This window comes from Hyperolius riggenbachi, chromosome 7, assembly GCF_040937935.1.
Source record: "Hyperolius riggenbachi isolate aHypRig1 chromosome 7, aHypRig1.pri, whole genome shotgun sequence".
In the NCBI taxonomy this organism is placed as follows: Eukaryota; Metazoa; Chordata; class Amphibia; order Anura; family Hyperoliidae; genus Hyperolius; species Hyperolius riggenbachi.
The window spans coordinates 4333857-4453856 of NC_090652.1; the positions used below are offsets into that span (position 1 = coordinate 4333857).

General features: G+C 46.5%; 2 protein-coding genes across 8 annotated transcripts in view; one reads left to right on the forward strand and one right to left on the reverse strand.

Moving 5' to 3' along the window:
- Positions 1 to 27035: 27035 nt before the first annotated feature.
- MSS51 (MSS51 mitochondrial translational activator) lies at positions 27036 to 92482 on the reverse strand. Of its 3 annotated transcripts, none has more exons than XM_068243499.1 (7): positions 92360 to 92482; positions 67133 to 67327; positions 57066 to 57221; positions 54961 to 55061; positions 51421 to 51984; positions 29638 to 29731; positions 27036 to 29336 (listed from the first exon to the last, which is right to left on the reverse strand). In XM_068243499.1, the coding sequence occupies exons 1-7, from the start codon at positions 92365 to 92367 to the stop codon at positions 29114 to 29116; spliced, it is 1341 nt and encodes a 446-aa protein (XP_068099600.1). In that variant the 5' UTR covers positions 92368 to 92482; the 3' UTR covers positions 27036 to 29113. The 3 variants fall into 3 exon arrangements, with proteins under 3 accessions (XP_068099600.1, XP_068099599.1, XP_068099601.1); XM_068243498.1 differs by having other exon boundaries at positions 54961 to 55085; XM_068243500.1 differs by lacking the exons at positions 67133 to 67327; positions 92360 to 92482 and adding an exon at positions 65944 to 66011 and having other exon boundaries at positions 54961 to 55085.
- Positions 92483 to 119306: 26824 nt separating this feature from the next.
- Positions 119307 to 120000, forward strand: part of CFAP70 (cilia and flagella associated protein 70) — a 78063-nt gene continuing 77369 nt past the window's right edge. The window contains exon 1 of one of the 5 annotated variants that reach the window (XM_068243503.1): positions 119307 to 119395. Coding sequence is in view for 2 of the 5 variants with exons in the window: in XM_068243502.1 (XP_068099603.1) it covers positions 119854 to 119921 (68 nt within the window). In the remaining 3 variants the exon portion in view is untranslated. Of the gene's footprint in view, positions 119396 to 119421; positions 119483 to 119520; positions 119544 to 119788; positions 119922 to 120000 lie in introns of those variants that run through there. The other 4 variants (XM_068243505.1, XM_068243506.1, XM_068243502.1 and 1 more) reach the window with 4 other exon arrangements.

A 120000-nucleotide genomic window follows, 5' to 3' on the forward strand; every position in this document is an offset into this window, starting at 1 on the left:
CCGCATGACTGAATGGCTGCTGCTGGGAGGTCTCCTTCGGGCATGATTGGGGGAAATCAATACCTAGATTCAATGTCATGTTTTTCAGCATCATGTTATGTATGTTCCGTCCCCCAGCAGTCTGAAGTATGTTGACCTGGCCCTTGACCGAAAAAGTTTGGGGACCCCTGCACTAGAGCGATTGAGATCAGGGCTAATAGCAGTCGCAGGCCATGCAGCATTTGGGAGCAATTGCACTCCAATGTAAAGGATTATGAGCGCTGCAAAATTGCCTTTCCAAAGTGATTTTGCAGCAATTTGGGGGTCCGATTTAAAAAAAAAAAAATAAAGTTTAAAGGGAACCAGAGATGAAGCACCCTCATGTGTTTTACCATAGAAATCAGTAAGAACATTAGAGAAAACATTTATCCTGCTCTCTGTTTCATCCTCACTGCTAAAAGTGTCTGTTATCTAGCTGAGATAAGAATCCCGGACTGAGCATTGAGTCTGGCTTTGCTATAATGACTCAGCTATAATGATTCCTGAGCAGAGCCAGCAGGGGGCAGGCTTGGGCTTGAAAAGACACAAAAGAACACAGTCTCAGCTATAATTATTCTGTAGCAAAGCCAGACCGACTGCTCAGTCGGGATTCTTATCAGAGGTGATAACAGGCAAATTAAACAGAGAACAATGAAACAAAGAGCAGATTAGGTGTTTACTGTCATGTTCCCACTGATTTATAAGGTAACATACATGAGGGTGCTTCATCTCTGGTTCTCTTTAAGGGCTCATTTCCACTAGTGCAGCATGCGTCTCGCTGACGCACGCTGGCACTGAGCGGGTTGGCGGGATCGCAGGCAAATCCCATGAGCCATGCCATGCACGGCTATGGGATTCGCAGCCTCCGCCACGAATTCTGCTGGGGGGGGGGTTCCGGACGAATCGCTCCCGCAAGCAATTCGGCCGCGGCGCTGTTATCCCCTATGGCAGAGTTTCCCCGTGCGATTCATGTTCGGGAAACTCTGCGGAATCGCGGGGGAAACCGCGATAGTGGAAACGGGCCATAATAGAAACATATGGTGTCGCGATGTAGATTATCTGCAGAGGCGATGGTCATCGGCCACATCAGCCGTCTTTCATCTTTAGGTCTAAAGGTGGCCACACACCATACAAATGATCACATTTTACACCAATTTGATAAATACAATCAGTTGTCCCGAAAAATTTTATTCGTTTTCAATCTAGAAATTCAGTAAAATTAACAAAAAAAATTTTTTTTTATCAATAATTGTATGGTGTGTGATCACAAACTTTGGGGTCGATTCACAAAAGGGTTCTAACTCAATTAGCATGCCCAAAGCTTTTATTAATTGCGCACAAAGGTTAGCGCTGCATAATGAGCGCAAAACGGCGTACCGGGTGCGCTCAAAACGTCGCACGGTGCAACATTCCGGGCGCACCTGGTGCAACATTTTAGGCGCACCTGGTGCGACATTTCGCACGCACCGCGCAGCGCTAAACTTTACACACGAAACTGCGTGTCCTACAGGGCTTTAGCCGTGCTAAGGGGCTTTTAGGCGTGCTAACTAAGTTAAAGTGTATTCAACCAAAAAAAAAAAAATGTATGTAACTATTCAGTACATACCAAACTTTATTTATTCACTTTTTTCTCTTGATTTTTCTAACCAACCAATTTTTTGGGAATTTACGATCTCTTATCCCGAAATTGCGGCAATCTCAAAAATACAAGTGTGGTACCTCGAAGATTCTGATTGAGACTTGAAATCAGCCGGAAAATTAGATCAGAATGCTTGAATAAAATAAAAAAAATTTGTATGGTGTGTGGCCACCTCAAGGCCGCATACACACTACCCTACTGGTGTCGCCCGTTAGGGATTAGGGCCTGATCCCCTTGGGCGACATTGCTGGGCCGGGCTGCACACATGCGTGTCAGCTGTGTAGCTGATGACGCGCTGTGTTGCTAATGCTATGCAGGGGAGGGGGGGCTGAGGGCCGTCGAGCAGCACATGTGTGATGTCATGCGGCGGGCGGGGAGCAGTGCAAACTCAAATGGGATTGGAGGGGGATCGGTGTTGGTGGGGTTGAGTAGATCTGCCCGGCAGATCACTAATGGGTTGGGGCCGCCAGCTGCTGTACACATGCCTCTCTGTGGGCTGAGGCGGTCATTACCGGCTGCCTTCACTGACTTAAAGAGGAACTCCAGTGAAAATAATGTAATAAAAAAGTGCTTCATTTTTACAATAATTATGTATAAATAATTTAGTCAGTGTTTGCCCATTGTAAAATCTTTCCTCTCCTCGATTTACATTCTGACATTTATCACATGGTGACATTTTTACTGCTGGCAGGTGATGTCACTGGAAGGAGATGCTGCTTGCTTTTTTGGCAGTTGGAAACAGCTGTAAACAGCTATTTCCCACAATGCAACGAGGTTCACAGACAGGAACTGCCAGGACCCTAGTCCTCACAGGTTCCCTGTGGGAGGGGTTTCACCACAATATCAGCCATACAGCTCCCCCTGATGGTCTGTTTGTGAAAAGTAATAGATTTCTCATGGGAAAGGGGGTATCAGCTACTGATTGGGATGAAGTTAAATTCTTGGTCGGAGTTTCTCTTTAAGTCCGGTGGGTGTACGAGGTTTAAGGAGTCAAAAAAAAGACGCACTCTTGGAATATTTTTTTTTTTATTAAGATCGTAATGACTCTGCAAAAGACAAACAAACTCAAACAAACTGAAGGTGTCATAGTGATTTGAAAAGAAAAATACCTAATGACACCTACTTAGCAAACCGTAAAAAATAGTTACATTTTGCTTCAGACAAGGCTTCAGCAGCTAAAAAATCCTGTTTTTGAATTATCTGGTTAGGTGACCTGGTACAGCCCAGCTGAAGGCACAAACAGCAGGCTCTGTGGGCGCGAGGGCTGATGCTGTTACTGTTCAGTCTGCAGGAGATTGGGGGAGGGGTTACAGACAGAGAGCTCTGATAATATTGCTGCCTACAGCCCTGATTAGAAGCTCCTGCTCCTCTGTACTCCCTGCCCCTCCTGGTGCCCCGCCTACAATGTGGCCACTCCTCCTGAGCTTTACCTTATACTCTGTTCCCCACCATTAATGGTAGTCCTTGTTGGGGGTAGGCAAGGAATTGGAACTGGATTATAGTAGATCAAACTCAAATACAAAGTGAGCCGCAATTGAACAGTGGTACCTAATCGCGGGCCAACCTCAATGTCTAGTGGTCCTCCTCCCTTCCTTATAAAGTTCCCTGATGTCTAATGGCCCCACTTCAACCCTTATACAGTTCGCTGGTGTCTAGTGGTCCTCCTCCCTCCCCTATACAGTTCCCTGGTGTCTAATGGCCAACCCTCCCCTATACAGTTCCCTGGTGTCTAGTGGTCCTCCTCCCTCCCCTCTACAGTTGCCTGGTGTCTAGTGGTCCTCCTCCCTCCCCTATACAGTTCCCTGGTGTCTAGTGGTCCTCCTCCCCTATACAGTTCCCTGATGTCTAATGGCCAACCCTCCCCTATACAGGTCCCTGGTGTTTAGTGCTTTCCCCCTAGTGTGCTTGCTGCACACTATTTTGGCAGTTGGACAGAGCAACTACCATTCACTAAGTGCTTTTAAAAATAAAGAAAATCCTGAGAACCCCCTATGAGAAGATGGACTAGTTAAAAATCTGTCAGATTTCTTCTACTTACTGTAAGTGACAGCAACATAGGAGAAAAGTCATGTATGGCTCATTTTATTCAGGAATAAATGTACTTCTAATGTGTAGGTGTTTTAAATTTTAAGATGTTTGCGACAGTTCCTCTTTAAGGTTCGGTTTGTCACATTTAGAATTGTTGTGAGAAGGTTGTAGTGATCAGGGTGGGAATTTAGTTACTGTTATCCACAGGAATCGGGGACCAGCATTATCTGCTTATTAACTGTCATAAGAGGCAGGAGAAGAGAGGAGAAGAAGGAGAAGATAGGAGAGGCAAAAGACAGAGGAGGCAGGAGACAGGAGAGACAGGAGCAGACATGAGAACCAAGAGAACACATGAGAACCAGGGGAAGACAGGAGAGGCTGGGAATGGAAATAGAGATGGCCCGAATGGTTCGCCGGCGAACGGTTCCAGGCAAACTTTGGGTGGTTCGCCTTCGCTGGCGAACTTTCCCGGAAGTTCGGTTCGCCCCCATAGTGCACCATTAGGGTCAACTTTGACCTTCTACATCACAGTCAGCAGGCCCATTGTAGCCAATCAGGCCACACTCCCTCCTGGAGCCACCTCACCCCTTATATAAGGCAGGCAGCGCCGGCCATTATAGTCGTTCATGTCCCTGTAGTAATTAGTGAAGGGAAAGCTGCTGGCAAACTCTCATAGGGAAAGATTAGTTAGGCTCTTGTAAGCTTGTTAGCTTGCTCCTGGCTGATTGTTATTCCTAAAATAGCACCCCACAACAGCTCTTTTCAGAGCTAATCTTGTTCTTGTGCTTTTTATTTTTACCTTCCACCTTCCTCCTCCTCTTTTGTCTTGCCTTCCAGGGATTTGTAGGATGTCAAAAGCCAGCTTACATACATTGGCCAGGAATCAAAGCCAGGTCAACTGCTTTGAAGGCAGCTATGCCTACCACTATACCACCAACACGACATGCTGAAGCCTGCCTGGGTTCGATTCCTGGCCAATGTATGTGAGCTGGCTTTTGACATCCTACAAACCCCTAAGCAAGCTCAAGCTCATTTTTCTCTTGGGTATATCGCAATGGTACATGCTAGGCTGGCTTCAGCATGTAGTGTTGGTGGTATAGTGGTAGGCATAGCTGCCTTCAAAGCCGTTGACCTGGGTTCGATTCCTGGCCAATGTATGTGAGGTTGCTTTTGACATCCTACAAATCCCTAAGCAAGCTAATTTTTCTCTTGGGTATATCACAATGGTACATGCTAGGCTGGCTTCAGCATGTAGTGTTGGTGGTATAGTGGTGATGAGCATAGCTGCCTTCAAAGCAGTTGACCTGGGTTCGATTCCCAGCCAATGTATGTAAGCTGGCTTTTGACATCCTACAAATCCCTGGAAGACAAGACAAAAGAGGAGGAGGAAGGTGGAAGTTTAGGCCTGCAATTCAGCATTGAATGTGATTTTTGCCCTTAAAACACTGCTTTGCGTCAAAACCAAATTTATTTCCGGGACTTTTGACGTCTATCCCACTTAACCATGTCTCCCTCCAGGTGTTAGACCACTTGAAACATCTTTTCCATCACTTTTCTGGCCATCATATTTTTTTCAAATTTTCCAAGTTCGCCTCCCCATTGAAGTCTATTGCGGTTCGCGAAAGTTTGTGCGAACCGAACTTTTGGGAAGTTCGCAAACCCAGTTCGCGAACCGAAAATCGGAGGTTTGGGCCATCTCTACTGGGAAAACAGGAGAGGCAGTAGAAGACAGGAGAAGTAGGGGAAGACATGAGAGGCAGTAGAAAACAGGAGAGGCTGGGAAGACAGGAGAGGAAGAAGATAGGAGAGGAGGCAAGAGAAGACAGGAGTGGTCACATAGTGGGCAGGGCAGTGGAAATGTGAACATCAGAACTGCGCTATAAGCCCCTGTTCCTTGTGCCCAGTTATTTGGCACCATAACACCACAAACACCAACATACTATAAAATTCTTCCTAAAAAGAACATTGACAGAAAAACAAAAGACAAAAGTGGAGTGGTAACCCTTCTCTAAACAAAACCCATGATTTAGGAGGAGGCAGGGCAGGTTACCGGCTGGGGTGAAGTGGCAGAGGTGGGAGAAACTGGCTGGTCCATAAAGAGTGCGCAGGTGAGGGGTGATGAAGTAACTCACCTCTCGGGGATCCACATGCAGCTCATCCTCTTCCTTCTAACCATTTCTTCTCTTTAGTTCTAGTTCTGTCCATGGTCACATGATCAACGATGGCACTGACACCATAGAGAAGGAACGCCTAGGAGGAACAAGGGCCGTGTGTGGATCCTTGAGAGGTGAGTTACTTCACCCATTTGCTGTGCACTCTTCATGGGGGAGTGCTGCCCTCTTTGTCAACCTAATATTGGGTAGGGGCGCCCTCTGTTGCTACCCATGCTGGAGGGCCCTCTCTGACCACCTATAATGGGTGGAGGGGACTCCTCTTCCTACCATCTACTGGGGGCACTGTCTCTGCCTACATAATACTAGAGGGGCCCTCTCTGACCACCTATAATGGGTGGAGGGGGCTTCTCTGCCTACCATCTACTGGGGGCACTGTCTCTGCCTACATAATACTAGAGGGGCCCTCTCTGACCACCTATAATGGGTGGAGGGGACTCCTCTGCCTACCATCTACTGGGGGCACTGTCTCTGCCTACATAATACTAGAGGGGCCCTCTCTGACCACCTATAATGGGTGGAGGGGGCTTCTCTGCCTGCCATCTACTGGGGGCACTGTCTCTGCCTACATAATACTAGAGGGGCCCTCTCTGACCACCTAAAACTAGGAAAACAGATACCTGTACTGTGGGCTTCCTCTCTCCTTTCTTTTCTCACGGCATGTATTTAGCAAGGGAGCTGACTGCAGTGCTCGATACAAAGAATGCCACCAGGCACACTCTCTACCAAATGCAGGATGGCAGCTTGTATAACATGAAAAATTATTTTTGGGTAAAGTTTGTGTGTGAACATGTCTCCACTTCAAGTTCCTCTTGAAATCGTATTGGATGATATGAGAGAGTCCAGAAGTAGCTGATCTTTTCTACATTCCAGTGTCAGGTGACCAGGCGGATAAGTTCTGGGAGGGCCGTGGAAGGCTTGGGTACATGTCAGTGTCAGGTGACAAGGTGGACCAGTTCTGGGAGGGCTGTAGAAGGCTTGGGTACATGTCAGTGTCAGGTGACCAGGTGGACCAGTTGTGGGAGGGCTGTAGAAGGCTTGGGTACATGTCAGTGTCAGGTGAACAGGTGGACCAGTTCTGGGAGGGCCGTAGAAGGCTTGGGTACATGTCAGTGTCAGGTGACCAGGTGGACCAGTTGTGGGAGGGCTGTAGAAGGCTTGGGTACATGTCATTGTCAGGTGACCAGGTGGACCAGTTGTGGGAGGGCCGTAGAAGACTTGGGTACATGTCAGTGTCAGGTGACCAGGCCGGCCAGTTCTGGGAGGGCCGTAGAAGACTTGAGTACCTGTCAGTGTCAGGTGACCAGGTGGACCAGTTCTGGGAGGGCCGTAGAAGGCTTGGGTACATGTCAGTGTCAGGTGACCAGGTGGACCAGTTGTGGGAGGGCTATAGAAGGCTTGGGTACATGTCAGTGTCAGGTGACCAGGTGGGACCGGTTCTGGGAGGGCTGTAGAAGGCTTGGGTACATGTCAGAGTCAGGTGACCAGGTGGACCAGTTGTGGGAGGGCCGTAGAAGTCTTGGGTACATGTCAGTGTCAGGTGACCAGGTGGGACCGGTTCTGGGAGGGCTGTAGAAGGCTTGGGTACATGTCAGAGTCAGGAGACCAGCTGGACCGGTTCCGGGAGGGCTGTAGAAGGCTTGGGTACATGTCAGTGTCAGGTGACCAGGTGGACGAGTTGTGGGAGGGCTGTAGAAGGCTTGGGTACATGTCAGTGTCAGGTGACCAGGTGGACGAGTTGTGGGAGGGCTGTAGAAGGCTTGGGTACATGTCAGTGTCAGGTGACCAGGCCGACCAGTTCCGGGAGGGCTGTAGAAGGCTTGGGTACATGTCAGTGTCAGGTGACCAGGTGGACCAGTTGTGGGAGGGCCGTAGAAGACTTGGGTACATGTCAGTGTCAGGTGACCAGGCCGACCAGTTCCGGGAGGGCTGTAGAAGGCTTGGGTACATGTCAGTGTCAGGTGACCAGGTGGACCAGTTGTGGAAGGGCTGTAGAAGGCTTCGGTACATGTCAGTGTCAGGTGACCAGATGGGACCAGTTCCGGGAGGGCTGTAGAAGGCTTGGGTACATGTCAGTGTCAGGTGACCAGGTGGACCAGTTGTGGAAGAGCTGTAGAAGGCTTGGGTACATGTCAGTGTCAGGTGACCAGATGGGACCAGTTCTGGGAGGGCTGTAGAAGACTTGGGTACATGTCAGTGTCAGATGACCAGGTGGACCGTTTCTGGGAGGGCTGTAGAAGGCTTGGGTACATGTCAGTGTCAGGTGACCAGGTGGACGAGTTGTGGGAGGGCTGTAGAAGGCTTGGGTACATGTCAGTGTCAGGTGACCAGACGGACCAGTTCTGAGAGGGCTGTAGAAGGCAGGTACATGTCAGTGTCAGATGACCAGGTGGACGAGTTGTGGGAGGGCTGTAGAAGGCTTGGGTACATGTCAGTGTCAGGTGACCAGGTGGACCAGTTGTGGGAGGGCTGTAGAAGGCTTGGGTACATGTCAGTGTCAGGTGACCAGATGGACCAGTTGTGGGAGGGCTGTAGAAGGCTTGGGTACATGCCAGTGTCAGATGACCAGGTGGACCAGTTGTGGGAGGGCTGTAGAAGGCTCAGGGGAGGACTGAGACCTTTTGGCCAGGAGGGAAACCACAAACTCGAGGCCTGTTTTCATGGCAGCTTCAGCCCAAATGGGAGGGCTGTAGAAGGCTTGGGTACATGTCAGTGTCAGGTGACCAGGTGGACCGGTTCTGGGAGGGCTGTAAAAGGCTTGGGTACATGTCAGTGTCAGGTGACCAGGTGGACGAGTTGTGGAAGGGCTGTAGAAGGCTTGGGTACATGTCAGTGTCAGGTGACCAGACGGACCAGTTCTGGGAGGGCTGTAGAAGGCAGGTACATGTCAGTGTCAGATGACCAGGTGGACGAGTTGTGGGAGGGCTGTAGAAGGCTTGGGTACATGTCAGTGTCAGGTGACCAGGTGGACCAGTTGTGGGAGGGCTGTAGAAGGCTTGGGTACATGCCAGTGTCAGATGACCAGGTGGACCAGTTGTGGGAGGGCTGTAGAAGGCAGGGGAGGACTGAGACCTTTTGGCCAGGAGAGAAACCACAAACTCGAGGCCTGTTTTCATGGCAGCTTCAGCCCAAATGATGTCAGACACGCGCCCCATGTGCTATATGCCGATAGTCACGTTGGGTGCCAATGCAGAAATACAGCAAGGACATTTGAGGGACAGCATGACAGGTTGTAGTGCTATAGCATTTATGCGCCATATTGTACTGATGGTGCTGTAGTGAGCCATCTTGAATATGAATCTTTTCATTCAGATCTGTATATTGGTTCATTTGAGTCGGATGGACTTCTTTAATACTTGTTTATCAGGAAACTAACACAGATGGGTCTATGAGTCATATGTTACTTAAAAAGCACCATTATAGGGAGTGCTTGCATATACAGAAAGTACTAATCTGACCCATCATTTAAGACTCTTCATTTATGAACTAATGGCCTCTTAGTGTATGAAGTTAGGGGACATTAGGATATTGTTTAAGCTATATTGCATGACTATGACTCTATTAATGGGTCGTAAATCTAGTACTTGTATTCCAGTGTGAATATCTAATTGTGTAGATGGGCGGATGGACATATGAAAGGGGGCCATAAATCTATCAGAAGTATGCTGACCGAAATATGGCCTAATTGGTGGGATTCCAGCTATTATCACTTGTTCAGAGAGTTGCTGATCGCCAAAAAGGGCTATGGGATGAAGTGCTATAAAACTCAGCTGCTATTTCCAGACCATCAGAATTCTCTCAACTCATAGCTGGGCTGGCCACCTAGTTAAGGGCTGGTTCAGACGGACGCTTGCAGAGCGTTTACAGCCAGCGTTCAGGGCTTGGTGTTAAACGCTCCCATTCAAGTGAATGGGAGCGTTTGTACCAAGCTTTCAAGCGCGTTTACACAAACGCAGCGTTTGGGTCCCGATTTTCCCTGGCGTTCAAGGAGCCCCTGGAAGCTACATGTAGCTTCCAGGGGAGGTTAACCGCGACGGCTAATGTCCCCCTAGGGGAAGAAAAAACGCGACCGCATCCAAACGCACACGAACGCTGCTGAACGCGACGCCAGCAAACGCAACGCCTCCAAACGTCCGTCTGAACCAGCCCTTAGACTGACTGCGCTTCCCGTCTGAGGAACTTCTAAACTATCGTGAGGGAAGAGTTGCTCTCTAGGACAGATAGAAGTTACTGCAACCTTGAGCGGGACACCTAGGAAACACAAGGTGATGTGATGTGTTTATAATCCTGATACTTGTTATGTTATGTTATGTTGTCATTCTCTGTCTTCTTTCCAATAGCTTGGTATTGTATATCATATTCAATAAACTTGTTAACCTTGTTACTTGTCTCTGATTTTGGAGGAATCTGAAAGAACCTGCAAGTGCTACATTTGTAAGTGGTGTCACTTTTTCTGTAGCAATACATTTTGGCGTAGTCTGTGGCAGGATTCCTCATGTAACAGATACAAGTAATAAATACAATGTTTGGTAAGAAGTTAAAGACTGAGAAACCCAATGGGGAGAGCCTTGAGGCTATTATTCCGAGATGGGAGCAGTCGCCATTCCAGGAGATAGCGCAAGAGTGGGCGCTAGGTACAGGGTTGTGTGAATCCTGGACTGAGAAGATGGGCGTAGGGGACCCATATAACCTTTTGCTTTGGTTGCAGAAAGTGAAGGTAGAGGAGGAAAAGTTAATGCCAACCATATGTAGGCGAGGTTGGATAATTTTAACAGCCTGGCGTTTTGTACATCAACAGTTAATTGAAGCCAGGGAAGAGAATAATCAGATTAGGCAGCACCTTGCTAAAATACTAGTGGATAATACAGTGCTGCTAAAAAGTCAGGAGTTAATATCACAAAAGAAGACAGGGAATTCTACAGTTGTCCCTGTCTTGCAAAAAAGGCATAGAAAGAAAAACGCAGTAAGGGCTAGAAAATTGCGCCCAGCGTTGTCCACAATTTTTGAAGAGAAATCATCGATGAGGGGTGGTGAAGTTATTCTCTCAGATGATTTGGAGCTTGGAATAAAACAGAATATAAAGTTTTTGAACAATGAATGGAGTCTTTTTCTAGCATACCGCTCTATTCATGACCAATTTAAAGAGAACCAGAGATGAAGCACCCTCATGTATTTTACCTTATAAATCAGTGGGAACATGACAGTAAACACCTAATCTGCTCTTTGTTACATTGTTCTCTGTTTAATTTGCCTGTTATCACCTCTAAGATAAGAATCCCGACTGAGCAGTCGCTGGCTTTGCTACAGAAAGATTATAGCTGAGACTGTGTTCTTTGCTGTCTTCAAGTCCAAGCCTGCCCCCTGCTGGCTTTGCTCAGGAATCATTATAGCTGAGTCATTATAGCAAAGCCAGACTCAATGCTCAGTCCGGGATTCTTATCTCAGCTAGATAACAGACACTTTTAGCAGTGAGGATGAAACAGAGGGCAGGGTAGGTGTTTTCTCTAATGTTCCCACTGATTTCTATGGTAAAATACATGAGGGTGCTTCGTCTCTGGTTCACTTTAAGAAGGTTTCATCAGAAAAGACCCAGCTACTGGAGCTGATAAGGGAGCTAAATAGCCAACATGAAGAACTACATAGCCAACATGAAGAGCTAGGGCAACAGTACAGAGAATTAATGAAACAACATGCTGCTTTACAGGGTTGGCATAAAGATCCTCGGAACAGATATAGAAAACAATCTGTCCAAATGGTTAAATATACTGTGAAGGACCAGGGTCTAGTATTAAGATATTAATAAACCTGAAGTATAGGACTGAAAATCAATGATGCCAAATATGTACAATATGTATTAAATGTATGTATTTAGAATTGAGATAATCAGCTATTGTATAATTGATAGGTTGCAAGTGGGAATTTAGGGGGGGGAGAAAACAGACTACCTCCATTAATTCTTCTGTCAGAATAGCTGAATATATTGTTAGCCACATCTGAAAGGTACTTTTGAGTATTAATTAATGTTAAGAGTGATGAAAATATTAGTAAATGATACAGGCAGCTATAAACCTTAGATCATAAACAGTAATCTAACGAGGTGTGGGATAGATTATAGTTTCTTTCCCCTACTTAACAGGCTGCAGGCAGCATTAAATGTATGAGTTGTGTAGCTCTCCGGGGTATGGGACTACAGGTCACAGCAACAAATAGGGAGGGGGGAATTTGCTCTCCGCTGTTGAGGATTACATGATGTTTTCACCAGAGCAGAAAACAATGATGCACTGTCAGTTAGAAGCTGTCCAGCAGACAGCGCATAGATATCAGCGTATGGCTGAAAGAGCTGCTGACTTGGCGTCTCAGAAAAATCTTAGAAAGAAAAAGAAAATCAATGTAAATAAAGTACATGCAGCTTTGAGAAGAGTTGGATAGTGAGCCTGAAATTGAGGCTAAGCTTATAGTGAGACGAAAAGGCATACTGCAAGGAACAAATGGTGTTGTAAATTCTCCAGAAGTAACAGTAACAGTGGAGGATTATAGCCAACAGGGAATTTCAGATATTTTAGGAAGATTTAGACAAAAAAGCCCAGCTAGGACCTGCCTGACTGGCTTGCTGCAGGGCACTGGTAGAAGATAATTTATATTTTTTAATGGGCAATAGCTAATTCAGCCAATGAATAGGAAAAATAACTGATGTTTGTTGTGAAACTGATTCATGTGTTCAAACTTGTTTTTTTCTAATGCATATCATTGTTTTTTCCAGAGATCTAAGGGAATGATAAGTTATATTAATAGAAGTTGTTTGGTAATGTATATAAAATGATTGCATTGTTAAACTGCAAATAGTTGTATCATAACACCCTGTGGATATGGGGGTGCACACCCGTATCCACACTTCTGGGGTAATGGAGTGATGTTTTTTGGAATATTTTTGATATATGCCATGGCTGTAAAAATTGACGGTTGCACCTGCGAGTTTCACTTGCTCGTATGTTGATATTAAAATGCTCTTTTGTTGTTTGAGTTTTCAGATGATCTTAAAGTGAGGAACCTTCCTTCTACTGTTAGAGGGAAAGCTTAAAGACACAGATAAATAAAAAGTACAAAGAAACGTTTTTACGTGGGTACTGAACAGCGCTGAAATGGATCCTTTTAAATAGACAGAAGATAAAATCCAGGGTAAAATAAGTAAAAACTAGCAACCAGAGAACTTTTCCTTCAGTTATTTCAAGGAAAAACAGCTGGCTAGAGAACTTCTCTTTCAAATACTTAAAGGGACTCCGAGCAGTGCAGAAACTATGGAAAGATGCATATCATTTTAAAGCTCTCTTTCTCCTCTTTCCAATGATATATAAACCACCACCCTACGTATTTTAGTTTTCGCTATTTTCGCGATTGAAATTGCCGCGGCCGGGATTTCGATTGCGAAAATAGAGAAAACTAAAAGGTGTAGGGCAACGATTTAGGTGTCGTCAGAAAGAGGAGAAAGAGAGCTTTAAAATGATATCCATCAAGCCATAGTTATATTGTATTACACAGGACGACACTTTCCCCAGTGTCAGCAGCTCCATTCTGCTGAATGCAGCTGCTGACTTTGACAAAAAGTCGCCCTGTGTAATGCAATATAACTATGGCTTGATGGATATCATTTTAAATCTCTCTTTCTCCTCTTTCTGACGACACCTAAATCGTTACCCTACGCCTTTTAGTTTTCTCTATATTCGCGATTGAAATCGCGGCCGCGGCAATTTCAATCGCGAAAATAGCGAAAACTAAAAGGCGTAGGGTGGCGGTTTATATATCATTGGAAAGAGGAGAAAGAGAGCTTTAAAATGATATGCATCTTTCCATAGTTTCTGCACTGCTCGGAGTCCCTTTAAAGGGGAAAAGCTCCCAACTGATGTTGCTTCTACAACATGAACTTGAATCCTACTGCAATAATTTTCAGAAGAGGTGTTTTCAGTAATACCGTGATGAAACTGACTTTTTTTTTTTTTTCCCTTTTTAAAAGACACTCGCAGTAAAATATGCAAAGTATAGAGTGTTGATGCAAAAGATAATTGTTTGATATGAAATAATGATTTTTGTAAGATAATTGGGATGTGCTGTGCATTTACCATGCAATAAGAGAGTGATTTGCATTAGTAATTGTAACATATGCCAAATGCTGAAAGGATTAAGGGTGGTTTAAAAATGTTTGCTGAGATTTGCATTAGTAAGTGTAACATATGCGAAATGCTGAAAGGGTTACGTTTGGTTTAATAATAATTGCTGTGATGAATTGAGATGTAGTATAATAAGGTTATACTAAGATATGGTAATTATTTGATGGGTTTGATATGGGATAAGATTTGAGGGTGGTATGGTTTGGGTAATCCACCTCACAGGTTTCGTTTAAAGGTTAAGAATGTTCAATGTTCAAACTATTGTGTTTGGTTATGGGGATCCTTAAAATGGGTATTATGTGTTAAGTTTACTTACGTATAGGTAAATGGGCTGATTATGACATCATTTATAAAGGGGATAAATGAGTGCTTAAATTGATTGTAAACAATTCAATGTTTTACTTAGGCAGATAAAAGGACATTATAAATGGTATCAAAATAATTTGTATGTTGAGGAATTAAGTAAATGAGTAAATTAGCATTGATAATATCAATATGTTTTGCTATAACATAGCAGATGAAAGGAGGAAGGTTTATTAATTGATAAAGGTTTTTAAATTAATTATAAAAAGGCACTTAAACTAGAAGAAGAAAGATGAAGGTCTTTAAAATAGATTAATTGACCACACTTGTCCTAGTGTTGGCTGAATCATAACCACTATGGGTTAAAAGTTTTTTTTTTCCCCTTTCCCTCTTTCCTTATCTGAACGCCAGCAGGTAATGATGATTGCATAATGCAAGGGTGCAAAAGTATCATAGATATGATAAAGTCTAAAGGAAATCAAAGCCCCTGATGTCAATTACTTGTAAATAAATGGATAATGAAAATTTGTTTAAAAAACAAATCCAACACGGACGGTTGGTGAATCTCTTTGGGAAAACGCAATCTGTAATGAGTTGCAAAGTTGCGCTTAAAGTTTGTTTAAAAATCCAACACGGACGGTTGGTGAACCTTTTTGGGAAAACTCAATCTGTAATGAGTGGCAAAGGTGCGCTTAAAGGGAACCAGAGACGAAGCACCCTTGTGCATTTTACCATATATATCAGTAAGAACATTAGAGAAAACACTTACCATGCTTTCTGTTTCATCCTCACTGCTAAAAGTGTCTGTTAGCAGCAGTCACAAGAATCCCAGACTGAGCAATTAAATCTGGCTTTGCTGGGAATGATTATTGCTGAGTCATTATAGCAAAGCCACAAGGGGGCAGGCTTGGGCTTGAAATAACACCACAGAAGACAGACTCAGCTATAATCTTTCTGTAGCAAAGCTAGACGGAGCAGCCTGACTGTTCAGTCGGGGATTCTTATCAGAGGTAATAACAGTCAGATTACACAGAGAACAATGAAACAAAGGGCAGATTAGGTGTTTACTGTCATGTTCCCACTGATTTATAAGGTAAAATACAAGAGGATGCTTCATCTCTGGTTCTCTTTAAAAGAAAGTCCAATGTAGACAGTTGGTGAGCCTTTTTGTGAGCCTTTAACTTGTGTAACCCGGCCTGGTTACCGAAGATCTGCCTGGTTCACAAATAATAACCTACCATCTTAGGAGCCGTTGCTTAGGGGGCGGCATTCAGTTGTTGTCATAAATACGCAGGGAGAAGAGTGGTCATGCATTGCCAGCTGGTTAAAAGGAAAAATAGCAGAGGGATACAGTTGTTTAAAGTCTAGTTTTTGATAAGTGCCTGCTGTGGTTATGTGAAGGTGTTCTGTCAATACAGTACAATATGTGAAACCTAAAATAGTTTAGTAGGTAGGTTTAAAATTAAATGATAAAATAATGGATTGTTAAAAAGGATTTAATTAATGAGAGTTTAGATTGTTCTTGATAATAAGAAATAATTAAATCCAATTAACAAATTAGTGTATATTAGTGGTGCTCAGCAGAGCTCGAATATTCGAGTAGCTCGAATATTCGAGCTCTTTTTCAGCTATTCGAGCTCGGTATTCGAGCTCCGAATAGCTGTAGCTATTCGAATGGGCTATTCGAGAACACTCGAATAGCCCATTCACTATTCGAGCTATTCGAGCAAACCGGCGCTATTCGAGCTCGGTACCGAGCTCGAATAGCGTCATAGCCCAGATTGATGTGCTTAGAGCCAATCAGAGGGCTCCCAGGCCCTCTGACGGCAGCCAATCACAGAGGGGGACCCTGGCCAGCCCCTACCCTATAAATAGCGGCCGCCATGTTCGGGTTTTCCATGCTTGCCTGAGACTTGTACAGAGAGAGATCTGCTCCTTTGTGCTTTGGCTTAGCAAGTGCTCTATTGTGTTCATTTACCTAGCGTTTTTGCTCACCTACACCTGCCATATACACCTGTATTGTTGTTATTTAGATAGACATTGTATTTTAGTTAGTAGCTTGTGTGTTACATTAGAGACAGGCAGCTGCTGCAAGCTTACAGGTTTAGGCCTCAGGGGGGCCTTGCCTCTGTGGGCAGCTGTCCTCTGTTTATTTCTCTCATCATCTATACCAGTATTTCTGCTGTCCTTTACTAATAGTATTGTAGTTATACTGTACTAGGAGTAGGACACTCACTGACTGTCACTGTTTATAGGCTACTAGCTAGCTCCTGCGTGTGTGCACTCACTCACTGTCTGTGTGTACACACACTCTATTTCCTTCTGATTACTGATTGATTATTGTTAGTTGTACTTACTTACTACTTACTCTTACTGTACCCGTAGGGACACTCACTGTCACTGTTCATATAGGCTACTAGCTCCTGCGTGTGCGCACTCACTGTCTGAGTGTACACACACAACACACACTCTATTTCCTTCTGATCGCTGATTGATTATTGTAATTAGTTAGTTCTACTTACTGTTACTACTTACTCTTACTGTACTAGGAGTCTAGGACACTCAGTCACTGTGTTCATAGGCTACTAGCTCCTGCGTGCGTGCACTCACTGTCTGAGTGTACACACACCCACACTCCATTTCCTTCTGATCGCTGATTGATTATTGTTATTAGTTAGTTCTACTTACTGTTACTACTTACTTACTCTTACTGTACTAGGAGTCTAGGACACTCAGTCACTGTGTCCATAGGCTACTAGCTCCTGCGTGCGTGCACTCACTGTCTGAGTGTACACACACCACCCACACTCCATTTCCTTCTGATCGCTGATTGATTATTGTTATTAGTTAGTTCTACTACTTACTGTTACTACTTACTGTACTAGGAGTCTAGGACACTCAGTCACTGTGTCCATAGGCTACTAGCTCCTGCGTGCGTGCACTCACTGTCTGAGTGTACACACACCACCCACACTCCATTTCCTTCTGATCGCTGATTGATTATTGTTATTAGTTAGTTCTACTACTTACTGTTACTACTTACTTACTCTTACTGTACTAGGAGTCTAGGACACCCAGTCACTGTGTCCATAGGCTACTAGCTCCTGCGTGCGTGCACTCACTGTCTGAGTGTACACACACCACCCACACTCCATTTCCTTCTGATCGCTGATTGATTATTGTTATTAGTTAGTTCTACTTACTGTTACTACTTACTTACTCTTACTGTACTAGGAGTCTAGGACACTCAGTCACTGTGTCCATAGGCTACTAGCTCCTGCGTGCGTGCACTCACTGTCTGAGTGTACACACACCACCCACACTCCATTTCCTTCTGATCGCTGATTGATTATTGTTATTAGTTAGTTCTACTACTTACTGTTACTACTTACTGTACTAGGAGTCTAGGACACTCAGTCACTGTGTCCATAGGCTACTAGCTCCTGCGTGCGTGCACTCACTGTCTGAGTGTACACACACCACCCACACTCCATTTCCTTCTGATCGCTGATTGATTATTGTTATTAGTTAGTTCTACTACTTACTGTTACTACTTACTTACTCTTACTGTACTAGGAGTCTAGGACACCCAGTCACTGTGTCCATAGGCTACTAGCTCCTGCGTGCGTGCACTCACTGTCTGAGTGTACACACACCACCCACACTCCATTTCCTTCTGATCGCTGATTGATTATTGTTATTAGTTAGTTCTACTTACTGTTACTACTTACTTACTCTTACTGTACTAGGAGTCTAGGACACTCAGTCACTGTGTCCATAGGCTACTAGCTCCTGCGTGCGTGCACTCACTGTCTGAGTGTACACACACCACCCACACTCCATTTCCTTCTGATCGCTGATTGATTATTGTTATTAGTTAGTTCTACTACTTACTGTTACTACTTACTGTACTAGGAGTCTAGGACACTCAGTCACTGTGTCCATAGGCTACTAGCTCCTGCGTGCGTGCACTCACTGTCTGAGTGTACACACACCACCCACACTCCATTTCCTTCTGATCGCTGATTGATTATTGTTATTAGTTAGTTCTACTACTTACTGTTACTACTTACTTACTCTTACTGTACTAGGAGTCTAGGACACCCAGTCACTGTGTCCATAGGCTACTAGCTCCTGCGTGCGTGCACTCACTGTCTGAGTGTACACACACCACCCACACTCCATTTCCTTCTGATCGCTGATTGATTATTGTTATTAGTTAGTTCTACTTACTGTTACTACTTACTTACTCTTACTGTACTAGGAGTCTAGGACACTCAGTCACTGTGTCCATAGGCTACTAGCTCCTGCGTGCGTGCACTCACTGTCTGAGTGTACACACACACCACCCACACTCCATTTCCTTCTGATCGCTGATTGATTATTGTTATTAGTTAGTTCTACTTACTGTTACTACTTACTTACTCTTACCGTACTAGGAGTCTAGGACACTCAGTCACTGTGTCCATAGGCTACTAGCTCCTGCGTGCGTGCACTCACTGTCTGAGTGTACACACACTAAATTTACTTGTGATTACTACTACTGATTATTGTAACTGCTAGTTGTACTTCCTGACTGTTAATACTTACTTACTGTACTAGGGGACACTCACTCAGTCACCTCACCAACCAACCCACTCCATTAAAGTACCCCACTTTTCACCCGCCCTTTTACAAAACTTTTGTCTATACGCCCAAAACATTGAAGATGTCTGGAAGTGGCAGCCAGCGCGGTTTGGGCAAGGGGAAGGGCAGCAAGGGAATCAGGAAGAGAGGGAGCAGCATTGTGGCAAGCCGCGGCCGCGGGCGCGCCACCATGCACAGTTCCGCAGCAGCAGCAGCAGCGTCAGTGGCTAACATTCCTCCCATAGCCACTGGCCGTGGACGCCTTGGGCGCCGCCCAGGAGGAGCATCTGCAACTCACGCTGCAGAGACACAGCAGCAGCAGCGTGTAGCACCTGCTCCCATTTTCCTCCAGCCGGGTCGGAAACGTCCCATTGAGGAAAAGGATGCAGACACTGTGGTGCAACTCATGACGGAGGATGAGCAGCCCGCCATCAGCTCTGCATCCGAGGCCTCCACCCTCACCACCACCACCACCACCACCCCTGTTCGCAGCAGCCGCCCAGCAGGGTCTGGGGAGGAGGCCAGTTCACCGTCAGTCGCCGACCTCTCATTCAGCACTCTTTTGACCCCAGGCATGATGAGTCAATTGAATGCTGTTGTTGGCGATTTGGAGGAGGAGATGCTGATGGGCACTTTGGGGGAGGAGGGATTGGACAGCAAGACTGTGGCGACAGTCAAGCGTCCCATCCATGCATCAGCAGAGGAGTTTGGGGGGTCATCATCAGAGCAGGACATGTTTCAGGAGGGGCATGATGATGATGACCCGGTGACAGACAGAGACTGGGTGCCAACACATCCAGAGGATGTCGTCCTCAGCAGCTCTGAGGAGGAGGAGGAGGATGCGGTTGTGGGCCTTGCAAGGAGGCGCATCATTGCAAGCATTGGCAGCGTCCCACAGCCTGCTGGTGTCTCAGGCTCAGCAGCAGCAGCAGCAGCATCAGCCAGTACCACCACCAGCCGCACCCAAGACCCCCCCCCCCCCCCCAACCACCACAGGGAAACAGGCAGCAGCGCTTCCATGCCGTAGGGGGATGTTTTTGTCACCAATCTGGCGGTTTTTCACCATGCCCACAGTGTACAGCAAGTACGCCACTTGCAACCACTGTCAGCGGAAGTTGAGCAGAGGTGCAGACCCCTTGAAGTTCAGCACCAGCTCGCTGATCAACCACCTTTCTGCGAAACACTTCCACCAGCATGAGGAGTTCCAGAGGCTGAAGGCATCTGGTGCTGGCAGTGGCACCAATCCCATCACTGCACAGCCTTCAGCAGCAGCAGCAGCAACAGCAGCCACCCGCCCTCCTGCTCCTCCAGCAGCACCAGCAGGAGTGCGGAAACGCCCTGCTCCTCCCCCCTCTGCAACTCCTGCCGCCGACACTGAGGCCTGTTCTGGCAGCCAGTCCTCAGTGGCCTCCTCTGCTCCGTCTGCTGATTCCCGTGCCAGCAAAAAGGCACGCCAGAGCCTTTTGAGCGAGTCCTTCCAGGGGGTGGTTAGGGCTCTGCCTCCCAGCAGCCGTCGCGTGCGGCAGCTGAACGGCTTGCTGGCACGGGCCATGTGCTCCCAACTCCTGCCGTACACGCTCGTGCAGGAGGGGAGCGACATGCGGGCGCTGCTTGCTTGTGCAGCCCCAGACTGGCAGCTCCCCAGCAGACACTTCTTCGCCCGCAAGGCCATTCCTGCACTGCACCGCTTTGTGATGGCCAATGTGGAGCGAGGGCTGGAGCACGCGGTTGGTGAAAGGGTCCACGTCACCATGGACTCCTGGAGCAGCCGCTTCGGGACAGGCCGCTACCTGTCCTTCACTGTCCACTGGGTCAGCTTGGTGGAAGGGGGTGAGGATGGGAGAGCAGCAGCGGGCACAGCAGCAGCAGCAACACAGTGGGTGGTGCCACCCCGCAGGGTCAGGGGAACTGCAGCGGGTTCCTCCGATCCTCTGCCATCCTCCGCCACACCTGGCCAAACCCCCCGCCTCAGCAGCAGTGTGAAGGCCCGCCACTGCCAAGCGCTGCTGCACTTGGTCAGCCTTGGCAAGACCAAGCTGACGGCAGCCCACGTGTTGGCCAAACTCCAGGAGCAGGAGCGGATTTGGCTGACCCCCAGAGGCCTCAGAGTCGGAGAGGTGGTGTCCGACAATGGGGCCAATCTGGTTGCTGCCATAGACAGGGGAAACCTGACCCACATCCCCTGTCTTGCCCACGTGCTGAACCTGGTGGTGCAGAAGTTCCTGCGCACCTACCAGGGGATGGACGAGCTGCTGGAAACGGCAAGGAACGTTGTGCGTCACTTCCGGCGCTCGGCTGCAGCCTGTGCGAGCCTGGAAGACGTGCAAAAGGAGCTGGATCTGCCACGCCATCGGCTGATCATTGACGTTCCGACTCGCTGGAACTCCACCCTGGCGATGTTGGAGCGTCTGGTTGAACAGAAGCACGCTGTCAACCACTACCTTGCCCTGGCCACTGTTTCCGCAGCTCAGAGAAGGGACAAGACCAGCAACATCCCGTCCATCGTCCCCGATGATGACTGGAGGCACATGCAGCAGGTGTGCTTAGTGCTGGCTCCCTTCCTGCAGGCCACAAACATGGTGAGCAGGGACCATGCTATGGTCTGCGAGTGGGTGCCCCTGGTTTCTCTGCTGAACAGGGCACTCGATGCTTTGCTGGCACAGGGAGCGGCAGCCTTGGACCAGCAGGAGCGGCAAGCAGCTGCACAGTCCACCTCTGAGGGGGAGGAGGAGGAGGACTTGGTGGAGGTCCCTGACCTGGCTGCTGATGAGGGGGATCAGCGCAGTGCAGCTGAGTTGGTGCGGGGGTGGAGAGAGGATGAGGCAGCAGAGGAGGAGGATGAGGAGGACAGCACTGACGTCGATGTGCCAGCAGACGTGGCCCGCCTCTTCCCAATGGCAGCGCACATGCTGACGTGCCTGCGCAGGGACCCCAGGGTGATCCAGATGAAGCAGAGGGAGGACATCTGGATCAGCATGATGTTGGACCCACGCCTCAAGGGGAAGTTGAGCCAGTTCCTGCCGCCTGCAGGAGGAGACCCAGCGCAACAAATAAGGAGCTTGCAGCAGGCCCTTGTTGAGCGCTTGGAGGAAGCCTTCCCCCAGCCTTCCACCCCCACTGTCCAGCAGCCAGCACAGAGGCAGCAGCAGGTGCCTGCATCCAGCAGCAGCAAGCGCCCCACAGACCTGCTGTCTCTCAGCCACGAGCTCTACAGGACTGTAGAGGCTCCGGCAGCAGTGACTAGAGAGGAGATGCATGCAGCAGCATCCTCCTCCGGTCACAGCCAGCGCCTGACCCGCATGGTGGCTGACTACATGGGGTCCTACAGCGGGCTTGACAGCGATGCCCCTGTTGATCCCATGGAGTATTGGGTCAAGCGCATGGAGATCTGGAGCGAGCTGGCGCAGTACGCCCTGGAAGTGCTGTCCTGCCCCCCTTCCAGCGTGCTGTCCGAGCGCTGCTTCAGTGCAGCTGGTGGCGTGGTCACCGAGAAACGCTCACGTCTGTCTCACAAGTCTGTGGACAGACTGACGTTTCTCAAGATGAACCAGGCGTGGGTGGAAGGCGAGTTCCTGGCCCCTGTTGTCGGCGAGAGGGGGACATGAACTGGCTGCCGGAACTTAGTACCATCGTTAATGTGCCTTACCACCCTTTACCACCTCCTGGCTCCTGCTCACTAAGCCAGCCTGGTTCACTTTGACTATTACGTCGCCTGCAGCCACACATTTCACACCTACAGTGGGCTGCTGCTGTGTACTGCCCTTCTGCTGTCTGTCTGTGTTTCCCACTGCCAGGGTACACAGAATTACCGTCTGCTGCCACTCTGCCACCAGCTATTACGTCACAACAATAGCTGCTCACACTGCTCCTCCATTCCTCCTGCTGCTGCTGTCTGTCTGTGTTTCCCACTGCCAGGGTACACAGAATTACCTTCTGCTGCCACTCTGCCACCAGCTATTACGTCAAAACAATAGCTATATTGGTTGTAAAACCAAAACCAAAAAAAACCAATAAAAAAAAAAAAAGGTTTAATTTTTCTGAGGTGCCCGGGTTGAAAACTGTGTTGTCCCAGTTGTGTATTGGACACAATGTGGGCTGCACGACCGCTGTCTGGGACCTCCTGTTGTGTTTATTTACAGCCCTGGTATCACCGCTAGGTACCAGGGCTATTATGTCACGCTGCCTACCTGCTGCCACACTCACACTGCTCCTCCATTCCTCCTGCTGCTGCTGTCTGTCTGTGTTTCCCACTGCCAGGGTACACAGAATTACCGTCTGCTGCCACTCTGCCACCAGCTATTACGTCACAACAATAGCTGCTCACACTGCTCCTCCATTCCTCCTGCTGCTGCTGTCTGTCTGTGTTTCCCACTGCCAGGGTACACAGAATTACCTTCTGCTGCCACTCTGCCACCAGCTATTACGTCAAAACAATAGCTATATTGGTTGTAAAACCAAAACCAAAAAAAACCAATAAAAAAAAAAAAAGGTTTAATTTTTCTGAGGTGCCCGGGTTGAAAACTGTGTTGTCCCAGTTGTGTATTGGACACAATGTGGGCTGCACGACCGCTGTCTGGGACCTCCTGTTGTGTTTATTTACAGCCCTGGTATCACCGCTAGGTACCAGGGCTATTATGTCACGGCGAGCTGCCTGCCTCATTGACTGCCTGCTGCCACACACTCATCCTCCTCCTCCTGCTGCTGAATTTACCTCCTGCTGTCTTTGTGTTTCCACTGCCAGGGAGCACATACAATGGCGCTTCCAACATGCGTGCGCCCACCAGCTATTTGTTACGCTCAAAAATAGCTGCATTTCTTTAAAAAAAAATTTGAAAAGAGAAATACGTGAAGAAGAAGAAGAAGACGATATTGAAAAAGAAGGAGAAGGAGAAGATGAAGAAGAAGATGAAGAAGAAGATGAAGAAGAAGAAGATGAAGATGAAGAAGATGAAGATGAAGAAGAAGAAGAAGATGAAGAAGAAGAAGATGAAGAAGAAGATGAAGAAGATGAAGATGAAGAAGAAGAAGAAGATGATGAAGAAGATGAAGAAGAAGAAGAAGAAGATGAAGAAGAAGAAGATGAAGAAGAAGAAGATGAAGAAGAAGATGAAGAAGATGAAGAAGAAGATGAAGAAGATGAAGATGAAGAAGAAGAAGAAGATGATGAAGAAGATGAAGAAGAAGAAGAAGAAGATGAAGAAGATGAAGAAGAAGAAGAAGAAGATGAAGAAGAAGAAGAAGAAGATGAAGAAGATGAAGAAGATGAAGAAGATGAAGAAGAAGATGAAGATGAAGAAGATGAAGATGAAGAAGATGAAGATGAAGAAGATGAAGAAGATGAAGAAGAAGAAGAAGATGAAGAAGAAGAAGAAGAAGATGAAGAAGAAGATGAAGAAGATGAAGATGAAGAAGAAGAAGAAGATGATGAAGAAGAAGAAGAAGAAGAAGAAGAAGATCTAGAAGAAGATTAAGAAAGATAAAGAAGAAGAAGAACAAGTATATACAGTAACACTACACTACTGAACCAAATTAAGGACACAACTTCTCTTTCCACATTTTTTTTAAAGGAACATCCCCACATAATCACTTGCTGTTGTTACTTGGAAAAAAAGATGTTTCTTGCATCATTCACCCTCAAAACAAGTGTTGGAAGCTATTTTGGGCCAATTCGAATAGTCAGCTCGAATAGTGAGCTCGAATACCGACTCGAATAGTGAGCTCGAAGTCCGAGGTCGAATCGAATAGTAAAAAATATTCGACTCGAATATTCGACTGACCTCGAATAATTTACTATTCGAATTCGACCAAATTCGAATTTTTAAAAGGGGTATTTGAGCACCACTGGTGTATATTACAATTAATAGCTATTAGAGCTATTATGTAAAATAGGTAATTGCAAGCATGTGCCCCTACTCATCAGTAGGTGTGTTGAGATTCATGGACCTTGGGGGTCAAGGGATGGAGAATGTTTGGCCACAGCAGTGCCCTCTTGATAATGGTGCCAAGGGTCAAGCTATATCCACCTGTACCCTCAATGTCCAGTAACCGCTGATATATTCATAAATACTGTATGTAACGATAAACTGGTTAACTGAACTAACATTAAGTGTTATTTTAAGATTCATAGGTTCTGTTATGGGAATAACTATAGATTATTTATTCTTGAAACATAATTTGGGATATAAAATTTTTGCAGGGATGTGTTGTTTTAATCTTAATAGTCATTCAAGGGATGTTAACTCACATATTCAAACTCTGCATTACATAGTCACAGATGTTGAACAGGATGTCTACCAAGGGTGGAGGGATTGGTTATTTCTGTGGTTATCTGTGATCTGGGGGTTTTAGAGACAGTTTTTTGGGAATTGCAACAATCATTATATGTTTTGCAATTCAGTGCAGTGATGAGCGAAAATGCAAATATTCTTTTCGCCGAATTTTCGCGAAAATAAGTACTATTTTCGTTTCGAAAGGCGAAAATTCGCCGAATATTTTCGCATTAATTTTCGCCTAAAGTCCGTTTTTTTCGCGTTGAATTTCTAAGCCCCCTTACAAGCTAGAATCACCAAATTTGCAGGGTATATTAAGGAGATATGTGGGTACAAGAGGAAAAAGACATTTTTCAAAAAGACCTTATAGTTTTTGAGAAAATCGACTTTAAAGTGTCAAAGGAAAAAAGTATACATTTAAATGCAGTAAATGACAGTTACTGTAGCAAACCTAGCAGTAGTGTAAATTTACTAATATCAAAAGAAAGGGCCAAGTGTAAGTGCCATGGGCTAAGTGCCAAGTGCAAACTGCCAAGTGCAAAGGGCCGAGTGCCAAGTGCAAAGGGCCAAGTGCCAAGAGCAAGTGCCAAGTGCAAACTGCCAAGTGCAAAGGGCCAAGTGCCAAGAACAAGTGCCAAGTGCAAAGTGCAAATGGCCAAGTGCAAGTGCAAAGGGCCAAGGGTCAAATGAAAAGAGCCAAGTGCAAAGGGCCAAGTGCAAAGAGCCCTTGGCTCTTGGCCTTTGCACTTGGCCCTTTTCATTTGACACTTGGCCCTTTGCACTTGCACTTGGCCCTTTGCACTTGGCCCTTTGCCTTTGCACTTTGCCTTTGCACTTGGCCCTTTGCACTTGCAATTGGCCCTTTTCCTTTGCACTTGGCCCTTTGCACTTGGCCCTTTGCACGTGCAATTGGCCCTTTGCACTTGGGCCTTTGCACTTGGGCCTTTGCCCTTGCACTTGGCCCTTTGCACTTGGCCCTTTGAACTTGACCCTTGGCCCTTTGCACTTGGCCCTTTGCACTTGGCAGTTTGCACTTGGCCCTTTCTTTTGATATTAGTAATTTTACACTACCTCTAGGTTTGCTTAAAGGGATACTGTAGGGGGGGGTCGGGGGAAAATGAGTTGAAGTTACCTGGGGCTTCTAATGGTCCCCCGCAGACATCCTGTGCCCGCGCAGCCACTCACCAATGCTCCGGCCCCGCCTCCAGTTCACTTCTGGAATTTCAGACTTTAAAGCCTGAAAACCACTGCGCCTGCGTTGCCGTGTCCTCGCTTCCCCTGATGTCACCAGGAGCGCATGGCGCAAGCACAGACCATACTGGGTCTGCGCAGTACACTCCTGGTACCATCAGGGGAAGCGAGGACACGGGCGTGCAGGCGCAGTGGTTTTCAGACTTTAAAGTCTGAAATTCCAGAAGTGAACTGGAGGCGGGGCCGGAGCATTGGGGAGTGGCTGCGTGGGCACAGGATGTCTGTGGGGGACCATTAGAACCCCCGGGTAACTTCAACTCATTTTACCCCGACCCCCTCCAACAGTATCCCTTTAAGTAACTGTCATTTACTGCATTTAAATGTATATTTTTTTCCTTTGAAACTTTAAAATCGATTTTCTCAAAAACTATGAGGTATTTTTGAAAAATTTCTTTTTCCTCTTGTACCCACATATCTCTTTAATATACCCTGCAAATTTGGTGATTCTAGCTTTTAAGAAGGCTTAGATATTCAACGCGAAAAAAACGGACTTTAGGCGAAAATTAATGCGAAAATCTTAATGCGAAATTTCGCCTTTTGAAACAAAAAACAGTACTTATTTTCGCGAAAATTCGGCGAAATCGAAAATGGGATTTTCGATGCGAAAATGGCTTTGGCGAAAATTCGCAAGCAACACTAATTCAGTGTATTCCCTCTCTACTGCATATGGTGGTAGAAACCTGTCAATATCTGTGTCGACGCAGGAAACCAACTAGAGAAGTTGAATAGAACTCTCATAGAACTTACAGGCGTTGAATAGAAAAGATTCAAGGGTGGAATGTAGTGCTATAGCATTTATGCGCCATATTGTACTGATGGTGCTGTAGTGAGCCATCTTGAATATGAATCTTTTCATTCAGATCTGTATATTGGTTCATTTGAGTCGGGTGGACTTCTTTAATACTTGTTTATCAGGAAACTAACACAGATGGGTCTATGAGTCATATGTTACTTAAAAAGCACCATTATAGGGAGTGCTTGCATATACAGAAAGTACTAATCTGACCCATCATTTAAGACTCTTCATTTATGAACTAATGGCCTCTTAGTGTATGAAGTTAGGGGACATTAGGATATTGTTTAAGCTATATTGCATGACTATGACTCTATTAATGGGTCGTAAATTTAGTACTTGTATTCCAGTGTGAATATCTAATTGTGTAGATGGGCGGATGGACATATGAAAGGGGGCCATAAATCTATCAGAAGTATGCTGACCGAAATATGGCCTAATTGGTGGGATTCCAGCTATTATCACTTGTTCAGAGAGTTGCTGATCGCCAAAAAGGGGGTTTTTCTATCATACTCCATAGGCTAACATGGAGTTCCATGTTGGTCTATGGGATGAAGTGCTATAAAACTCAGCTGCTATTTCCAGACCATCAGAATTCTCTCAACTCATAGCTGGGCTGGCCACCTAGTTAAGACTGACTGCGCTTCCCGTCTGAGGAACTTCTAAACTATCGTGAGGGAAGAGTTGCTCTCTAGGACAGATAGAAGTTACTGCAACCTTGAGCGGGACACCTAGGAAACACAAGATGATGTGATGTGTTTATAATCCTGATACTTGTTATGTTATGTTATGTTGTCATTCTCTGTCTTCTTTCCAATAGCTTGGTATTGTATATCATATTCAATAAACTTGTTAACCTTGTTACTTGTCTCTGATTTTGGAGGAATCTGAAAGAACCTGCAAGTGCTACATTTGTAAGTGGTGTCACTTTTTCTGTAGCAATACACAGGTAACGTATAATGCACTGGCAACGGGAAGCACATAATACATTTTGAGAGACAACAGCTGGGGTTTCCTTCACGTTCATCATTCGTGATTATTGTACTTGATCACCAACATCAACCTGAGATTTCCCAGCATTTAAGACCAATACATTCAACTAATTTCCACCCAAAATCAGTCAAAACGTTGATTGAGCATGCTTGTGGCGCCACAGATTTTCATCTGATTTGATAACAATTAGCGAAACGGTTGGTAGATCGGCCAGCCCTAAATCATTAAATTAGAGGCAGCCTGGGGGGAAATCTCCCCCCTTCCCCCCTGGCCAGTCCTCCCTTGAGAAGGCTTGGGTACATGTCAGTGTCAGGTGACCAGGTGGGACCAGTTCTGGGAGGGCTGTAGAAGGCTTGGGTACATGTCAGTGTCAGGTGACCAGGCCGACCAATTCTGGGAGGGCCGTGGAAGGCTTGGGTACATGTCAGTGTCAGGTGACCAGGCCGACCAATTCTGGGAGGGCCGTAGAAGGCTTGGGTACATGTCAGTGTCAGGTGAACAGGTGGACCAGTTGTGGGAGGGACGTAGAAGGCTTGGGTACATGTCAGTGTCAGGTGACCAGGTGGACCAGTTGTGGGAGGGCTGTAGAAGGCTTGGGTACATGTCAGTGTCAGGTGACCAGGTGGACCAGTTCTGGGAGGGCTGTAGAAGGCTTGGGTACATGTCAGTGTCAGGTGACCAGGTGGACCAGTTGTGGGAGGGCTGTAGAAGGCTTGGGTACATGTCAGTGTCAGGTGACCAGGTGGGACCGGTTCCGGGAGGGCTGTAGAAGGCTTGGGTACATGTCAATGTCAGGTTACTAAGGTGGACCAGTTCTGGGAGGGCCGTGGAAGGCTTGGGTTGGTGTTGGCCCTTCTATTTCAGGCATGGTCCTCCAGGTCCAGCTCCCCCATATCGGTTTCGGCATCCTGCCATGTGGCTCCCTTGAAGAGCAGGAAATAGGCGTTACTGGACACAGGGGGCTTATTGGGGTCCGACTGCACCTGCTCGGGCTTCTGGGAAGCGAATGGAAATGGACCGGATCCTATGACCTTTGTCTCCAACTCCGCCAAGATCTGCAGCGAATACTTCAGCTCCTGCTCACTGAAAGAAAGAAAATGTGTCAGTTGTTTACATGCCTCATAAAAAGTCATGGTATTTCAAATGGACATTTTCCTTTTGTTTTCTAATAAGCGTTTAATGTAATTGAGAGTAGTGTTGGGTTCTGGCACAGGGCAGCGGATATCATTAGAGTTAGGCAAAAGGCAGGGCAGTGAGAATAGGATTAGGCTCAAGGTAAGGTAGGGGTGGGCATAGGAAAGAGATGAGTCTAGTCTCAGGTAGTGGACAGTGCAGGTGGTGAAGAGGCCCTGTATATAGAGACGCACTGCTATGGAGGACGTACCTATACACGGTGAAGAGACAGGGGATGTCATAATCCCGTAGCAGCAGCAGAGTGGGCAGCCAGCCCTCCGTCAGGCCTTGCGATGCATGAAACCCTGAAAAACACAACAAAGGCCTGGGGATTAGTCCCACATCCCACCCATATCACATCTGCTCACACCTTTCCTGCCTGCCCACGGCAATTTTATAGATACAGTGGAGTCCCAGCTATCCGGAACTCAACTAACCAGCAGTCTCAACCAACCAGCACTAATCACCTGCAGCACTCACAGTGGTGGATACCAACTTCTTTGGCTTTTTTGTGGGCACTTCGGGTTTTTATCCTAACGGACAAGAGCGATTTTCACCTTTCAGTGCTCATCCCTTTCATTTGCCAATAGCTTAAAGAGAACCCGAGGTGGGTTTGAAGAATATTATCTACATACAGAGGCTGGATCTGCCTATACAGCCCAGCCTCTGTTGCTATCCCAACCCCCCCCCTAAGGTCCCCCTGCACTCTGCAATCCCTCATAAATCACAGCCATGCTGCAGAGCTGGCTGTGTTTATCTCTATAGTGTCAGTCTGCTGCTCTCCCCGCCTCCTGCAGAACTCCAGTCCCCGCCTGCATCCCTTCCCTCCCTGCTGATTGGAGGGAAGGGACTGGGGCAGGGACCGGAGCTATGCAGGAGGCGGGGGAGCAGCTGAGACTGACACTACAGATATAAACACAGCCTCACAGCACGGCTGTGATTTATGAGGGATTGCAGAGTGCAGGGGGACCTTAGTGGGGTTTGGGATAGCAACAGAGGCTGGGCTGTATAGGCAGATCCAGCCTCTGTATGCAGATAACATTCTTTAAACACACCTCGGGTTCTCTTTAATCACTACTAATCACAATGAAATGATCTATATCTTGTTTCTTTCACCACCAATTAGGCTTTTTGGGGTTGATATTTGTTTTCAGTCATTACTTTATTTTCTATAAATTTTAAAGGGAAAAGCAAGGAAAAAAATGAAAAAATACACTATTTCTCCAATTGCATCCCCTATCGTTTTAATATAAACACTGCTACTGTGCATAAAACCCACACATGTTATCTACCTATTTGTTCTGGTTATCACAAGATTTTAATTATGTCCCTAGTACAAAGTATGGTGACAATATAGTATTTGGAAATAAAGGTGTATTTTTTATATGTTGTTTTTTTTCCTCACTAATCTCACGTGCACGGGAACGCATGTGCACGCGCGCTGCGGCAGCAGCACTGTCTGACTTATAAAAACGTCCTGGAGCCGTTAAGAGGCTCTAGCAGGACGTTTTTATAAGTCTGCTTGTTATTAAGTGGTTAAAGACTGGGCTCCAAAGTATTGCTGCCAGATAACAAAGACTCTAAGGTAGGTAGGTGGGTAGGTAGGTAGATAGATAGACAGACAAATAGATAGACAGATACATAAATACAAAGATAGATACTTAGTATGTCAACTCCACAGAGTTTCTTGTTTGATTTGTAGCTGATTTGGTCAGTCTGATTGAATCTGCCAGAACACTATAAACAAACATCTCAGACCAAACTTAAACTTGATTGATTTTAACTAAAAGTCAATAGAAACTATTAACCTCCTGGGCGTTACGGACGAGCTCAGCTCGTCCAGTAACGCCGCAGGGCACTGCTCAGGCCCTGGTGGGCCGATTTGCACATATTTTTTCTTTCAAACACGTAGCTAGCACTTTGCTAGCTGCGTGTTTGTTGCGCTCGCCGCCGATCCGCCGCTACTCGCCGAGAAAGAGGGCCCCCCGCAGACCCCTTGCGCAGCCTGGCCAATCACCACCAGGCTGCGCTATGGGGTGGATCGGGACTCCCCCTGACGTGACGTCTATGACGTCATCGCGATCGTCGCCATGGTGACGGGGAAAACCCATACAGGAAATCCCGTTCAGAACGGGATTTCCTGTTGGGAAATTGCGCTAGCGGCGATCGGAAGGTACGGGCGGGGGATCGGTTGAAAAGGGCGCCCGAGCTGCCTGTATGAAAAGGGCTCCGCCATAGACATCAATGTTATTTCTGGAAATATGGGCTACAAGGTGTAGAAAAGGGCGCCCGAGTTTTGATATAGGCTACAAGCGGGCTCCCCTTTGTAGCCCATATTTTTTCGGCTACAAGGCTTTCGGCTACAGTAGGCGCCCCTTTGTAGCCCATATTTTTTTCAGCTACAAGGTTTTCTGCTACAGCAAGGTGCCCCTTTGTAGCCCATATTATTGCCTTTTTTTTTTGTAGCCTATGTTTTTATATGGGCTACAAGTGCTGGAAGCCGAATTATTTCATTCCCCCACTATCCATGGCGCCCTGGAGGGGGAATAGTAGTTTACACATCCCGGAGTTTTTTTGCAGCCGAAGTTTTTATATGGGCTACACCAGGCACCTTTTTTTTATGTAGCCAAAGTTTTTATATGGGCTACACCAGGCGCCTTTTTTTGTAGCCGAAGTTTATATGGGCTACACCAGGCGCCTTTTTTTGTAGCTGAAGTTTATATGGGCTACACCAGGCGCCTTTTTTGTAGCCGAAGTTGCTATATATGGGCTCCACCAGGCGCCCTTTTTTACCGGCGCCCTTTCATGTAGACCCACGGGCGGACGCCGCAGGGAGGGGGGAAGCATGTAGCTAGCGCTAGGCTAGCTACAAGTAAAAAAAATTGCTTAAAAAAACACTCCCGCGGCCAAGCGCCGCTCAAAATCAGAACGCCAGGGAGGTTAATTGGAAAGGACTGGAAAACACAGTTGATCGGAGTCATGGCGGGAGCGTTAGTAGACGTTCCATAGCATTGTGCTGTGAAGTTCTCTCTCTGATCAGATTTCTGTTAGAGAGGGGTGGATTGGCTACCTGGGGTCAGGTGTCAGACTATGGCTAGCTATAGACGGACAGACAAACAGACAGATGGACATTTACAAACAGATGTAGATATAATGTTAGGTGTTCGTACACACATTTATTTTTCCAGTTAGATTCCCTGTGGAATAGAACAGATCTCAGATGAACAGGCAGGCTTTAGGTACTTATTTATTTTATATATTACTAGATAAAAATAAAAGAAAATAGATATATCTGTCTTTCTTTTAAATTAGCATATGACATTGCAGTGCACAAGTCCAGTGGAAATGTAGCCTGTCTGGCAAAAACCACACATTTTACATCATCTGTTTTTTCTTGCATCATAATTTGCAAATACGATACGAAATCGTAATGCAAAAATTTGGGTAATTTATTTTGTAACCGCAATCAGTTACGACTAATTTAGCGTAATTTTGGGCCAACTTTAGTGGTTAATAGCAAAATTGCAACATCATAACTACACATATCTACAAAAGTTGTTTAGGTGATACCTCAGTCTAAAGTGACACTGATGGGAAAAAACCCAAAACTTATGATATAGTGAATTGTATGTGTAGTACGGATAATTAATAGAATATTAGTAGCAAAGAAAATAGTCTCATATTTTGTTATAATGATATGCTATTAACCACTAAAGTTGGCGGCCGTTCGCCTGCCATTTAAAGGTAACCAGAGACGAAGCACCCTTGTGTATTTTACCATATATATCAGTAAGAACATTAGAGAAAACACTTACCATGCTCTCTGTTTCATCCTCACTGCTAAAAGTGTCTGTTATCAGCTGTGATAAGAATCCCGGACTGAGCATTCAGTCTGGCTTTGCAGGGAATAATTATTGCTGAGTCATTATAGCAGAGCCACAAGGGGGCAGGCTTGGGCTTGAAAAGACACCAGAGAAGACAGACTCAGCTATAATCTTTCCGTAGCAAAGCTAGACTGAGTGCTCAGTCGGGGATTCTTATCAGAGGTGATAACAGTCAGATTAAACAGAGAACAATGAAACAAAGAGCAGATTAGGTGTTTACTGTCATGTTCCCACTGATTTATAAGGTAAAATACAAGAGGGTGCTTCATCTCTGGTTCTCTTTAAGTCTATGGAGCATTGATGATCATAATTAGCTAATTACGATTACGTGAAATTTCATGTAAATTTTTGCATTTACGCTTATACGTAATTACGATTTGTAAATTCAATCGATTTCGTATAGTGATTCATAATTTCGCCTAAAATTTTGTGTAATTTAGTGCTGACTTTGGAAGTGATTAGCAAAACCCCCATACAGGGCAGTGACGCCAAAATTGCTACATATGTTAAAGAGAATCTGTATTGTTAAAATCGCTCAAAAGTAAACATACCAGTGCGTTAGGGGACATCTCCTATTACCCTCTGTCACAATTTCGCCGCTCCTCGCCGCATTAAAAGTGGTTAAAAACAGTTTTAAAAAGTTTGTTTGTAAACAAACAAAATGGCCACCAAAACAGGAAGTAGGTTGATGTACAGTATGTCCACACATAGAAAATACATCCATACACAAGCAGGCTGTATACAGCATTCCTTTTGAATCTCAAGAGATCATTTGTGTGTTTCTTTCCCCCATGCACTGAAGTTTCAGGCTGCTCTTTTCTTCCTGCAAACAGCTTTGCCCTTGTTTGTAATTCCTCAGTATGTGAAAGCCCAGCCAGCTCAGAGGACGATTTATCCAGCTGATTAGAGCAGCTTCTCTCTTCTCTCTTATCTAAATAATACACAGGCAGTGTGCATAGAGGGGCCAGGAAGGGTGAGTTCATAGCAGAACCACAACACTGAAGAACTTGGCAGCCTTCCAGACACAGGCCGACAAGTCTGACAGGGGAAAGATACATTGATTTATTACAGAGACTGTCATAGTAGAAAGTGCTGCAGTTAGCCAGAACACATTAGAATAGCTTTTGGAACTTGTAGGATGATAAAAAACAGGATGCAATTTTTGTTACGGAGTCTCTTTAAGGATAGAATAGTGGGTGTAAGTAAAAAAAAAAGAATTTTCCAAAAAGACCTTGAAGTTTTTGAGAAAATTGATTTTAAAAATGCAAAGAAAAAATAGTTTTTAAACTAAAAAAAATGACAGTTTAAAAAACATTTTTCTTTGCATATTTAACATCTATTTTCTCAAAAACTACAATGTCTTTTTGAAAGATTCTTTTCTTTGACTTGTACCCACGATTCTCCTTAACATATGTAGTAATTTTGGTAGCAATAGGATGTTCGGGGGTTTTGCTATTAACTGCTAAAGTCGGCAAAAAATTTGGTGAAATTGAGCAAAAATTACCCGAAAAATTACGCAACATTTTGAAATATTACTATTACATACGAAATTAATTCGGATTTTCCCTGAAATTTGGCATTACAATTACGATGTGTAAATGTGTATTTCAATGCGAAATTTTGCAACATTTCGGCCCACCACTGCTATGGAGCCTGCTGCGAACATTCAGTTGGTGAACATTCCCGGTAAAATCGCGAACCGATGTCTGTTCGCTACATCACTATGACTACACACTGTGGTGGTGGGAGGGGTTTCACCACAATATCAGCCATACAGCGCCCCCTGATGGTCTATCCGAGAAAAAGAATAGATTTCTCATGGGAAAGGGGGTATCAGCTACTGATGATTGGGATGAAGTGCAATTCTGGGTTTCAGTTCCTTTTTAAAGGTGTTACCTAAGTAACTTTCTCCCTGCGTCCTCCAGTCCGGCCCCCCAGAAGTGGAGAGGACACCAATGTTCACCTGTTAGGAAACACATGACATCAATAATTAAACCCTAATGACTCCTCTCCCACCCCCTATAAGTATGTGCCTCCTTCCTTTCTACTTCACTTTCACCGTGTTTCCTGGGGAACACGTAGCATTTTTTCTATCAAGCAGATTAGCCTCAGGATCCTGCGCTAATGGCCAGAGGACTCCTGAGAGCTAGGCTAGACCCCACCTGCAGTGAAGCTAAGAGCGGAGACCTGCCCATGGGCGCGGGGCAGGTAGCGGCAGAAGCTTGGTCGGAGGTACCTGCGTTCTGTGGCTAGGACGATGGCGGCTGGAGCGGTCGCGTCAGTCTCCCCGTTGGCGGCTTCACTTGCGGCGCCGTCATACGCAGCACGCCCGCACACGTGGGGGACGGAGCTGGATTGTGGACTACTCCGGACTTCCGGATAACGTCAGGGCAGGGTGGGGAAAGCTGAGTCTCCGCACATGCGTGCATGAGCACCAAACGAGCGCAGCGCGCCTTCATCCCCGCAGACGGTACTGGAGGACCAGTGGACTCTGGAGGGGAATGTTGCCCTCAAACAACAGGGAGTTTGGGACAACGGAAGGGAGGGGCCAAGCTGCGTTCTGGCTAAAGCCAGCAGATCAGTCGGAGACGGCGTGTGAGGAGGATGGAGTCACAGACAGTACCTCCTGCAGAAGCAGTGAAAAAAGGCACCTCAAGCCAGATCGTTACACAGACGGCCGCCTTACCACCTGCTCAGGTAATAGAAGGCTTATTAAACTTTGTTTTGTATAACAGCATATGGAAAAAGTTATCTGTGGGCTAACTGAGACCTCCTGGAAATGTGTTTTTTTTTTAATTGCAGAGCAAAGCTCCGGAAAAACAGATTTCCCTTAAGCATAAATCCAAATCAAACAGATGTAGTAACTGTAACGGAAAATTACCCAATGACTGGAAAAAGTCTGAATGCAGTAAATGTATAACTGAAGTCGAATCACAGGATTCTGCTAAGGTTATGAAGGAATTTTTAGAATCCTTTCAAAAGGAAATGCAGTCTACCTTCTCGGCCTTAAGGGGAGTAATTGTGGAAAGTCAAAATACTGCCCAACTTACTGGGGACAGCTCCACAACCACCTATTCTGCAGTAAAAAGAAAAAGACCAGAATCGGAAACCATTGAAACCTCCTCTAACACTTCAGGCGAGAGAGAAGACAACTTGTCAGAACAGGATTCTGATAAAGAGGTCCAGGAAAGTAAAGTCGCCAGATACTTGTTTAATCCTGATGAGACTACTGAATTATTAAAGGCCATTTATGATAGTGAGCAGATTGCTGAGACAGTAGAAGAAGTTTCTGTCCAAGATACTATTTATAAAGGCCTACAAGCCCCTACTACCAGAGTATTTCCAGTCCATAAGTCTCTGAGTAGCATAATTGAGGAACAATGGGAATTTCCGGAAAAGAGGCTTAGGGTAACAAAGTCCTTTAAAAGGAAATTTCCATTTAAGGACACGGATATTGAGAGATGGGATAAATGCCCAAAATTAGACGCCGCATTATCCCAATATTCGAAAAATGCAGATCTGTCATTTGAAGACATGGGGGTATTGAAGGACCCTTTAGATAAAAAAATGGAGGTATTAACTAAAAGGGCATGGGAAACATCCTCTTTGGTATTCAGGCCTAACATAGCGGCTATCTGTGTGTCCAGAAACCTCATAGCCTGGATAGATGAAATACAGGATCTGTTAGCGGTTGGTACACCAGCCGAACAGTTGTTAGAATCTTTCCCTATAGTGTCAAGGGCATTAGCCTTTATTTGCGATGCCCTGGTAGAATCGTTCAAGGCTACTGCGAAAGGGGCGGCCTTGGTCAATTCTATTAGACGCTTGGTGTGGCTAAAAACTTGGGAAGGGGACTTTACCTCAAAAAATAGATTGTGCGCTATGAAATTTGAGGGTAACCTACTCTTTGGAAAAGACTTAGACAATATTCTAGCTAGGTCTACAGATAAGAGGAAAAAATTCCCAGACAAGAGGCAGAAATTCATGCCAAAAAGATTTTTTAGAGGTAGGAACTTGGTTCCACAAAAGAATACATTTACGGAACAGTCAAAAAGGTGGACATACGCCCAGGGGAGAGGTAGAGGGGCAGGCCCGTTTAGGAAGCCCCCAGCACCTGGGAATAAAGAATCAAAGTGACTCTCAAATGAGGGTCGGGGGGAGGTTAATACATTTCCTACCGGAATGGAAGGAAATTACGAGACAAAAATTTATTTTAAACCTGATAGAGTCAGGATACAGGCTCGAATTCAGCAGGCTCCCTCCCCCCAATTATTATGTTACACAGGTCCCACGGGATTCAGAAAGGGCACAGGCCCTGAGACAGGCTGTCATTTCTCTCTTGGAGCAAGAGGTAATTTGTCGAGTTCCGACGCAAGAAATAAAAGAAGGTTTTTACTCACACATTTTTGTTGTAAAAAAGCCGTCGGGAAAATTTCGCTTGATTATAAACTTAAGGAATTTAAATCATTATTTGAGAGAGAAAAAATTCAAGATGGAAAATATTTACACAGTAAGAGAATTACTGTGGGAAGAAGCATGGATGGCGACTATAGACTTACAGGACGCCTATCTCCACGTACTGATAAACACTGGGTATCAAAAGTACCTAAGATTTGCACTACGGTTCGGAGACACCCTATGTCATTATCAGTTCAGAGCTCTACCGTTCGGTCTCGCCGCTTCACCTCGTATTTTTTCAAAAGTTGTAGCAGAAATGACAGCCTGCCTCCATCTCCAAAGTATAAAAATAATCCCATACCTGGACGATTTTTAAATTTTTGCCCAATCAAAGCAAGAGCTAGAGAAGGATCTAGCGATATGCTTAAATCTGATGAACAGACTAGGATGGTTAGTCAGTCACGAAAAGTCCAATCTGATACCTTCACAAAAGGCTTTATATTTAGGTTATGTTCTAGACCCAAAAATGAAGAGAATATGGTTGCCACCAGAAAAGATGGAAAAGGTTTTTCAAAAGACCTCTTACTTATTAAGTCAGGAGAGAGTCTCGCTTCGGGAAACAGTTTCCTTGCTGGGGTCCATGACTTCATGCATCCCAGCAGTACAATGGGCCCTATTGCACTCACGACTCCTACAGGAATGGTTCCTGCAGGAAGGGGGGAAAAATTATCGATCTCTAGATCGGAAAAAGGTATTGACTCCAGAAGTAAAGCAGTCCCTTCTATGGTGGCTAGAGGAAAGAAACCTTTCGCAGGGCAGAGAATGGTCACCGACAGACGTAGTCACAGTTACCACAGATGCCAGCTCCTGGGGGTGGGGGGCCCACTGCCAGGACAGACGAGCTCAGGGAGAGTGGAACCAAGAGATGAAAAAGTGTTCCTCAAACTACAGAGAGCTAGCGGCCACAAAAGAAGCATTACTGGCTTTTTCAGACATAGTAGTAAACAGACATGTCAGAATTATGTCCGACAATATAGTCACGGTATCATACCTAACAAAACAGGGGGGTACCAGAATAAAGAGCCTAATGAGATTGTCAATGGAAATACTCCAATGGGGCGAAGAGAATTTGTTATCCCTGTCAGCAGTGCACATAAAGGGGAATTGGAATCAACTAGCAGACAGACTCAGTCGCTCTCCAGTACTGGAAGCAGAATGGGAACTATGTCAGGAAACCTTCCACATGATTACTCAAATGTGGGGGTTACCCAAAATAGATTTATTTGCCACCCCAAAAAACACGAAACTTCGAAGGTTTTATTCAATCCACAGGTCAGAGACCACGCAACCATTAGACGCGTTCTCAGTCCCGTGGGCGGAAGACCTATTGTATGCCTTCCCACCATTCAATCTACTTCCAAGAGTAGTAAAGAAGATAAAGATGGAAGCGGCCACAGTTATATTAATTACGCCCTGGTGGCCGAAAAGGGCCTGGTTCCCGTTAGTGAAAGCCATGGCAGTGCAGGAACCATGGGAGCTACCCCACAGACCAGACTTACTTTCACAGGGAGGGATATGTCATCCTCTTCCTCAGAGGTTACGCTTAACAGCATGGATCCTGAGAGGAAAATACTAATAGAGAAAGGGTTTTCAGAAAGAGTAATCCAGACTCTTCTTAAGAATAGGAAAGAAGTAACCAGAAAAATCTATGGAAAAGTCTGGAAAACATTCAAAAGTTGGAGACAGAAAAAAGGACTACAGGAAAGACAGATTGATCTACCGGTAGTACTAGACTTCTTGCAAGACGGGGTAGACTTAGGTCTGGCAGTCAGTACACTCAGGGTACAGGTGACTGCTCTATCAATCTTCCTAGATAGACCACTAGCGAAGGAACAGTACATAAAAGACTTCCTAAAGTCAGTATCCAAATCTAGACCTATACCAGTTAAACATTTCCCGGTATGGGACCTCCAGTTGGTACTTCAACAGTTACAGAATGCCCCTTTTGAACCATTACAACAAGCAGAGGAAAAATTCCTTACATTAAAAGTAGCTTTTCTAATAGCAATAACCTCCGCAAAAAGGGTAGGGGACTTACAGGCTATGTCAATCAAAGAACCATACATGACCATTATGTCAGACAGAATAATATTTCGACCTGACCCTACGTACATTCCAAAAGTAAATACAAGGTTTCATAGAACCCAGGATATAATCCTTCCGTCCTTCTGTGATAAACCAAAATCAGAAAAAGAAAGATTACTCCATCTCTTGGATGTAAGAAGAGCAATTCTGATATACCGTATATACTCGCAAGCAAGCCGAATTTTTGACCCCCCAAAAGTGGGCCAAAAGTTGGGGGGTCGGCTTGCTTGCGAGTCATGGGTGGGTGGGTGTGTAGGTGCTGTCCCTCCCCGCTCCCCCCGCGGCCACCGCTGCTATTACCTTAGGCGGCGCCGCTTCCACTATCCCCGTCCTCCTCCGGTAACTCATTCACAGCAGCGCGCCCCTCGCTGCTGTAATGACGGAGGAAACCATAGAGAGCGGCCGTTACTATGGGAACCGCTCTCTATGGTTTCCTGCGTCATCACAGCAGCGAGGGGCGCGCTGCTGTGAATTAAATAGTTACCGGAGGAGGACGGGGATAGTGGATGGAAGCGGCGCCGCCTAAGGTAATAGCAGCGGCGGCGGCCGCGGGGGGAGCGGGGAGGGACAGCACCTACCCACCCACCTACCCATACTGGGGCACTATGCTAGCTATACTGGGGCACTATACTAGCTGTACTGGGCACTATACTAGCTATACTGGGGCACTATACTAGCTATACTGGGGGCACTATACTAGCTATACTGGGGGCACTATGCTAGCTATACGGGGCACTATACTAGCTATACTGGGGCACTATACTAGCTATACTGGGGGCACTATACTAGCTATACTGGGGGCACTATGCTAGCTATACGGGGCACTATACTAGCTGTACTGGGCACTATACTAGCTATACTGGGGCACTATACTAGCTATACTGGGGGCACTATACTAGCTATACTGGGGGCACTATGCTAGCTATACGGGGCACTATACTAGCTATACTGGGGCACTATACTAGCTATACTGGGGGCACTATACTAGCTATACTGGGGGCACTATGCTAGCTATACGGGGCACTATACTAGCTATACTGGGGCACTATACTAGCTATACTGGGGGCACTATACTAGCTATACTGGGGGCACTATGCTAGCTATACGGGGCACTATACTAGCTATACTGGGGCACTATACTAGCTATACTGGGGGCACTATACTAGCTATACTGGGGGCACTATACTAGCTATACTGGGGCACTATACTGGCTATACTGGGCACTATACTGGCTATGCTGAGCACTATGCTAGCTATACGGGGCACTATACTAGCTATACTGGGGCACTATACTAGCTATACTGGGGGCACTATACTAGCTATACTGGGGCACTATACAAGCTATACTGGGGCACTATACTAGCTATACTGGGGCACTATACTAGCTATACTGGGGGCACTATACTAGCTATACTGGGGGCACTATACTAGCTGTACTGGGCACTATACTAGCTATACTGGGGCACTATACTAGCTATACTGGGGCACTATACTAGCTATACTGGGGGCACTATACTAGCTATACTGGGGGCACTATGCTAGCTATATGGGGCACTATACTAGCTATACTGGGGCACTATACTAGCTATACTGGGGGCACTATACTAGCTATACTGGGGGCACTATGCTAGCTATATGGGGCACTATACTAGCTATACTGGGGCACTATACTAGCTATACTGGGGCACTATACAAGCTATACTGGGGCACTATACAAGCTATACTGGGGCACTATACTAGCTATACTGGGGCACTATACTAGCTATACTGGGGGCACTATACTAGCTATACTGGGGGCACTATACTAGCTATACTGGGGCACTATACTAGCTATACTGGGGCACTATACAAGCTATACTGGGGCACTATACAAGCTATACTGGGGCACTATACTAGCTATACTGGGGCACTATACTAGCTATACTGGGGCACTATACAAGCTATACTGGGGCACTATACTAGCTATACTGGGGCACTATACTAGCTATAATGGGGCACTATACTAGCTATAATGGGGCACTATACTAGCTATAATGGGGCACTATACTAGCTATACTGAGCACTATACTAGCTATACTGAGCACTATACTGGCTATACTGAGCACTATACTGGCTATACTGAGCACTATACTGGCTATACTGGGCACTATACTGGCTATGCTGAGCACTATACTGGCTATACTGAGCACTATACTGGCTATACTGAGCACTATACTAGCTATACTGAGCACTATACTGGCTATACTGAGCACTATACTAGCTATACTGAGCACTATACTGGCTATACTGAGCACTATACTGGCTATACTGGGCACTATACTGGCTATGCTGAGCACTATACTGGCTATACTGAGCACTATACTGGCTATACTGAGCACTATACTAGCTATACTGAGCACTATACTGGCTATACTGAGCACTATACTAGCTATACTGAGCACTATACTGGCTATACTGAGCACTATACTGGCTATACTGAGCACTATACTAGCGATACTGGGCACTATACTAGCTATACTGAGCACTATACTAGCTATACTGAGCACTATACTAGCTATACTGGCTATACTGAGCACTATACTGGCTATACTGAGCACTATACTGGCTATACTGGGCACTATACTAGCTATACTGAGCACTATACTGGCTATACTGAGCACTATACTGGCTATACTGAGCACTATACTGGCTATACTGAGCACTATACTGGCTATACTGAGCACTATACTGGCTATACTGAGCACTATACTAGCTATACTGAGCACTATACTGGCTATACTGGGCACTATGCTAGCTATACTGAGCACTATACTAGCTATACTGGGGCACTATGCTAGCTATACTGGGGCACTATACTAGCTATAATGGGGCACTATACTAGCTATAATGGGGCACTATACTAGCTATAATGGGGCACTATACTAGCTATATGGGGCACTATACTAGCTATACTGGGGCACTATACTAGCTATACTGGGGCACTATACTAGCTATAATGGGGCACTATACTAGCTATAATGGGGCACTATACTAGCTATAATGGGGCATTATACTAGCTATACTGAGCACTATACTAGCTATACTGAGCACTATACTGGCTATACTGAGCACTATACTGGCTATACTGAGCACTATACTAGCTATACTGAGCACTATACTGGCTATACTGAGCACTATACTGGCTATACTGAGCACTATACTGGCTATACTGAGCACTATACTGGCTATACTGAGCACTATACTGGCTATACTGAGCACTATACTAGCTATACTGAGCACTATACTGGCTATACTGAGCACTATACTGGCTATACTGGGCACTATGCTAGCTATATGGGACACTATACTAGCTATACTGGGGCACTATACTAGCTATACTGGGGCACTATACTAGCTATAATGGGGCACTATACTAGCTATAATGGGGCACTATACTAGCTATAATGGGGCACTATACTAGCTATACTGAGCACTATACTAGCTATACTGAGCACTATACTGGCTATACTGAGCACTATACTGGCTATACTGAGCACTATACTAGCTATACTGAGCACTATACTGGCTATACTGAGCACTATACTGGCTATACTGAGCACTATACTGGCTATACTGAGCACTATACTGGCTATACTGAGCACTATACTGGCTATACTGAGCACTATACTGGCTATACTGAGCACTATACTAGCTATACTGAGCACTATACTGGCTATACTGAGCACTATACTGGCTATACTGGGCACTATGCTAGCTATATGGGACACTATACTAGCTATACTGGGGCACTATACTAGCTATACTGGGGCACTATACTAGCTATAATGGGGCACTATACTAGCTATAATGGGGCACTATACTAGCTATAATGGGGCACTATACTAGCTATACTGAGCACTATACTAGCTATACTGAGCACTATACTGGCTATACTGAGCACTATACTGGCTATACTGAGCACTATACTAGCTATACTGAGCACTATACTGGCTATACTGAGCACTATACTGGCTATACTGAGCACTATACTGGCTATACTGAGCACTATACTGGCTATACTGAGCACTATACTGGCTATACTGAGCACTATACTGGCTATACTGAGCACTATACTAGATATACTGAGCACTATACTGGCTATACTGAGCACTATACTGGCTATACTGGGCACTATGCTAGCTATATGGGACACTATACTAGCTATACTGGGGCACTATACTAGCTATACTGGGGCACTATACTAGCTATAATGGGGCACTATACTAGCTATAATGGGGCACTATACTAGCTATAATGGGGCACTATACTAGCTATACTGAGCACTATACTAGCTATACTGAGCACTATACTGGCTATACTGAGCACTATACTGGCTATACTGAGCACTATACTAGCTATACTGGGGCACTATACTGGCTATACTGAGCACTATACTAGCTGTACTGGGCACTATGCTAGCTATATGGGGCACTATACTAGCTATACTGGGGCACTATACTAGCTATACTGGGGCACTATACAAGCTATACTGGGGCACTATACAAGCTATACTGGGGCACTATACTAGCTGTACTGGGCACTATACTAGCTATACTGGGGCACTATACTAGCTATACTGGGGGCACTATACTAGCTATACTGGGGGCACTATGCTAGCTATATGGGGCACTATACTAGCTATACTGGGGCACTATACTAGCTATACTGGGGCACTATACAAGCTATACTGGGGCACTATACAAGCTATACTGGGGCACTATACTAGCTATACTGGGGCACTATACTAGCTATACTGGGGGCACTATACTAGCTATACTGGGGGCACTATACTAGCTATACTGGGGCACTATACTAGCTATACTGGGGCACTATACAAGCTATACTGGGGCACTATACAAGCTATACTGGGGCACTATACTAGCTATACTGGGGCACTATACTAGCTATACTGGGGCACTATACAAGCTATACTGGGGCACTATACTAGCTATAATGGGGCACTATACTAGCTATAATGGGGCACTATACTAGCTATACTGAGCACTATACTAGCTATACTGAGCACTATACTGGCTATACTGAGCACTATACTAGCTATACTGAGCACTATACTGGCTATACTGGGCACTATACTGGCTATGCTGAGCACTATACTGGCTATACTGAGCACTATACTGGCTATACTGAGCACTATACTAGCGATACTGGGCACTATACTAGCTATACTGAGCACTATACTAGCTATACTGAGCACTATACTGGCTATACTGAGCACTATACTAGCTATACTGAGCACTATACTGGCTATACTGAGCACTATACTGGCTATACTGAGCACTATACTAGCGATACTGGGCACTATACTAGCTATACTGAGCACTATACTAGCTATACTGAGCACTATACTAGCTATACTGGCTATACTGAGCACTATACTGGCTATACTGAGCACTATACTGGCTATACTGGGCACTATACTAGCTATACTGAGCACTATACTGGCTATACTGAGCACTATACTGGCTATACTGAGCACTATACTGGCTATACTGAGCACTATACTGGCTATACTGAGCACTATACTGGCTATACTGAGCACTATACTAGCTATACTGAGCACTATACTGGCTATACTGGGCACTATGCTAGCTATACTGAGCACTATACTAGCTATACTGGGGCACTATGCTAGCTATACTGGGGCACTATACTAGCTATAATGGGGCACTATACTAGCTATAATGGGGCACTATACTAGCTATAATGGGGCACTATACTAGCTATATGGGGCACTATACTAGCTATACTGGGGCACTATACTAGCTATACTGGGGCACTATACTAGCTATAATGGGGCACTATACTAGCTATAATGGGGCACTATACTAGCTATAATGGGGCACTATACTAGCTATACTGAGCACTATACTAGCTATACTGAGCACTATACTGGCTATACTGAGCACTATACTGGCTATACTGAGCACTATACTAGCTATACTGAGCACTATACTGGCTATACTGAGCACTATACTGGCTATACTGAGCACTATACTGGCTATACTGAGCACTATACTGGCTATACTGAGCACTATACTGGCTATACTGAGCACTATACTAGCTATACTGAGCACTATACTGGCTATACTGAGCACTATACTGGCTATACTGGGCACTATGCTAGCTATATGGGACACTATACTAGCTATACTGGGGCACTATACTAGCTATACTGGGGCACTATACTAGCTATAATGGGGCACTATACTAGCTATAATGGGGCACTATACTAGCTATACTGAGCACTATACTAGCTATACTGAGCACTATACTGGCTATACTGAGCACTATACTGGCTATACTGAGCACTATACTAGCTATACTGAGCACTATACTGGCTATACTGAGCACTATACTGGCTATACTGAGCACTATACTGGCTATACTGAGCACTATACTGGCTATACTGAGCACTATACTGGCTATACTGAGCACTATACTGGCTATACTGAGCACTATACTAGCTATACTGAGCACTATACTGGCTATACTGAGCACTATACTGGCTATACTGGGCACTATGCTAGCTATATGGGACACTATACTAGCTATACTGGGGCACTATACTAGCTATACTGGGGCACTATACTAGCTATAATGGGGCACTATACTAGCTATAATGGGGCACTATACTAGCTATAATGGGGCACTATACTAGCTATACTGAGCACTATACTAGCTATACTGAGCACTATACTGGCTATACTGAGCACTATACTGGCTATACTGAGCACCATACTAGCTATACTGAGCACTATACTGGCTATACTGAGCACTATACTGGCTATACTGAGCACTATACTGGCTATACTGAGCACTATACTGGCTATACTGAGCACTATACTGGCTATACTGAGCACTATACTGGCTATACTGAGCACTATACTAGCTATACTGAGCACTATACTGGCTATACTGAGCACTATACTGGCTATACTGGGCACTATGCTAGCTATATGGGACACTATACTAGCTATACTGGGGCACTATACTAGCTATACTGGGGCACTATACTAGCTATAATGGGGCACTATACTAGCTATAATGGGGCACTATACTAGCTATAATGGGGCACTATACTAGCTATACTGAGCACTATACTAGCTATACTGAGCACTATACTGGCTATACTGAGCACTATACTGGCTATACTGAGCACTATACTAGCTATACTGAGCACTATACTGGCTATACTGAGCACTATACTGGCTATACTGAGCACTATACTGGCTATACTGAGCACTATACTGGCTATACTGAGCACTATACTGGCTATACTGAGCACTATACTGGCTATACTACTGAGCACTATACTGGCTATACTGAGCACTATACTAGCTAAACTGGGGCACTTCACTAGCTATACTGAGCACTATACTAGCTATACTGAGCACTATACTGAGCACTATACTAGCTATACTGAGCACTATACTAGCTATACTGGGGCATTTTACTAGCTATACTGAGCACTACCTACCTATATTGGGCACTATACTAGCTATACTGGGCACTATACTAGCTATACTGAGGCACTACCTACCCATACTGGGCACTATACTAGCTATACTGGGACATACTGGGGGGATCACGCGGCCAGCGTTTCCTACCCCCGGCTTATATGAGGGTCAATCATTTTTTCCTGTTTTTTGGGGTAAAAGTGGGGGGGTCGGCTTACATGCGGGTCGGCTTGCTTGCGAGTATATACGGTACTTGAAAAGGACCAGAGATTGGAGAAAGACTAATAGATTACTAGTACTGTTTTCAGGACAAAGAAGGGGCATGCAGGCCACCAAGGCATCAGTGGCAAGATGGTTGAGACAGACAATAGAATTTGCATACAAGACGGCAGGAAGAACTCTCACTTCACTAGTCAAAGCTCATTCAACAAGAGGAATAGCTACATCATGGGCCGAAAAAGCAGGGGCATCATTGGAACAGATTTGCAAAACGGCAACATGGTCAAACCCGTCAACATTCATAAAACATTATAGAATCGATCTACTGTCAAGTCAGGACGTAACCTTTGGGAGAAAGGTCCTGCAGGCAGTCATCCCACCCTGATAGTGAGTAAAGAACAGTTTCTCTGTAGTCTCTCACTTCTGGGGGGCCGGACTGGAGGACGCAGGGAGAAAATACCTGGTAGTATCCGGTAGCGGGTATTTCTGATAGTCCTCCAGGCCGGCCCCCCACTAAAATCCCTAACCCTATCTACGTGTGTGGTTCTACCTCATCACCTTTCCTTCTTTCATGTGCACATGGGGGCTTACTCTGGTAAAAGTGAAGTAGAAAGGAAGGAGGCACATACTTATAGGGGGTGGGAGAGGAGTCATTAGGGTTTAATTATTGATGTCATGTGTTTCCTAACAGGTGAACATTGGTGTCCTCTCCACTTCTGGGGGGCCGGCCTGGAGGACTATCAGAAATACCCGCTACCGGATACTACCAGGTATTTTTGTTGCTATGCTCTCTCGGATTCTCTCACACTAATTGTTTAAGGCTGGAGTCTGTGAAAGGAGTTCACTGCAGGCCCGTTATAATGGGAGCTGTTCCTGCAGAGCCCTGTCTGTGGGTGATCTCAGCAGACATCTGTCTTGTTGGTGCTGTTTAGCCGGCCTGTATATCCAGCTGCTCCTGCCCATCTCTGCAGGACTTATCTGGGCTCCCGGCCGCTGCTCCCGGGTCTCAGGCTACAGGGCCTGGCAGGTGGGGGTCGGATAAACAGTCTTTGCAGGGGATTCGCAGCTAACCCTCTACAAGGGCTGTAAATACGCAGCATTTTCCTGCCTCCGCCTAAACCTATAACTGCGGCGTGAAGGACGTCACCAGCGCTGCGTGTAACCCGGCACCTCTCATCTCGGCTGGTGGGGGGCTATATCAGGGCTTAGCGGGAAACCCAACGCCTCAGCCCTCAACCACTAAAGAGATTTTTTAAAAAGTACATTTTGCAGGATTTTACTAAATGTAACGTAATCATTAAAATTGCTTTTTCATTTAACAATATTCATTTATAAATTATTTACTTTGTAAAATATTTCCTCCCCCCCGATTTACATTCTGAAGTTTATGGCAACATCTTTACTGCTGTCAGGTGCACCACTGCGGAATGTTTATGCTCCGAAGTAATCAATAACAACACCTGGGCTGATATGCAATGAACATTTTCTCTCAAGTTTTCTCCTAATTGATATTTTCAAACTTGTCAATAAAATGCCCTTTAAAGAGACACTGAAGCAAAAAAAAATTATGATATTATGATTTGTATGTGTAGTACAGCTAAGAAATAAAACATTAAGATCAGATACATCAGTCTAATTGTTTCCAGTACAGGAAGAGTTAAGAAACTCCAGTTGTTATCTCTATGCAAACAAGCCATTAAGCTCTCCGACTAACTTAGTCGTGGAGAGGGCTGTTATCTGACTTTTATTATCTCAACTGTAAGTGAACTGTTTACTTTTTCTCTGCTAGAGGAGAGGTCATTACTTCACAGACTGCTCTGAAAGAATCATTTGGAATGCTGAGTGTTGTGTAATCTGCACATATTATAGAATGATGCAATGTTAGAAAAAACACTATATACCTGAAAATAAAAATATGAGAATATTTTCTTTGCTGCTAATCTTCTAGTAATTATTCATAGTACACAACCAATTCATTATATCATATTTTTTTTTTTCGCTTCAGTGTCTCTTTAAACCACCAGCAAAGCGAGAGAATACTCAAGATAGTTTTGATAGTACTTTTCCATCTACTTTTTGGTACTTTTTTAATTGCAAAGTGCTGAAAAGTTATTCTAAACTGAAGATGATACATTAGCTCCGAGGAGAAAACTCAGGAGAGAAAGATCATTGCATATGGGCCCGGGTCTCCTAGAGTGCAGTGGGAGGAGACAACCTTGTGACATCATAGCCTAGGTTATCCATCAGTGGGAGGGTGGAGCTACATACCTGTATGCAACAATATTTTGAAATGGAAAATGGGGTGTTTCTGCTCAGGGGCGTACCTAGAAATCCCCGGGCCCCCTGCAAAAAAAAAATCCGAACTCCCCCCCCCCCTAAAGCCCGCTCAGGGACTTTTGGGGGGCAGGAGGGGTCGCAGCATAAGAGGAGAGTGTGGTAGATCGGGCTCTCCCCTCACCTCGGGCTCTCCTCTCAGCTCTCCTCTCAGCGCTCCCCCTCCTGCAATCATTGGTGGCAGCAGCGGCGGCGGCAGGCTGAAGCTGAACACACTACCTCCTTCTCACTGGAGGTCTTCTGTTCTCTAAGAGCAACTTTCTGTTTACACAGGAAGTTGCATGAAGCTCTTAGAGAACGGAAGACCTCCGGGCGAGAAGGAGGTAATGTTTTCAGCTTCAGCTTCAGCCTGCCGCCACCGCTGCTGCCACCAATGATTGCAGGAGGGGGAGCGCTGAGAGGAGAGTTGAGAGGAGAGCCCGAGGTGAGGGAAGGGGGGGGGGAATGTCCCCCCTCCCCACCGATCTGCCACACTCTCCTCTTATGCTGCGACCCCTCCTGCCCCCCAAAAGTCTTTGAGTGGGCCCCCCCGTGACGGCAGGGGTCGCATCCCCTATTGTTACGCCAGTGTTTCTGTTCCTGACACCCCTCCTTCCCCATCACACCCACAAATGTCCAGCAAAAAACAGTCCTGTCCGATCGGTAATGTTGAAATGAATCAAAGTTACGATTGGGCAGCATGTTTGAGTAGCAATCTTTGGCAGATTCAGTGATCGAATCTGCTGAGGAATGTCTCATAGTGTATGGGCATCTTAAAAGGAACCTAAGGTGAGAAGCATCTCAGGTTTCATACTTACCTGGGGCTTCAATAAGCCCCTTAAGGCTGCTCGTCCATCACTGTGTCCCCTGGTGGCTCTGGTCTCGTGCAATTCAGCCCGAAAAGCCTGGCCGAGTCGCTCTTCTTCGCACATGCACAGCCCGGCCAGGCGCACTCCCCCATTGCGCTCCTGTCCCAGTACTACAGTGCGAGCGCAGAACGCTACAAGCTGTGGTAGCGAGATGGGGGAGCACGCCTGGCCGGGTCACGCATGCACCACGAAGCAAGACTCGGACAGGCTTTTTGGGCTGGGGAGAAAGTGAGGGAAGAGCGGCCTTAAGGGGGCTTGTTGAAGCCCCAGGTAAGTAAAGTTCCCTTTAAACTTTGTAGGAGATGACAGATAAATATACTTTTACACTATGTGACTATATATGCTACTTTGAACATGACACAGAGAGAGACATAGAGTGACAGAGTGATAGTCAGACTACGATCATTGTATTATCTACCTAGCAATGGTTGAATGTGTAACTGTAGAGGCCACAGCACTTGTCAGAAGCCTGAGACTGAGGCCTTCACCTTGTTGTCACTCTGGGGTTCTCTAAATGTTTTATGGGAACAGAAGCTACAGATTACATTTCAGCTGAACTCGGTTCTGAGAAAACCTCATTCCAGTGCTGAGGGATCCCATATCATTCATGCTGCCCAGGTCTACAGTGACAACTCAGCAAGAAGAATACCTGGATGAAAGCCCACCACAAGATCCGGCCTGGCGGCCCGCTGACTCTCCACCAGCGTCTCCCAGAAGATGTGATACAGAGCTTTGTAGCCACTCAGATAAACCTTCCCACGTGGGCCAAAGGCGGTCAACGGAGGTCTCATCACTGGGCCATTCACCACCTCGGGTCCAACCATCACCACCTCCAGACCTTGATTTCCTGGAAACATCTTGGCGAGTTCGTCGTAGTCTGTGGCCCGAATGTTCAAGGTCTCTATGTGAGAGGCGCCAACCACATGTACGGTGATCGGGGCTGAGAAGGGATCAGCGCGGAAAGCGTTAATGGCAAAGCCGATCGTCACCGGCCTGGTGAAGAAGTCGGTAGTCAGACGCTTGATGGACTCCCGAATTTCCGGGTTTTCTGGTTTTGGCTTTCCGCAGTTAGACCACAGGATACCCATGTAGCGGCCGGCCATGATTTGGTCCAGCTTCACCTCCAGGTTCTCCTGCATGGAAAACCAGTCATCCCAGCTCTTTATATTGGAGATGGTCTTAGTCCAAGGAGCAGTGGGGAAAGGAATATCTCCTGCAAGAAAAACATACCGTTGTTTAGTGGTTGGAGATTGACAATAACAGTATTTTCCCATGCATACTTTTATGTTCATATTCATATTAATGTATATATGTATATATTGCAAATATGCCAGCACTGGGGTTTTAAAGAGACTCCGTAACAAAAATTGCATCCTGTTTTTTATCATCCTACAAGTTCCAAAAGCTATTCTAATGTGTTCTGGCTCACTGCAGCACTTTCTACTATAACAGTCTCTGTAATAAATCAATGTATCTTTCCCCTGTCAGACTTGTCAGCCTGTGTCTGGAAGGCTGCCAAGTTCTTCAGTGTTGTGGTTCTGTGATGAATCTCCCCCCTCCAGGCCCCTCTCTGCACACTGCCAGTGTGTGTGTTATTTAGATTATGTCAGATTCTCTCTTCTCTCTTATCTTTTATAAGCTGGATAAATCGTCCTCTGAGCTGGCTGGGCTTTCACATACTGAGGAATTACAGACAAGGGCAAAGCTGTTCGCAAGAAGAAAAGAGCAGCCTGAAACTTCAGTGCATGAGAGCAGAAGGGGGAAAGAAACACACAATGATCTCTTGAGATACAAAAGGAATGCTGTATACAGCCTGCTTGTGTATGGTTGTATTTTCTATGTGTGGACATACTGTACATCAACCTACTTCCTGTTTTTGGTGGCCATTTTGTTTGTTTATAAACAAACTTTTTAAAACTGTTTTTAACCACTTTTAATGCGGTGAGGAGCAGCGAAATTGTGACAGAGGGTAATAGGAGATGTCCCCTAACGCACTGGTATGTTTAATTTTGTGCGATTTTAACAATACAGATTCTCTTTAAAGGACACCTCATTAAAGGATACCCGAAGTGACATGTGACATGATGAGATAGACATGGGTATGTACAGTGCCTAACACACAAATAACTATGCTGTGTTCTTTTTTTCCTTTCTCTGCCTGAAAGAGTTAAACATCAGGTATGTAAGTGGCAGTTCCTGTCCGGGTCGGGACCGGGTCGGACTCTAGCGTAACCCTCACTGATAAGGAATTGCAGCCATAAACACTTTTGTGGCGATAAATGGCTTCTAAGAGCAGGAACGAGATAAAAAAGGTCCGTAGTTCATATATTTTAGCCCTGGTATACTTTAAGTAATGTATCATTGAGAAAAGGCCATGAAACAGTAAAGGCTTAAAAAGTTGATTTAAATATAAAATAAAATTGTGGGATAACTTTAAGTCATTTTTAGAAGGAGGAGGACAGATACAATTGTTTATCTCAGTTTTTTTTTTCCGCCTTGGATGTCCAAGGAAGGACAGACATAGCCACACCTCCTCTGAGGACATCTCAGGGAAGGACAAATCTAGTCATGGCTCCTCCGAGGACGTCTCAAAGAAGGACATACATAGCCATGCCTCGTCTGAGGACAACATCTCAGGGAACGGCAGACATAGCCACCCCTCTTTTGAGGACGTCTCAGGGAAGGACAGGTATAGCCACGCCTCCTCTGAGGACATCTCAGGGAAGGACAGACATAGCCATGCCTCCTCCGAGCACGTCTTAGGGAAGGGCAGACATAGCCACGCCTCCTCCAAGGACATCTCAGGGAAGGACAGACATAGCCACGCCTCCTCCAGGGACGTGTCAGGGAAGGACAGACATAGCCACGCCTCCTCCGAGCATGTCTTAGGGAAGGGCAGACATAGCCACGCCTCCTCCGAGGACATCTCAGGGAAGGACAGACATAGCCATGCCTCCTCCGAGGACGTCTCAGGGAAGGACAGACATAGCCACGCCTCCTCTGAGGACGTCTCAGGGAAGGACAAACCTAGCCACGCCTCCTCTGAGGACAGCTCAGGGAAGGACAGACATAGCCATGCCTCCTCCGAGGATGTCTCAGGGAAGGACACCTCCAGGGGGGTGGTTAGGGTTAGGTACTACCAGGGGGTCTTAGGGTTAGGCACCACCAGGGAGGTCTTAGGGTTAGGCACCACCAGGGGGGTGGTTAGGGTTAGGCACCACCAGGAGGGTGGTTAGGGTTAGGCACCACCAGGGGGGTCTTAGGGTTAAGCACCACCAGGGGGGTCTTAGGGTTAGGCACCACTAGGGGGTAGTTAGGGTTAGGCACCACTGGGGGGGTTAGGGGTTAGGCAACACCAGGGGGTGGTTAGGGTTAGGCACCACAAGGGGGGTGGTTAGAGTTAGGAACCACCAGGGGGAGGTTAGGGGTTAGGAATAGGTACAGAGAGGGTTCTGTGTGTTAAAGAGACTCTGTAACATTAAAAAGATCCCCTGGGGGGTACTCACCTCGGGTGGGGGAAGCCTCCGGATCCTAATGAGGCTTCCCACGCCGTCCTCTGTCCCACGGGGGTCTCGCCGCAGCCCTCCGAACAGCCGGCGACAGAGCCGACTGTCAGTTCAATATTTACCTTTGCTGGCTCCAGCCAGGGCGCTGTGGCTGCTTTCCGTTCCGAACTACACGGAAATACCCGATCTCATTCGGATCCGCTCTACTGCGCAGGCGCAGGAAACTTGCGCCTGCGCAGTAGAGCGGACCCGACGGCGATCGGGTATTTCCGTGTAGTTCGGAGCCGACAGCCGTCAGAGCGCCTGCACAGGAGCCAGGAAGGTAAATATTGACGTCACCGCTGCACGGACTCCACGGAGGGCTGCAGCGAGACTCCTGACGGATGGAGGACGGCGTGGGAAGCCTCATTAGGATCCGGAGGCTTCCCCCACCCGAGGTGAGTACCCCCCAGGGGATCTTTTCATGTTACAGATCCTCTTTAACACTAAATAACGATAAGGCTTTAACGCTAAATAACGATAAGGCTTTAACGTTAAATAGCGATAAGTGACAAAAGGATTAGCGGCAACACCGTGCGCCATTATTCGCAGGCGCCATTTTCAGATGGATCCGTCTCAGGGAAGGACAGACATAGTCACGTTTCCTCCGAGGACGTCTCAGGGAAGGACAAACTCCTACATACCTGTGAAGATCAGCCATTCCACCAGCCTGTCTATGGCGGCCAGCTTGAGTTTCCTGCAGAACTTCTTGTGGATGGGCCAGTTCTCCCGGCTGCACTCGGAGCTGCAGTAATACACATTCTGACACCTGCGGGAGACATTCCTGTTACATCAATTCCATGAGATGTCCTGAGTCTAAAGCCGGCTCATCCCAGCGAAGGTCAGCTATAAGTGTATAAATAAAGATACAGGAAGAATCAACCGTCCTTCACCGGACAGAAGACTGCTGTGAGGAGGACACATTGCTGACTGCAGCGGCTCTGATCACATGATCAGCGGAGCAGCTACTGGGAGCACAGAGGAAAAGGGGGAGGGGTGTCAAGTGTCGCAGGACTTTGGTTTTCATCTAAATCATACAGTGGCTGAATAGAGTACTGGTTAAGGGCTCTGCCTTTGACATAGGAGACCAGGGCTCGAATCCTGGCTAGGTCAAGTACTCAAAATTCAGTAAGGCGTTCAAGGCAAGACTCCCTAACACTGCAGGGTGGCCTCTTGAGCGCGTCCCTGTGGCTGCAGCTCTTGAGCGCTTTGAGTCCGACAGGAGAAAAGCGCTATACAAATGTTTGGATTATTATTATTATTATGTCAAACTCAGGCCCACGGGCCATATCTGGCCCTCAGAGGCATTACATTTGGCCCTCAAGTGGTTTCCCCACTTTGCATTATGTTTGGCCCACTCTAGACCACCAGGGAAGCTGTATTGGAGGTGAAATCATAGGACACCTGGGAAACCATATGGGAGAGGGAGGGGGGAAGAACTAAACACCAGGGAACTGCATAGGGGAGGGAGGAGGGCCACCTGGGAATTTTAGAAGGTAGGAAGGTGGCCAGTAGACAACTGAGGTTGGCCTGCGACTATGTCCCAGTGTACAATTTTGGCCCACTTTGTATTTGAGTTTGACAACCCTGATCTAAATGGAAAATGTCCACAAATTCTCCAACTTCACTTTAATGCTAGGTACACACCATACAATTTTCTGGTAGATTTACCTGCCAGATCGATTATTTCCAACATGTCCGATCTGAATATTCAGTTCACTTCTATGAAAATTGATCGGAAAATCGATTGAAATTCAGATCAGACATGTTAAAAAAAATTAATCTGGCAGGTTATTCTGCCAGAAAAATGTATGGTGTCTATGTAGCATAACCGCCAGGACTGGTGTATCTGATAGCTGAACATTCAGCCCCCTTTTTTCTAATCATTTGAACTTACATACAAAGTTATGGTGGAAACAAACTTATGTAGATTAAAAAATAGTTTACAGTTGCTGATATCACGCTGGTGCGTGACGAGGTAACATACAGACTAATACACAATAACAGTATAATGCGTAGTCCTAGTCCAGTCAGAATTTGTGCACAAGTTTTACAATGTCGAGGTACAAAATCGTTAAGCTTAATCGTAGTCGAATGCGAGCAGGGTCATAAACGTGTATCAGATGTCAGTCGTATTGCAAGGATCGGACAGTAGCGGAGTCAGGGACAAGCCGAGTCGATAACGTAAATCAAAAGACAGTCGTACAGAGGGACTAGACAGGAGCAAGGTCAAGACAGGCAAAAGGTCGGTACACAGACAATAAACAATGAGATAATACTTCAATAATATCAGGAGGATATTACGAATAAATAAAAAATTACAGCTATCAATAAGACACAACAGGAAGGTAGCTAGGCCAAGAACCAGCGAACTGATTAATATCAAGGCCAGTGAGTGACTGATATCACTGGCCTTAAATACAGATCCTGCATCCCCCGAAACCACCCCCAATTAGTGATGTCACTAGTGACATCACCTGCCGTCATCTCATACCTTTCTCCTGAGCCTATAAGGCTCACTCGAACTCGCATGTGCGCGGTGCGACCTTTAGGTCGCGCGCGAGTGGGAAGACACTGCCGGAGGGATGCCGCCAGAGGATGTCTGCTGTGCAGTCCCGCCGCTCGTCCGGACGCCGCCGGAGACGCCGCGGGACCTGCCTCTAGAAGGTAATCATGTTACAGCTGAAAAGTGAATAGAAGAAATTTGGTAAATGTTCCTCTCCTCTCGGTAAGTTCTGACTATACTCACCTCTTACACCTCCTCATGCCGCGCTGCTCGGGGAGCAGGGACGGGATCTTCTTGCACTGCACACAGAATTTATACGTATCTTCCATCTTCTGGAACATCTCCATATACGTCCGGATGCCAAAATTGGTGGCCAGGCTGTTACCTTCCACGGCCGACCTGCCAGCAAAACAAACAGAGAGACAAAATACTTAGAGTCATCATCAACCAACTAAAAAGCCTGGTACGCACTTTCAATTTCGATTGGCCAATCAATACACGATATTACCATCTCCATGTAGTATGAGGACCAGCAGATATTGCATTAGTAGGAACAATGGCACTACCTTTGGGGTTTAGTAGGCGAGGGACTTGGAATACACAAGGTACCACCACATAATGGCAAGAACATGCACAGATATGAAATAATAGTTAAAAGTTGGTGCAAATAAAGGAGAGTATTGTGGAACAGTTCATTCATGTATTGGTTTCCTGTATACAAGATGATAGATGTGCCAGGCCCGGATTTACATCACAGGAGCCTATAGGCACAGCTGTCCTGGCACCCTAGACTCCGCCCTCCATGCATGCAGGCCCAGATTTACCTCACAGGAGCCTATAGGCACAGATGTCCTGGCACCTTAGACTCCGCCCTCCATACATGCAGGCCCAGATTTACATCACAGGAGCCTACCTATAGGCACAGATGTCCCGCAACACTAGACTCCACTCTCCATGACCCTACATACTTTACAGATAAAATTGCCAAAATCCGTAGTGTGCTTTCCATGCAGACATCAAACTCCATCTCCACTCCTCTTGTTGACTGCTTCCTTTACAGTTTCTCTCCACTCTCCGAACACTCGCTCTCCTCTCTTATCTCCAAATCCCATCTAACCACCTGTTCTTTGGATCCTATCCCATCACATCTCATTCCACAGCTATCCACATCCCTCATCCCTGCCCTAACATCGCTGTTTAACCTCCTTGCCGGTCTAAAAAATCCGGCAAGGAGGCAGCGCCGCACATTTTTTAAATTTTTTTTTTTTTAAATCATGTAGCGAGCCAAGGGCTCACTACATGATAGCCGCTAAGCGGCGGCATCCCCCCACCCACTCCGATCGCCTTCGGCGATCAGAGTATGCAGGGAATCCCGTTGAGAACGGGATTTCCTGCAGGGCTTCCCCGGTCGCCATGGTGACGGGGCGGGATGACGTCACCGACGTCATGGACGTCGGGACGTCATAGGGAATCCCGATCCGCCCCTCAACGCTGCCTGGCACTGATTGGCCAGGCAGCGCAGGGCTCTGGGGCGGGGGGGAGCGACTCGGCGCGGCGGATTGCGGCGGATCGGCGGCGAGCGGCGGCGATCGGAAGTTACAAGCAGCTAGCAAAGTGCTAGCTGCTTGTAACAAAAAAAAAATTATGCAAATCGGCCCAGCGGGGCCTGAGATATCCTCCTGCGCAGGTTACCCCAAGCTGAGCTCGGGATAACCGGCAAGGAGGTTAACCTATCCCTCTCAAATGGAATTTTTCCATCCTCACTCAAGAGGGCTGTTGTAACACCACTACTTAAAAAATCATCTCTAGACCCCACCGAACTTGTGTCACTTCACTTCTCACATTTGCATCTAAATTACTTGAACGCCACATTCATACTGAACTAAGTCAGTATTTATCTGCAAATTCCTTGCTTGATCAGTTCCAGTCTGGCTTCGGGCCAAACCACTCCACAGAAACAGCCCTCACCAAAGTACCCAATGATCTCCTCACAGCTAAATCCAAAGGCTATTATTCCATACTCATCCTTCTAGATCTGTCATCAGCATTCGACACTGTCGACCACACTCTACTCCTACAGATCCTTTCATCTATAGGAATAAAGGATCTCGCTCTCTCCTGGATATCTTCCTACCTCTCTGGAAGGTCTTTCACTGTTTCTTATTCAGATCAGGCCTCCTCTTCACATCCTCTGTCTGTAGGGCACCTTAAGGCTCTGTCCTCGGTCCCCTCCACTCTTCCATCTACATGCACGGTCTTGGTAACTTAATCAACTCATTTGGTTTTCAATACCACCTATATGCAGATGCAGGCTCGTACTGAGCCGCCGAAGTGCCGATGGTCCCATCGGTGGGCCCCGGCCGCCCCGCCTCCTGGGGGCCCCAGGGCTGAAAAGGAGGAGGCACAGCGCAGGAAGGGGGGAAAGTGGGCACAGAGCGGCGGGGAGGGGGGAAGCCTCCCCCCTCCCTCACCTAGGGGCCCCCCCTTCCACGCTCCCCCACCTCCAGAATTGCAGCCAGCCAGCAGCAGCAGCGGGGAATAGCTTACCTTTCTGAGAGAGATCGATAGTTCTGCGTGCCGCTGGTCTGGGTTTCTGCACTGACTGTCCAATCACACTCTCGCAGTACTTCCTGTGAGAGCGTGATTGGACAGTGCAGTGCAGGAGGCCAGACCAGCAGCGGCACACAGAGCTATCGATCTGACTCTCGGATGGTAAGTGTTCCTGCGCTCGCTGCTGCTGCTGAATGCTATTTTCGACAGGGGGGAGTGTGGAAGGGGGGGCCCTAAGCCTCCCCCCCTTCCTGCCGCTTTGTGCCCGCTGCCCCCCTTCCAGCATGGGGGGCTGAGACCTACCTACCAAACTGGAGGGGCCCCTAGGTGAGGGAGGGGGGGGCTTCCCCCCCTCCCCGCCAATCTGTGCCTGCTGCCCCCCCCCCTTCCAAGCTGGGGGGAACTTGCATTTTGTGGGGGTATCTGTCGCCAACCTGATTGCATTTTGTGGGGGTATCTGTCGCCAACCTGATTGCATTTTGTGGGGGTATCTGCTGCCAACCTGATTGCATTTTGTGGGGATATCTGCTGCCAACCTGATTGCATTTTGTGGGGGTATCTGCTACCAATCTGAATGCATTTTATGGGGAAATCTGCCGCCAATCTTAGTGCATTTTGTGGGGGGATATCTGCTGCCAACCTGATTGCATTTTGTGGGGATATCTGCTGCCAACCTGATTGCATTTTGTGATGATATCTGCTGCCAATCTGATTGCATTTTGTCGGGATATCTGCCACCAATCTGATTGCATTTTGTCTGAAAATCTGCTGCCATTTGACTACTTTATGAATTATCATGAGGCATGTAACTGCTTGAATATTTTATCTAAAATGTATCTGTAACACCGCTACTTATTTTTTTTTTTTTTAAGTCTGCCCATGACTCATCATGACCACGCCCATGTTCCAGTACGTGGTGACACCCATTTTTTTTTTGCTGCGCGCGCCGCATGTGGACACATCCCTATTGGAGACTGTCCTCAGAAGATCTCACAATCTATTCCCTACCATGATCCAGCGCTGCGTAATATGTTGGCGCTTTATAAATACAATAAATAATAATAATAAGAGTCCCTACAATGCTAGAAAATTTGCCACTTTGAAAAGATGTGAGATTTTGGAAAGTGAAATAGGAGGCCCAATGAAAGCCTATGGGGGATTTTAGCACTTTTGCACCCCCATAACTTTGGTTTGCAGAGATGTAGGGACCCCATCTTTGGAATCCAAGTCTAACAATATGTCTTCTACCTGCATGAGACATTTCGTGAGATTCAGACGTTGCTAACGGCCATTGCTGCGATTTATGTACGTCAGACTCGCCACCATTGGAATAGCCCAAATAAACAGGTTTTTGTGACCCTAGGCTATGACCTCTTTGGCCTAGGGGCCCGAAACTCACCAGTCATGTTCCCCCTAAGGGTCCCTACAATGCTAGAAAATTTGCCACTGCTGAGCCATCGACCTTTGAAAAAAATGTGAGATTTTGGAAAATGAAATAGGAAGCCCTGTCATTGACCGGCATTTAAATGTATAGTTTTTTTCTTTGAACTTTTAAAATCAATTTTCTCAAAAAGTATAAGGTCTTTTTGAATTTTTTTCCCCCTTGCTCCCACTTTTCAGCTTAACATAACCTGCAAATTTGGTGATTCTGGCATTTAAGGGGGCTTTGCAATTAACCCTTAAATTCAGCGAGTTTTGAATCACGAATTCGCGGCCAAATTTTCCCCTGACCCGGATCCAAATGAATGCACCCGAATCGAATTCAAGTTCATTTGAATCGGGCGAATCCGAATTTGACCCAGACCCAAATTCGAATGTACTTGAATCGAATTTGGGTACATTAGAGCATGCCTGCTAACCAGCTCTTGTCATCTCCAACTCAAAAACATAGCACGTATCCGACCTTTTCTCTCCCATGACACAACCAAAATCTTAGTACATGCAGTTATTATATCTCTAGCACCGCTCAATTCTGTACTGAACTCAGCTGCTTGTCTCATTCATCTCTCCTCTCGCTCTTCCTCTGCTGACCCTCTCTGCCAAGCTCTTCACTGGCTGCCAATTACCCAGAGGATCCAGTTCAAACTCTTAACCCTAACCTACAAAGCTCTCCACAATCTCTCTCCCCGGTACATATCCTCACTAATTTCCAGATACAAACCCAACCGCAATCTCAGATCTGCACACACGAGCTTCTTTTATCCTCTACTACAATTACCACATCACATTCATGTGTACAAGACTTCTCACGTGCCTCACCCCTCCTCTGGAATGCCCTTCCACAGCATATCCGCCACTCTCCGACCTTTGAAATCTTTAAACGCTCCCTTAAAACCTACCTTTTCCGACAAGCATATTCTCTAGCTTAGGCCATTCACCCTTTAACCTCACGTTTACGTTTACTCCTCACTAATTAACTTAATCAGGCACTGCCTGTACATATACTGTATACTTCCCCCACCTCTTGTTTCCACCCCTTTCCTTTAGATTGTAAGCTCGCAAGGGCACGGCTCTCCCCCTTTTGTGTCATGGAATGTTATTAATGTAATTGCTCACACTCTATTAGACATTTATACATTTTAGTCATCATGTTACATTTGCTATTGTAATCAGCAGTGCTGTATCTTGTATCAGTGTTCATATTTGATGTATATCATTGTCTGTATCATTATGTATCCCTTGTTTGTTTTCTTACATTGTACATCACCACGGAATATGATGGCGCTTTATAAATAAATAATAATAATGGTACAAAACCCCCACCAATCGCTAAAGCGCTAGTGCTATTCTAAACCTATGGCAGTGACCTCACTGCCGCGACTGGCACCGATCATGGGAGTTTTGCAAGTAGCGCCAGTCGTAACACGCGTTACATGCAGCATTTTGCTGTGATTCTGGGACGATCGCGTACAGTGCTTATAAAACGCTGACCGCGATCGCTCTGAATTGTGGAAGTGTGAGCAGTGATTTTGCCACGCTAATTGCGGATGACACCCAAATCTATCTCTCAGCTCCTGACCTGTCCTCACTACTATCCAGAGTCCCCGACTGTCTACGTGCCGTTTTTGAATTTATGTCCTCCCGCTTCCTCAAACTCAACATGAGTAAAACGGAAATTGTGATTTTTCCACCATTGCTATCTACACCCCCACCAATTGCAACCATAACGGTAGACAACACCCCAATAACCTCAACCACTAAGGGCCGCTGCTTGGGGGTTATACTTGACTCAGAGCTCTCCTTTAAACCTCACATTGCCTCATTAACCACCACCTGCTATTTCCAGCTCAAAAATATATTCCGTATCCGTCCCTTCCTCACACAAGAGGCCACCAAGATGCTTGTTCATGCCTTAATCAACTCCCGCCTAGACTACTGCAACACCCTGCTCTGTGGCCTACCAAAAAACAGGCTAGCACCTCTCCAATCCCTTCTAAATTCAGCGGCCCGCCTCATTCACCTCTCCACACGCTCTTCCGATGCAGCCCCACTGTGCCGTTCTCTCCACTGGTTACCCATTACCGAGAGGATCCAGTTGAAACTTCTGACTCTAACGTACAAAGCCCTCCACGAGTTGTGCCCTCCATACATCTCCTCACTAATCTCAAGATATTGTCCCTCCCGCAACCTTCGCACCTCCCAAGAAATTCTCCTGGCCTCTAAGCTGATCACCTCCTATCATGCTCGCATCCAAGACTTTACACGAGCATCATCCCTTATCTGGAACTCTCTTCCACAGCCTGTATGTCATGCTCCAAACCTGGACATCTTCAAAAGCACTATTAAAACACACCTTTTCAGACAAGCTCAGAGCCGGATTAAGGCTAAATGGGGCCCTAAGCAAAGTAACTGATTTGGGCCCCCCCATCATGTCGTAATAGAATCAGAAGATGCAGCTGCACAGCAACATGCCGCACACACCGGGGCAGCCGAGCTACTGGTTGCTATGGGCAACAGCCCGCTTTCCTCTGTGGGTGCACAATGCAGGGAATAGCAGCTGCAAAATGCAGAGTGAGGGCTGGTGCACACCAAAACCCGCTAGCAGATCCGCAAAATGCTAGCAGATTTTTAAACGCTTTTTTTTTATTTTTATGAGGCGTTTTGCTAGCGTTTTGCGGATTGCTGCTGCGGTTTTCAGTATAGTAGATTTCATATATTGTTACAGTAAAGCTGTTACTGAACAGCTTCTGTAACAAAAACGCCTGCAAAACCGCTCTGAAGTGCCGTTTTTCAGAGCGGTTTGCGTTTTTCCTATACTTAACATTGAGGCAGAAACGCATCCGAAATCCAAAAAATGCCTCACCCAGGCATTTTTCGTTTCTGCAAAACGCCTGCCGCTCTGGTGTGCACCACCCCATTGAGATACATTGACCAAGCAGATCCGCAGCCGCAAGCGGATCTGAAAACGCCCAAAAAGCCGCTCGGTGTGCACCAGCCCTGAGAGATGAATGGCTGGGACATTTGCACTCAGGGGCTGGGGCACCCCTGTGAAGAGGGCGCCAGATATCACAGCAGCAGCACTTTCCCCCTGCATCTCCAGCCTGGCAATAGCAGAAAGCTCTGGACACCGCCAAACCAGAAGCCGTTCCCCAGACAGAATTACATAACCACCCCCACTACCGAACAACCGATTTCCTCCCAAACTAGACAGCCACCATGCAGCCTCCATCCCAGTGAATACGATAGTCCAGCAGAGAAGGCAGCCGCAGTGGGGGAGAATGACAGCACCAGATGACTCACATTCACCTATTGCGATCCAAGCAATAGAGGTCCCGTCATCCGGAGCCCATCTGTCTCCTCTAGAGTGCTGACGCTCTGTTACTACTACTATTACTACTTCCTACTTCATGTCTGATCTGAGAATCAGGAAGTTCAGAGCGAGCGGCTGCACTGTAGAAGAGACAGATGGGTTTCAGATGACGGGATCTCTATTGCTTGGATCATGGATAGGTGAGTGAGCGTTTGCCATCTGCTGCTATCATTCTTGCTGCAGCTGTGGTTCTCTGTGGGAAGGGAGGGTGGAGTGGGCAGCGGCAGAGCGCACAGTAGCAGGAGGGGGACCTAGGAGGAGAGCCTGGCTCTGAAGACAATCAGCAGCGCACGGCATCATTTGACAAGACAAATAACATTTATATCGCGTTTTTCTCCTGGTGGACTCAAAGCGCCAGAGCTGCAGCCACTAGGACGCGCCCTATAGGCAGTAGCAGTGTTAGAGAGACTTGCCTAAGGTCTCCTACTGAATAGGTGCTGGCTTACTGAACAGGCAGAGCTGAGATTCGAACCCTGGTCTCCTGTGTCAGCGGCAGAGCCCTTAAAGGGACTCCAAGCAGTGCCTGTGGATATGCCTTTAAGCATACCCACAACTAATTCATTACATCCTCACACCTACCAGCATGATGTTTGTAATTATATCCCCCTGGGTTCCTTATATTTCATTGCATTGTGCTGAATCGAGCTGCCAACTTTGGAGAAAAGTCATCCTGTGGCCGTGATGTCGATCGTGAAAATATCAAAAACTAAAAGGCATAGAGCAGCTGTTTATATATCATTGGAAAGAGGAGAAAAAGAGCTTTAAAATGATATGCATCTTTCCATAGTTACTGCACTGCTCAGAGTCCCTTTAACCATTATACCATCCAGCCACCGCTGACTTTGGAGAAAAGTTGTCCTGTGGCCGCGATTTCGATCGCGAAAATATCGAAAACTAAAAGGCATAGAGCAGCTGTTTGTATATCATTGGAAAGAGGAGAAAGAGAGCTTTAAAATGATATGAATCTTTCCATAGCTACTGCACTGCTCAGAGTCCCTTTAACCATTATACCATCCAGCCACCGCTGACAGGATGGCGAGGGCTGGTTTATGTGCTAATGGGGCCCCTTTGACTCTGAATGGGGGCCCCAAGCGACTGCTTTTGTTGCCTGGTCGGTAATCCGGCCCTGGACAAGCTTATAACATTCTATAGGTGTATTTGATTATGTAGCAACCTATGGAAAGTATATTTATAGGCATCCCTTATAAATAAAAGTCCTGTAAATATTTGAAGTTTTATGTCTACTATTATTTTCTATTACACAGCCTGAATAGGAACTCCACTAAAAACTGCAAGATGCATACAAATTGACTTCACCTCCAGGTACAGGCAGGTCTTACACTGATCGGTAAATTATGTGCTAACATGCCCCCTAATTTCCATGAAAATAGTGATTTTCATTAAAATTAATGAAAATTACCTTACAAATTATGATACAGTAATGCATAACTATAATCTACCAGAATTGCTAAATGTCATTTATGGGGTAAATTACTTTACATGCGGTAATGTGCTTGAAAACCCTACCAGAATTGAGGCCATTGGCAGCTATTTCCAGCACCCAATTTATTACCGCTGCCTTTTTTGCAGGTTCACATCTCTCCATAGAGTTATTACAATTTCAAGAAGGTTCATATTCTGGTTTCCGCTCCCATTACTAGAGAGGTCCTGAGAGCCCTCGTGATGTATTTTTATGTCCCGTTCTGAGACCGCAGCATCTCGCCTATGCCCCACCCCTCTATTGTTAGTTTCTATGGTTACCTGTTATACTGTGACAGTTATATACAGTTTTATATACCACCCCCATTACTAGAGAGGTCCTGACTCCTGAGAGCCCTCAGTGATGTATTTTGGTGGCCTGTTATGAGACTGCAGCATCTTGCCTATGCCCCGCCCCCATTGTTAGTTTCTATGGTAACCCGTTAAACAGTGACAGTTATATACAGAGACAGCTATATACAGTGACAGTTATATACAGTGTAATATACAGTGTTATATACAGTGACAGCTATATACAGTGACAGTTATAGACAGTGTTATATAAAGTGACAGTTATTGACAGTGTTATACACAGTGACAGTTATATACAGTGTTATATACAGTAACAGTTAGATACAGTGCTATATACAGTGTTATATACAGTGACAGTTATATACAGTGCTATATACAGTGTTATATACAGTGTTATATACAGTGACAGTTATATACAGTGCTATATACAGTGTTATATACAGTGACAGTTATATACAGTGCTATATACGGTGTTATATACAGTGTTATATACAGTGACAGTTATATACAGTGCTATATACAGTGTTATATACAGTGACAGTTATATACAGTGTTATATACAGTGACAGTTATATACAGTGCTATATACAGTGTTATATACAGTGACAGTTATATACAGTGCTATATACAGTGTTATATACAGTGACAGTTATATACAGTGTTATATACAGTGACAGTTATATACAGTGCTATATACAGTGTTATATACAGTGACAGTTATATACAGTGCTATATACAGTGTTATATACAGTGACAGTTATATACAGTGTTATATACAGTGACAGTTATATACAGTGCTATATACAGTGTTATATACAGTGACAGTTATATACAGTGCTATATACAGTGTTATATACAGTGACAGTTATATACAGTGTTATATACAGTGACAGTTATATACAGTGCTATATACAGTGTTATATACAGTGACAGTTATATACAGTGTTATATACAGTGAGTTATATACAGTGACAGTTATATACAGTGTTATATACAGTGACAGTTATATACAGTGCTATATACAGTGTTATATACAGTGACAGTTATATACAGTGTTATATACAGTGAGTTATATACAGTGACAGTTATATACAGTGTTATATACAGTGACAGTTATATACAGTGTTATATACAGTGACATGGGCAGATACTGAGGTACCTGTACTCCTCCAGACTCTTCATGTTCAGCTTCTGCAGGATGACTGAGGACAACCCTGGCACATTACTGTCCATCGCCATGAACCCCAGGGAATCGGTGAAGTAGCCAGCCGCGGCGCCCGCCTTTGGTTTCTCCTCGGCGCCTGAGCTTGGAGGCGGAGCTGTGGATGCCGACATGGCGCCTGTAGGTGGAGCACTGTGATGGGGAGGAGGAAAGGTTACAGAATCAAGATGGCTGCTATGGTGCCAGTCTACTTTTGTTTAAAGTGAACCAGAGACGAAGCACCCTCATGTATTTTACCATGGAAATCAGTGGGAACATTAGAGAAAACACTTACCATGCTCTCTGTTCCATCCTCACTGCTAAAAGTGTCTGTTATCTAGCTGAGATAAGAATCCCGGACTGAGCATTGATTCTGGCTTTGCTATAATGACTCAGCTATAATGATTCCTGAGCAAAGCCAGCAGGGGGCAGGCTTGGACTTGAAGACAGCAAAGAACACAGTCTCAGCTATAATTATTCTGTAGCAAAGCCAGACCGACTGCTTAGTCCGGATTCTTATCTTAGAGGTGATAACAGGCAAATTAAACAGAGAACAATGTAACAAAGAGCAGATTAGGTGTTTACTGTCATGTTCCCACTGATTTATAAGGTAAAATACATGAGGTTGCTTCATCTCTGGTTCTCTTTAAAAACAAATAGACAAGACAAATAACATTTATACTGCGTTTTTCTCCTGGTGGACTCAAAGCAGCAGAGATGCAGATAATATAGGCAGTAGCAGTGTTAGGGAGACTTGCCCAAGGTCTCCTACGGAATAGGTGCTGACTTACTGAACAGGCAGAGCCAAGATTCGAACCCTGGTCTCCTGTGTCAGAGGCAGAGCCCTTAACCATTACACTATACAGCCACAGGACACAGGAAAAACAAATTATATACAAAAATTTTCATTTTTGCATGGCCATTTTCCTATGCAGTAAATGTTTCATTTGTGCAGGACAGACTGCTCACCTCTACAGGGAATTCACCACATGTCTGCTCACTGCCCATGTGCATCCACACAATTACAGCTCAGCACTGCAGCATTATACCCATAAGCCAGGGCAACTAGACCAAGCAAAGCAAAGGAGGTATGATACTTAAATAATATAGCAAGGCATGCTCATACATGTTCCTGCCAAAACCAGAAATCGGCCAATTCTAGAATTGGCCGGCCGTTTCTAGAACTGGCCAATTTGACGTCGGCCAAAGTCCAAAATGCTGGAAATATCTGACGTTGGCCGGTCAGTTCTAGAAACTGGCCAATTTGACTTCAGCCAAAGTCAGAAATTCCCAGCATTTTAGACTTTGGCTGAAGTCAAATTGGCCAGTTCTATTCTTGTTTTGGCCGTAACATATTATATTAGCATTTTATTAGCGTTGACATAGCTGTAGCTATTAAAAATAAATATGCCACCAAATAATTAATTTAACCACTTAAGCCCAACTGGACAAATATATTTGTCCAGTGTTGTTGGGGAGAGTGTACCACCAGTTTGCTACTAAATGAGGCACATGTGGTATCATTTTAACCGTGACGAGTTGTGGAATCCATTTTGGTGTGTCTAAAACCTGTGAACCACGTCACATGAAAAATAGGTAGGGACAAACTCAATCAAATATAAAAAGTCATTTTCAGAATTATGATCAAACTTGGGAAAGTTTTGGCAACACTACAAGAGACATATGTGGTATCATTTTAACCGTGATAAGTAGTAGAATAGAGTTTAAAGAGTTTTAGGGTTGAGGCGCATGTCTCCTGTATTTTTTTTGTCACAAACTGAATCAAAAGAAATTACATTTTTGCATATTCTGTACCAAAATAAAAGACTTGTAAAATGAAAACAAAGTGACAGAATATGAAAGAAACAACATATATTGTTACCTTAGGAACCTGGCTTTTTAAATATGTATGCCATAAGGGTATATTACTAATATTTTTCAAAATAAGGCCTTGTAATCATTGACAGTGTACAATGAGAAAGCAAAAAACAAAAAACAGAAAAAAGACACCTTTATTTCCAAATACAATATTCTCTCCATACATTGTGCTAGGAACATAATCTAAATGTTGCAATGACCAGGATGGATGAGCAAATAAAATTAGTGGGTTTAACTTATAGTCAGCACTGTTTAATTTAAAGCTATAATGGATGTAAATGGAGAAATAGATCGTTTTTTTCATCTTTTTCCCTTATTTTCCCTTTAAAATGCATAGAAAATAAGGTGATTACTAAACAAAATGAACACACACTAAAAGCCGAATTTGTCCTGAAAAAAACAATATATAGATCATTTAGCTGTGATAAGGAGTAATAAAGTTATTGGCAAATGAATGGGAGCAGCGCCTATATGTGAAAATTGCTCTCGGGCTGAAGTGGTTAAACTTATGCCAAAATGCAAAATCATCTCCCTTCCATTATCCATAAACTTTTCTGGGTTGCTTTGCATGGCTAGGGAGGGGGATTTGCTGGGCGCTTTGCATGGCTGGGGGGGGATTTGCTGGGCGTTTTGCATGGCTGGGGGTCATTACTGGGCACTTCACATGGCTGGGGTAGTTTTGCTGGGCGCTTTGCATGGCTGGGGGGGGGGCTTTCTGGGTTGCTTTGCATGGCTGGAGGGATTTGCTGTGCGTTTTGCATGGCTGGGGGGGGAGGGGGCAGCCTGCGCTATTTGCAGACCTCAGATCAGGGCGACCAGAGCAGCGGAGAGAATGAGAGCAGTGTGCACACTACCCGCCCTGACCCATACACTTCACATGCGGTGAGCAATGGTGTCACTTCAGCATGGTAGTGTATGCGTCTTGCGGGTCGCGTGTGCGCTTCTCTGCCTCTCTTTGCCTCTCCGGTCCGGGTCGTCCTGATGTGAGGTCTGTGCGGAGGAGAGATGAGCGGGACTTCGGGACTTGGCCAGCCACACTTAGCCAGAACGCGTTCTGGCCGGCCAAAGTCCGGAGGGAAAGTGTATTTCTTACATTGGCTGCATCAGCCGGCCACTTCTAGATTTGACCGGCCAGAACCCGAAGTGGCCAGACTTCGGGTCCTGGGCGTAACATATATTTCTGCTCAAATTGGTCATAAAATGTGATCTGATCTTCATCTACGTCACAACAATAGACAATCACAGTCTGCTTAAACTAATACTACATCAATACCAATAATTCAATGCTTCCAGGTTTTTATTGAACACACCATGTAAACATTCACAGTCCAGGTGGAAAAAGTATGGGAACCCTTGGATTTAATAACTGATTGAACCTCCTTTGGCAGTAATACCTTCAACCAAACGTTTCCCTGTAGTTGCAGATCACACAAGCACAACAGTCAGAAGTAATTTTTGAATATTACTCGTTATAGAATTGTTTCAGTTCAGCAATATTCTTGGCATGTCTGGTGTAAATCGCTTTCTTGAGGTTATGCCACAGCATCTCAATCGGGTTGAGGTCAGGACTCTGACTGGGCCACTCCAGAAGTCATATTTTATCCTGTTTAAGCCATTCTGTTGTTGATTTACTTATATGCTTTGGGTCCAGGGGTGTAACAATAGACCCTGCAAGGTATGCAGTCGCAGGGGGGCCCAGAAGCAGCAGGGGGCCCCATGAGGGGAGAAGTTTCTTTTGCCTGTCCTGAGACACTGACAACTAAGGGCACAGAGAGAAAAAGCTTTCTGTTGTCTGCACAATTGTTCTAATGACTACATCTGCTCAGCCACTGATAAGGAATCATAGAAAGTTTTGCAGACAAAGATTGTAGATTTGTTTTGGCAGGAGGGGGCCCCATTCAAAGTTTTGCAGGGGGACCCAATTGTTTCTAGTTACGCCCCTGTTTGGGTCGTTGTCCTGTTGCAACACCCATCTTCAGCTGGTGGACAGATGGCCTTAAGTTCTCCTGAAAAGTGTCTTGATAAACTTGGAAATTCATTTTTCCTTTCGATGATAGCAATCTGTCCAGGCCCTGATGCAGCAAAGCAGCCAAAACCATGATGCCCCCACCACCATACTTCACAGTTGGGATGAGGTTTTGATTTTGGTTTTCTGTGTGGTATACCACAGCAGTGGTTTCCTCTGTGGTATCCTCCCATGAACTTTATTCTTGTTTAGTGTTGTACGTATGGTAGCTTCCCTAACAGGGATGTGAGTATATGCCAGAGACTTTTGTAAGTCTTTAGCTGACACTCTAGGACTCTTCTTCACCTCATTGAGCATTCTGTGCTGTGCTCTTGCAGTCATCTTTATAGGGAGAGTAGCAGCAGTGCTGAACTTTCTCCATTTATAGACAATTTGTCTTACCATGGACTGATGAACAGCAAGGCTTTTGGAGATACTTTTATAACCCTTTCCAGCTTTATGCAAGTCAACAATTCTTAATTGTAGGTCTTCTGAGAGCTCTTTTGTGTGAGGCATCATTCACAGCAGGCAATGCTTCTTGGGAAAAGCAAAGCCAAAACTGGTGTTATTTATAGGACAGGGCAGCTGTAACCAACACCTCCAATCTCATCTCATTGATTGGACTCCAGCTGGCTGACACCTCACTCCAATTAGCTCTTGGAGATTAGTCTAGAGATTCACATACCTTTTCCACCTGCGCTGTGAATATTTACATGGTGCGTACATTAAAAACATGGACACATTTAAATATTTGTGTGGTATTAGTTTAAGCAGACTGTGATTGTCTATTGTTGTGACTTAGATGAAGATCAGATCACATGTTATGACTAATTTGTGCAGAAATCCATATCGTTCCAAAGGGTTCACATACTTTTTATTGCTACTGTATACAGCTCCTTCCTAGAGTGTAGCAATGCTTAGAGGTATTCTCAGTAGTAGCCGGCCAGTTGCTACATCTAAAAAAGCTGCATGAGATCAGCCACAGTGACCAGATCCAAGAATGTCTTATCAGCCTCCAGCACACATTCCAGCAGGTAAAGTACTGGTAATGTTACAAAGGAGGCAATGTGTGGTTTCCCTCTGAGACCCGCCCTTTTCTTCATCTAGTAGCCATAAAGTTTACTAAGTTTTAACCACTTCCCAACTGAGGGGTTTTACCCCTGGACCACCAGAGCAATTTTCACCTTTCAGCGCTCCTTCCATTCATTCGTCTATAATTTTATCATTACTTATCGCAATGAAATGAACTATATCTTGTTTTTATCGCCACCAATTAGGCTTTCTTTAGGTGGGACATTATGCTAAGAATAATTTTATTCTAAACTAGCTGATTGCCCGGCGTTGCCCGGGTATGTATTTGGCTAGTGTTGGCTCCGCCCACTTTTTCTAACTCTAACACACAATTACTCAATAACCAAGTTTGTGGGCTTTGCGGTCTTTGGAATCAATAATTTGCATTGAAATGAAAAAAATCTGATTGGCTGTTTGTGGCTCCACCCTCTTTTCTGAATTTGAACCCCAGTCACCCAATGACCAACTGTAGCAGGTTTAAGGCCTGTGCCATTAACAGTGCAAGAATGGCAGCAATTAAATATTCCCCTTGAGAAGCAATAGGTGAAGTTTGATTCACTTTTGTAGGCTCCACCCACTTTTCTGAATATTTAACCCAGTCACCCAGTGACCAACTGTGCAAAGTTTGAGAACCCTGCCATTAACAGTATAAGAATGGCTGCAATAGACATTTTCCCAGTGAAATTTGTATTTGTCTCCACCCACTAATGACCTGGAACTGCCCGCCCGTGTATGTATTTGACCGGTTTTGGCTCCGCCCACTTTTACTAACCCTAATGCACAAACACTCAATGACCAAGTTTGTGAGCTTTGGGGTCTTTGGCATCAATAATTTGTATATTCCCATAGAAATTAAACAAATCAGATTGGCTGTTAGCGGCTGCGCCACTCTCCAACATTTGAACCCCAGTCACCCAATGACCAACTATAGCAGGTTTGAGGCATCTGCTACAGCCCCGTTTCTATGGGCGTGCGATACGTGCAATCGCCCGGGGCGCTTTATTGTGCTGCAGGAGGGGGGGGGGGGCGCCGGAGCGGGGGAACGGCCATAATAGTTATAACTCACCTTCTTCATCCGTTCCCCCACAGTTTCAATATCTTTCCTCTCCCGGCGTCTGTCGCCTGGTAACAACACCCCCTGTGATGACGTACCGCATGTCATCACAGGAAGCGCTGTTACTAATTAGATAGATGCCGGGAAAGGAAGGACATTGAAGCAGCGCGGGTTCGGCGGAAGCAGGTGAGTTATTACTATTATGTCCGCTCCCCCCGCTCCTGCGCCCAACTCATGCCGCCCATACCTAACTAACCTAAACTGCGGGATCCTACCTAACACCTATATTGCGGGGCACCTACCTAACTAACCTAAACTGCAGGAACCTACCTAGCTAATCTAAACTGCAGGAACCTACCTATTTAACCTAAACTGCAGGAACCTACCTACCTAACTAACCTATACTGCGGGAACCTACCTAACTAACCTATACTGCGGGAACCTACCTAACTAACCTATACTGCGGGAACCTACCTAACTAACCTATACTGCGGGAACCTACCTAGCCAAGCTATACGCCGGGAACCTACCTAACTATCCTATACTGCCGGAACCTACCTATATAACCCATACTGGGGGAACCTACCTATCGAACCCATACTGGGGGAACCTACCTATCAAACCTATACTGCGGGAACCTACCTATCTAAACTATACTGCGGGAACCTACCTATCGAACCTATACTGCGGGAACCTACCTATCGAACCTATACTGCGGGCACCTACCTATCTAAACTATACTGGGAGCACCTACCTATCTAACCCACACTGGTGGCAACTATACAGGCTACCCTATACTGGAGGCACCTACGTAGCTAACCTGTACAACCTGTACTGTGGGCACCTATGCCTGGCTCCATGGGGGGGGATTTTCCCTTTGAAAATCAACAGGTGAATTTTGATTGGCTATTATAGGCTCCACCCACTTCCCTGAATATTAATCTCAGTCACCCAGTGACCATCTTGGCAAAGTTTGAGAACCCGGCCATTAACAGTGAAGAAGGGCTGCAGTTTACATTTTCCCAGTGAAATTTGTTTTTGGCTCTGCCCACTTTTTGTAAACTGGACACACAGTCACTCAATGACCATGTTTGTGAGCTTTGGGTCCTTGGCATCAATAATTTGTATTTTCCCAGTGAAATGAAACACATCTGATTGGCTGTTTGTGGCTCTATCCCAGGCATGGGCAAACTTGGCCCTCCAGCTGTTAAGGAACTACAAATCCCACAATGCATTTGCCTTTATGAGCCATGACTGTGGCTGTCAGACTCCTGCAATGCATTGTGGGACTTGTAGTTCCTCAACAGCTGGAGGGCCAAGTTTGCCCATGCCTGCTCTATCCCCTTTTCTGAATTTGAACCCAATGACCAACTGTATCAGGTTTGAGGATTGTGCCATTAATAGTGCAAGAATGGCAGCAATTTTAATATTCCCTTTGAAAATCAACAGGTGAATTTTGATTGGCTTTTTGTAGGCTCCACCCACTTTTCTGTATAATAATCTGTGCCATTAACAGTGCAAGAATGGCAGCAATGTAAATATTCCCCTTGAAAATCAAAAGATGAATTTTGATTGGCTGCTGTACACTCCACTCACTTTCCTGAATATTAATCCTAGTCACCCAGTGGCCAACTGTGTCAAGTTTGAGAACCCTGCCAACAACAGAATGGCTGAAATCAATCTAACAAATCTGATTGGCTGTTTGTGGCTCCACCGCCTTTAGTGAATTTGGTCCCCAGTCACCCAATTACTGACTATATCAGGTTTGAGGCCTCTGCCATTAACAGTGTAAGAATGGTAGCAATGTAAATATTCCCCATGAAAATCAATAGGTGAATTTTGATTGGCTGTTGTAGGCTCCACCCACATTTCTGAATAATAATCCCAGGCACTCAGTGGCCAATTGTGTCAAGTTTGGGAACCCTGCCATGTAAAAAATTAAGTTTCTTGCACCGCCCACTTTTTGTAACCTTGACATATAGTCACTAAATTACCAAGTTTATCAGCTTTGGGGTCCTTGGTATCAATACTTTGTATATCTGATTGGCTGTTTGTAGCTCCGCCCCTTTCTGAATTTGAACCCCAGTCTCCCAGTGACCAGCTGTACCAGGTTTGAGGCATCTGCTATTAACAGTATAAGAATGGTTGCAGTTTAAATATTCCCTTTGAAAATCAAAAGTTGAATTTTGATTGGCTGTTGTAGGCTCCACCCACTTTCCAAAATCTTAATCTCATTCACCCAATGACCAACTGTGCAAAGTTTGACAACCCTGCCATTAACAGTGTAAGAATGGCTGCAGTTTATATTTTCCCTGTAAAATTTGTTTTTGGCTCCACCCACTTTGTGTAACCTTGTCACACAGTCACTCAATGACCAATTTTGTGAGCTTTCAGGTTCCTGGCATCAAAAATGTGTGAATGGAAGCAGTTTATCCAGCAAAGAAATCTGATTGGCTGTTTGTGGCCCCGCCCCTTTAGTGAATTTGGACCCCAGTCACCCAATGACTGACTGCAGCAAGTCTGAAGCCTCTGTCATAAACAGTGTAAGAATGGCAGCAGTTTAAATATTCCCTTTTAAATGCAATAGGTGAATTTTGATTGGCTGTTGTAGGCTCCACCCACTTTCCAAAATCTTAATCTCATTCACCCAGTGACCAAGTGTGGCAAGTTTGAGAACCCTGCGATTAACAGTGTAAGAATGGCTGCAGTTTACATTTTCCCATTTAAAATGAATGGCTGAATTTTGATTGGCTGTTTTATGCTCCGCCCGCTTTTCCTGGATTTGTAACCTCAGTCACCAAGTGACCAACTGTGCCAAGTGTGGGGACTCTGGCTTGATTACTGTGAGAATGGCAGCCTTTTACATTTTTTCCATTGACTTGAATAGGTGAAATCTGATTTGCTGTTTGTAGCTCCGCCCAGGTGTGCAGGGGGGACGCGAGACCCCCAGAACATATCATCCCAGGTAGTAAGGGATCTGCATACCAAGTTTCGTTCAAATCGGTCAAGGGGTTTTCGAGTGATCGCGGCACATACACACACACTCACACACATACACACACATACATACATACATCCGATTTTATATATATAGAATGTGTTTTAATGGGAAAATAGGAAAAAATGTGGGAAAAAATTTATTATTTTTCAGTTTTCGGCCTTTATAGTTTTAAAATAATGCATGCTACTGTAATTAAAACCCATTAAATGTATATGCCTATTTATCCCGGTTATAAAACCGTTTAAATTATGTCCCTATCACAATGTTTGCCGCCAATATTTTAATAGGAAATAAAGGTGCATTTTTTTCAGTTTTGCGTCCATCCCTAATTACAAGCCCATAGTTTATAAAGTAACAGTGTTATACCCTCTTGACATAAATATTTAAAAAGTTCAGTCCCTAAGGTAACTATTTATGTATTTTTTTTAAATTGTAAATTTTTTATTTTTTTTTATTTACAAAAAAAAAATAAAATTGGGGAGTGTGGGAGGTAAGGAGTTAATTTTTTGTGTAAAACTAGTTTATTTGTGTGTAAAAAATGCTTAGGGTGTAGTTTTACTATTTGGCCACAAGATGGCAACAGTAACTTTTTGTTTCATGCGACCTGCAAGCGTCCTTCCGGACGCTTGCAGGAAGTAGAAAGAGGCTGGGACTTTGTTATTGCTCACAATGATCGCGCTGCTCAGCCGAGCGGCAGCGGATCATTGCGGGGCTTAGATCAACGAATGGGAATGGATTTTCCCGTTCGTTGATCTCTGGGCGAGCGGGCGGCGGCGTGTTTACTAGCGGCGGGCAGCGTATTTACGAGCGGGAGCGCGGGCAGCGGCGGGAGTGCGCAAAGTACGGATTTCTCCGTCCCTGGGGGTTAAAGGATGGAAAAAGGGACGGATAAATCCGTACGGGCGGGGGTAAAGTGGTTAAAATAAGATCTTCTGGGCAAATCTAGATTCAGCAAATTAAATTATTTAGAGTGTAAACAACACTAAATGAATACCTCCCAAACTCGAATAATATAACTATAAAGTGCAACATGCCCTGTAGGATGCAAATGTGTCCGTTTAAACTGGTTCAGGATGAACCCTCGGGGCTGGAACCCACTAGAGCTATTTTTTGAGCGTTTAGGGAGCGTGATAAATCGCTAGCGATTTCCCTAAACGCTCGGCCAATGTAAATGGATGGTGAAATTCTACAGAAGCGAATGCGATTAGCAAAATCGCAAACGCAGGACATGCAGCATTTTGTTAGTGTTTGCGCTTCAATGTCAAGTATATAATCGCTGGCGTAATCGCTCATCAAAACTTGCACAGAGCGATTTTGCTAGCGTTTTAAAGTTTATGTACACTGTAACAAAATTAAAAATAATTGAAAGGACAAATCAGACTTTAAAACGCTAATCGCTAATCGCTACACAACTGCTGGCAAATTGATACACTTTCTAAAATCGCTCCTTAAAACGTTCATGAAATCGCTTACAAACTGCTCATACAAAACGCTAGCGATTGCGATTAGCGATATCGTTTTGTAGTGGGCTCCAGGCCTCACTGGTATATCTGCATCATATCCCCACACTGAAATATACAGCCAATAGAATTATTACTAAAATACTGGGAAGTGAGTGGGTTATCCAAAGGATAAAAAGCTAAATTAACCTCCCTGGCGGTATGACTATTTACGGATTTCAGGGTCGCTGTACAATTTTTTCATGAGCTTTAAGAACCTAAAATTCTGAAAACAAATTCTAGCACAGTGAGATCTGTAGCAGCCTCTGCACATTACTCAGCTCCCTGGGATCCAGCGTTGCAATTCCTCCTCCTGTCCTGAGGGTGGCATGAAATATACCTGAAATCGGTCTAGGGACGCCACCTCCACTGCCTGCATACCGGTCACATGCTTACTATCCGCTTAAAGAGAACCCGAGGTGGGTTTGAAGAATATTATCTGCATACAGAGGCTGGATCTGCCTATACAGCCCAGCCTCTGTTGCTATCCCAACCCCCCCTAAGGTCCCCCTGCACTCTGCAATCCCTCATAAATCACAGCCACGCTGCTGACAAACAGCTTGTCAGAGCTGGCTGTGTTTATCTCTATAGTGTCAGTCTGCTGCTCTCCCCGCCTCCTGCAGAACTCCAGTCCCCGCCTGCATCCATTACCTCCCTGCTGATTGGAGGGAAGGGACGGGGGCAGGGACCAGAGCTATGCAGGAGGCGGGGAGAGCAGCTGAGACTGACACTACAGATGTAAACACAGCCTCACAGCATGGCTGTGATTTATGAGGGATTGCAGAGTGCAGGGGGACCTTAGTGGGGGTTGGGATAGCAACAGAGGCTGGGCTGTATAGGCAGATCCAGCCTCTGTATGCAGATAACATTCTTTAAACACACCTCGGGTTCTCTTTAAAGCACATCTGAAGTGAGAGGGCTATGGAGGCTGCCATATTTATTTCCTGTTTCACAATACCAGTTACCAGAAGTATATATAGAGTCAGACCCTGCTTCACATTCAATAGAAAACTTTATTCAAAAAAGTGAACAACACTGTATTGACACTAAGTGCCACTTTAAAACCATGGTTTTAAAGTGGCACTTAGTGTCAATACAGTGTTGTTAACTTTTTTGAATAAAGTTTTCTATTGAATGTGAAGCAGGGTCTGACTCTATATATATATTTCTAGTTTCTAACCTTCCCAGTCCCATGCTCCCACTTAGTGGTATTCAGTACTTAATACCTGTTGAGTTCCAGGAATCCCTTTTTTTTTTCTAATACCAGTTACCAGTCAGTCCTGCTGCCAGGCAGCAGCTAATCCAGCCACACTTCAGAGCACCTGATCTGCTGCATGCTTGTTCAGGGGCTATGACTAAAGGCCCGTACACCAATGCGATAACCGTCGACCGTTAACAACCATTTCAGCTGATGATCGTTATGAGTGTGCAGCGGCCACCAATCAATATTGCTCAAGCAATACCGATTGAAATGCTATTTTCAACCCAAGCTGACTGATTGAAACCAATCCCTCGTCCGACAATCGTCATCCCTTCCATAGCAACAAAACACTTTGCTTGCCTCAAGGCTAGGGATGTGTCTGTACGGCATCATTCCCCGAATTGTCACCAGAGGGTTCTTTCCCAATCTCTGATGGGCAACAATTCTCGCATGTGTGCACTCAGCTTAAAAGTATTAAGGCTCATACACACATCCAACCTAATGCACAACCAACCGCACAACATGACCAACCGCACAACAAGTTGTTTACATGACAAGTCCGTATATACAAGCCAACCAACCAACTAAACTATCAACTCACTTAAATACTAGGCGTGCAGCAAAATGTCAACGTAAGTTGTTGAAAAGCCTGCATGATGGTTGGTTAGATTGATCCACCGGTTGGATCTGGCTAATAACCATAATCAGTTAGTCATTTGGTTGTTTGTTGTCAGCCGTACACAAGCCCAACTGTTGTCCAACAGACCAAGCATGGAAGATAGTACCGATTGTTGGTAGGTGTGTATGAGCCTTGGAGGTAGAGGATCAGCAGGACAGCCAGGCAATCTGCATTGTTAAAAAGTAACTAATTATGTCAGCCTCCACGTCCCTTCCACTATTAGATTTCCCTTCAAAAAAAATCCTTAAAGAGAACCAGAGATGAAGCAACCTCATGTATTTTACCTTATAAATCAGTGGGAACATGACAGTAAACACCTAATCTGCCCTTTGTTTCATTGTTCTCTGTTTAATTTGCCTGTTATCACCTCTAAGATAAGAATCCCGACTAAGCAGTCAGCTGGCTTTGCTACAGAATAATTATAGCTGAGACTGTGTTCTTTTGTGTCTTTTCAAGTCCAAGCCTGCCCCCTGCTGGCTTTGCTCAGGAATCATTATAGCTGAGTCATTATAGCAAAGCCAGACTCAATGCTCAGTCCGGGATTCTTATCTCAGCTAGATAACAGACACTTTTAGCAGTGAGGGTGAAACAGAAAGCATGGTAAGTGTTTTCTCTAATGTTCTTACTGATTTCTATGGTAAAATACATGAGGATGCTTCGTCTCTGGTTCACTTTAAACCTCCCTCCTGATTGCATTGATCATTTTATCGCCTACCTGCTGAGCGCAGAAGGAGAGGAAGTTTTCGTTCCTCGGCGGCGCAGAAAATTAACTTGTTGTTGCTTTTCGCTGTTAGTATTTAATCCCTTTCATTAATATAAGCTCATCACTTGATTGTGTTGGCTGAATATATATCACACATAAACACATAGCAGTCACGTCGCACTCATCGCCAGAAGCTGGTGTTATGGCCCCCGGCGCGGGGAAATGCGTCTGACCTATAATTAGAGGCTTCCTACACCGGCCAGGAATCCCTGCACTACAGACATCATCTCCTATAAGACTAACGATATGTGACAGTCACGGTACGAGCGGGAGGGACACCCGATGCCCGGGTCAGGCCCAGGGCGACCTTTACTGCAGTTAGTACATCTGACATTTTCATCCTAAGTGCATACCAGCAATCCTAAAATACACAGAGGTCCTCTCCCGACTCCTAATGCACCCTCATTACTGACATATGCCACGGAGTCACACAAACATACCAGTATGGGGACGGTAATCATCAGCTACAAAACTCAATTACAAACAGTGGCCTCAGCTCACAAAGCAGTTCAGACTGATCTACCGAATGTTTGGTAGGATACTGCATTCAGTGATGTACAAAACAATTTCTTCCCGACTCCAGATAGTAATCAGATAAAATCCCTGGATCAACACTACTGTGCATAATTACTAGGTAATGCCCTGTGATGTTGATCCAGGGATTTTATCTGATTGCCATCTGGAGTCAGGAAGGAATTTTTTCCCTGTTGGGGCTAATTGGACCATGCCTTGTAAGGGTTTTCTCGCCTTCTTCTGGATCAACAGGGATATGTGAGGGAGCAGGCTGGTGTTGTGTTTTCCTTTGGATCAGCAGGGATATGTGAGGGAGCAGGCTGGTGCTGTGCCTTCCTCTGGATCAGCAGGGATATGTGAGGGTGCAGGCTGGTGTTGTGCCTTCCTCTGGATCAGCAGGGATATGTGAGGGAGCAGGCTGGTGTTGTGCCTTCCTCTGGATCAGCAGGGATATGTGAGGGAGCAGGCTGGTGTTGTACCTTCCTCTGGATCAGCAGGGATATGTTAGGGAGCAGGCTGGTGTGTGCCTTCCTCTGGATGAGCAGGGATATGTGAGGGAGCAGGCTGCTGTTGTGCCTTCCTCTGGATCAGCAGGGATATGTGAGGGTGCAGGCTGGTGTTGTACCTTCCTCTGGATCAGCAGGGATATGTGAGGGAGCAGGCTAGTGTTGTGCCTTCCTCTGGATCAGCGGGGATATGTGAGGGAGCAGGCTGGTGTTGTACCTTCCTCTGGATCAGCAGGGATATGTGAGGGTGCAGGCTGGTGTTGTGCTTACCTCTGGATCAGCAGGGATATGTGAGGGAGCAGGCTGGTGTTGTACCTTCCTCTGGATCAGCAGGGATATGTGAGAGAGCAGGCTGGTGTTGTGCCTTCCTCTGGATCAGCAGGGATATGTGAGAGAGCAGGCTGGTGTTGTGCCTTCCTCTGGATCAGCAGGGATATGTGAGGCTGCAGGCTGGTGTTGTGCCTTCATCTGGATCAGCAGGGATATGTGAGGGTGCGGGCTGGTGTTGTGGCTTCCTCTGGGTCAGCAGGGATATGTGAGGGAGCAGGCTGGTGTTGTGCCTTCCTCTGGATCAGTAGGGATATATGAGGGAGCAGGCTGGTGGTGTACCTTCCTTTGGATCAGCAGGGATATGTGAGGGAGCAGGCTGGTGTTGTACCTTCCTCTGGATCAGCAGGGATATGTGAGGGAGCAGGCTGGTGGTGTACCTTCCTCTGGATCAGCAGGGATATGTGAGGGAGCAGGCTGGTGTTGTACCTCCCTCTGGATCAGCATTTATATGTGAGGGAGCAGGCTGGTGTTGTGCCTTCCTCTGGATCAGCAGGGATATGTGAGGGAGCAGGCTGGTGTTGTGCCTTCCTCTGGATCAGCAGGGATAATTGAGGGAGAAGGCTGGTGTGCTTCCTCTGGATCAGCAGGGATATGTGAGGGAGCAGGCTGGTGTTGTGCCTTCCTCTGGATCAGCAGGGATATGTGAGGGAGCAGGCTGGTGTTGTGCCTTCCTCTGGATCAGCAGGGATATGTGAGAGAGCAGGCTGGTGTTGTGTCTTCCTCTGGATCAGCAGGATATGTGAGGGTGCAGGCTGGTGTTGTACCTTCCTCTGGATCAGCAGGGATATGTGAGGGTGTAGGCTGGTGTTGTACCTTCCTCTGGATCAGCAGGGATATGTGAGGGTGCAGGCTGGTGTTGTGCCTTCCTCTGGATCAGCAGGGATATGTGAGGGAGTAGGCTGGTGTTGTACCTTCCTCTGGATCAGCAGGGATATGTGAGGGAGCAGGCTGGTGTTGTACCTTCCTCTGGATCAGCAGGGATATGTGAGGGAGCAGGCTGGTGTTGTGCTTCCTCTGGATCAGCAGGGATATGTGAGGGAGAAGGCTGGTGTGCTTCCTCTGGATCAGCAGGGATATGTGAGGGAGCAGGCTGGTGTTGTACCTTCCTCTGGATCAGCAGGGATATGTGAGGGAGCAGCCTGGTGTTGTGCCTTCCTCTGGATCAGCAGTGATATGTGAGGGAGCAAGCTGGTGTTGTACCTTCCTCTGGATCAGCAGGGATATGTGAGGGTGCAGGCTGGTGTTGTGCCTTCCTCTGGATCAGCAGGGATATGTGAGGGTGCAGGCTGGTGTTGTGCCTTCCTCTGGATCAGCAGTGATATGTGAGGGAGCAGGCTGGTGTTGTACCTTCCTCTGGATCAGCAGGGATATGTGAGGGTGCAGGCTGGTGTTGTGCCTTCCTCTGGATCAGCAGGGATATGTGAGGGTGCAGGCTGGTGTTGTACCTTCCTCTGGATCAGCAGGGATATGTGAGGGAGAAGGCTGGTGTGCTTCCTCTGGATCAGCAGGGATATGTGAGGGAGCAGGCTGGTGTTGTGCCTTCCTCTGGATCAGCAGGGATATGTGAGGGTGCAGGCTGGTGCTGTACCTTCCTCTGGATCAGCAGGGATATGTGAGGGAGCAGGCTGGTGTTGTGCCTTCCTCTGGATCAGCAGGGAAATGTGAGGGTGCAGGCTGGTGTTGTGCCTTCCTCTGGATCAGCAGGGATATGTGAGGGAGCAGGCTGGTGTTGTGCCTTCCTCTGGATCAGCAGGGATATGTGAGGGAGCAGGCTAGTGTTGTGCCTTCCTCTGGATCAGCAGGGATATGTGAGGGAGCAGGCTGGTGTTGTGCCTTCCTCTGGATCAGCAGGGATATGTGAGGGAGCAGGCTGGTGTTGTGCCTTCCTCTGGATCAGCAGGGATATGTGAGGGAGCAGGCTAGTGTTGTGCCTTCCTCTGGATCAGCAGGGATATGTGAGGGTGCAGGCTGGTGTTGTGCCTTCCTCTGGATCAGCAGGGATATGTGATGGAGCAGGCTGGTGTTGTGCCTTCCTCTGGATCAGCAGGGATATGTGAGGGTGCAGGCTGGTGTTGTGCCTTCCTCTGGATCAGCAGGGATATGTGAGGGAGCAGGCTGGTGTTGTGCCTTCCTCTGGATCAGCAGGGATATGTGAGGGAGCAGGCTGGTGTTGTGCCTTCCTCTGGATCAGCAGGGATATGTGAGGGAGCAGGCTAGTGTTGTGCCTTCCTCTGGATCAGCAGGGATATGTGAGGGTGCAGGCTGGTGTTGTGCCTTCCTCTGGATCAGCAGGGATATGTGAGGGAGCAGGCTGGTGTTGTGCCTTCCTCTGGATCAGCAGGGATATGTGAGGGTGCAGGCTGGTGTTGTACCTTCCTCTGGATCAGCAGGGATATGTGAGGGAGCAGGCTGGTGTTGTGCCTTCCTCTGGATCAGCAGGGATATGTGAGGGAGCAGGCTGGTGTTGTACTTTGTTTTCTGGTTGAACTAGATTTATGTATGCCTTTTTTCAACCCAAGTAACTATGTAACAAGTTGAATTCACGTAGAATTACCAAAGGCCTGGTCTGAAAATGTTTGGTAATTCTGACATGAACTTTCAATTCACAAAATAGAAAGTGGGTGTGTTCAGTGGGTATTTACAGACAGAGTGTAGACAAGCTGGTCCCTGTCGGGAAGTTATATCTGTCAGTAGTAGTGAGCACAAATGAGCACAAATTTTGAATACACATAATTTTGCATCAAAATTTGCAATTATGATGCAAAATCGTAATGTGACATTTTAGTGAGAAATCATAATTAATTTAGTCTGTAACTGTAATAATTTCTAATTTTGCTTACATTTTTCTTAAAATTTTCACATAATTTTGTGCCGACTTTAGGAGAATTGTGGGTACAAGTAAAAAAAAAAAAAATCTTCAAAAAACCTTGTAGTTTAAGAAAATCGATTTAAAAAAATGCAAAGAAAAATGTTTCTTAAACTGTAATTTTTCTGAGTTTAAAACCATTTTTCTTTTCATTTTTAATATTGATTTTCTCAAAAAAGTACAAGTTCTTTTTGAAAAATGATGTTTTTGACTTGTACCCACTATTCTCCCAAACATATATAGCAATTTTGGTGGCAATAGCATGTGTATGGGCTCTGCTATTCATCGACAAAATTGGCACGAAATTATGCAAAAATTATGCAGAAATTGCAAATGATTATACAAACAAAATCAATTGAATGAACAAATTGGAATTACATATAGGCGTAATTGTGAAAATGTATGCAAAATTTGTTGCAGAATCGTAATTAGAGGATTACGATCGTAATAACTGTCAGGGAAAATTACCTCTATTGTAATAGAATTTATTTCAAACACAAATAGTAAACTTTACAACCATAAAACATAAAAAAAAAAAAAAAAAAAAAAAAAAAAAAATAAACACAAAAATAAAAGTTAGTTTAGGTTTGGGATTGGTTGCTCCTCATCAGTGCATGGCATGGATATATGTGGCTCTATGGGGTAGGACTTGAAACACCCAGAGTTACAGATTACCCAGCATGCTCATGGTAAACCACAACTCTGTTTTAAATCGGAATTGTCAACCACAAAAATCAAATGTACCCACTGCTCTAAATTGCGACACTGTTAAATGTACACCCATCTGCTACCTATGCTGATGGCGTGTGTGTGTGTGGGGGGGGGACATCTGGTTATCTATACTGGGGGAGGAAGGCACATCTGCTATCTAATTAACCTAGTTAATACTGGGGTAGGGGCATTTGTCTTCCTGTACTGGGGTAGGGACATGAAGCTACCTAAACTCAGAGGGTGGGCTACCTAATACTGGGGGCACATCTGGCTTCATATACTCGGAGATCCTCTAGCTACCTAATACTGGGGGCACATCTGGCTTCATATACTAGGAGGTCCTCTAGCTACCTATACTGGGGACACCTCTGGCTTCATATACTAGGAGGTCCTCTAGCTACCTATACTGGGGGCACATCTGGCTTCATATACTAGGAGGTCCTCTAGCTACCTAATACTGGGGGCACATCTGGCTTCCTATACTAGGAGGTCCTCTAGCTACCTATACTGGGGAGCAGAGATGGATTAAGATATAATGGAGCCCTAGGCAAGGTGGTAGATTTGAGCCCTCTTGTGGTCCTTTGGTAAGCTGAAGTGAAAAGGGATCAGAGAAGGTGGTTGGTGGACCCCTAGTCACCCACTAGGCCGCAAGTACCTGCCTAGGTTGCCTGGTGGATGACCCTACTCTGGTTACCTACCACTGGGGAGTACCTCTTGCTACCTAATTCTTGGGGGCATCTTTAGCTACCTAATACTGCTGGTGTACATCTGGCTAATATTTAGGGGCACCTTTGACTACCCATATTTGGAGCGTCCATCTGGTTACCTAATACTGGGTGGCACCTCTGTCTAACTACGTAGGGCAGGGGAGAGGTGACAGCCGTACCAGCCAGCACATTTCCAGTGCAGTTTAGAATCCTCAGAATCTGTGGGCGGAGTCTAGGGCACCTGTCACAAACCTGAGTGGAGGAACAGGTGAGGATGACCACAGTGTGCAGACACTGAAGCAAGGAGTAATGTGCAATAAAAGTCTATTGTACCCAGATCAAGCATGCAAACAGATAATTGCAAATAAAGTGAAAACCACATGCAATTGCAATATATACAATGAATCTCCCAAAAACCAGACAAGCAGTGTGCACATATACAACCAACACCCTGACTAACTATCTATTCACAAGCAATGTGCAGGAGATATATAAAGCAGCAGGCAATGGGTAGTCATACAAAGCAGAGATCAATAAACAAGGAAATCAAGCAATCAGGAAACAGGGTAACAGCGAGCAGGTATCAGAGAATGGGTAACAGGAAACAGGTACAGGTAACGGGTGTCAGGTATGACCAGAGGCTTAGGTCTGTAAGCGACTGTAAAGGTCTGGCAACTGGCTGGAGCAGAAGGCAGCATTAAATAGCCCAGGTAACTAGAGACAGGAAGAAGCTGGTGGTGTACTCCTGCAGGATACGCTCCTGAACCACCAGCAGGCCAAACCAGGAATTGCAAGTCCTTTCTACAGACAGCATACAGCCACCTGTTGGTGGATGGCAGAACTCCAGGCCTGCTTAAAGCAGTAGGATCAGCCATACTATGCCAGGGGAAAAAAAACCTTATATAAGTAGATACATACTTGATCTACTTACATAACACATGTATTATACTGTCCACGTTTTGATTTCAGTGAATATTATATAGTAAATGACGAGAATTCTGTTCCTGGTGGGGGCCATGTCTTTTGCCCACAGTTAAGGCTAACTCGTGATGTCATTTCTGCCCTTTACTTTTTTTTCTTGTCTCCTCTAATCGCTGAGTCGCCTCAGCCTTGCTTGTAAACACAAGTGAGTAGGGGATTAGGTTTCAGATAAGAAGCTGGCAGGGAAATAAAGTTACATAGTTACATAGTTACATAGTTATTTTGGTTGAAAAAAGACATACGTCCATCGAGTTCAACCAGTACAAAGTACAACTCCAGCCCGTCCCCCACATACCCCTGTTGAGGAGGAAAGAGGAGGAATAGATTATAGATAAAAAGAACCCCCAGCATGCAATTCTTTGGCATGACTACTAAAGAGCCAGTGTTCCTTAAGTATGTGATAACTCCAAATCATAACAGCAGAAAAAGTTTTGCAAGTTTTGAATGCAGGATTAGCATCTTTATCACTTTATACACTCAGACCAGTTGCTGTTGAAATTTGATTTTTATGGTGACGATACCGCTTTAACCACTTCACCACTGAGGGGTTTTACCCCCTGACCACCAGAGCAATTTTCACCTTTCAGCGCTCCTTCCATTCATTCGTCTATAACTTTATCATTACTTATCGCAATGAAATGAACTATATCTTGTTTTTTCCGCCACCAATTAGGCTTTCTTTAGGTGGGACATTATGCCAAGAATTATTTTTTTCTAAATGTGTTTTAATGGGAAAATAGGAAAAATGTGGGGAAAAAAAAATTATTTTTCAGTTTTCGGCCATTATAGTTTTTAAATAATGCATGCTACTGTAATTAAAACCCATGAAATTTATGTGCCCTTTTGTCCCGGTTATAAAACCGTTTAAATTATGTCCCTATCACAATGTTTGGCGCCAATATTTCATTTGGAAATAAAGGTGCATTTTTTTCAGTTTTGCGTCCATCCCTAATTACAAGCCCATAGTTTATAAAGTAACATACCCTCTTGACTTAAATATTTAAAAAGTTCAGTCCCTAAGGTAACTAATTATGTATTTTTTTTAATTGTAAATTTTTGAATTTTTTTTTAATTACAAAAAAAAAAAAAATGGGGAGTGTGGGAGGTAATGAGTTAATTTTGTGTGTAAAAGTCATTTATTTGTATGTGAAAAATGTGTAGGGTGTAGTTTACTATTTGGCCACAAGATGGCCACAGTAACTTTTTGCTTTATTGCGACCTCCAAGCCTCCTTCCGGAAGCTTGGAGGAAGAATAAGGAGGCTGGACACGTGAGTTTCTTCTCACAATGATCGCGCTGCCCATAGGAGAGCAGCGGGTCATTGTGGGGCTTAGATCAACGAACGGGAATGGATTTTCCCGTTCATTGATCTCCGGGCGAGCGGGCGGCGGCGGTTTTACTAGCGGCGGGCGGCGTGTTTACGAGCGGGAGCGCGGGCAGCGTCGGGAACGCGGAAAGTACGTGTTTCTCCGTCCCTGGTTTTTAAAGGATGGAAAAAGGGGCGGAGAAATACGTACGCGCGGGGGTAAAGTGGTTAAAGTCCATAAAGCCCTCTGCTGGTAACACAGTGAAAGTTCAGGGCAATCCAAGTCAATACTGCCGCCAGCAGGCAGGAGAAGGCAAAGCGTGATTCCTAACAGCACCAGAATGATTATGCCTATAGGTTCCTGTGATGTAAATATGGGCCTGTCCATGGCAAATAAGGATTTGACATTAATTCTAACTTCAAACTGTTGTTCTTCGAGATTGATAGAACATGTGTATGGCTGAAGTGGTGAGTGTGTTGTTGGGCCTCTGGGGAAGCGGTGGATGGCCGTGGAACGCGTCAGGAATTTTTGTGATGCTCTTCAGTGTATCGTATCAACCAATAACTCTGTATATAAGGAGTGTTTTACTGTTTGATGAAATGGAGTGGGCAATAGAAACAAAAGCCCTTATTCAATTCAATGTTCCCCCTAAGGTTTCTCCTAGACCATCTCAATAAAATGTCTTTTAACTAGTTCACCACTGAGGGGTTGTAACCCCTTCTGGACCAGAGCAATTTTCACCTTTCAGCACTTCCTCAATTCATTCACCAATAACTTTATCACTACTTAACACAATGAAATGATCTATCTTGTTTTTTTGCTACCAATTAGGCTTCTGGCTTCACATGCGGCGCATAATGACGCAATTAGGAAGCGCCACCACTAGGGGGCTCTTCCTGATTACGTCATTATGCGCCGCATGTGAAGCCAGAAGCCGCCGGGGAGCAGTGGACGGAGCAAGAGGACGGGCTGCCGAGCTTCCGGGCACCAGGAGGGGACCTTCTACCGCCGAGGATCCGCTGCCCATACTCTGCCTTTTAAACAGGGGCAAAAGTGTCTGTCCCGACTTAAGGACAGATTCAGGTTAAGAACGAGAGGGCAGTCCCTATCTCGTTCGTTAACCGAGGACTACCTGTACTCAGAATAATATTGCCAAAAAATTGGCTCCCTGGAATCTTAATGCCATTATTATTCATGAATCAAAATTCCAATCTACCCAGCAAGTTGTTCCACATTGCTTGTTGTCCAGTAAGGGCCCTTTTCGACTAGCAATCGCTGGCGTTCACGCTAAACACTAGCGATTGCGATTTAGCAAAAGTCCAAAATTTCCTGGCGATTTCCCGACGTTTGCGATCGCGATTTTGCTATGCTATGCACTGCAAAGCAAAATCGCGGCAAAGATCATTCTGCGGCGCGATTTAGTAAAAACGAATCGTGGTAGTGGAAATTACCCACCGTGATTCCTATGTTAAAAAGCAAACTGTAGCGATTTTAAAATCACTAGCGGTTTGCGGTTTTGCGACTCAGCAATCGCAAACGCTCTAGTGGAAAAGGGCCCTAAAGGTAGCCATACACTGGTCGATGTGCCATTAGATCGACCAGCTGACAGATCCCTATCTGATCGAATCTGATCAGAGAGGGATCGTATGGCTGCCTTTACTGCAAACAGATTGTGAATCGATTTCAGCCTGAAACCGATCACAATCTGTTCAGCTGCTCCTGCCGCCTGTCCCCCCCCCCCCGTATACATTACCTGAGGCTGGCTCCCGGGCGTCTTCTCCGCACTGCACCGCACCGCTGTTCTTGCTCCATCCCGGCGCTTCCTGTGTTACTCCGTGACCAGGAAGTTCAAATAGAGCGCCCTCTATTTCAACTTCCTGGTCACCGGAGTGACACAGGAAGTATAAGCGTACACTGGGACATGCGGAAATGCGGTGCAGCGAGGAGAAGAGGACCCCAGAGCCAGCTTCAGGTAATGTATACATGCTCGGATCGGGCCCGAATGGTACGCCGCAAGCGACGCGCTCCTACCGCCGGGCGATCGAGGGTAATTTCCCGCACGGCGCGATCGACGGACCGATCCGATTTCGGGAGGGAATCGGATCGGCGGGTGCGTTTAGCGCAAGCGATTGGCAGCAGATCCGATCCCAGGATCGGATCTGCTGTCGAAACGGCCGTGAATCGAGCCAGTGTATGGCCTGCTTTAGCCTCTATTATGGGAGACTCATCACATGTTACTCTTTCAGGCCCTCATCATCTCCTACCTCAACAATTGCAATGCCCTGCTGTCTGGCCTCCCCTTGAACTGTATCACCCTCAGTCATGAATGCAGAAACTAGACTCATCCATCTTTCCCACCACTCTGCTTCCACTTCTCCCCCCTGCGGAGCCCAACACTGGCTCCCAATCTGCTTCAGAATTCCTTTTAGGATTCTGTGCCCTACCTACAAGTCTGTGCCCAAGACCTGCCCAACCTACATCTCTGAGCTCCTCCACAGATATATACCTGCCCGCCCCCTCCGGTCTTCCAATGATCTCCGCCTGACCTCCCCATGCATTTTTCATGCCCATGCACGCCTACAGGACTTCTCAAGAGCCGCCCCCAACCTGTGGAATGCCCTTGCACCCCCCCCCCCCCTCAGACTTGCCTCTTCCTTCAACACCTTCAAACAAGCCCTTAAAACACACCTCTTTAAAGAGAACCAGAGATGAAGCACCCTCATGTATTTTACCTTATAAATCAGTGGGAACATGACAGTAAACACCTAATCTGCTCTTTGTTTCATTGTTCTCTGTTTAATTTGCCTGTTATCACCTCTGATAAACCTCTGATAAGAATCCCGACTGAGCAGTCGGTCTGGCTTTGCTACAGAATAATTATAGCTGAGACTGTGTTCTTTGCTGTCTTCAAGTCCAAGCCTGCCCCCTGCTGGCTCTGCTCAGGAGTCATTATAGCTGAGTCATTATAGCAAAGCCAGACTCAATGCTCAGTCCGGGATTCTTATCTCAGCTATATAACAGACACTTTTAGCAGTGAGGATGAAACAGAGAGCAGGGTAAATGTTTTCTCTAATGTTCCCACTGATTTCTATGGTAAAATACATGAGGGTGCTTCGTCTCTGGTTCACTTTAAGATGGGTTACTCTCATCTACCACATTTGAAATCTCTCAGCCGAGCACCATTTCCACAGCCCTACCTAATGTGTCCCTCCCCTTTAGATTGTAAGTCTTTAGCAGGGTCTCCCCCCCCTCCCCCCCCCCTTAGTGTGTTCTTCTTAATCTTGCAACCCCAGTTATGTCACCCTTTCCATGGACTAACCCAGACTTTAATTGCTGGTCTCTGTAAAAATCACATGATCATGCATCTTATACCTTGTTCGCATGTAAAACCTTGTGCTATGTTGTATAACCGTGTTCTACCCCTCTGTCTGTCACCCCTTGTTTACATCATATGTATCCCTATTAATTGTCCAGCGCTGCTTAGGAAGATAATGATTCTCACAGGTCTTAAGGTTTTATTCTTAGGTTCGTGTTCAAAAAATTTCAGCCCATAAAAGGAAATATTTTTAAAAAATCTATTACAAGATAGTTCCCCGCGCATACAAGCAAGCCAAGTGACGTTAGCTTGTGAGTCACACACATTTTTGAATATACAAATTACATTTTTGAAAATCAATTTAACTCTGATTCAAGCATTGGTTCAATTCTGTCATTAAATGTATTACTGATCGGCAGAGGTTCAGTCATAACCGCCTTTTATCAGATTGAGAAACCACATAGAAGAAGAGTTATACTTATTTCAGAAGAATACAGAACTTGTAAAACCAAATAAACATGGTGGCCCATATGCAATTCACTCTTCTCCTGAATTTTCTCCCAAAGCGATATTTTCACACCTCATCAAGCAAGAAAATACTTTAAAAAGTTTTGATAGTACTTTACCCACAAACTTTTTGAAACTTTTCTATTTGAAAAGTGCTGAAAAGTGTTTCTAAATTGTAGATAAGAAACTATCTCCTGGAGAAAACTCAGGAGAAAAAGTGAATGGAATAGGGGCCGGTAGGTCTAACAGGCACAGGCAGGGGAATAAAAGTATGAGTAATGGGCGAGTTACCTCTGCATGTCTCGGCCGTCTCAGTGACTCTCCAGCAGGCTTCTGTCTCTTGGAAGTAAATGTGAGATCCTCCAAGCAAACTCTGAATATCTCCACACAACACGGTGGGAGAAAGGACCGCATCCCACGGGTGGCGCCAGCAGCTGCCAGAATGTTTTAGCAACCTGTCTCTCTATTAATATCCCACATGTCTCTGCTGGACAGGTTGAATAATATATCAGGCTGAGTCTGAAAGGGTTCAATGAACTCCCAGAGATAATAATAGTAATGATCGTAAAGTGTTCATTTTACTTACGTGAAACCTCTCGTACAATTTCACCATTACATGTAATTGTGATTTGGAAATTTTATAGCTTTTGCATAATTTGTTAATTTTGCACGTTGTGAACGTTGTAAACGCACCAACTTTTGGAGGAGATTAGTTAGGGGGAAGAGTGGATAAGTAAAGTAATTTTTTTTCAAAAAGACTTTGCAGTGTTAAAGAGAATCCATTTCACAAAATCCAAAGAACATTTTTTTTTTTAAAACTCAGTGAAATTACATTTTCCAGCAGTACACTTTAACCACTTCACTCCAAAGCGGTTTTTACCCTAACGGACAAGAGCAATTTTCACCTTTCAGTGCTCCTCCCTTTCATTTGCCAATAGCTTAATCACTACTTATCACAATGAAATGATCTATATCTTGTTTTTTTCACCACCAATTAGGTTTTTTGGGGTTGATATTTGTTTTCAGTAGTTACTTTATTTTCTATGCATTTTAAAGGGAAAAACAAGGAAAAAATTAAAAAATACACAATTTCTCCAATTTCATCCCCTATAGTTTTAATATAAACACTGCTACTGTGCATAACTCCAGTCTGTACTGAACTCAGCTGCTCGTCTCATTCATCTCTCCTCTCGATCTTCCTCTGCCGACCCTCTTTGTCAGGCTCTTCACTGGCTGCAAATTAAGCAGAGGATTCAGTTCAAACTCCTAACCCTAATCTACAAAGCTCTCCACAATCTCTCTCCCCGGTACATCTCCTCACTAATTTCCAGATACCAACCCAACCGCAATCGGCACATGATCTTCTGTTGTCCTTCTCTAGAATCAACTCCTCACATTCACGTTTACAAGACTTTGCACGCGCTTCACCCCTTCTCTGGAATGCCCTCCCACAACACATCCGTCACTCGCCAACCTTTGTTACCTTTAAACGCTCTCTAAAAACACACTTGTTCCGACAAGCATATGCTCTACCTTAGGCCACTTCCCTTTGTACTAAGACCAAATTGCACTCCTACTAGGTATCCTAAAACACAAAGCCTCTATATATTTGCTGCATACTACCCCTCCTCCTGTCTCCGCCCCCCCCCATTCCCTTTAGATTGTAAGCTCGCAAGGGCAGGGCTCTCTCACCCTTTGTGTCTTGGTAACCATTATACATTTTATTCATCATGTTAATTTTATCACTGTCATTACCAATTCTATAATTTGTATTCTGTATCATTCTTTGTATTTTGTCACTAATTATGTATCTTGTATATTGGTGTACACCATTGTCTGTATTATTATGTACCCCGTGTTTGTTTCTTACTTTGTACAGCGCCACGGAATATGTTGGCGCTTTATAAATCAATAATTATAATAATAACACCCACACATTTTATCTGCCTATTTGTCCTGGTTATCACAAGATTTTAATTATGTCCCTAGTACAAAGTATGGTGACAATATATTATTTGGAAATAAAGGTGTATTTTTTCTATGGAGTTTTTTTTTCACTATTTTCACATGCACAGGAATGCACGTGCACGCGCGGGAGCGCGCACGCGCACAGCAGCGGCAGCAGCATGGTCTGACTTATAAAAACGTCCTGGAGCTATTAAGAGGCTCTAGCAGGACATTTTTATAAGTCAGCTTGTCATTAAGTGGATAATATATACTGAGCTCCAAGTTCTGCATACTTATTTCATACCGGGCACTTAAGTTTAATAAACATTTTTTAAATACATTTTCTCAATCTGCTAGGTCTTTTTGAGAAAAAAAAATTTAAAATTTGTATGTACAGTAATTACGGAATACAATCATGATTTATTATGAATTTGCTAGAAAATTTTGCGTTACGATTGTACATCATAATTGCGAATTTTAATGCAAAATTACAATTATGCGAAATCTGAGCTCGACACCATTCGATAAAATAAGTTACTTAAAGGGCAAGCAAGGTGACGATATTACATCTTGCTTCACTTACCTGGGACTTCTTCTAGGCCCTACAAGTCACATGTGTACCTGCCAGCAGGGGCGTATCTGGGCAATATAGCACCTATGGCAGACACTGAAATAGCGCCATAAGTAGTGAGAGGTGTGCCCCCCCAGTATAAGCAGCTCCCCAGTATAGGTAATGAAAGGTTTCCCACAGTATAAGTAACCCCTCCCTCCAGTATAGATGGTGGCAAGTGTCCCCCAGTAAAAGTACACCCCCGGTATCCCCTCACTATGGGTAATGAGAGGTGTCCCCTAGTATCAGTAGCCCCCTAGTATAGTTAGTGACAGGTGTCCCCCTAGTATAATTACCCCCCCCCCCCTCCAGTATAGGTAGTGAGAGATGTCTCCCTGTATAAGTAGTAGTATAGGTAATGAGAGGTGTGTCCCCCAGTAAGGGCCGGGCCGAGGCATAGGCTGGAGAGGCTCCAGCCTCAGGGCGCAGTGTAGGAGGGGGCACAGAATTCATTCAGCTGTCATTCCTAATTGTGTTTGAAGCAGAAAGAAATAAGAAAAGGGGATACATGGCAGTGACTGCAAGCCAGATAACTAGAGATTAAGGTGTTGGGGAGGTTGTGGGCCCTGTGGCCCTCTTAGTCTAAGAGCAATCAGTGTGTGACAGCTAGGGTGGGAGGGATGGAGGAGCGCATTTTGCTGTCTCAGCCTTGGGTGCTGGAGGACCTTGTCCCGGCTCTGCCCCCAGTACAATTACCCCCCCCCCCACCAGTATTGGTAGCGAGATATGTTCTCCAGTGATATCAGGTACAAACATTTGAGAGGCAACCCTCAGTATGGTGGTGGAGCACGTGGGAGGAGGGCAGTCATGGCGCCCATGGTGCTGTGGCGCCTATGGCACGAGCCATGCCTGCACCCCTCTAGATACACGTCAGATCCACTGACCGTCAGTGGTGGAACACAGAGACCCGGGCTGACGTCAGTGGAAAGCAGGGAGACTCACAAGCCTCATTGGATAGGCGGAGGACGCATTTCAAGTACGTGCTCCTCCCATATAAACAGTAACTCTCACGCTCATATTGCATGTCAGCTGACACGCTGCATTGTCATTGGTTTGTTTTCAATTCTGCCTTTCATTGATTGGTTACTTCTAGTATTTAAACCTAGTGAGCGACCCCAGTCATCGCCCGTGATAGCATTAGCTTTGGCTTGTTGCTGGGTTGCGTTCACTGTGATTTTGATTCCTTTTGCTGATTACTGCCTTGTATTGACCACGTTATACCTGCTGGATTACCTGTTGCCAACCTTGCTTTGTACCCGGACTACGCTTGCCTGCTGCCTGGTTGACCTTTGCTTGGACACAGATTACATGAACTCTGCCTGGACTGACTTTGGCTTGTCTATACTACGCATATCTGGAAAGTTCCTAACCTGAGCCTTAACTGCTACCTGGAGTTCCTGGCTTCACTACCACCTGATTCACTCATCTGGATAGCCTTATCCATTAGGCCTCAGGTGACTGTCTTTTATATATATATATATATATATATATATATATATATATATATGCCCATATTGCATTGCCAAGTTTTCAGGTCCTGTCTGGTGATTGGTTATCTATCAGACTGCATGCTACATCTACCTGCAGGGTATTGTTAGTATTGTGTTAGGTAGGAGATTGCGCAGGTGTTATAGGCTGGGCTCTGGGTCAATCATATGGGCATACAGCCTAAATTGTAGTCATTGACCAGACTAGCCTGACAATCCCTCACCGCAGCCCCAGGCTTCCCCGACTCCCGCTGCCAGCCTCTCTACCTTCACCTTCATTGTCTTCCAAAAAGTGGAGAGATAGATGGAGCAATCTAAACGTAGCATCCAGTAACACCAGGAGCTTTCACTCCATTCTCTCTGTGTTGGGTTTCTGGCATTCAGCCGCTAGTACGAGGAACTCGGTGATTCCCTAATGAAAGCAGAAATTTAGTGATTTGACGTGGGAGATTTAAAGTGTATTGGAGATGAAGCTCGGGTACACAAAACCAGATACTTACCTAAAGAGGGGGAAGTCTCAGGATCCTATTGAGGCTTCCCTCGCTGATGTCCCCCGTCACTAAGTGTGGCCCCCCAGAAGATTAGCCTCAAGGCATTGGCTATCATTCATAAAGCATTTCCGCATGCGGAAATGCTTAAAACAGCTGACTTTACCGACCACTCGGCAAAGTCAGCATTCATAAAGGCTCTTTCCGCATGAAAAAATGACACTACCGAGCAGAGTGATAAATCACCGCCTTGTGCGGTGATTATCGGAACAAATGTAGCAAAATGTTAATTCATAAAGATCACCGCAAGCGGTGTGAGGTCGGGAAGTACCGCTCCCTCTGATGTGGCGATACTAATGTAAATGAATGGAGACACACAGACAGACCTCTCAGGCAGAGCGGAACACGGAGAAATGTATCAACTCTGCAGCTTCCGTGTCTCCGCCTGCCTACCGCCTGTCTACCGCCAGCTTAGCTCGGGGAATCTCCGCACTGCTACCGCACATGGATACTTTTTTATGAATGCCCACCCAGAAGTCTAAAACACCGCCAGCGGTGTTTTCCCGCACTGATTCTCCATACCGACAGCCTGTTCATGAATGATAGCCATTGTCTCTAAAAACATTGGGGCCGCCCAGCTCCTCTTCCTTGTACCTGGCCTCGCAATGGCCGACTGAGCCCATCTGCGCATGCGCAGTAACCCGGAGCCGTGGACCCTGTGCTGCTAAGCATGAGCGGACGGGCTCGCGAGTCTACAGCGTGGCCATTAATATGGAAGGGAATCTGCTCTGCCCCGATTTGGAGGGGGCTGCGCTCTGCAACGGGGGGCTGCTGACTAGAGAGGGAAGCCTCAATAATATGTTTTTGATTATTTGGTTTTTTTATTGAATTTTTTGTAAGCAGATAACAACATACAAATATTAATTATAAGCATACCTCTTACAGTTGTAAATACATCTTTACAGTATTAAAACAGAGAGGCATCCTAGACATTGGATGTCTAATTCTACTATTGATCGTAGCTAGTAACAGCCAAATAACAGTAACAATAACAGTAACACTATTACAAGTGGTATAACAAGTGTAGATAAAAGAGTTGGTAAACAATTATGCATTATACATTATACCTTACATATATTGAAGCAGGCCTAGGGGGCAAGGTATGGGATATTTTTTTTTGGTAACGGTGATGATGGGGGGGGGGAGGGGTTGGCAAGTCATGAGCATATAGGATTGTGGGGGGGTCTAATAAGGCTCTGGCAATGGTTTCACAACGACTTATATAGAGTAAACAGTTGTTTAACGGGTCTGAAGATTGTTCTCATATATGGAGTACCACTCGATCCAAAACTTCCATTGCTCCAAGAATACTTTTTCTTTACTACAGGTCCTAGCATACATATGTTCATATACACTGTTTTGTTGTATTATAGCAATTATTTGTTTGGTGTTTGGGCAGTTATCTGTTTTCCAGTTTCTGGCAATGGAGATCTTGGCAGCCAAGAGAATATGTAAAATTAGAGTTTTCAGGTGAGATGGGATCATGCTAATATCTAGGTGTAGCAGTAGGGTTTCAGGTTTGTACGGTATATGTACACCTGTAATTCAATAATATGTTTTAAACCCGCGCTTTGGCTCGGGATCACTTTTATCAGCAACCGGCAGTTCCAAAGTACCCACAATGCCGTTCATCAAGCATTGAGTTTGTTATACATTTTATTCACCATGTTACTTTTGTCACTGTCATTACCAATTATGTATTTTCTATATTGGTGTACACCACTGTCTGTATTATTATGTACCCCATGTTTGTTTCTTACTGTGTACAGCACCATGGAATATGCTGGCGCTTTATCAATCAATAATAACAATACAATCTTTTGCTCTCGTCTTGATATCTTCATTCCCCAGGGGTTGTTGGTTGCAAATGCATTTCGAATTGCGGGTCAATAAAATCATTTGTGCGGTTTCATTACTGATGCCCAAAATATCACTGTCATACTTTATGTTTTTCTGAACCTTTTCTTTTTCTGGTGAACTAAAAGGCCTGATGAACGTTACTGAAACTTTCAGAAAGTGGAAATGTTTACTAAATTTATACACTATACAATACAATAATACAATAACATTTCTATAGCGCTTTTCTCCAATAGGACTCAAAGCGCTTAGGCTCTCTTAGATTCAGTAATTGGTAGTAGGATGAAGTCTTCACACAACAAAAGTTATATTTCTGCAAATGCCAGACTGAACAGGTGGGTTTTCAGTCTGGATTTAAACACGTCCAGGGATGGAGCTGTCCTGATCTGTTGAGGTAAGGAGTTCCAAAACATAGGAGCAGCATGACAGAAGGCTCTGGGACCAAAAGTTTCCAAGTGGACTCTGGGTATGACTAGATTATTAGAACCTGTGGATCTGAGAATGCGGGGATTGCTACGCAGCTGCAACATATCTTTCATGTATCCAGGGCCCAGATTATTCAGGGATTTAAATGTCAGTAGGCCGATCTTGAATAGGACCCTCCATTCTATAGGTAGCCAGTGAAGGGAGTGCAGGACTGGCGTTATGTGGCAGTGATGGGATTGGTTGGTTAGCAGTCTGGCAGCAGTATTTATTTATTTATCTTTCAAAGACGACAGTAGACCAGCGTTACAATGATTGTGGACTGGACATGGGCATGCTAGAAATTCTGTCTCGCATACAAATTGTATGCTGCTTGGGATCAGTGGAATGCACTTCCGTGACGATTCCATACAGTTTGCAATGAATATTATTATTGATTATTAAGTGCCAACATATTCCGCAATGTCCCATATGCGTGCAAGATGTCATTTTTTCATCTCATTGACCATCTCTAAAGATCACCACACACTATACAATTTTTTTTTTTTTCAATTCAAAATTATGATACATTTTTCTGATTGACTGAACACACACCTGTGCTCAATATTAAAAAAAAAAATCAAAAACTGAAAATTACAACATTCCATTTTTTAAAACATTTTTCAGGATTTTCCACCAGAATTTTCTTGATCGTAAAAAAAAAAAAAAAGCTTTTAATTTCGCTGTACAAATGATCATTTTTATTGAAAATTAGGATCATAAAACATTTTTACTAAAAAGATAAAAAAGTATTTTATATTCCCATTTTTCAATAAAAGTCATTGGTTGTAGAGAAAAAATGAAAGTTTTATTTCGTGTCAAGTGAGAAATGTGATCAAATTTCATATACATATCTTGCTTCATATATCTTATCTTGCTGCTTATTGATTGCTTTCTGACTACCATAAGTAAAAAACAAAATACAAAAAAAAGCATTGTTACAGAACTTGTACCATCATGCCACCTAGTGGTGGAAAAGGATATAACATTCAAGGTTTTAATATTCATTCAATTATTAAGAAAGGACATCTGAACTGAGAGCTATCTGGAGGCTGCCATATGTATTTTCTGTTACACAATACCAGTTGCCTGGTAGCCCTGTTGATCTCTTTTGCTGCAGTAGTGTCTGAATCACACACCTGAAACAAGCATGCAGCTAATCCAGTCACACTTCAGTCACCTGATCTACTGCATGCTTGTTCAGGGGTTATGGCTAAAAGTACTATAGGCAGAGGATCAGCAGGGCTGCCAGGCAATCTGTATAGTGTAACAGGAAATAAATATGGCAGCCTCCATATCCCTCTCAGTGCAGGTTCCCTTTAATTTTCAGTTTTTTGGATTGTTTATGTATTTTATTTTTTTATTAAACGAGGAATATTGACCCCTTGTCCGCTCGCTTTGCTCGCTGGGCTGCAGGCTCAGTCCTCGCTTCACTGGCATGCCAGGATCCTCGCCCACTTGCGGGTTACCCCAACCCAAATTTCCAATCTGAAGACTAGCGAGTGTAGCGAGTGGGCGTCACTGAGCGAGGGTCGTGGCGTGCAACTATCCACGTAGCAAAGAAAAAGCTGTCTGTCAGAAACGCAAGTTATTTAAAAAGAACCTGAGATAAAGTAAAAATCCATACATACCTAATATACTTGCATATAAGCCTAATTTTCCAGCTTATATGTGAGTCAGTGGAGCAGAACGGATGGTGGAGCAGGTTTTGTTACTGGCAGAGGCGTGTAAGGATTGTGCACTAGTGATCCTGCTCTTACCAACTGGCTCCCTGCTGTGTCCCCGCCCCCATCCCCTGCAACATGGTGTACAAAGTGCGCTGCTCAAGACTACCTGTGTCCCCTGGCTCGTAGAGCAGAGAGTGCCAGCAACGTGTCAGCGGTACAAAGATCAGGCATTCCTGTGTGGCAATCGCTTTGTCATATCCATGATGCCATCTAGTGGCATCATGAAACAAAGCTGTATCATCCTTGGGGCACATTTGGCTACTGTGGAGGGAGCTACACTGGGGAAAGGGGGTGTGCTGGGGAGGGGGCTTATATGCGAGTCAATCACGTTTTTCCTGGTTTCTGAGGGAAAAGTGGGTACCTTGTCTTATATGCTGGTCGGCTTATATGTGAGTATATACGGTACAAGGGGATTCCTCCAGCCCCCATCGGCCTGATCTGTCACTCGCCGCCTTCCTCCTACGCATCCTGGATCCTACACAATCCTCCTGGTAACTAGCCAGTCGGGGCCACTCAGCGCAGGTGCAGAATGCTCCCGGCCACAGGAGCGTGACAGGGAACCATGGCGGCCTGGGCCTCGATTGTGCAGTAAGCCCTGACTCCCGAAGTTACCGGAAGTAATAGCGGAGGAACGAGGCGACGGAGGAGGGCGATGGCGAGGGACAGATCAGGCTGAAGGTTATTTCCTTTTCCACCAATAGGTGGTGTGGTGGTTTTACTTAGCAACAAGCGTCCAAAGAGGAAGCAGGAATGGCTCAGAGTGATGAGGGAAGATGGGAACTGCTGCATTCCGGCGGCTCATACATATGTGTAATTTTTATTATATTTAATGGTGCTGAAGCAGAAAATATTTTTTAAAAGTGTGAGTCTATGGCGCTAGTCTATGGGAATTCCCACTGGGTCCCCTAAAAAGGCTAGCGCCCAAAGTTGGATACAGTATGTGGATAAAGCCTTAAGGTGCCCACTAATGGTGCAATTAGAGATGGCACGAACGGTTCGACCGTAAACTTATTCGCACGAACTTCGGTGGTTCGCGTTCGCGGTGAACCGCAAACTATATGCGAGTTTGACCCGCCTCCTATACTACATCATTAGAGTCAACTTTGACCCTCTACATCACAGTCAGCAGACACAGGGTAGCCAATCAGGCTACATTCCCTCCTGGAGCCCCCCCCCCCCCCCCCCCCTTATAAAAGGCAGGCAGCGTCAGCCTTTTCACTCACTCGTGTGGCTGCAGTCATTAGAGAAGGGAGAGAACCTGCTGTAGACATAGGGAAGCTTAGTTAGGCTCTTGTAGGCTTCTTAGCTTGCTCCTTGCTGATACTTATTGCTAAAAAGAACCCCTCAACAGCTCTTTTGAAAGCTAATGTTGTTCTTGTGATCTACTTTTTTTTTGTGTGTGTGTGTCTCACTGACACATGCATATACAGCCCTGTCAGTCAGTCGCAGCTGCTGGACCTTGGCCCCTTGGTAATTCCTACTGTGCCACTGCCAGGCCCTGCACATTCAGTGACTACCTGTGTGTGGGACAGCTGCACATTTGTAATACCAATCACTGCATACCCACTTGTTCAGCCTACCTACATACCTATGTGAGCGCACGCAGTGTTATATACCACCAGCCACTGCACCTGTTCACGGTACCTGTATGTGTGTGACAGCTGCACATTTGTAATATCAATCACTGCATACCTACCTGTCCAGTGCACCTACCTAGCTACGTGAGCGCATGCAGTGTTATATACTTTCAGTCACACAGTTGAATGAATGGCAGACTTACCCTCCATAACAGATTCTCGTTAAAGGATTTAACGTTTATTCGTCTCATATACAGCAGGGCCTCGAAAGCGTCCTCCTGTATTGTTATTTTTTGTCACTACCTCCGATTCGGGACTTGCGTGACGTGCCTGCTGCCTTCCTTGGATGTGTGGTGGTAGCTGTTTCTCAGGCTCCCACTCCGGACCGGAATCAAACCCTGATTCCCCGGCAATTACCCGTGGTCACCATGGTACTGAGTAATTACCGTCGAACGTTTCACACAGTTGAATGAATAGCAGACTTGCCCTCCATAACAGATTCTTGTTAAAGGTACTAAACAGCAGGCAGAAAAAGTAATTTAAAAAAATAGATGTAAGCTTTAACAATGGTAAAGAAAGAACCATCCAAAGTTGATAAGGCAGACAGACATTACCTAACCAGACATCATTGAGTGAGGAAGAGCAATCTCGCCATGGTCTGCGCCAGTCCAGCACGGTCGTCACTACGCAAACAGCTGTGTGCGGTGCGTTAAACAGTGAGTCTGGTCTGTGAAGTCTGAAGCAGTACATTAATTACACTACCTGATTGATGTATACACACACAAGAAGTTTTAAAGCACTTTAGTCCTGCAATTTAGCATTCAATGTGATTTCTGCCCTTAAAACGCTGCTTTGGGTCACATCCAGATTTTTCCCCGGGACTTTTGGCATGTATCCCACTCCGCCATGCCCCCCTCCAGGTGTTAGACCCCTTGAAACATCTTTTCCATCACTTTTGTGGCCAGCATAAATGTTTGTAGTTTTCAGAGTTCGCCTCCCCATTGACGTCTATTGAGGTTCGGGTTCGCAAACCAAAAATCGGAGGTTCGAGCCATCTCTAGGTGCAATACGTAATAGGCGCAGTATGCTCCCTGGGACCTGGGCAGAATCTCACACAGGGTGGTCACATGCATGCGTATGTGCAGAACGCGCTGTCCCATTGGGGCTCTGCATTCCTTAGCGGCTGCCAGTTTGACCAGCGGCGAGGGACGCAAATAACTTCTAGGGGATGGATGAAGCCCCAGGTAAGTAAAGATTTTATTGCCTGTACCCACTAACAGTAGAATTTTCTGCGAAGGAGCAATCACCTAAATGTGGAAATAAAGTGTTACATTGATTATTTCACCATTAACTAAACAATCTGTACTTCCTATCCATCACAACCCATAATAATGAAACGTTTTTTCTATCCACTACATTGTCGGCACCCCCATGAGGTGCCACCGGGTGTCGAAATTTACCTTATTTGCTGCAAATCGCAGATTTAATAATGGCTGTGATTTGCTGGAAAGAAGGTTATTTGGGCATCTGGAGGTGCCCAATAGAATTGCAGGCACCAGGGTATGCGGATATGCAATGCTGCAATTTGCTTATCCCTGTGCCTCGGTGCCCGAGATTCATGCGGTAGGGAGGTGTTAAGGTTTAGCACCCAGTGGAGGGATAGGGTTAGATGCCACAAGGGGAGGGGGGGTTATGGTTAGGTGTCACCTGGGGGGAGGTTAGGGTTAGGCACAACCCAAGGTAGTTAGGGTTAGGAACCACCAGAGGGGCGTTAGGTGCGGGGGGGGGGGGGTTAGGGTTGGCACCACTGGGGGAAGTTGGGCGACACCGGGAGGGATTAGGCACCACCGGGGGGGGGGGGGGGGGTTAGGAATCGGTAGAGGGAGGGTTCTGTGTGGGAGTAGGGTTAGGTTTAGCCATAGTAAAGTGTCAGTAAAGATTAGTGATATTTTATCGGGATCCAGCTGTAGAATATAGTTCATTTTAGCAATACTGTACTAGCAGCAATCCCCTGCCCCCTATTTCCAGCAGCCTTTATTTTCATGTATGCCCCCATTATGCACATTTTTGTAAAACAGAGAGAGGCCCAGTGCACACCAAGGCCCATATGCAATTCCCTTTTTCACCTCACTTTTCTCATAGGAGATAATTTTTCCGGCACTTTCCAGCTAAAAAGTACCTAAAAGTAGGTAAAAAACGTACTATCAAGTTTACTCTGAGTACTTTCTTGCTTTCTGGTGGCTTAAAAGACATTTTATTGACAAGTTTAAAATTATCACCTAGGAGAAATCTCAGGTGAAAAAGTGAATTGCATATGGGCCAAACACCTCTAGCAGATCTGCAAAACGCTAGAGGTTTTTTGGAGCAGATTTCAAAGCGATTCCTAGGCATGTGTAGAGAGATTTTCTAAACATGCCTAGTGTTTTTGGAGTGTTTTTGTGTAGCAGATTTCATATATTGTTACAGTAAGGCCCCATTCACACTTGCGGTTCGAGTCCGCAAGTGTCCGAGGGTCCGGGGGCCGCAAAGAGACCGTACGGGTCTCTGTGGTGGCCACAAGTTGCCACCAGTTGCGGATCCGGAATGTATCAGTTCTGGCTACAATAAAGTAGCCGGAACTAGATACATTGCAGTGCCAGAAAGGCACCGAAAGCATGGGGGATACCGGCGTGTAGTCTGGGCCCCCCAAGTGGCATAGGACCGGTGCTGGAAGCATCCGGTCCTATTGCCAGTGTGATGGGAAACATCCGTTTCTCATTGCACAGCATGGCCGCATGCGAAGGGTCAGGATCCGGTCCGGGTGCGTGGGCCGGATGACCGGACCCGAAAAATAGCGCATGTTGGAAAACTGTCCGGAGTCCGGATCCGATCCGGCTCCGTTCTGTACGGAACGTACGCATGTGAACGTCCGCATAGACTTTGCATTGCTATGCGGAACGTACGTTCCGTTTGTACAGTATACGGTCCGGATCCGATCAGGCGGATCCGGACAGCGAACGCTAATGTGAACCAGGCCTAAATCTGTTACTGAACATCTACTGTAACAAAAACGCCTGGAAAACTGCTCTGATCTGGCGTTTTCCAGAGCCGGTTGAGCTTTTCCTATACTTTACATTGAGGCAGAAACGCTTCTGCAAAAATTCAAAAATTCTGCAGGAGCCACATTTTCTATAAACCACAAACTGCTGGTGTGCACCATCCCATTGAGATTTCACAGGTGGCTGCAGTTTTGAAAACGCTACCAAAAACCGCTTGGTGTGCAACAGGCCTGAGACTGAGAGCGCACTTGTCTGTTGTGCCTGAGACTGAGAGCGCACTCGTCTGTTGTGCCTGAGACAGAGAGCGCACTCGTCTGTTGTGCCTGAGACTGAGAGCGCACTCGTCTGTTGTGCCTGAGACTGAGAGCGCACTCGTCTGTTGTGCCTGAGACTGAGAGCGCACTCGTCTGTTGTGCCTGAGAGCGCACTCGTCTGTTGTGCCTGAGACAGAGAGCGCACTCGTCTGTTGTGCCTGAGAGCGCACTCGTCTGTTGTGCCTGAGACAGAGAGCGCACTCGTCTGTTGTGCCTGAGACAGAGAGCGCACTCGTCTGTTGTGCCTGAGAGCGCACTCGTCTGTTGTGCCTGAGACAGAGAGCGCACTCATCTGTTGTGCCTGAGACTGAGAGCGCACTCGTCTGTTGTGCCTGAGACTGAGAGCGCACTCGTCTGTTGTGCCTGAGACAGAGAGCGCACTCGTCTGTTGTGCCTGAGACTGAGAGCGCACTCGTCTGTTGTGCCTGAGACTGAGAGCGCACTCGTCTGTTGTGCCTGAGACAGAGAGCGCACTCGTCTGTTGTGCCTGAGACTGAGAGCGCACTCGTCTGTTGTGCCTGAGAGCGCACTCGTCTGTTGTGCCTGAGACTGAGAGCGCACTCGTCTGTTGTGCCTGAGACTGAGAGCGCACTCGTCTGTTGTGCCTGAGACAGAGAGCGCACTCGTCTGTTGTGCCTGAGACTGAGAGCGCACTCGTCTGTTGTGCCTGAGACAGAGAGCGCACTCGTCTGTTGTGCCTGAGACTGAGAGCGCACTCGTCTGTTGTGCCTGAGACTGAGAGCGCACTCGTCTGTTGTGCCTGAGACTGAGAGCGCACTCGTCTGTTGTGCCTGAGACAGAGAGCGCACTCGTCTGTTGTGCCTGAGACTGAGAGCGCACTCGTCTGTTGTGCCTGAGACTGAGAGCGCACTCGTCTGTTGTGCCTGAGACTGAGAGCGCACTCGTCTGTTGTGCCTGAGACTGAGAGCGCACTCGTCTGTTGTGCCTCAGACTGAGAGCGCACTCGTCTGTTGTGCCTGAGACAGAGAGCGCACTCGTCTGTTGTGCCTGAGACAGAGAGCGCACTCGTCTGTTGTGCCTCAGACTGAGAGCGCACTCGTCTGTTGTGCCTGAGACAGAGAGCGCACTCGTCTGTTGTGCCTGAGACTGAGAGCGCACTCGTCTGTTGTGCCTGAGACTGAGAGCGCACTCGTCTGTTGTGCCTGAGACTGAGAGCGCACTCGTCTGTTGTGCCTGAGACTGAGAGCGCACTCGTCTGTTGTGCCTGAGACTGAGAGCGCACTCGTCTGTTGTGCCTGAGACTGAGAGCGCACTCGTCTGTTGTGCCTGAGACTGAGAGCGCACTCGTCTGTTGTGCCTGAGACTGAGAGCGCACTCGTCTATTGTGCCTGAGACAGAGAGCGCACTCGTCTGTTGTGCCTGAGACTGAGAGCGCACTCGTCTATTGTGCCTGAGACTGAGAGCGCACTCGTCTGTTGTGCCTGAGACTGAGAGCGCACTCGTCTGTTGTGCCTGAGACAGAGAGCGCACTCATCTGTTGTGCCTGAGACTGAGAGCGCACTCGTCTGTTGTGCCTGAGACTGAGAGCGCACTCGTCTGTTGTGCCTGAGACAGAGAGCGCACTCGTCTGTTGTGCCTGAGACTGAGAGCGCACTCGTCTGTTGTGCCTGAGACTGAGAGCGCACTCGTCTGTTGTGCCTGAGACTGAGAGCGCACTCGTCTGTTGTGCCTGAGACTGAGAGCGCACTCGTCTGTTGTGCCTGAGAGCGCACTCGTCTGTTGTGCCTGAGACTGAGAGCGCACTCGTCTGTTGTGCCTGAGACTGAGAGCGCACTCGTCTGTTGTGCCTGAGACAGAGAGCGCACTCGTCTGTTGTGCCTGAGACTGAGAGCGCACTCGTCTGTTGTGCCTGAGACAGAGAGCGCACTCGTCTGTTGTGCCTGAGACTGAGAGCGCACTCGTCTGTTGTGCCTGAGACTGAGAGCGCACTCGTCTGTTGTGCCTGAGACTGAGAGCGCACTCGTCTGTTGTGCCTGAGACAGAGAGCGCACTCGTCTGTTGTGCCTGAGACTGAGAGCGCACTCGTCTGTTGTGCCTGAGACTGAGAGCGCACTCGTCTGTTGTGCCTGAGACTGAGAGCGCACTCGTCTGTTGTGCCTGAGACTGAGAGCGCACTCGTCTGTTGTGCCTCAGACTGAGAGCGCACTCGTCTGTTGTGCCTGAGACAGAGAGCGCACTCGTCTGTTGTGCCTGAGACAGAGAGCGCACTCGTCTGTTGTGCCTCAGACTGAGAGCGCACTCGTCTGTTGTGCCTGAGACAGAGAGCGCACTCGTCTGTTGTGCCTGAGACTGAGAGCGCACTCGTCTGTTGTGCCTGAGACTGAGAGCGCACTCGTCTGTTGTGCCTGAGACTGAGAGCGCACTCGTCTGTTGTGCCTGAGACTGAGAGCGCACTCGTCTGTTGTGCCTGAGACTGAGAGCGCACTCGTCTGTTGTGCCTGAGACTGAGAGCGCACTCGTCTGTTGTGCCTGAGACTGAGAGCGCACTCGTCTGTTGTGCCTGAGACTGAGAGCGCACTCGTCTGTTGTGCCTGAGACTGAGAGCGCACTCGTCTGTTGTGCCTGAGACTGAGAGCGCACTCGTCTGTTGTGCCTGAGACTGAGAGCGCACTCGTCTGTTGTGCCTGAGACTGAGAGCGCACTCGTCTGTTGTGCCTGAGACTGAGAGCGCACTCGTCTATTGTGCCTGAGACAGAGAGCGCACTCGTCTGTTGTGCCTGAGACTGAGAGCGCACTCGTCTATTGTGCCTGAGACTGAGAGCGCACTCGTCTGTTGTGCCTGAGACTGAGAGCGCACTCGTCTGTTGTGCCTGAGACTGAGAGCGCACTCGTCTGTTGTGCCTGAGACTGAGAGCGCACTCGTCTGTTGTGCCTGAGACAGAGAGCGCACTCGTCTGTTGTGCCTGAGACTGAGAGCGCACTCGTCTGTTGTGCCTGAGACTGAGAGCGCACTCGTCTGTTGTGCCTGAGACTGAGAGCGCACTCGTCTGTTGTGCCTGAGACTGAGAGCGCACTCGTCTGTTGTGCCTGAGACAGAGAGCGCACTCGTCTGTTGTGCCTGAGACTGAGAGCGCACTCGTCTGTTGTGCCTGAGACAGAGAGCGCACTCGTCTGTTGTGCCTGAGACAGAGAGCGCACTCGTCTGTTGTGCCTGAGACTGAGAGCGCACTCGTCTGTTGTGCCTGAGACAGAGAGCGCACTCGTCTGTTGTGCCTGAGACTGAGATCGCACTTGTCTGTTGTGCCTGAGACTGAGAGCGCACTCGTCTGTTGTGCCTGAGACTGAGAGCGCACTCGTCTGTTGTGCCTGAGACTGAGAGCGCACTCGTCTGTTGTGCCTGAGACAGAGAGCGCACTCGTCTGTTGTGCCTGAGACTGAGAGCGCACTTGTCTGTTGTGCCTGAGACTGAGAGCGCACTCGTCTGTTGTGCCTGAGACTGAGAGCGCACTCGTCTGTTGTGCCTGAGACTGAGAGCGCACTCGTCTGTTGTGCCTGAGACTGAGAGCGCACTCGTCTGTTGTGCCTGAGACTGAGAGCGCACTCGTCTGTTGTGCCTGAGACTGAGAGCGCACTCGTCTGTTGTGCCTGAGACTGAGAGCGCACTCGTCTGTTGTGCCTGAGACTGAGAGCGCACTCGTCTGTTGTGCCTGAGACAGAGAGCGCACTCGTCTGTTGTGCCTGAGACTGAGAGCGCACTCGTCTGTTGTGCCTGAGACTGAGAGCGCACTCGTCTGTTGTGCCTGAGACTGAGAGCGCACTCGTCTGTTGTGCCTGAGACAGAGAGCGCACTCGTCTGTTGTGCCTGAGAGCGCACTCGTCTGTTGTGCCTGAGACAGAGAGCGCACTCGTCTGTTGTGCCTGAGAGCGCACTCGTCTGTTGTGCCTGAGACAGAGAGCGCACTCGTCTGTTGTGCCTGAGACAGAGAGCGCACTCGTCTGTTGTGCCTGAGAGCGCACTCGTCTGTTGTGCCTGAGACAGAGAGCGCACTCATCTGTTGTGCCTGAGACTGAGAGCGCACTCGTCTGTTGTGCCTGAGACTGAGAGCGCACTCGTCTGTTGTGCCTGAGACAGAGAGCGCACTCGTCTGTTGTGCCTGAGACTGAGAGCGCACTCGTCTGTTGTGCCTGAGACTGAGAGCGCACTCGTCTGTTGTGCCTGAGACTGAGAGCGCACTCGTCTGTTGTGCCTGAGACTGAGAGCGCACTCGTCTGTTGTGCCTGAGAGCGCACTCGTCTGTTGTGCCTGAGACTGAGAGCGCATTCGTCTGTTGTGCCTGAGACTGAGAGCGCACTCGTCTGTTGTGCCTGAGACAGAGAGCGCACTCGTCTGTTGTGCCTGAGACTGAGAGCGCACTCGTCTGTTGTGCCTGAGACAGAGAGCGCACTCGTCTGTTGTGCCTGAGACTGAGAGCGCACTCGTCTGTTGTGCCTGAGACTGAGAGCGCACTCGTCTGTTGTGCCTGAGACTGAGAGCGCACTCGTCTGTTGTGCCTGAGACAGAGAGCGCACTCGTCTGTTGTGCCTGAGACTGAGAGCGCACTCGTCTGTTGTGCCTGAGACTGAGAGCGCACTCGTCTGTTGTGCCTGAGACTGAGAGCGCACTCGTCTGTTGTGCCTGAGACTGAGAGCGCACTCGTCTGTTGTGCCTCAGACTGAGAGCGCACTCGTCTGTTGTGCCTGAGACAGAGAGCGCACTCGTCTGTTGTGCCTGAGACAGAGAGCGCACTCGTCTGTTGTGCCTCAGACTGAGAGCGCACTCGTCTGTTGTGCCTGAGACAGAGAGCGCACTCGTCTGTTGTGCCTGAGACTGAGAGCGCACTCGTCTGTTGTGCCTGAGACTGAGAGCGCACTCGTCTGTTGTGCCTGAGACTGAGAGCGCACTCGTCTGTTGTGCCTGAGACTGAGAGCGCACTCGTCTGTTGTGCCTGAGACTGAGAGCGCACTCGTCTGTTGTGCCTGAGACTGAGAGCGCACTCGTCTGTTGTGCCTGAGACTGAGAGCGCACTCGTCTGTTGTGCCTGAGACTGAGAGCGCACTCGTCTGTTGTGCCTGAGACTGAGAGCGCACTCGTCTGTTGTGCCTGAGACTGAGAGCGCACTCGTCTGTTGTGCCTGAGACTGAGAGCGCACTCGTCTGTTGTGCCTGAGACTGAGAGCGCACTCGTCTGTTGTGCCTGAGACTGAGAGCGCACTCGTCTATTGTGCCTGAGACAGAGAGCGCACTCGTCTGTTGTGCCTGAGACTGAGAGCGCACTCGTCTGTTGTGCCTGAGACTGAGAGCGCACTCGTCTGTTGTGCCTGAGACAGAGAGCGCACTCGTCTGTTGTGCCTGAGACTGAGAGCGCACTCGTCTGTTGTGCCTGAGACAGAGAGCGCACTCGTCTGTTGTGCCTGAGACTGAGAGCGCACTCGTCTGTTGTGCCTGAGACAGAGAGCGCACTCGTCTGTTGTGCCTGAGACTGAGAGCGCACTCGTCTGTTGTGCCTGAGACTGAGAGCGCACTCGTCTGTTGTGCCTGAGACAGAGAGCGCACTCGTCTGTTGTGCCTGAGACCGAGAGCGCACTCGTCTGTTGTGCCTGAGACCGAGAGCGCACTCGTCTGTTGTGCCTGAGACTGAGAGCGCACTCGTCTGTTGTGCCTGAGACTGAGAGCGCACTCGTCTGTTGTGCCTGAGACTGAGAGCGCACTCGTCTGTTGTGCCTGAGACTGAGAGCGCACTCGTCTGTTGTGCCTGAGACTGAGAGCGCACTCGTCTGTTGTGCCTGAGACAGAGAGCGCACTCGTCTGTTGTGCCTGAGACTGAGAGCGCACTCGTCTGTTGTGCCTGAGACTGAGAGCGCACTCGTCTGTTGTGCCTGAGACTGAGAGCGCACTCGTCTGTTGTGCCTGAGACAGAGAGCGCACTCGTCTGTTGTGCCTGAGACTGAGAGCGCACTCGTCTGTTGTGCCTGAGACTGAGAGCGCACTCGTCTGTTGTGCCTGAGACTGAGAGCGCACTCGTCTGTTGTGCCTGAGACTGAGAGCGCACTCGTCTGTTGTGCCTGAGACTGAGAGCGCACTCGTCTGTTGTGCCTGAGACTGAGAGCGCACTCGTCTGTTGTGCCTGAGACAGAGAGCGCACTCGTCTGTTGTGCCTGAGACTGAGAGCGCACTCGTCTGTTGTGCCTGAGACTGAGAGCGCACTCGTCTGTTGTGCCTGAGACTGAGAGCGCACTCGTCTGTTGTGCCTGAGACAGAGAGCGCACTCGTCTGTTGTGCCTGAGACTGAGAGCGCACTCGTCTGTTGTGCCTGAGACTAAGAAGAGCGCACTCGTCTGTTGTGCCTGAGACTGAGAGCGCACCCAGAAGTGAACCGGAGGCGGGGCCGGAGCATCGGGGAGTGGCTGCGCGGGCACAGGACGTCTGCTGGGAACCATTAGAAGCCCCGGGTAAGTTCAACTCATTTTCCCCCGACCCCCCTACAGTATCCCTTTAAGCTACATACACACATTAGATAAAAATTGCTTGGAACCCTAGTAAAACGACCAATTACTGTTTTGAACAATCATTGTAGAGCAGACGTGATCAACCGACCCTCAATGACAGCAGCAAACAACCGATATCGGGAGACAGTTGTGATCCATCTTGTTGGATTTTTTTCAAAGGATGATCGTTCATCAAAGGGAGCGTGTACTGTTAATTAAATAACGTTCTTGTTGTGTACAGCGCATGGCCGCACACACTAGTCAATCGTTCATAATTGTACAATAGGGCTTAAAGCTGATCATTCATAATTCCTCATGTTTGTACAGATAGGCCTGGTGCACACCAAAACCCGCTAGCAGATCCGCAAAATGCTAGCAGATTTTGAAACGCTTTTTCTTCTTTTTCTGCAGCGTTTCAGCTAGCGTTTTGCGGTTTTGTGTAGCGGTTTTGGTGTAGTAGATTTCATGTATTGTTACAGTAAAGCGGTTACTGAACAGCTACTGTAACAAAAACCGCCCGGCAAACCGCTCTGAAGTGCCGTTTTTCAGAGCGGTTCGCGTTTTTCCTATACTTAACATTGAGGCAGAAACGCCTCCGCAATCCAAAATCTGCAGCAGCCCGGGAGTATGCGTTTCTGCAAAACGCCTCCCGCTCTGGTGTGCACCAGCCCATTGAAATACATTACCTAAGCGGATCCGCAGCCGCAAGCAGATCGCAAAACGCAGCCGAACCGCTCTGGTGTGCACTAGGCCTTAACGATCATTTCAGTTAATTGCATCTCAGACGTTACTTCCGCCTTATCTTGAGCTATACGAAACCGCCATTTTGCCAAAATAGTCTTTTGCTGCGTTTACATCTGACTGTGTTCTCTTTTTAATTTTATTTTAAAGAGAACCAGAGATGAAGCACCCTCTTGTATTTTACCTTATAAATCAGTGGGAACATGACAGTAAACACCTAATCTGCTCTTTGTTACATTGTTCTCTGTTTAATTTGCCTGTTATCACCTCTAAGATAAGAATCCCGACTAAGCAGTCGGTCTGGCTTTGCTACAGAATAATTATAGCTGAGACTGTGTTCTTTGCTGTCTTCAAGTCCAAGCCTGCCCCCTGCTGGCTTTGCTGAGGAATCATTATAGCTGAGTCATTATAGCAAAGCCAGACTCAATGCTCAGTCGGGGATTCTTATCTCAGCTAGATAACAGACACTTTTAGCAGTGAGGATGGAACAGAGAGCAGGGTAGGTGTTTTCTCTAATGTTCCCACTGATTTCTATGGTAAAATACATGAGGGTGCTTCGTCTCTGGTTCCCTTTAAACTAGTAGACGCTCATTTAAAAACCAGGTCTAGTCTCTCTCTCTCACCGCCGCAACATGTTAGTCTGCATGCGCGCGCATCGGTACTTATCCATTAGCCGGGCGCATCCGGCAGGTGGCGCTGTTGATGTTAATTCCAATCAGAATTACTTCACGTAAACCTGTGAATGTAAACGCCAGATGCGCCCGGCTTAAACAGATCAAGCCGCCGGCTTGCTTCGTGTCTCGCTCTCCTCCCCCTCTTGCCCTCTCTCGTATGAGCCTTGGGGAGGGGACATGCGTGTCCCCCCAGAGTCGTTCGTCGCAATGCCGCAACGAACGACTCTGGGGGGACACGCATGTCCCCTCCCCAAGGCTCATACGAGAGAGGGCAAGAGGCAGTGGCGTAGCTAAAGAGCTCTGGGCCCCGATGCAAGTTTTACAATGGGGCCCCCCAAGCACTCTATACATAGCAATTAATACGGTGCACCAAAACCTGCCAATGGCAACTACAGTGTCAGAGGTACAAGAAGGGGATGGGGAACAGCTTGTTACTGATTACCCCCAAGCACTCTATACATAGCAATCCCTGCCAATGGCAACTACAGTGTCAGAGGAGCAAGAAGGGGATGGGGAGCAGCTTGTTACTGATTACCCCCAAGCACTCTATACATAGCAATCCCTGCCAATGGCAACTACAGTGTCAGAGGTGCAAGAAGGGGATGGGGAGCAGCTTGTTACTGATTACCCCCAAGCACTCTATACATAGCAATCCCTGCCAATGGCAACTACAGTGTCAGAGGTGCAAGAAGGGGATGGGGAGCAGCTTGTTACTGATTACCCCCAAGCACTCTATACATAGCAATCCCTGCCAATGGCAACTACAGTGTCAGAGGTGCAAGAGGGGATGGGGAGCAGCTTGTTACTGATTACCCCCAAGCACTCTACACATAGCAATCCCTGCCAATGGCAACTACAGTGTCAGAGGAGCAAGAAGGGGATGGGGAACAGCTTGTTACTGATTACCCCCAAGCACTCTATACATAGCAATCCCTGCCAATGGCAACTACAGTGTCAGAGGTGCAAGAGGGGGATGGGGAACAGCTTGTTACTGATTACCCCCAAGCACTCTATACATAGCAATCCCTGCCAATGGCAACTACAGTGTCAGAGGTGTAAGAAGGGGATGGGGAGCAGCTTGTTACTGATTACCCCCAAGCACTCTATACATAGCAATCCCTGCCAATGGCAACTACAGTGTCAGAGGTGTAAGAAGGGGATGGGGAGCAGCTTGTTACTGATTACCCCCAAGCACTCTATACATAGCAATCCCTGCCAATGGCAACTACAGTGTCAGAGGCACAAGAAGGGAATGGGGAACAGCTTGTTACTGATTACCCCCAAGCACTCTATACATAGCAATCCCTGCCAATGGCAACTACAGTGTCAGAGGTGCAGGAAGGGGATGGGGAGCAGCTTGTTACTGATTACTCCCAAGCACTCTATACATAGCAATCCCTGCCAATGGCAACTACAGTGTCAGAGGTGCAAGAAGGGGATGGGGAACAGCTTGTTACTGATTACTCCCAAGCACTCTATACATAGCAATCCCTGCCAATGGAAACTACAGTGTCAGAGGTGCAAGAAGGGGATGGGGAACAGCTTGTTACTGATTACCCCCAAGCACTCTATACATAGCAATCCCTGCCAATGGCAACTACAGTGTCAGAGGTGCAAGAAGGGGATGGGGAGCAGCTTGTTACTGATTACCCCCAAGCACTCTATACATAGCAATCCCTGCCAATGGAAACTACAGTGTCAGAGGTGCAAGAAGGGGATGGGGAACAGCTTGTTACTGATTACCCCCAAGCACTCTATACATAGCAATCCCTGCCAATGGCAACTACAGTGTCAGAGGTGCAAGAAGGGGATGGGGGACAGCTTGTTACTGATTACCCCCAAGCACTCTATACATAGCAATCCCTGCCAATGGCAGCTACAGTGTCAGAGGTGCAAGAAGGGAATGGGGAACAGCTTGTTACTGATTACTCCCAAGCACTCTATACATAGCAATCCCTGCCAATGGCAACTACAGTGTCAGAGGCACAAGAAGGGAATGGGGAACAGCTTGTTACTGATTACTCCCAAGCACTCTATACATAGCAATCCCTGCCAATGGCAACTACAGTGTCAGAGGTGCAAGAAGGGGATGGGGAACAGCTTGTTACTGATTACCCCCAAGCACTCTATACATAGCAATCCCTGCCAATGGCAACTACAGTGTCAGAGGTGCAAGAAGGGGATGGGGGACAGCTTGTTACTGATTACCCCCAAGCACTCTATACATAGCAATCCCTGCCAATGACAACTACAGTGTCAGAGGTGCAAGAAGGGGATGGGGAGCAGCTTGTTACTGATTACCCCCAAGCACTCTATACATAGCAATCCCTGCCAATGGCAACTACAGTGTCAGAGGAGCAAGAAGGGGATGGGGAACAGCTTGTTACTGATTACCCCCAAGCACTCTATACATAGCAATCCCTGCCAATGGCAACTACAGTGTCAGAGGTGCAAGAAGGGGATGGGGAACAGCTTGTTACTGATTACCCCCAAGCACTCTATACATAGCAATCCCTGCCAATGGCAACTACAGTGTCAGAGGAGCAAGAAGGGGATGGGGAGCAGCTTGTTACTGATTACCCCCAAGCACTCTATACATAGCAATCCCTGCCAATGGCAACTACAGTGTCAGAGGTGCAAGAAGGGGATGGGGAACAGCTTGTTACTGATTACCCCCAAGCACTCTATACATAGCAATCCCTGCCAATGGCAACTACAGTGTCAGAGGTGCAAGAAGGGGATGGGGAACAGCTTGTTACTGATTACCCCCAAGCACTCTATACATAGCAATCCCTGCCAATGGCAACTACAGTGTCAGAGGTGCAAGAAGGGGATGGGGAACAGCTTGTTACTGATTACCCCCAAGCACTCTATACATAGCAATCCCTGCCAATGGCAACTACAGTGTCAGAGGTGCAAGACGGGGATGGGGAACAGCTTGTTACTGATTACCACCAAGCACTCTATACATAGCAATCCCTGCCAATGGCAGCTACAGTGTCAGAGGTGCAAGAAGGGGACGGGGAGCAGATTGTTACTGATTACCCCCAAGCACTCTATACATAGCAATCCCTGCCAATGGCAACTACAGTGTCAGAGGTGCAAGAAGGGGACGGGGAGCAGATTGTTACTGATTACCCCCAAGCACTCTATACATAGCAATCCCTGCCAATGGCAACTACAGTGTCAGAGGTGTAAGAAGGGGATGGGGAGCAGCTTGTTACTGATTACCCCCAAGCACTCTATACATAGCAATCCCTGCCAATGGCAACTACAGTGTCAGAGGTGCAAGAAGGGGATGGGGAACAGTTTGTTACTGATTACCTCCAAGCACTCTATACATAGCAATCCCTGCCAATGGCAACTACAGTGTCAGAGGTGCAAGAAGGGGATGGGGAACAGCTTGTTACTGATTACCCCCAAGCACTCTATACATAGCAATCCCTGCCAATGGCAGCTACAGTGTCAGAGGTACAAGAAGGGGAGGGGAACAGCTTGTTACTGATTACCCCCAAGCACTCTATACATAGCAATCCCTGCCAATGGCAACTACAGTGTCAGAGGTGCAAGAAGGGGATGGGGAGCAGCTTGTTGCTGATTACTCCCAAGCACTCTATACATAGCAATCCCTGCCAATGGCAACTACAGTGTCAGAGGTGCAAGAAGGGGATGGGGAGCAGCTTGTTACTGATTACCCCCAAACACTCTATACATAGCAATCCCTGCCAATGGCAACTACAGTGTCAGAGGTGCAAGAAGGGGATGGGGAACAGCTTGTTACTGATTACACCCCAAGCACTCTATACATAGCAATCCCTGCCAATGGCAACTACAGTGTCAGAGGTGCAAGAAGGGGATGGGGAACTGTTTGTTACTGATTACCCCCAAGCACTCTATACATAGCAATCCCAGCCAATGGCAACTACAGTGTCAGAGGTGCAAGAAGGGGATGGGGAACTGTTTGTTACTGATTACCCCCAAGCACTCTATACATAGCAATCCCTGCCAATGGCAACTACAGTGTCAGAGGTGCAAGAAGGGGATGGGGAGCAGCTTGTTACTGATTACCCCCCAAGCACTCTATACATAGCAATCCCTGCCAATGGCAACTACAGTGTCAGAGGTGCAAGAAGGGGATGGGGAGCAGCTTGTTACTGATTACCCCCAAGCACTCTATACATAGCAATCCCTGCCAATGGCAGCTACAGTGTCAGAGGTGCAAGAAGGGGATGGGGAGCAGCTTGTTACTGATTACCCCCCAAGCACTCTATACATAGCAATCCCTGCCAATGGCAGCTACAGTGTCAGAGGTGCAAGAAGGGGATGGGGAACAGCTTGTTACTGATTACCCCCAAGCACTCTATACATAGCAATCCCTGCCAATGGCAACTACAGTGTCAGAGGTGCAAGAAGAGGATGGGGAGCAGTTTGTTACTGATTACCCCCAAGCACTCTATACATAGCAATCCCTGCCAATGGCAACTACAGTGTCAGAGGTGCAAGAAGGGGATGGGGAGCAGTTTGTTACTGATTACCACCAAGCACTCTATACATAGCAATCCCTGCCAATGGCAACTACAGTGTCAGAGGTGCAAGAAGGGGATGGGGATCAGTTTGTTAATGATTACCCCCAAGCACTCTATACATAGCAATCCCTGCCAATGGCAACTACAATGTCAGAGGAGCAAGAAGGGGGCGGGGAGCAGCTTGTTACTGATTACCCCCAAGCACTCTATACATAGCAATCCCTGCCAATGGCAACTACAGTGTCAGAGGTGCAAGAAGGGGAGGGGAGCAGCTTGTTACTGATTACCCCCAAGCACTCTATACATAGCAATCCCTGCCAATGGCAACTACAGTGTCAGAGGTGCAAGAAGGGGATGGGGAGCAGTTTGTTAATGATTACCACTATTCAAAATATCTATAGAAGTGATTATTATGAGCACAGGAACAATAGAGAGCTAATACTGTAATTGAGGGAGGGCCCTTTGGGGCCCCTCTGGCCCAAGGGCCCCGATGCGGCCGCTACCTCTGCACCCCCTATTGCTACGCCCCTGGCAAGAGGGGGAGGAGAGCGAGACATGAAGCAAGCCGGCGGCTTGATCTGTTTAAGCCGGGCGCATTCACAGGTTTACGTGAAGTAATTATGATTGGAATTAACATCAACAGCGCCACCTGCCGGATACGCCCGGCTAACGAATAAGGACCCGCGCACCCACACACGCCTGCCCGGCTCCCTCCTCCTGTCCCAACGGTTGTCTGTGTGGGAAATGCGCAGTAGTGCAAACGCACGGACACACAGACAGGATGACGCAGGAACACTTAGGTTTTATTACATAGGATGACACATATTAGAAACACAAAAAAGCTGAACACCAGCAGATCTCCCCCACCCCAGCGGGAATGCGAAAATGGAAAAGTGAATGGCAAGCGGCCCATACCAACCTATTGCAGATATGGCTTTCCCCTTACTGTGCGCTGAGCCTCAGAGCTACCCTTTAATATTTATATATTTCATTGAACTAAATATATATTAATATATCAAGTTTATTTAAATAAAAAAAGGAGGGTTTCGTAAAGTTTTTTTTTTTATCATCACTGTATATTATATTATTATTATTTAATCCCCAGTTCCACTCGCTCTCCCTGTCACTCTGCTGCACATCGGATGAGAGACACGTGGAGGCGCGAGCCGCTCCCAGGATCCCCCGCGCGCTCTGGGAGGGAGCAGGCGCGCGCGCGCGCGGTTACCTAGCAGCCCGCAGAGCGGTGGTGGGCGTGGCCTGTGCGGGGGGTTGCTAGGAGACGGGTGGGGACGCGGAGGAGAGGCGGAAGCGGCGCGCGCCGGGTGATCAGCCAGGTATGTGCAGCGGGGGGGACTCTATAATATGTAATATCACAGGGAGTCGGCATCATCCCGAGTGCTGTGCGGAGAGATCAGAGAGCGGTGACGTCACTGCAGCCCCCCCCCCCCCTCAGCTCTGCACACTGCAGGCTGCCCATTGCCTGTACAAATGAGCAATTATACCACCTTCTGATCGATCTGATTCTATATTGTACACACCATGCGATTTCCCATCAGATGGACGCATCAAATCAATCAATACTGAGAGGTCCCATCTGATTTCCGATCATTTTTCTGATCCATATTGTAGAGAAGTGATTGGGAAATCGATCAGAAAAGCGATCGGAAATCAGATCGGACCTGTCGGAAATTATCGATCTGACCGTCAGTCTGATGGAGGATTGCGTGGTGTGTAGCAGGCAGCGGGCCATAAATCTAGCGATTTTGTGGCTGATCGCCCATCTTATTCAATAATGATCAAAGCAGATGAATATCGGTGCTGCAGCAAGGATGCCCGATCGGAGATTCCACCGAGTTCAAGGTGAAATTGCCGAAATATATCACTCGAGCGACCACTTTCGTGCAAGGCGGTAACGGTATTTGATGTTGCGAAAAAAGGC

Excerpts from the sequence above, each read along its gene's own strand:
- MSS51 (XM_068243498.1), bottom strand. Across the intron at positions 55,086-57,065 it reads GGCATGAGGAGGTGTAAGAG|GTGTCAGAATGTGTATTACT; the intron begins GTGAGTATAGTC and ends TGTCTCCCGCAG. Across the intron at positions 51,985-54,960 it reads GGAATGGCTGATCTTCACAG|GAGATATTCCTTTCCCCACT; the intron begins GTATGTAGGAGT and ends TTTTTCTTGCAG.